This window comes from Syngnathoides biaculeatus, chromosome 5, assembly GCF_019802595.1.
Source record: "Syngnathoides biaculeatus isolate LvHL_M chromosome 5, ASM1980259v1, whole genome shotgun sequence".
Taxonomy (NCBI): Eukaryota; Metazoa; Chordata; class Actinopteri; order Syngnathiformes; family Syngnathidae; genus Syngnathoides; species Syngnathoides biaculeatus.
In genome coordinates, this window is record NC_084644.1 from 22269012 (window position 1) to 22390907 (window position 121896).

Here is a 121896-nt window from a genome sequence, read left to right on the forward strand (position 1 = left end):
AAAGTTTGCATGTTCTCCTTGTGCCTGCATGTGTTTTCTCCAGGCACTCCGGTTTGCTCCCACATCACAAAAACATGCAACATTAATTGGACACTCTAAATTGCCCCGAGGTCTGATTGTGAGTGTGGTTGTTTGTCTCTATGTGGCCTGCGATTGGCTGGCAATCAGTTCAGGGTGTACCCTGCCTTCTGCCCGTTGACAGCAGGGATAGGCTCCATAACCCCCACAACGCTTATGAGGATAAGCGGCTAAGAAAATGGATGGATAGTCTTTACAGTTGATCTGTTTCAGTTAAATCTTATATGGCTGACTTTCTCTATTATTGGGTTAGCTGTTTTGAATTTGTGCTTCCAGAAAAAAACATAACATAGAGCAACAAATGAAAAATCCATTTCAAATGCCTTACTTTAACTAGTATTCCTCTTTATACCGGCCTTGGGTTGGTTTCACACCCGTCTCGGTGCTGTAAATCTTGGTTGCCTGGGAAGAGCTGTCTTTCTCACTAATTTGTTCACTCGTCAACTCATGTTCATTATCTGCCACAGAATGTTGTATCAACTTTCTCCCATTCATTTACCCATTGTACCTGGTTGTGGCGATGCAATGAATATCTGTGCAGCTCCTTGGGCTCAGTTGTTAGATGCCCATTTTTGAGATCATCGTCTCAGTGGAGGGCTACATATTTATCATTGTCCCCAGTGCAACCACCGAGATCAACATGCGCAAAAACTATGCACTGACTATTTGACTGCCCACACAGTAACAGACTTCGGAACGGCAGGAAGCAACCCACACCCCAATGAGCACCAAACCCAGTGGCTGAAAGTAATTCAAGGATAACATCTGAAAATCCAGGACCCAGGCAATCATAGCATGCTATTTAAAGGGAAATCCAATGTGACAGACCCCGAGTCAAATGGGCAAAGTTCAGTTGATAGAAGAGGTGGGCAAGATATATCATATATCAAATGTTATTGATGAAATTTGAAGAAGAGTAAAAAAGAAACTGTAAAGAATGAGTGATGTGGTTTATCAATTTAAAGGTTTGGAACAAAAACGAATAAAAAAAACAAAACAAAGGCAGAACCAGCAGCTCTGAAGTATAGAAGACAATGAGAAATTGGGCTCCTGGTCAAGGACAGGAAGATTTGACAAGACGAAAGAAAAAATACTTCACAGAAGGAGAGATAGAGAACATCGCGGTCCCGCAAGAACAGGTGAAGGACCGCCAGGGAACACTACAGAAAGTAGAAATCCCTCAAATTCGATGCAGAAGAAATGGGAGGACAATAACGTCATTCTATCAGTACTCTTACAGATTTGTGACGAGCCTCCTCATAAGGGAAAAAACTGGGTCCCTTAAGATGCCAGAGAGGGAGCTGATTGTCCACCTCAAAGTCACTGACTCAGATGAGCAAAGGCTTTTCCCTGCCCACTTTTCTGCTTTTCGATGCCCACTTTTCCATACCCACTCAAATCACAATTCAAGTCACCATCACTTGGTATCTACGCCTAGAGAAAGGTTTTATGAGTAACAAAGTACAGATACTTCATGTTTTTATAAAATGGGTTGAAGCAAAATCATGGATTGTAAAAATGTATTGTACATAGGTTGAAGGGTTTCCCAGAATTTTTAGGTCAATTTTGGGACTGCGTATTATATACGAGTGCACATTATAGATGAGAAATGATGGTACATCTAAATTATGCCTCTCCTAATAAAAAAGCCTAGTTTTAATCACAGAAAGATATAATCACGTATTAATGTGGTTGTCATTTGCATGGGAGGGTTGCCTCATAGAAAGAAATTGTTATTGTTATGCTATTGATGCTTTGTGATTTTTTGATATGGCGCTTTTAATGGACCTCATGCAGGTGGAATGTTTAGAACTGTGTCACGTCACTCATTTTCTGATGTGAGATCCAGAAGTCAGAATCCACACTCAATTTTCTTTCAAAAAACACCACAGTAGATGGAAATGCAGCAGAAAAAAAGGAAAGCTTTGAGCGAAAAGTCTGTGCCAGCACACAAGAGTCTATTAAAGAAATTGCAGCAAGTAGTACTAAATCATTCAAATGATGTAAACACATTGTTGCAATTGGCTCGAACCGTTAGGCCACCAGTGCAGTGTTTTAGGAATTACCTGAACTATTTGCATGGCAGCAGGTCACAGTTGGACAATTGGCCTAAATATAATCTCGGTCTCCGAAGCGTGGAAAAGATGCATTGTATTTGAAGAGTGATAACAACCTTTCACATTTACATATATATTTACTTTGTCCCTTGTCACAATATCTTAACCTCTCTGTCCCTGTTTTGGCCATAAATGAACCTGTCTGGGTTGCCTTTCTTACAATCTCCACTCAGACGCACACAAACGCAAGCTCTCTTTTCTCATTCTCCTCTTCTTCTTCTCACCCTCCTAAATTGCAAGCCTATATTTCTGGACCTGTGATGCAATTATGCCACCTCGATTGCCTTGACGTGGAAGCAGGATAAAAAGCGCACAAAGCGCAGCTTTTGTGTATCAAGAAAATAAAGGCTTGAAATTGCTTCAGACCACTGCTCTGTCACTCGTCTAAACGCCAGCTCATCCCCTGTCCCGATCACACACACAAACACATTCACCAGACAGCAAGGCTTTCCTGAGATGGGACAGGATAAAAGTAGACAGTTTCTATTATCAATAACAAGATAAAATACAGAGGTCCTTTATCTCTTAAAATGTAAATTTATCCAAAGCTCCATATACCTCCATGCTGTAAATATCTAATATCTCTTAAGACCACAGAACTAGACTCAATTGATTTTTCTCCCCTCCTCCTAGTTGCAGCCATCTGCAAAATCTCCCGGTCTGGCATAATATCAATGATGAAATTAAAAATCCTCCATTCGTCCAAACCAAGAGGGAGATCACCTTGGTTCAGGCCTTTTACTCTTCAAATTATATGATTGATTTCCTTTAAGCTCATTTGTTTATTTCATTGTTCATATCTGCTCGATCTAAATCATTTCTCAAGTTTATTCTATTGATTTCTTAGGACACCGCCCATTGTCTTTTTTTTTTTCAGTAACCTTGCTGCAACCATATCAGTTTCTCTTAGCATTCATTGGATTAAAAAAAAAAGGAAAATCAGGTGCTCTACAAATAAATAGTGTTTATTTTATGTTTACTCATGAACACTTTGGAGAAGGTGTTCCACTATATGTCGTAATAAATGAGTCCAATATCTTTGCATAGGGAGAGGGTAGACATTAGCGAAGACAGTATACCGTCCTATATTTTTATATTTTTATGAAAGCTTATAAGAATTGTCATTGCTATTTTTGTAATCTTATTTAACATTTACTTAGAATTGTACTTTTTTCCATCTTTTTCCCATGAGTGTTTCTCATTAGACAGGCCTTTTTATCCTCGAACAAATCAGTGGCCTACTTACGCTACCTCATTGTGTAATTACTATTTTCTGTTTACTTTACGTTATCTTTTGGACTATAACTTGGTCAAGTTTTGTCAATTTTTTTCAACATCTTGTGTATCCAAAACCAGGACTCATATCAACGAACAACTTCCACTCAGATTCACACCTAAGTACAATGTAGAGCCGTCAGTGAACCTAACAGATCAGATTTTTGGAGTGTGGGAGGAAATCAGAATATTCGGAGAAAACCCACAGAAACACGTGGAGAGCATACAACTTTCACACAGCATGGCCGGAGCCTTGGTTCGAGTCCCTCTAACCCAGGAGTGGGCATTTAATCTTCCAAATGGTAATTTGGTCAACTGAAAAGGTTGATGAAGGCTTCGCCAACATCGTAACTTCAACTGTGTTCCATATTAATATAATTTATTAACATGTCTAAATCGTCTTGCTTTAATAAACTCGTACTTGGACTATCTATTACAATCTATAATTTGGGAAAAAATAATTTACATTTCTGGCAATTATCATTTTACATTTGAGCCCTATATGAGTCCTGGAATTCACATACCCTGCAAATTTATCATCATGGAGTTCTGTACTGATACAGCAGTCCTCCACTGTACTGTATCATAGTTTGTGCTCAATGGTCCCGCTATATTGCAGATTTTTAATGTAGTTGTTACATTTATACTGTTTGGACAATATTTTTCTTCATTGCCCTTGCTCCCTCTCAATATATATGTTCAAATCTGGGACAATCACAAATATTTTGGAAACATATATTCACCCCAAAAATTAAATACTAAATAACAATATTTTTAAAGTTTTTTTTTTAACATGCCACTAATATAATGACGTTAGAGCATAATAAATAATTGTACATGCTACAAATTCTGCTCTAGTAATCTAGTAATCAAACGTGAGTGCAACTATGTAATGTTCTCTTATCTATCAAATACAAGGAGGCCCGCACTTCACAATAAAAGCAAAAGGCTAAAAATGGAAACTTATAAATGTTCAAATTAAGTACTTAACGTAAGAAAACTAGAGTTTGAGTTTACACCTGTCTGTTTGGAATCTTGACACAGCAGTGAAGTTTCAAACAATGTTGCACTTTCATTTCATTTCTTCAAAACTAAACTATTTTAGAGGTTATGTTTTTCAAAACCTCTAAAAGTAGTTTAGTTTAATTTTAAAATGGCATTTCCCATAAATTCACATTTAATAAATGCTCCCAGTAGAAACTTCCCATTGAGAACAAACAAAAAATAACTCTGCCTTCCATTTTAAGCACAATTTGTTCCAAATGTTTTCTTGCTTTATTAGTCATTTTCTGATCTTTGTCCATCTTTAACGCAACTTACACAATGACTAGCTTTCTCTGTCCCCGCTACATTCCTCCACATCTCTCTCTGGGTTGTGCACAGTCAGTAATTGCTGTACATGCTGTGATGTAGCGCTGACTGACTGAAGGGGATGGCTGAACTCATGTGATTGGTCGGTGCTGCTCGTACCTACCATAAAGTTTGTGATATGTTACCCTGCTTAAGTGGAAATTCCCCATATGTCTTAAATCATAACCTTTGTTGGGGGAGGGCTATGGTGAGGGTACATATGGGACTGATTCTGGGCCCAGACGTAGACCGCGTTCTGCCAATTAGTGACCCCTGTATCGTACCACAATCGAGTGAGCCAGGGTGAGCTGTTAGCTCCTTAGCATACTAGCCAGTTAGCTCATGGGCTGATGAACGTAATAAAGTTAACGTTCCCTGAAGTGTCCCAGGTATGTGTATCTATTGAGCTAAAGCCGTTCCGCCAGGAGCTACATGTGTTGTGAATGGTGCGGCAGATGTTACCACAAAAATGAAAATTTACAGGAAAAAAAAATGTGTCCATTGTATTTATGGAACGATAACCTAACCTTCTCTGCATCTAATTGGCTAAAACCAACTTGTATTTTTAGTGGATAATAATGTGCTCAAAAGCAGTTCAGAATCACACACATCCATGGGTAGGCAATGTTGTGGGTCTGTGGATGTCACCATGCTTAATGGACCCCTGCACATTTTGTGTTTCAGAGGTGGGAAGCAAACAAGATCACTGAAACTGTCTTTAAAATTATGTAATGCACGTTAACCTCTCACTATTGAATCAATATTTTACAAAAAAACATCTATAATGTGATATTTTTAACGTGTGCTGATATTTTGAGCCCCAACCACCAAAATATATGAACCATTTGTCACGTCCCATATGCAGGACTCGGAAGATGCAAGGTAGTTCAAGGAGACACGTTTATTATATGCCGAGGGAGGGGATCGAGCAGGCAGTTCGGTGCAGCAGCGGTAGTTGGGACGTCGGGCGAAGAGAGCAGATGAGCGGACAGGCACAAGTCGGTACACAGGGGAACAATCAACGCAGGCAGAAGTATCAAAGGAGTCAGGCTTACAAGGTTGGTTGGAGAACATGCGAAGGTCGGTACACACAGGTTCGATCAGGGATACCGGAGCACACGAACGGGACATGAAGATCAAAGAACTGGCGCCGGCCAGTTGTCATCGCAGTCATATAAATCCACAGCATAATTAGGCTGCATGAGGCGCAGGTGTGCACCTCCCAATCAGCGCACCTGCGCGGGCACCCGCACAGCTCGTGCTGGAGCGGCAGGATCATGACAGTACCCCCCCCCTCCCTCAAAGGCTCCCAGACGTGCCTAAACGAAAAAAAAAAAAAAACAGACAATAATTAACACAGGCAGGGGTGGGCGGAAGGGGTGTCCGGAGGAGGGCACGCCCCCCCCCCACCCACCCCCAAACCCCAGTCTGGTGGCCATCCAGGCCACCAAACACAAGGCGTCCGGGTGGACAGGTCAGGAGGACGACCCGGACGCCAAGCACCAGGGTCCCCAAGGGGCGATTCGGGCGGACGACCTTTGCGAGGAACCAAACGGCAAAGCAGGAATCAGAACGAGGCAGGCCACTGCTCCAGACGAGAACCTCCCATGCCGTGGTTGCAAGACGACCAGGGATTGGTTCCCACCGAGTCTTGGTCAGTAGGCAGCCGTGGATTGGTCACCAACGAGGCCAGGTCATGAAGCAGCTGGGAGCCATCTGGAGCGGATAGGATGATGGAGAGAAGGACCAGAGCCATGACCACCATCCCGAAGTCTCTCCAGCTCCAGGGTGGCTCCACAGAACTCCCCAGCTCCTCCTGGACCTCAACGTGAGAAGGCGGTGACACCTTCGCCTCCTCCTGGACAGCAACGTGAGAAGGCGACGACACCATCCCCTCCTCCTGGACAGCAACGTGAGAAGGCGGCGACACCATCGCCACCTCCTGGACAGCAACGTGAGACGGCGGCGACACCAGCGCCACCTCCTGGATAGCAACGTGAGAAGGCGGCGACACCATCGCCACCTCCTCCTGGACAGGAACGTGAGAAGGCGGATGCAGCATCACCAACTACACCTCCTCCTGTACGGGAGCGTAAGGCGGCTGGGGAAATGTCGCCACCTCCTGGACAGGAACGTGAGAAGGCGGAGGCAGCATCACCAACTCCACCTCCTCCTGGGCGGGAACGTGAGGCGGCTGGGGAACCGTCGCCGCCTCCTGGACAGGAACGTGAGAAGGCAGCGTCAGTGTCACCGTCGCCACTCCTGGACGGGAACGTATGGGCGTGCCTGTCGCCGACAGAGCAGGAACGGGGAGCGACCGAGGGCCGGTCGCTGACAGAGCAGGAGTGTGGAGCGTCCGCGGGCCGGTCGCCACGGGTACTCCAGAGCACAGACGAGAAGCGGCTGTGGAGACGTCGCCACCTCCTGGACAGAAACGTGGGGCGGCATCGGGTCAGTCCCCACTGCCACGTGAGCTTCCAGTGCATCCGTTGAAACAGGAACGTGGCCGTGGCGTGGTGGCAAATCCGTTTCCAGGGCAACGTGAACGAGAGTCGGCAGAGAGTCAGTCGAAACTGACATGTGGGCGTGTCTCGGGAGCGGGTCAGTTCCAACTGCCGCGTGAACTCTGCTCGGAACAGCCAAAACCTCGACGTGGGAATGGCGAGGAGGCGGGTCAGTTTCCACAGCTACGTGCGCTTGGCGAGGTGGCGAGTCCATACCCACTGCGGCGTGCACTTGGCGAGGTGGCAAGTCCGTTCCCACTGCGGCGTGCACTTGGCGAGGTGGCGAGTCCGTTCCCACTGCGGCGTGCACTTGGCGAGGTGCCGAGTCCGTTCCCACTGCGGCGTGCACTTGGCGAGGGGGCGGGTCGGTTTCCACGGCAACGTGAACGAGAGTAGGGAGAGAGTCAGTCGAAACTGACATGTGGGCGTGTCTCGGGAGTGGTTCAGTTCCAACTGCCACGTGAACCTGCATCAGCAGCGAGTCCGTCGCCGTTGCGACGTCAGCGTAGCTCGGCTGGTTCGTCAATCCTTGCCGGACCTGGGCCGTGAGAGCCGCCAATTCCGGGCTCTGCCGCTCTATCTCCACCCGCATTTCACGGCGGAACGCCTTGTGATTTGGCGACTCCTCCTACCTCTGGGCTGGAAGCTTCGCCACCAGCTGCGGGTCCACCGGTTTCGCCGTTGCCGGCGAGGAGTGGGAGGACGATGCCTTAGTTGCCGCGCAGCGGGAGGCACCGGGGAGTGGCCGGACGGGACATCTCCTCTGGCCGCCACACGGAGGTCCCGGGTAGATGGCCAAGCGGGTTCCCTCATACGGATTGGTGTACTTAAACCTACCGGGCGAAGACGCTCGGGTGCTGGAAATGCGGGGGGGGGGGGGGTGAAACAAACTGACTGGGATGAAAGATCGGACGAGCAGATTCATAATCAGAATAATCGGAGTCGTACTCCGGCAGCCGGTCATACAAATCAAGGTCCTCATCATAGTCCAAAAAATCAGAGTCCAGACGAATATGCGGTGCTGGACGGGTCGTTGTCAGGACGTAATCATAGCTTGCCAGCGGAGCGTATGACACGGAAGCGGAGGACAGCGTGGAGCCTACCCGGATCGGACAGGCTTGGTCCTCCGGCAGTCGGTCTACCTTGCGTCGGTCCCGGCGACGCTGGGTCTTCCCTGCTGGGTCCTGTTTTGGCCAGATCGTTCTGTCACGACCCATCAGAACGGAGGTAGGACCCAAATGCAGGATTCGGGAGATGCAAGGTTTTTCGGGGAAAAACATCTATTATTAGAATGTCGGGGATCAGGCAGGCAGGCAGGTGCAGCAGCGGTAGTTGAGACGTCGGGTGTAGAGAGCAGGTCAGCGGGCAGGCAGGAGTCGGTACACGGGTGATCGATCAAGGCAGGCAGAAGTGTCAAAGGAGTCAGGCTTACGGGGTCGGTCGGAGAACAGGCGGAGGTCGGTACATACGGGTTGACGATCAGGGATACGGGAGGACTCGAACGGGGCATGAAGCTCAACGATCTGGCCGAGAACCAACGCCGGGTCTTTCCTGCTGGGTCCTGTCATGGCCAGTTCGTTCTGTCACGTCCCATCGGAACGAGAGTAGGACCCAAATGCAGGACTCGGAAGATGCAAGGTAGTTCAAGGAGACACGTTTATTATATGCAGAGGTAGGGGATCGAGCAGGCAGTCCGGTGCAGCAACGGTAGTTGGGACGTCGGGCGAAGAGAGCAGATGAACGGACAGGCAGGAGTCGGTACACAGGGGAACAATCAACGCAGGCAGAAGTATCAAAGGAGTCAGGCTTACAAGGTTGGTCGGAGAACATGCGAAGGTCGGTACACACAGGTTCGATCAGGGATACCGGAGCACACGAACGGGACATGAAGATCAAAGAACTGGCGCCGGCCAGTTGTCATCGCGGTCATATAAATCCACAGCATAATCAGGCTGCATGAGGCGCAGGTGTGCACTTCCCAATCAGCGCACCTGCGCGGGCACCCGCACAGCTCGTGCTGGAGCGGCAGGATCATGACACCATTCCTTGTCAGAATTAGGAAATCATGATGGCTGGTTGGATAGATGGATTGCGTGCACATCAAATTTTATTTTTACTTCAAAAACAGTGTAACGACCTATCAGAGAGTGTGGATGGGTCCGATGTGGCACAGACGGCACTTTGCCCTGCTATTCCCTAACCTCAGAAGTGTAAGGTTGACGTAGTATTATTAATTACGCAAATGTTTTTGTTCAGGGTTGAAGTTTGACTGTTCTGCCAGCTAAAATGCCCAAAGGTAACAATGTGACCGTAAATGGGGTGCAGGAAAGGGTTTAGTTCAGGGGTGTCCAAACTTTTTGCAAAGAGGGCCAGATTTGGTAAGGTGAAAATGTGTGGGGGCCGACTATTTAGCCTGACATTCTTTGAACCATTAACATTAAATACAAATTAACTTTTTGGGATTTTTTTTAATTTAATTACAAATGGCATACTTTTACTTTCACATTTTTTTTTACATTTAGGTTTTTACCGAAATCACAAACCACAAAAAATTAAGCAAACTATAAAGGATATCTAAGTTCATGTGAAACATTACATATTATTCACTATTATATGCTCACTGTAGGAAAAGTGCTGAAAACAAAACAATGATCACTGCATATTCAAACTGTGATTTTGACCATCACAAAAAAATTAATTAACTGAGATTTAAGAATTTATTCAACTCAGAGGACTTAACAAAGGTCTTGCCTGCACTAATGTGAAGGGTGATACTGGGATCTTGACTGCAGTATGTAGTCCATGTCTGGCTCAAGAGCAGTGGTTTTGATGCGCAAGACGTCACGCAGGTGAGAGTCACTCAGTCTGGTCCTCATGCGGCTCTTGTTAATGTTCATAACGGAGAATGTCTTCTCGCACATGTATGTGGAGCCAAACAAGCTCAGCATTTTCTTAGCAAATGTCCGAATTGCTTGGAACCTGCCTTCATCCAGCTGGCGGTAGAAGTTGACAAGAGGGAGCTGTTGGTGCCGACTGCGATGCTCGGCGTCACACTGCAGCTCAATGAGCTCCAGTTGCAGGTGGTCTGGAGCGTCATCAGGGTCCACGGAGAAAGGAGAGGAAAAAAGCGTGATCTCCTTTTCAATAGCTGCAAAGTCCCGAAAGCGCTGCTGAAACTCTTCAACCAGAGATGAGATGTCTGCTGCATACTTTGTCATTTGCGCACTGATATTGATCTGTGGGAAACTGGTCACAATTTCCTGCAGCGACGGGAAATGTGCGGTATTGGGCTGCGCCTGTGACAGGTGTCTTTGGAAAAGTAGCAGCTTGGTCCGAAAGGCTTTGATGTGTGAATACAGTTGACTTACCACTGCATTTTGCCCTTGAAGGCTTGTGTTCAGCGCATTCAGATGTCGCGTTATGTCAACTAAAAATCCCAAATCAGCCAGCCAAACAGGATCATTTAATTGTGGCATGGGTTGTCCCTTTTTAGTCAAGAATTGTCCAATTTCCTCCCTGAGAGAGAAGAAGCGCTGCAGCGCAGACCCCCGACTGAGCCACCTTACGTCGGTGTGATACAAAACATCTCCGTATTCAGCCTGGATGTCGAGAAGAAACTGTTGAAACTGGCGGTGGCACAGCGCTTTGGAGCGAATATAATTAATAGTCTTTATCACCGGTTCATAACATTATCATATTTCATATATTTGGCACAGAGAACTTCTTGATGAATAATACAGTGGAGTTTAATAGCGCTGCCTCCTTCTTCGCTGACTTTGTTACAGACAAGGCTTGATAATCCACTCCGCTCGCCAGCCAGGTGCGCCGTCCGTAATAATCCCGGTGACTTTATTCCACTGTAGTTTCATGTCATCTACGGTCCTGTCATGGCCAGTTATTGTGGAACAAACAGAAACAAATAAATCCGTTCCTCTTGTTTGGCCCTTCAGACTCTGGAGGTCCAGAAGCTCTTCACTCACGTTCATGTCATTGTCCACTCCTCTTAAAAAGATCAGTAACTGAGCGGTGTCGGACGCATCCGTGCTTTCATCGCACGCTAACGAGAAAAAGTCAAACTCAGTTCCTTTTGCCTCTAACTGTCTCTTAATATCTAATGAAACGTCTTCAATTTTCCGTACCACAGTATTACGAGCCAGGCAAATATTGGCAAACTCTTGCTTCTTCGCGGGACAAATTTTCTCAACCATTTTCATTACACAGTCTTTAATAAATTCACCCTCAGTGAAAGGTTTGCAGTGCTTTGCAATCAGCGTTGCCACTTCGTAGCTTGCCTTTGTGGCATTTTCATTTGACTCACGGACTCTTGTGAAAAAGCTTTGCTGTGCCGTTAAAACAGCTTCCAGTTGCTTCACTTTTTCCACCGCGTTTGTTCCCAGTTAGCTTGTCGTAGCTAGCATGTTTCGTCTGGTAGTGCCTCTTGATGTTGAATTCCTTGAAAACAGCCACATTCTCTTGGCAAATTAGGCAGACACAGTTGTTTCGTATTTCAGTGAAAAAATACTCAAATTTCCACTTGTCCTGGAAGCGGCGGCCCTCGCGGTCAACTTTCCTTTTTTTGTTTACAGACGCCATGTTAGAAATGGACTGGGCTGAAACGATCACGCAAGGTCAAGGGTCACGGCGGCCAGAGTGCGGCCACAGGGCTACTGCCATCTTCTGGTGAAATGAAAAATAGCTTTTTGTACACATGTATTTTATACTGTGGTCAACAGTGCTGGCGGGCCGCATATTATTGATTTCATGATAGAGGCCGCGGGCCGGTAAAAATTTGTCCACGGGCCGCAATTGGCCCGGGGGCCGGACTTTGGACATGTCTGGTTTAGTTAATTTATGGTCAATTTTAGGATTTTATATCTTATACACTATTGTCAATCCATTAATTACCTGATCCGTTTACCCTCACAAGGGTCGGGGGAGAGCATGACCCTATCCTAGCTAATTTTGGGCAGCAGGCAGGCTTCACCCTGGAACCAATCGCAGGGCACATAGAAATTATCTCAATCAACAAACAATCACTCACAATCACACCTGAGGCTTATTTAGAGTCTCCAATTAACACTACTGTGACTGTATTTAAACGGTAGCTACTGTAAGTTGTGAAGAAAGAATGCCAAACTCCATAAGTACTTGTAAACTAAACAGTATACCGTACATGAGGCAGATCAAAGTCCCTAAAACATGCATTTACATACACTCCAAAACCCATCCAGACTAAACCCTGCCAATCAAACTCAACTGTATCACAGCATTCTAAACATTACTTTTAAGTGCACTCGATATCATCGGCCTGGATTTATGCAATGACAAAAAGCCACACACTATCATGTGAGATTTTCCCATATAGCCAGTGACCCCAGAACTGGGCCAATCAAAGCCAGCTTTTTATGTCCCTTTGATTTTTTTTTTTTTTTCATCTTGTCGCTGATCCCGTTGCAGCTTTTAGATAATGCTAATAGATCACAGGCCAACAGGACGGAGCAGGATAATGGAGCTTTCATTGCAGCCTGATTAACTTGGCTGTAGGGTTCCACCTCAACCCTTTCGGCATGATGGCTCTAATTAATAACGATTGCTCCCCAAAATGTGCAAATGGAACGATAAACGAAGGGCCAACTAATTAACTGCAACCATTTCTACTAATCATTAGTTAACATCCCGTTTTGTCATCATTACGGTGGTGCGTGTGTGCAAGGGCAGATAAAACAGGTCAGCCCTTTTTTTTCTGCCCCACCATAAAGCTCGACAGCCATATTTTCCTTCTACAATAAAAAGACTAACAAGTAATTAAAGTGAGGGCTGAAGTAAGGTTTGGAAAGTTTCTGTCTCTTAAATATCCCCACTGTAGGCAAAGCGTCACCATTTCTCTCAGGTAGTTGCTAAAATTATCCTTATCCTTGGGCTTTTTATTTCCTGTCAAGAGCTGATAGATTTAGAAATAAAGCAAAAAATGACCAAAACAACTTTAAGACGGACTCTCAGCACTCTGCATCCTTTTACTGCAGTGTTCCAACTCATTTATTTTTGCTAGCAAGGAAATCACAGTCGGTGAAATGCCGATTTCTTTTTCTTCTTTTTTGCTCTTTGCTAGGTTGCTGAGACATGGTGTTCATACGAGGGCCTTTGAACCACGGGTTCTTTCAATAGCCATTGGAATCGACAGGGTTCAATGATGAACAAGCACTGTCAGCTGGGCTGCCAGTCAAAAAGTTAATAGTTTGCCCATTGAGTGGGAGAAATGACCCAGTGAGCTTCATCTTGCATCTCTCTCATGGATGGCAGCTCACCTTTTTTGGACTTAAACGAAATGTAGGATTTATTAACCACCTTGTCTTGACCTCTGTTCACATAAATTCTAGGGGAGGAACAAAATGTGGAAATAACAGTCTTTTAAAATTTTGATCTTTGAAACAATATCAATACCCCGGGTATCAGACATTAATATTGCTGCTGCCCTGCATGTCAAATATACAGTTTTCATGTATATCTGTTTGTTTGTATGCATGTACTCACATTTTATTACGTTGTGGTTATTGAAAAAAAATTCTTTTATACAGGATATGTTACTTTATGTTTATGTTACTTGCAACTTAAAAACGTTTCAGAGTTTTGATACTTTGGTAATTAATATTACAAGACGAAAAAACATTAAAATACAAAACGTCTACTTTTATTATAAGAGAAAAATGTTGTTTGGATGCTTAAAGAGCACCAAAAACGATTATTTCTTCTTTTTTATTTTATGAAATATTGTAATGTATCATCTTTCCTCCAATGTTTTTTTTTAATCAAATATGTTAGTTAAAACTACTTTTACGTACACTATGTAAAACAACACATGTGTCCTTTTTCCTCAGTTTGATTTGACATCAGAGAAAACATTTCCTGTTTTAAGTCAGTTAGGATTAATTAAATTCTATTTGCTAAATGCTACTAGAATTTCTTAATAATGCAAACTCGTGTATAATACACACCCACAAACTTGCCCTCAAAATTCTGGAAAATCCTTCTACCTATGTAAAGCATTTTTAAAATGCATGATTTTGCTTCTCCCCATATGATTAAAACATTAAGTATTGGAACCAGAGATCGGGATGTAGATTGATTCAGCATCTGCTTTAATGTACACTTTGTATTGGTCCACTGTGGTGAAGAAGGAGCTAAGCCAAAAGGCTAAGTGCTGTCTTTACCTGTTGATCTACGTTAGTTTTTTTTTTTCAATCATAACATGAAAAATGTTTTTCCATTTTCCCTTATACCGATGTATAATACACACTGGTTTACTTTTTTTTCGGGGGGGGGCGTTGTGAATTATACAAGATAATTTGGTAAATGTCATAATAATGACTTTCTTCAAAGTAATAAATTTACATACACTACGTGTCACTAGTATTGTTTATCATTACTTTTGACCTATATGACTCAGGTCATACATTTCTGATATTGTTCCACAATAGTTGTCAGGAAGTTTGTCCCATTGATCCTGACAACTGGTGTAACTAAGCAGAGTGTTTGGGCCACCTGGCTCAAACATGCCTTTTTAGGTCTGCCCATAAACGTATTAGGATTGAGATCAGGATATTGTGATGGCCACGACAAAACATTAACTTTATTATACTTGAGCCAATTTGTAATGTCTTGAGATGGTGATTAGTATTTTCACATCGTATTCTTGTGTTATCTATTTTGCAAAGTACCGCAGTCCCTCCTGTATTAAACGACCCAAATGCATGATGCTGCCACCCATGTATTTCACAGTTGGATGGTGTTTTCAGCCTTGGAAGAATCCTCCTCCCTCTGACTCTCCAAACTTAATGATGCTCATTATGGCCAAACAATTCAATTTCAGTTTCATCAGATTACAGGAAATGTCCCAACAATTACATTTTTTGTCCCCGTGTGTATGTACAAGATGTAATCTGTCTTTTGAAGTTTATTGGGGGAGTAAAGGGTTCATCCTGGCCGAGTGGCCTCACAACCCATGTCAGTAAAAGCACCTGTCTCAATGTGGGTAATGTTGCATTTAGAGCAGCCTAAATCAGCTTTTTCACAAGGATTTTTGCATTTGTTCTTGGGGTGATCTGCAGATTTTGGATAAAAGCATGTTTATCTCTGGGACACAAAACCATTCTTTTGCTATGATGGCTAGACATTCCCATGGTGTTTATACTTGTGTATAATTCTTTGTACAGATAAGCTTGGCACCTTCGAGGATCTGGTAATTGCAGCAAAGGATTGACCAGATTAGAGCAAGTACACTACTCTCCCCCTGAGCGCTTGGCTGATTTATTTTGCCCTTCTCATGAAGTTGGACAAAAAATGGTGTGTTTCAAGTGTGCCTAGTTCAAATACATCCACAGGTGTATCTCTTATTAACTCAAATGTTTTCAAGACACCTATCAGAGTCCCCTTATCCATTCTATCCATCTTTGTGTCCCTTAAATCCTTTTCTTTGTGGTTGCATTTTCAATAGACATCAGGATAATTACAAAAATAACCAGAGGGAGTATTTCAAACTCCCTCTGTAGTGCAGCAAAAATGGTCAAACACTAAAGGCATCCAGAGAAATCATTTTGCATGGTCATGCATGTTAACATGGCAGATGAAAAAAATACATCTGGCAATTCCACCCAAGTATGAAGAGGACTTGTCCAAGTCCAGACTTCTCTTAAAGAGAGAGAATCAGATTATTTTGCCCTTCCCATGCTGTTACACAAAGAAGCACTGCATTTCAGGTGTGCCTACTTCAAATATATCCATTGGCGTATCTGTATTAAACTCAAATCTTTTCAATAAACCTATCAAAGGCTTCCAAGTAAATGACATCATGTTTTTTTCTACATTGTTTCAAGACATAATAATTGTGCTTTATATACACATCTGACTTTGAAGACCATAATAAAAAGTTGTTGAAAAACTAAATCTTTCATTATTCAGACATTTAGCAAGAAGAAATTATTTTGATCATGCTAACTGACCGAAAAGAGGAAACGTTAAGTCTGATTTCATGTCAGACAGTGAGAAAAAAAAATACGTCTTTTTATTTTGTGCATTTAAGCATCCAGTTTCAACTGTGTATCATGATATGAACATTACTGTTTGAGGGTGATATTGTTTTGAAGCCGGCCGACACATGAACAAAATAGATAACATATATTATAATGTTGCTGATTAGAATAAAATAAACGGATTAATTAACAAGTAACATTGCACTGAAACATCTGGCAAAAGGCCATTCAAATGACCTGTGGCAGTCATCAACCAGTCCAAAAGAGAAGGTCTACATGCAATGATCACACATCTTAATGGCTTCTGTGGTCATAGAATTTGATGTTATATTTAGCTCCATCAATACTTTCCAGGCTGCCACAAAATCATTAATCATCATCATAAAAAAAGCATAGTTTTTGTCAAGACTTCTCTCGTGAGATTACAATTAAGTTCTTGTCGTACAGTACAAGGGAACAAAAATATTGCTCGATTGTGACCTCACATTTGCAAGTCATGATACTTTTTGACTTATCCATGCCTAAAGGGGTAAAAGCAAACCTAACAGGTCTTACACTATTCAAGGTTTAGTGTATTGTACACATCCACGCTTTAGAGCACTAAAGCAGTGAAGAAATGATAGATAGATAGATAGATAGATAGATAGATAGAGATAGATAGATAGATAGATAGATAGATAGATAGATAGATAGATAGATAGATAGATAGATAGATAGATAGATAGATAGATAGATAGATAGATAGATAGATAGATAGATAGATAGATAGATAGATAGATAGATAGATAAAGAGTAGCAGGGTTTGTGCTACTTTTTTTCCAGTAGTTTCTATGGAAACCGTGTCAAGTGATTGCGGTGAGGGGTCAAACTGACCAATACTGAGTAAATTAAATAGATAGATAGAAAATCTCTCGAAACCCCTGTCTGATATTTAGGTTTGGACAAAGATAAATAATTTAAAACTGCCGCAAAACTGGCAGGACACACAATTGAAGAAAAATGAAATATTTTGGAGAGAGGAAATTTAAAAAAAAACTGCACTAATACAGTACACTGGTACAGTGGGTGACTGGTCAGAGCATCTACCTCACAGTTCTGTGGACGAGGGTTCAAGTAACGGCCTTATCTAAGTTTGTATGTTCTCCCCGTGCCTATCTGGATTTTCTCTAGGGGCTTCTGTTTCCTCCCACATTGCAAAAACATGCATGGGAGGTTAAGTGAAGATTCTGAATTTCCTGTAGGTGGGAATAGGTGTTTGTTTCTATGTGCCCTCCGATTGTCTGGCAACCAGTTCAGAGTCCATAGCACATTCAAACTCATGTTAAATGGGAGACATCACACATCTGCCAGCTTTTGAAGTGCATTTGATTGAGGCCCCCAAAAATTCAGACCTTTCAGTAGGTTTTGTTATCCTTACTTTTTTTAAAAAATGTGAATTATTATTTTCTAGCAAATCCCTGAAAGTTTTTTCAACATTGACAGGTATTTAGAACTGTTCATAAGTCCCTCCACCTTGACAAAGGTCATGATTCCAGGTGAAGGGGAACATCCCCAAAGCATTATACTGCAAGTAAGTACCTGTAAGTATGGTGTTCTTGTGGTGATGAGCAGTCATGTTTGTTCCTTTTTGATGCCTTTTAGAATCATCACCTAAAGTTAAAACTTGGTTCCAAAAGTCAGAGAGGTGGTGGTGAAGGTGTTGTTCCCTACTGGCACACACTGAGATATGTTCATTTGGAAATCTGACAGCCAGTTGCATAGTTGTGGTGATATTCAGGGAGGGTAGTTTGCTCACCTGGGGCTGGGGGATGATAATATTAAATGCTGAGCTAAACTCCACAAAGAGCATTCACACAAGTGTTTTTTTCCTCCAGATGAGCCAGGCTCAGGTGGGCAGTGGAGGAGACAACATCCACTTGGAGCGCTTGAAGCTGTAAGCAAAAATGAAGAGGGGGTTGAGACAATAAAGAGGATTAGTACTACGCTGAACTGAAGGACATTTACGAATTAGATTTCTTTTCATGCATTTAAAAGTGTCTCCTGATGGCAACGATACAGCGATGAAAATGTCCAACCTAGAACATTACATTAGCTAGTCACATCATGCTCTGGTTCTTTGCTAACATTACAATAGAAGGCCTTCAATGCATAAGTTCTTTAATTTATATTTAAATGGATGAAATTCTTTTGAAAAATTTTAGAAGGCAGATAAAGTTCCATCAGCTCGACTGCTATCAAATTTGCTAAATTCAAATGATCATTGTGTGTCAACAAATGCATTTAACAATGCAGTGTCTGAATCTTATCATGCTAATGCCGTAATATTTGCCTCACATTGTGTGTCATCCTTTTAATGTTCATTTGGGAGGTCCATGTTGTTAAAATGTTGAAAGATAGCTAATTGCTGAATATTAGTTCTGAAAGTAGTATAAAACAGCAATCCAGAGAACTGAGTGTACAATTCCTAATAAAGTGACCAAAATATTTGAAAAAAAGTTAAATACTATTTTTCACCAAGTCAAACTATAATATTAATGATAATAATACTGTGATAACAATAATAAGAGAAGCTATAGCTCCCTGATGTGTCAATCGCAATTGAACATTGTTCATCGTAAATCCTAATGCTCAAACTTCTTTTTCCTTACCCGATTTAGCATTGGTTTGCATTGTGCAAGCTTACCTATACATATAGTTGACAAGATAAGTGTGTTGAGTGATGGGCAGTAATGGAAAACATAAGGGAGATAGAGCAGAGGATGTAGGACAGATGACACTGACACACCCTGACATTGACACAAGTGTCAGATAAAAAAAGGGGGGGCATGGGGATGACAAATAATAGGGGAATTAGAAATTAATGATTCTGCCAGTATATAAATGGCAATTAAAGGACGGGCATTGCTCCGGGCTCTTTAGGGCTAACCGCCTCCATTTGTTTGGATAGGGACAAACGTGTGCATGTGCAAGCACACACACACACACACACACACACACACACAGACAAACATGCACTTTACTGATGCTTATTGAGGATGTGACACACATCTATACAGGCATAAAAGAAAATAAATCCACAGGGCCCTGGACCAGATCAGATCAATCAGCTATAATGGCAGTGTTGATCATTACGTGCTGCTTTTGTTTGTTTAAATGAAGAGTGAGTGTGGCTGCCATATTGAGTTGGATTAGGCAATGGAAAACTTGCCTGCAGCTTCAAACATTGGACAAGAGTCACAAACTCTGAGTTCTACAGTATAACACAACAGTGTTGAACTCTGAAATCACTGACAATGTTTCAGTTGAAAGGTTAACGAGACAAATATAGTATTTTCGTATTTTTGGGGCTTAACAAGGCATGAATGGAGACACAAGTAGTAGGATACAGTACAATCTCAATATATTCTACTCCAAAAAGTGAGGCATTCCCGTTGAGTTGTAAGCACCTTGTCTGCGGAAGAGTCTGGAAGAGCATTCTTCGGTCTACATAAAATGTTCAAGTTATTAAGAGCAGGTTCGGGTCCCATGTTTTTAATTTATATTTCATCAATGTTTCATTATTTACTTATTTTAACTGTCATTCAAATATTATTTAGTAGTCCTATTTATTTTAATACTTATGGTGTGTTATTCATGTTCTGAATCATTTCAGTTTTCACCAATTTTGTTGTCTTATGTTTTTCTAGCATTATTTAACTTTTTTTTTGTGTGTTTAGTGTGTAGAGGTCACTGACTGCTACATAGTACTTTATCTTTAAACATTCTTCACATAAAGAAGACACAAAACATAAATGAAAACAACATGTCTACCACAAAGCCAGCAGGCTAATGTTAGCTGTTGTTAGAAGTGCATTGTAGCTCGCATAACGAAAGTTATTTTGCACTCTAGCAATAACCCCATTTATAAACTGTACATCGAACAATACTATGTATGTGCCGATTTAGTGTGGAAAAAAAAATATTGAGAAGTTATAAGAAACTGATAACATTATTCGAGAAGCTTCTTGTTAGCTCAGTAAAACCATGTTGAAATATACACTCAATGATCAATTAGCAATTGAAAATATGGAATTTTTTGCACTGAATGTTAAATTTGGGCAGCATGGTGGCGCAGCTGTAAAACGTTGGCCTCTGAGGCCCAGGGTTCAATCCCATCCCTCCCTGTGTGGAGTTTGCATTATCTCCTCATGTTGCATGTATTTTCTCCACGCACTCTGGTTTCCTCCCACATTCCAAAAAACATGCAACATTATTTGAAGAGTTTGTTTTCAAAACGAGACATAGGCATTTTTTTCAGATTTACGAAACTCGCGCCAAAATTATCCAGCTCCGAATGGATAATTTTGCCGCGAGTTTCGTAAATCTGAAAAAAATGCCTATGTCTCGTTTTGAAAACAAACTCTTCATTTTGGAGACTCCAAATTGCCCCTACATGTGATTGTGAGTGCAGCTGTCTTCTGTCTCCATGTGCCCTGCGATTGGCTGGCAACCAGTTCAGGGTGTACCTCACCTTGTGACCAATTATATCTGGGACAGGCTCTAGCACTCCTGAGACCCTCGTGAGGATAAGCGGCGCAGAAAATGGATGGATGGATGTTAAATTTGCACCTGAATGTTAAATGTTGGATTCTTAGGTGATTGTTGATTTTTTGAAGCTGAAAAGGGCATTAAATATTTTATGGTAAATAAAATCTGTTTGTAATTCAGATTCAAAGTCCTATGACAGAGATATATGTGGTACAATCTACAGTAAAAGTGAAGTACACAATAGAGTTGGTTGCTTTTGGTTCAATGAAATGATCCTCCTGTGAACATCCCTATTCATATCAAGCCACATGGAGCATTTAAATTACAGCGTGTTAATGAATTCATCCTGCTGGTTAATTAAAATTACGTATGACTGTCCTTTGTTTTCGTTGATCCCTGCTCTATTAACATTGTGTAACTGTATGACTAATTAATGTATGAACACTTCTGAAATAATTGGCTGCAATTAATCTTTCAGCAAAGGGGGAATGATTGCTCTGACAGTTATGACAAATAGCTGTGTGAAAATAATTGTTTAATGATCAACAACAGTCCTTGTAAAACCATGTTCATTTACCATTAGAGTGACTTTGTGTAAAGCAGGGTCAATGTGTGTGTGCGTGTGTAGGGGGGGTGCGTGTGTGTGCGTGTGTTTGCACCCCCGCACTTTTGTGTGTGTTTTTTGTGTGTGTGTCCGTGTGCACGCCTACCTTTGCTTCACAAAATGACAACACTAACAACTGGCCTGGAAATCTTATCACAAACTTTTCAGTTTTTATTCTTATTTTTGGGGGATTAGGATTGCAACATGGGTTCCAAATTTGCAACAGGTTTAATATAATGAAAAAAAAAAATATATATATATATATACACACACACAAAATGATAGATAGATAGATAGATAGATAGATAGATAGATAGATAGATAGATAGATAGATAGATAGATAGATAGATAGATAGATAGATAGATAGATAGATAGATAGATAGATAGATAGATAGATAGATAGATAGATAGATAGATAGATAGATAGATAGATAGATAGATAGATAGATAAAGAGTAGCAGGGTTTGTGCTACTTTTTTTCCAGTAGTTTCTATGGAAACCGTGTCAAGTGATTGCGGTCAGGGGTCAAACTGACCAATACTGAGTAAATTACATTTCTCTAAATGAGCCTCTGTGAGCTTCTATTGAAATCGAGCTCCAGCCCTCTGATGGATTCATCTTGTCATTCACAGTTTAGAAGACAAGAAGGGAAATTATAACCATGACACCATGGGGGTGCTTTGATCACTCAAACGAAAGTGGTACTGGATTGACAAATACAAATGCATTCAGTGACCATTGGTAAGCTTTCCTCATATTTTTGGGATACACTAAAGCAGGGGTGCCCAGACTTTTTTACCCCAAGATCTACCTCTCAAGCAGCCATCCTCTCGTCTACCGACATAGGAAGGGGGGAAATGATGATAATAATGCTCCGAAACCCTTTTAAGGTTAATGTTATGTTGTCTCCTATATGTAAAATACAGAATTAGCTTTTTGTGCACTGTATTGTCTGTGCTTTCATCCTGGATTAGGCTGTGCCAAGGTGGAATTTTAAAATTACACATCATCTCATCCTGCATTTTCTACTTTGGCTTCAGACCAGACCTTTCCCACTCGGAAAAAAGAAAATCTCATCCAGTTTAACCACTTTTCTTCGATTATTCACATACTCCAACAGTTATTGCATCTTAAAACAACAGCATTTCTTTTTTAACTTTAAACATAAGCAGCGTGTCTAGCTCCTCTTTGCTCTACGTTGCCCAGACTGTGTTGCTAACGAAAGCAGTGGTGGTGGACGCTGTCATTATAAAACACATTGATGGGCTGCGGAAGTACTGTCTTCTTCTTTTTCTTTACCGTTTCCCTTGTCCCGTTAGGGGTCGCCACAGCGTGTCATCTTTTTCCATCTTAGCCTATCTCCTCCATCTTCCTCTCTAACCCGAACTGCCCTCATGTCTTCCCTCACCACATCCATAAACATTCTCTTTAGTCTTCCTCTCGCTCTTTTGCCTGGCACCGGCATCCTCAGCACCCTTCCACCAATATACTCACTCTCACCTCTGAACATGTCCAAACCATCGAAGTCTGCTCTCTCGAATCTTGTCTCCAAAACATCCAACTTTGGCTGTCCCTCTACTTAGCTCATTTCTAATCCTATCCAACCTGCTCACTCCGAGCGAGCACCTCAACATCTTCATTTCTGCTACCTCCTGTTCTTCTTCCTGTTGTTTCTTCAGTGCCACCGTCACTAATCCGTACATCATGGCCGGCCTTACCACTGTTTTGTAAACTTTGCCCTTCATCCTAGCAGAGACTCTTCTGTCACATAACACACCCGACACCTTCCGCCAGCTGTTCCAACCTGCCGTTTCTTCACTTCCTTACCACACTCATCATTGCTCTAGATTGTTGACCCTAAATATTTGAAGTCCTCCACCCTCGCTATCTCGTCTCCCTGTAGCCTCACTCTTCCCCCTCCACCTTTCTCATTCATGCACATATATTCTGTTTTACTTCGGCTAATATTCCTTCCTCTCCTTTCCAGCGCATGTCTCCATATTTCTAATTGTTCCTCTGTAAGCTCCCTGCTTTTACTGCATATCACAATATCATCTGCGAACATCATGGTCCAAGGGGATTCCAGTCTAACCTCATTTGTCAGCCTATCCATTACCACTACAAACAAGAAGGGGCTCAGAGCTGATCCCTGATGCAGTCCCACCTCCACATTAAATTCTTCTGTCACACTTAAGACACACCTCACCATTGTTCTGCTGCCATCATACATGTCCTGTACTATTTTAACATACTTCTTTGCCATACCAGACTTAAGCATTCAGTACCACAGTTCCTCTCTTGGTACTCTGTCATAGGCTTTCTCTAGATCCACAAAGACACAATGAAGTTCCTTCTGACCTTCTCTGCACTTTTCCACTAGCACCCTCAAGATAAATAATGCATCTGTGGTACTCTTTCTAGGCATGAAACCATATTGTTGCTCGCAGATACTTACTTCTGTCCTGTGTCTAGCCTCCACTACTCTTTCCCATAAGTTCATTGTGTGGCTCATCAACTTTATTCCTCTATAAATTCCCACAGTTCTGAATATCGCTTTTGTTCTTAAAAATGGGAACTAGAACACTTTTCCTCCATTCTTCAGCCATCTTTTCGCCCACTAGTATTTTGTTGAATAAGTTTGTCAAAAACTCAAGAGCAATCTCTCCAAATTGCTTCCATACCTCCACCGGTATTGTCATCAGGACCAACTGCCTTTCCATTTTTCATCCTTTGTAGTGCCTTTCTGACTTCCTCCTTACTAATCATTGCCACTTCCTCGTCCCTCGCACTTCCCTCTCATTTTCTCCATTCATCAACTTCTCAAAGTCTTATTTCCATCTCTTTAGCACAACACTGGCACCAGTCAACACATTTCCGTCTCACCCTTACCTGCTGCACATCCTTCCCATCTCTATCCCTCTGTCTGGCCAACCTGTAGAGATCCTTTTCTCCTTCTTTCGTGTCCAACCTGGTGTACATGTCTTCATATGCCTCTTGTTTAGCCTTTGCCACCTCTACCTTTGTCCTACGTACATCTCGATGTACTCCTTTTGCCTTTCCTCAGTCCTCTCAGTATCCCACTTCTTCTTCGCTAATCTCTTTCCTTGTATGACTCCTTGTATTTTGGGGTTCCACCACCAAGTCTCCTTCTCCTCTTTCCTTCCAGAAGACACACCAAGTACTCTCCTGCCTGTCTCTCTTGTTACCTTGGCTGTCGTAGTCCAGTCTTCCGGGAGCTTCTGCTGTCCATCGAGAGCCTGTCTCACCTCTTTCCGAAAGGCCGCACAACATTCTTCCTTTCTCAGCTTCCACCACATGATTCTCTGCTCTAACTTTGTCCTCTTAATCTTCCTACCCACCACCAGAGTCATCCTACGCACCACCACCCTATGATGTCGAGCTACACTCTCCCCGACCACTACTTTACAGTCAGTAATCTCCTTCAGATTACATCGTCTGCACAAAATATAATCCACCTACGTGCTTCTACCTCCGCTCTTGTAGGTCACTATATGTTCCTCCCTCTTGTGGAAATAAGTGTTCACTACAGCCATCTCCATCCTTTTTGCAAAGTCCACCACCATCTGTCCCTCAAAGTTCCTTTCCTTACTTACCCATCACTTCTTCATCGCCCCGGTTTCCTTTACCAATATGTCCATTACAATCTGCACCAATCACAACTCTCTCGCTGTCTGGGATGCTCAGAACTACTTCATCTAGTTCCTTCCAGAATTTCTCTTTCAACTCGAGGTCACATCCTCCCTGTGGGGCATAGCCGCTAACCACATTATACAAAACACCCTCAATTTCAAATTTTAGTCTCATCACTCGATCTGATACTCTTTTCACCTCCAAGACATTCTTAGCCAGCTCTTCCTTTAAAATAACCCCTACTCCATTTCTCTTCCCATCTACTCCGCGGTAGAATAATTTAAACCCTGGTCCTAAACTTGTAGCTTTACTACCTTTCCACCTTCTCTCTTGGATGCACAGTATATCAACCTTTCTCCTAATTATCATGTCAACCAACTCCTGAGCTTTTCCTGTCATAGTCCCAACATTCAAAGTCCCTACACTCAGTTGTAGGCTCTGCGCATTCCTCTTTTTCTTCTGACGATTTTTCTTCTTCCTCCTCTTCTTTGTCTTCGACCCACATTAGCTGAATTTCCACCGAAGCCCTGCAGGTTAGCAGTGCCGGGGGCGGGCGTTGTTAACCCATGCCACGACCGATCCGGTATGGAATTCTTTAGATGAATGCTCATATTTGTTTGGCACAGTTGTTACGCCGGAAGGGCATTTTTTTTTTAACCAAGACATAAAAATTCCACTACAAATTCAGTTCAAATGGGGATGCTCACCTCCTTCTCCCAGTTCTCAAATACCATCCAGCTCTATTGCATCAACCAGAAAATAAAAAGAGATCATTTAAAAAAAAAAAACACACACACACAAACACTTGTGATGTATTGCTTCATGTGTCGACTAGAAAATGAAACACTGACCACGGTGAACTCGGAAAGTGAAATCCATTACAAATTGAATTGAATTACACTGTAAGGAGAGACAATAGTTTGGGGGGGGGGGGGCTTCTTTGACAGAGGTCATAAATGATCATGGAACAATGATCTAAGAGGACCTGTCCATCACTACGAGGTTCTGGTCGATACTAACTATTCATTCCTGAAATTATCTCCACATTGATCCAGGGACAAGAGTCAGTAAGGCTTAATACTATAATTATATAAAGGGATACAAGCTCATCCTCCCAAACAATAAACCCTGTCAGCAGCATCAGGCTCGATGAAACCCTATAAGATATCAGCACACGGGCCCCCGGCGTCTGGGTTTGGATGCGTCACGTGCTGTAAAAGTAACTCATAGAAGGACAATTGTGGGATTTACTTCATTGTCCAGAGGTGAGAAAACCTGATGTGATGCTGATGAAATACTTACCCTTTATTTGTCCTGGTTATTGTTTAGACCTTAACTCACAACCCGCCGAAGAAGAGCACTTAACTATTCGTCCTTCACACCACACCCATGTTCTTGTATCAACAGTTGGTTGGCGCTGGGACAAAGCTAACAGAAAATGTTGCTCATCCACAGCAGTGCCGACATTTACACAAAAGGATCACATGGCAGTCATCTCGCTGACATCAGAATTACATTAAAACTACAATATCAACTGGGTTTCTTTTGCAATCACATGTTTATCCAAACGTGTAGCAGATAAGACTGGGCTATGTTTACATAAAAATCTGACAGGGAGTAGGCAGATTTGAGAGCGTAATCTGAGGAATCATCAAAATGATATTGAAGCCACCTGCTTTGGCTCAAGACGAATCACTTGCATACAAAATGATTTGGGACAGGCCATCTGTCAGTGTGGTAAAGCATTAATGCACAATTAGGGGCATACATAGCACTATATATTGAACACCTAGACTCTGAAATTATGAGACACCTATACAGATTGTTTGGATGTGACACCGATACAGATTGTTTGTTTGCACATTTTGTTGTAGTCATGCATGTTAAATTGAAACTGAGCAGAATTACAGGCAGAATTTCTACTCAATCTCTTGTTCTCTTGATCTCCTTAGATGTGAAGCTGTAACTCGTGAATTAATCTGTGAGTTCATTCACACCATGCAAGGACCTCAACATATTAATTTAACCCAAAAGTTCTCTATTGCTGAAACATAAATCCCTATTTTTTTAACCAAATGTTTAGTGTCCTGAAACCGCTCATTGGACTGGCCACTCTTTTGGAAGAAATGTAAGCACTTTTCACCTAGTTAGCGACATCTTCCAAAGATATTTTTGCCAACTAAAACACATTTTGCACCCTGATGTACTTGCCTGAATAATGGTGAGCACAAGTACCAAAAAGTGAAATTCAATTAAAGCGCAGGCGTTTCAACATGGACACAGCAACTCAAAATTGATCACACATGAAGAAACTAATACAAGCCAGTTCAGAAAATACATACAACTGTCATGGACCCTTTTACTGTTCACAGTTTGACAATAAGGGAAGCGGAAATGCATTGAGAGTGGCCCAACCTAAGCAGATTCACTGTGACCATTATAGTCTGAAGATTCAGAGATGTAAATGGGTAATCGCTACTTATTGTTTATAGTATAACTATGCAGTGCTGGACACAAAATGCTTTTCAAAGGCTTAATGTTCCATTACACTTGTGAGCCTTGTACATCTGTGATTGGCTTGCAACTAGTTCAGGGTGTAACCTGCCTCCTGCCCAATGACAGCTGGGATAGGCTTCAGCACTCCCACGACCCTTGTGAGGATAAGTGGCTCAGAAAATGGATTGATGGATGGAAATATATATATATATATATATATTTTTTTTTTTTTTTTTTTGGGGGGGGAGACAGATTTTGTTTTTTAAAATGCATTTCTACCATGAAGAAAAAGGATTATTTATTCAGCTTTATGGTCTGATCATTTGATTTTCCTCTTTTACATGGTTGTGCGTAGTGAATGTTCAGCTGTGTTTTTCATTTTGATTGACTTAAGGTATGTTTTGAGGAAATGGTGGGTTGGGGATTTTGTGAAGGTGAAATTTTGAATTTGTTTGAGAAAATTGAGGTTTCAAGAAAAGTGTGTTTATAATTGTTAATAATTAATGTGATGGAGCTACATTGTGTGCAGTTGCTATACATTGAATACTTTTGGAAAGACAACTAAAAATCTGGACCTTTCTCAAGAGAAGCAGAAGAGGTGGACCTGTGTCCTTCGTTATCTTAATAAACTAAGATACTTTTCACATGACGTCATGAGTCACATGACTTTTGTTTACCAGGCCTACTGGTAGGCAAACCTACAATATAACTCGTTTTTTTTTTGTGATCTTTTTGTGAATGTAGGCTTGCTTATAAGCGTCTTAGGGTCTTTTCATCATGGTATTTCATTGTGTGACTTATGTTTGTAAGAACGTACAGAAAAAGGGGTCTGACACTTCAGGTATTGTTTACCTTTTGCATTCGGCTCATTTACTGTGGTATCCTCCACACATGTTACATACCTTTATGGAGGTCTTTGGACTGTCAATATGCCTACTACCACCTGCAGTGAAACTTTGCATTCCTTGTTTGCGGTGGATAACGTGAACCTCGTGGCTTTCGCTAGCCATAGCCTTTAGCGGAACTTTTGCTAACTTGTGGGAGCGGGTTATGCCGATCGCTTTTTTCGAGCGTGCACTCCACCCCTTGGCTGAGTAACTTTTTGCGCACACTCAGTGAGTTGGTACCAAAAAGTATGCGGTCTTTGACCATCTCATCGCTGTTTGTCTAGTTTCAGTCTTTAACCAACAGCTTGAGTTTTGTCACAAAGTGCTCACATGACTCACAGTTACCTTGCGCCTTTTCGTGAAACTTGTATTTACCAATATAAGGTTTGCTTTCGGAGTGAGGGAATCAGAGAATTTTTTGTAATAAGTTTTTAGCCACTTATCTTCATCTCCGGTCAATGTCCATTGCTGACATCCCGTACTTTATCACCGATCCACAACAGGAGGAAAATTCCTCTTCAGCTCTGTTTTTAAGCGGTCCCGTGAACATGAGTTTGGCGTGTTGCTTGAATCACCGCCACGCATCTGGTAAATTGGATGAGTTGGAACACCAAACGCTTCCTCGTTGTCTTTTTTTTTTCCTGAGTCCGTTTTTTTTTTTGTGTGTGTGAGTCCGTAGTAATACTACCGTCACTCTGACACCATGTTATGGTCTACCTGTCATGTTATTGAATAAGGCAGACATGCGTCCAACTGTACTTTTTAACGTGGATGATATTTATTTCACTTGCCCCACCCCACCCACCGCCAACCTCTCTAGCTCAGTCCCTTCACCGTCCTGTCTTGTCGCGCCCCGCTGACGTCGACACAGTCTCAATCACACCACACTTGCTATATCCGAGAAGTACTACAGCGCAATCTAATAATAATGAGACGATACTTGCTCTCAAGTTTCACATGTGGCTTCTTTCTTTATTCATTACTCCAGCACAAGTGCCTCAATTGCCTCTGGTTACAGTGTTCATTTGTCAAAGGACTTTCAAGATAAAAGATCAAAGAATTACCGTAGCTAAAACATTACAGTATATACTATTCGCTTCCTAGCCATAATATGTAGACACGATCTTGCCATCCAAAGTAGCGTTGTAAACAAAAACACGTGGTCGGCGTGACGTCACTAAGAAGTATCTATTGATGTGCTATTGAAGAGGCACATTCCTCTGAGCATCACTGACACAGCCTGGCTCCAATCAGAAAGACAGACATGATATTAAACTGGGAAGTCAATTAAGAAAGAGCAGAGGAGAGAGAGAGAGAGAGAGAGAGAGAGAGAGAGAGAGAGAGAGAGAGAGAGAGAGAGAGAGAAAGAGATCTGGGGCCTGGAATGTGTGGTGGCACAGACAGGGGAGTCGAGGTGGTAGCGGCATAGGAGGTGGGTGGCTCCAAGCTGTCAGCAGACTGGTACTCACTGGAGGAAGTCGGTTGCAGAGACCGAGCTACAGACATCCAAGAATCAATGAATGAGTTCTGGATGATAGCGTATTCACCGCAATGTGTCTGTCACTTTGGTGCCTCTCAGGTTCCAGTCTGCACTGGAAAGAGGTTTCAGGTAAAAGCTGCCTCCTGATGGTGGACAGTTTCTGTAGTTTAAATGTCATATTTTATGAACCAATGTTGTTGCAATCAAACTTTTAGAAAAAAAACAACATTTCAAAAATCTAATTTGAAATCTTTGTTTGACAGTACTGTATCGCCATAATGAGCAACAATATTTGAAACTTGCACATTAAGCACTGTGAAAAGAAATAATATGCATACTAATTCTGTGGTGGAAAAAAATCCAAGCACCACCAAATGTGTATTTACCCACTTACGTTTACCCATGTTGTTGCCAACACAGCTTGTCCCATCAGTGATCACCACAACAATTTAATCAGCAGAAATATAAGATATTAGTTGTTGGAGAACTTCAAACTGTCCATGCTGTACATACAAATCTAGAATCCTGCTCGTTGAAGCTATTTTTGGGGGGGGATTACTGTATAAAAAAGACAACAACTTGGTAATTTATGTTTTTTTGGGGGTTTTTTTTGTAAGCAGGCAGCATGGTGGGTGAGTTGGTTAATGCATCTCATCTACCTCACAGTTATTTTGGGGGATGGTTGTTTGTTGTGTTGTTTGCATGTTTTCCTTCGACTGCACTTGTGTGGATTTTCTCCTGGTACTCAGGGTTTCCCCCTTATCCCCAAAACCAGCCTGCTAGGTTGATTTAAGACTAAAGTCTCCATTGGTGTGAATGTGCATGTGAACACCATGTCAAAATATGCACTGAGAGCAAGACCCACGCATCCAGAACAAGGTGTACGCGGCCTCTCATTCAAAGTCAGGTGGGTTAGGCTCCAGTCCATCTGGATAGGCAAGCAATATAAAAGAAAATGGATTTTTAAAGTCTTGTCATTTAATTGGATGTAATAAGGAAGCAAAGTTATTTTTCTGGTTGCCTGAAATCTTGTGATTCAATTAATTTTATTTTCAGAATGTTTCTCACCGGAAGTCAGCCATGATGTGCTCCAGCTCATCGGTGACTCCCATATGAACAATCTCTATACAAAATTGATGGAAACAATTTCTGTACCACTCCCCAACCTGACATACATTCCTTTGGAGCTAAATGGTGTCTTTTACTAGTAAAATGTAATATTTTATTTGAAACTTTTAACATCATTTCTAACAAAATTTTAATACCAGTAAGTTATGAATGAAGATCATTACAACTGTAAAAGACTCTGGCTCAGTATAAAGGTAATTTTGTTCTACTCTACTTGTATTCGGACTAGTTTGTGAAGTAGTGTAAGAATACTTTTCATGAAGCGTTGAGGAGTGCAAAGAGATGAGTAAAAAGCTTGTAACCTCCTCCAGCATCACCCTCCACTCTCATTGGGTTCAATCTTAGCCATGCAATAGTGACCGTTTTAGATGGATTGACTAAATATATATTTTCACAAAGAGGACTTAATAAATTTTGAAACCACACAGCAATGATTTAGCCACAATTTTACTTAATTGGCTCAGACAGTGCGACAATTGGAGGTCCCTAGACTGTGGCGGAGCTGGGTTTCACCGCAAGACAAACATAGGATGTATCTATTATGGCAGGCACACAGAGGTCGTCAACCTGCGACAAGCAGAAAGCCCGATATGTTGGCGCTTGTGTGCAATTTAATCTCCACACAAAATAAAAGGAGGAGGATGGACAGCAGACAGCTTCACAAAAGAACCCAAAGAATCAATGGTTGTGTTGGAGATGCCATGTCCCTGAACGATCCTGGGCATTTTCTTCTCAAGCCACTCAACGGCATCACACTGTGCCTGTTTCCACTCAACCCTCTGACACATGTATTAATGGTATTTTGGCTTGGGACTGAAGATGCTGAAAAGTGATTGCGGAGAAGCAGCTGTGTCTCTCTTAGTCTGCCTTTCTCTCACCCTCATACTTTCACACTGTCTGCTTTTCTTGACTCCTTCATCCTTTTTCATCCGCCCCCTGCGACACACACACACATTCTCTATTCTCCGTCCATTTGTTTAGGCATTACTGGTCAGCATATGCACTTGAAAAGTGCTGTGCTTGCTGTGCTCGTGTCATAACAAGTGGAATTAACCATTTTTCCTGCATCTGATTGCAAGAGGCCAGCCTCATTCCAACACTCCCACACTCCATCAAGGTGATGGAGAAAGTGTACCTGGCTCTATTATGAAATGATTTTAAAGTATAGTTTATCAGTGAATTTTTTGTAAGGATGTGTTTGGTCGGGGTACTATTAACCTCCTCAGCCCTCTTCAGTTTGTTTTATTCACTAGGTGGCAATTTCATATGGCTATGCTGGGAAAAGAATGCAGTGTTATCATAAGCAGGAAATGTTTGTCATGACCAAAGTTATAGTAAGTGTCATTCAACTGATATCTTTCTTTGGTATTTAGAGCTCACAAAAAAACTTTGGGTCAAAAAAAAAAAAGATATGCATAATTGATGGTTCCAGAATATCCATTTTACATAGATCACTGTTTTGAATTTATGGTATTCAAGTTTTTCTTGGATTTTTGGAATAGCCCTTTGAATCAGTGATAAAACTGAGTATTTCAGTAATGACGTGCTTTGTTATGTTATGACAAAAGAGTTTACTATTAATACCAGGTTGGTGTAGTTAAATAACATAGAATCAGTCCTCCTGTAGTTTCTAGTGTAATGGGTCAGAGATGCGCAGAGCTATCAACAGTAGATTTGTCTTGCTCCGAAGGGATGACATGCAAAACTATGGCCTATCTCAGAAAAACACATCTTACTATGTAAGATGATAAATGTAATTCCGTCCAGAGAACAATAAATCATAATCACAGGGGATTACATCTAAAATCTTGTATTTAGGCCTCCAGTGGGAGTAATCTGTTTTCTGATCTGCGTGGTACACGTCTTGATACATTTAATATTGCATTTTTTTTCAAGGTTTTTTTTTATGTATTACTTGCCAGAAGATTATAAGATTTACTGCTATTTGAGCTGACCACCTACTGTTTGTAGGTGACCTCAAAGACATAATCAGAACTTGGGCCTGTCCAGTAATCACCATTAGCAATACCGCCCAGTTCTTTTTAACGGCTTAGTAATAGATGTCATGTGTCTATAGTGTGACACGAGTTAAAAAAAAGAGAAAAAAAAACAGGAGACTCTCAGTTAATGTATCATCATCTGAGTGGGTTTGGATTGGAGTTATTAGCGTATTTCACTTCGTTGCATGACCTCCTATTCCTCCTCAGATCATGAATCCTATTCATTACCCAGTCCTTTTGGAGTACCCCCCTTTATAATATTACTCAATTTATATTCTGAAGCAGACTCCTGGGAGAGCGATCAGCGCTCCGAAACAGCGACCCCCCCCCCCCCCTATAACCCAATCACAATATTTAAAGGGCAGCAAAGAGCTTTTTAATGCACGTCGTAGATAACCATTTAAAGTGGATTGCTTTGGTTTAATATGACCTTAACAGGCCAGCAGTCACATGTGAAGAATGAATAAGCTAATAGGAGAGACGACAAGAGGGAAGAATGAAATCAAAAAGCAGAATATGAGAAATTTGTTTCATTGCAAGCCGGCCTCTTGACGGCTACTGAGAGGAGCCATGATGGAGACTCACAAGCGTGTGAATGAAACAGGACAGGCGATGAATGAAGCTCCTGCTTGCATTTCTCTTTTCCCCTTTTCCCAGAGTATGAACTGCTTTATCATGATAAAAGACAAGACAGGTATAAATGACACATTTACATTCTCCTATCAAAGACAAACCTGTCTCAGTCTGGATGAAAGCAGTTACGAATCTTGGTTTGCTCAGTGTTTTGTGCAGGGTCAAAAACAATATAGTGGGCAAATATGGGAGCCTTTGCTCATTTGACTCTAGAACGATGTCATATAAGGCATGAACAAACAATATTCGGGAGGCACTACTAATTGCATGGCAAAGTAACATCCTCTAATTCCAACACTGTTGAACTAATGCATTTTTTTTTCATTTTTCAAAATGTACAATGTCAATTCCATCACGGCATTTTAGGGTAAAAACATGACATTAAAGTCATTATTACGAGACTAGTTCATCTACTTCTTTCAATCATAATGCAATTTTGCACAAGTCTAATAACTCTTCTTCTGACATTCCAAAAAATGTAACTACCATTACATCTGCCATACCTCAGTGAAGAAAGCAGAAGGGGACAGTGAAAGCAACAACTTATAATCCAAGAAGTTAATAACATACATGAAAAGTAATACGGTGATTAATGTACCGATTTTATACAACCTTTGGTCAAAATTAGAAATTAGTGGGATACTTAAAAAACTGCTCCATTTAAATTGCCACATGAGAATAAAGGTTATATTTGACTAAGGGGATCAACTTTTTGGTCTTGTGCATTTTGAGATCTCTCTCTCTTGCCATTTCCAGATGAAGTTTAAAGTACAACTAAACAAAGCTATATATAACTTCCGCTATCGTAATGCTAACACACAATGCAAAATATCATTACTGGAATAACAAGCATCAGTGTCTCAGTAGCGATAACCCCATTCGGAATGCTATTTTCAACACAAATGGTGCAGTAACAAATATAGACACAGCATATGTATTTGTATTCATTTCAATGTTGAATGATGAGGTGAGTGTTTGAAGTCATGAAATTAATTAAACCTATGAGTCAAGGCCCCACTGTACATAAAAATGGTAAAAATGATATTTTTTAAGTGCTTTCGTTTCCATATGCTTTTCTTAACTGCCTAATTCATTGGAACAAATTGGGGAAATCACAAAAAACAAAACACATAACATTTTAATCAAAACCGAAATTACCATGCATACGTTTTTTAATGCAAAATTCAAACTTAATTGTTAAGATGACGAGCTTTGAGACGAGAATACAATATTTTGCGTGTGACTAAATATTTTAACCACTTTCTTCCAGGTGCACCTATCAAGTGTGGACCACATACATGAACCTTATATCCTCTGTTTCTGTGACTCCTTCCATGAGAATAAATTTGCACATGTGATGTTTGTCCAATGTAGGTGGCTGTAAATCATCTATATTTAGATGCCCTTAACATTTGGACTGTAAATAACCAAATGCATCATTTCATCTTAAATCTGGCTGAAGATAAGATTTTTTTTCATTGAATGAAAGAATGTTTCGGTCCCGCCTCTTTCATTAGCACATGGACCACTCTAATTTGACATGCATTCACGCAACAAGCTGGGAAACTTAGTGTAAGCATATATATAATATACAGCATCGTCATGGGGAAAGGGATGCAGAAGCTTTACAACACAATATAAGTGATTGAATACTTTGCTCAGAGAAGCAAATTGGAGGCTAAATAAATTACCATAGTGATTAGACAAAAATGTTGCTTCATAAAAGCTATTTGCTTGGCTCTGATTAATGTCCCACTACAGAGTGTATCGTCATTCACAGGTCAAAACCAGTGATTAAGAATTTAGTGATTTGTCAATTTCAGTCTATTTTCAAGATTTTAATTAGTAAATGAACCTCTCTTATGGACAGATGATTGATATGTTCGCCTAAGAGTCTCCCATCAGTGTGAGTGAATAAGCGTCAGTGCTTTCTGTGTATGTATGCATAAAAAACTATGCAGATGATATATAACTGTTATCAGCTAAATGAAAAACAATTACTAGATTAGCATCTTAGAATGCAATAGAAATGCAAGGGTCTCTCCATCTAGCCATTATTAAATCCTAATTGGACATATTACAAACTGGTAACTTGTCAAAATGATACAATTTGGCTTCTATGATTGCACTGGGGCCTTCAGGCACAGGGAAATGCATATGCAGAACTGGAGTTACATTATGCCCCGAAAAAGAAACATTTATTTTTCCCAGTGCTTAGCAATGTATCCTGTAAACCATCCATCCATCCATCCATCCATCTTCTACTGCTTTTCCGGGTCAAGTCAGTGGGTAGTAGTTTTAGCAGTTATACCCAGACTTCCCTTCCCCAGCCACTTCATCCAGTTCTTCCAGAAGGATCCCGAGGCGTTGCCAGGCCACCCGAGAGACATAGTCTCTCCAGCATGTCCTGGGGTCTCTTTCCGGTAGGAAATGCCCAGAACACCTCACCGGGGAAGTGTCCGGGAGGCATCCGAATCAGATGCCCCAGCCATCTCATCTGGCTCCTCTCAATGCAGAGGAGCAGTGCTTCGACACTGAGCCCATCCCAGATGACCGAGCTTCACACCCTATCTCTCAGGGAGAGCCCAGACACCTTGCAGAGGAAACTCATTTCGGCTGCTTGTATCCAGGATCTTGTTCTTTCGGTCACAACCCACAGCTTGTTACCATAGGTGAGGGTAGGGACATAGATCGACTGGTAAATTGAGAGCTTCTCCTTTTGACTTAGCGCCTTCTTTGCCACAACATATCGATACAAAGTCCAAATCACTGCAGACCTGTCAATCTTCCATTCCATTCTTCCCTCGCTCGTGAACAAGACCCCAAGATATTTGAACTCCTCCACTTGGGGCAGGATCTCATCTCGGACCCGAAGAGTGCACACCACCATTTTCCGATTGAGGACTCTGGTTTCAGATTTGGAGTTGCTGATTGTCATCCCAGCCGCGTCACACTCAGCTGCGAAACCACCTGAAATACAAACAAGAATAGACCATTCAGCAATATGAAGAACAATTTTCATTTGTCAATTGAGTGCACAATTTTATACCCAAATGTCTTTCAGTCAGAAAATAATCACAACATAACATTGTATCACAAAAATATTTTTGCCATCTTCAGGTATCAATAAATAACTATAATTTCTTCTACACAAAATGCACTTAACTATTTTGCCTTTTTCATGTGTATGCAAAACTGTGCATTTGAAACTTTATAGAAAAATATTTCAGCAGTAAAATATATGATTTTGATTAAAAAGGTTCAACTTTGTGCATGAAGCATTACAAAAGTATTAATAGGACTGGGAATTAACAATACTTTTAATTTGGTGAGCCTGTTGCGTAAAACCTCGGGTAGTGCTAACACTATAAACTTATATGCATAAATGTTTGAACTCCCCAGATGGGTCGGAGATAGATTAGCTAGATAAAATAGATAAGATTGATAAAAGAGATAGACGGAGAGATAGATGGTCAACAGACGGTAATGCATGTTTATATAATGGAGTGTGACAATGTGATGAAAAAGCAATTACACTGCACACGTAGTACTGTGTCAATACAACAGGGCCATAATTGAGGTCTGAAAAAGTGACAAATAAGAGCAAAAAGTCTGTGAAACGCTGCCCTTCACCCTTTTCCAGATTAGCATAATTTGTATCGGTTTAGCAGCATCAGGACCAAACTGCATGATGAAAGAGAATGCTCCTGACCTTCTGCTGAATCTGAAGACAACTGTAAAAAATGAGAAGAAAGTGAAAGGATGCAAGCTTGAGGGCTAGGGAGGGAGTGCGGAAAGGACGGACGACTCAAGGGTCAAAGGCGGATCCAGAGCAAAAGAAACGGGAATGTTACATTGCTCTGGTCATGCTGAAATAATGCCCACAGGCCCATGTTATTAACCTCTTTGAAACTCACAGAGCAGAGTAACACGAGCCTCCAGTCAGACGTTGCTGTGGTCAAGGGACAGATAACAGAGATAATAGAAGTTCAGTTGGAGGGACAATGTACCCGTGTATCTGGGGATGGGGGAAAGGGCCAGCACAAGCGAGAAAACAAGTCCAAATAAAAAGAGAATAATCACAGGCACAAATAATCAATGAAGAGATGAAGAAAGGTGAGTAAGAAAAGCACTTTTGATACTTTACTTTTTTTATTTATTCTATTTGCAATAGAGTTTATGATGCCTTATCGCCACCCTGCGCAGCATCTCTGAGCTGGTGGGAGAGTGCGTGCAACTCTGAGGGGTGTCGTGGAGGCTAAGGATGCTGGTTCACGGAGGGTTCACCCATTACCCAGGCCCCGAAGCCAGCTGGGGGGCTAACCAGGATGATCAGCGCGAGCCACAGTCTGCACAGGCCCCAATGATTTTCACATCAAGGAGCCTGATGTACAGCTCTTCCATCTACCAATCGCTCTCCCATATCGATCGACCCTTAAATGAGCCTTCTCCGCTTTGTACCATGAGCAATAATTAAAAAAGCAGCACATTGATTTTAACTAATATTATGAGAGATCAGGATGTGCACATGCTTACAAAAGAGAGCTGCTTCAGCTATACCGCCTGCGGCAGAAAAACAAAGCAGAGAGGCAAGGATGGAGGAGCACTGAAAGTAACAAAAGAATGCAAAGATACAAAAATCAAGCACTGTAGAAGTCATTTGTCTGTCTTGTAAAGCACACACAAGTCTACCAAAGGCTGTCTTTTGCTAGCTATACAGCCTCAAGGTATGCTCAAATTCCTCCATGCACCATTTGTTGAAGTTAAACTGGTTTTAAAGGGGAAATAAACATCAGTTGTGCCTCAAAGGTTTTAGGATTTAGTGCAACATATTTCCAAAAAGTCTTCCTCAGGAACTAACAACAACTGTTTACATTTTTTATCACTTTTGGGTTTTGCTTTTTTTTTTTTTTTTTTTTTTTTTTTTTTACTTTTTCAACATTTCTGTAGGTTCTGAGCTCAAACGGGCTGTGGATGAGCTGATGTAAAGCAAGTGACACAAATAACAGTATCTTGTGTATTTGCAAGGTTTTAAATATACAACCTTTTGCACTGACAATTGCGTAAACATCGGAAATCATAAAGTGCCGCACTATTATATAATATTTTAATAGCTAAACATTTTTATGAGCAAACACCACATTGCAGTCCATTTTGAATGACTGCAGCAGTGGTCACAAACGTACTCTGGCAAAAGACACAAAACTCTGAGCACTTCACTTTCTTGCTGCAATGACACTTAAAAACAAGGAAAGCAAAGAGTCGTAAAAAGCTCCACTTTGCTCCGCTGTGAGAATGAAGATTATCGTTGTGTGACATTCAAGCCTAGCTCATAGAGGATCAGCATATGCTGTGACAATGCGGTGAGTGTTACAGTGGGAGGGTTGGGATCTCCCCGGTAGGTCCACAGCTGACAACGCTGGCAGCCCCCAGTGGACACTTGGCTGGATTTGGCCACTGTGCCACGTACACTTCAGACCATTAAAGGGTCCTATAAAGTCACCAAGGCCCTGGTGGCATGTGGCTCTGGAGTTTCTTACACTTATGTGGTACACAGACATCCCATAATCCTTAGCATATGGTCGGCGTGTGTCGACAGGCATGAAATTACATCAAGGGCATTTTTTTGATAACTGTCGATACACTCACAAAGATAGTCAGTCTTATATTGACGCCAAAGTCAAGTGTGAGTGTATCGGGTGGTGAGCGGGGGGAAGGGGGTTGATTCGTGTGGGTGTAATGTTGGACCTGCAATGTCACACAGATGCAAGTGTGAGGACCCATCCAGAGGGAGCCTGATCCTTATTGATATGAGTAAATTGATATTGATAAGGATTTAAATTGGTATGGATTGTTTTAAGCAGGAGTATAATAGAGGACTCCTCAAAAAGATTGTGGCCAAAGAGTCACTTTGTTAGGGATGATAATGATATGATTAAGCCATTTCTTCAAACTTATGTGGAGCAAATGCTATAATAACATATTGTTGGTTATTAAATGATGCCTCAAAATGTTTTTTAATTATTTTTGAAAATTTGAGATTCAGTTCGCATCACATACTTTTCCACTGTCAATATTTCAGGAGCATATTCTCATTATGCAATTATAGTGTGCTACAGTGCCACCTAGTGATGATTGACTATGTCACGACTGTGATCTCAATATCGCTCACGTTTGTGGGAAATCTGAATCAAATCTGGGACATGACATTGTGACATGACGGTTTTTTTTTTTTTTTTTTTTTTTTTCAGAATTATATATTTTGTCTTCTGTGATTGCTTGGGGTTGTTTGTATAAAGACAAAAGGCATTTTTACCTTAAATAGGACACTCCCATTGATTCTTTTTATTTTGGTTATGTAGCTTTTTAAAAAGTTTTATTATGCGTTATGTGTTATTACTTCATATTTTTTTGGAGTCTTAATTTATAAATTGTCTGTCTTTCATTGATCTCCTCATGTACAATACCAAAATGTGTACAACATGGAACAATGGCATTTTGCCTCCAGCATTATTTTCATATGGCTCCTAGGATGGTTGAAATATAATCATCAAATTACAATGAAATATTTACTCGCCCCTATAAATATGGTCTTCATCATAGATTATTGCTTATGTTTTAACTGCTGAAAAAAAACAAAAACAAACATAGCCCTCGGTTTATTATTTGCAGAAGAACTCCTGACCTCTTAATGTCCTTTAAAGCCAAGATCATGGCATAGATTGTGGGGATTCAAAATTTTTTTGTGCAGGCTTGTAATAATAATACTAATTATTATTATTATTATTATTATTATTATTAACCTGCTGGAGCATCAGCCCTTTTTTTTTCAAGGTCCTCGCGGCACAACAAATTGCTTCCTAGTCCAATTAGCTTCAGCTTCTGCAGCTGGTAGCGTGATCTATCTAACATGGTTGACAAACAAGTTCACGTGAGCACACTTCCAGGTTGTTGCCCACTCAGACACGCATCCATTGGCCTTTTTTTTTTAATAGCAGACATGCACAGCCTGTACTTTACAGATATCAGCTGTTATCCCGTCTAGCATCAGTCCCCAGGCACTATGCTAACAGCCTTCTCTACAAGCCAATTTACAAGGATTCTGGTCATGTTTACATTAGCCCTTTCTCAGTGCATGAAAAGAGCAGGGCGGCCCTGCCAGAGCCGCACTACAGAATAGAAATGAGCAAATATGAATAATTCAATTTTCCTTGCAGCTATTAGCACGTTTGCCTTGCATAAAGAGATAATAGGTTATCATCTGTGAAATGGAAATTTCATAACAGAGACATTGAGAGGAGCATCTCCGTTTAACACCAGAGGAAATGAATTTCACAGCACATCTGCTCTACAAAGCCACGGTCCTCCAACGCTAAGTACAAGAAAATGTACTCGTTCAGGTCTGCTAGCTTTCTAATTAGATTAGCATGCTTATTTGAAGGTGGGAATCCTTAGTCGAGTCAAAGGAATTAGTGTTCCCTATGACAGATACCGAAGATTTATAATAACAAAACAAAATGGTCCAGCCAATTAGAAAGGGGTTTAAATACATTACTATCCCATAATTTTAGGCAGATTATATTTTGAGTAATCCATCCTGTATGTGGAATTGGATAGGGACACCAGTCCTGGGTAGATTTTGACAACAACAACAAAAAAGTCATAACATCTATGGAAGAGCAGTTTAGACATCATCATCATTTCTACCTCACTGCCTTTCTTTACACAGCTTTAGTTTGAAGAGCAATCAAACGTTCAATGAACAAAACAAAAAAAAGCTTTCTTCCTTTTTCTTTGTTGAGAAAGATAAGTGGGATGAGCAAATCAATCTTGGAATTGAAAACTTCTGGTGAAAGGATAAGAAAGTGACAGCAGTGTAAACAGTTATGATTTTGATGGCTATCGTAATCAAGAGACCAACAGTGCTGCTGAAGGTGTCAAACCTCAGAGGGATTAAAGGACTTTGTGGTCTTAACTGGCCATTTTCATTTGTTTCGAACATTTTTCTTCTTCTTTTGTTTGTTTTATTGTTTACTGGTGGACAGCTGTAAATGATAAGCGATTGAAGGTGCCTATCTGAAATGGGGATCAGCAATCCCTGCGGTACAGGGCTATAAGACTCAAAGCAGCTGAGTTGAGAGCAACACAGTGTGGATGAAGAAGTAGTGAAACACTATCTCGTACCTTGGGGCCTCGCTTTCAGCAGTTGTGCATCTGTTGGACTCCAGAGCAGACATCAAATGTACATTCAATGGATCAATTAATTGATCCAAAGGGGACGTGCCAAACCTCCTCATTTGTCCAGGATCTCATACTTCCAGCTTCGTGGGAACATTTCAGGCTTAGCCGTTTCCTTTTCCAGCACGACGTTGTCATCTTCTTGTTCTCTCGTTTGTCTGTGTTTGACAACTTCCGGGTTGATGGCTGGTAGGTCCAGCCTTCTGCTGCACACTTGTTATCCATGAATATCAGTCAGCTGTTACTATTTGTTTCACATTTACCTTCTGTCAATCTCACCTTTTATTTGTACTTTTTGACCGTGTACCTTCACACTATGTGCTCTTTTTTGTTGTTACTAAACCTTGTTATACTGTTCAGATGATATATATGCTTTGGGTTCCTGAATCCAATTGGACTATTTATAGTAGGTTGACCCCCAGTTCATAAAGAAAGCACCAAAAAGCCATGTAAGGATGAGTTTGGTGTGGAAGAACTTAACTCACCTGAGCCCCTTTAAAGAAAAAATTAAATTATGATTTGGTCGCAATCATAAGATTTACTATTTCTTTCGTGCACATTCCCCAATGAAAACATGCAGTGGACCCTACTATGGGAGACAAACACGCCCCTTCTGACACGGAAGCTCTTTTCGAAGAAAAGAACATCACACAACCGAGTGAAGTTACTGGGGAACATTACCCTATTGTTTCAAGCCATATTCAGATGATATGCATCACGGCCAAACAGCCTTCGCATCCCATCCACTTCCGTGGTGGAGATGAGCCATCGCGGCTCTTTGCAGCTTGCCGGTGTGGCTCATTTTCGACGCTGAGGTGGCTTATCATGGAGCCTAGGCGGGCTGCTTCAGGGCGTCGTTCATAGCCGCCTCAGCACGTGATCAACAACACCGTCGAGCCGGGGAGCTTTACGGTGTTGTCGTTGCATGCGGCTGAGTGCTGTATTGTCGGCGGCGTTGTTCAAAGCCACCGCCATCTGCAAGCCCGACGCGCAGCCTTCGCCGAAGCCGTGACCGGTAGACAAGGCGCCTTAGCCTCTGTGGCTCATTTTCAGCGCTGAGGTGGCTTATCACGGAGCCGAGCCGGGCTGCTTTAGGGCGTTGTTCATAGACGCCATCCGTGAGGAACAACATCGTCAAGCCGGGGCGCTTTACGTCGTTGTCGTCGCACGCGGCTGAGTGCTGCATTGTCGGCAGCGTTGTTCAGAGCCGCCGCCGTCCGCCGCGCACGTCGACACATTTAGCATGCCTGTCATATGTATGCGGATCTTTTGTTACGTTATGAGAGACCGATTACGTGGTCCGCCGCAAACTATTATTTTTTTTTGTAGCTGTATACACACCTACCTGTCATTTGGAACCCACGAAGCTCTCGTCCTCTGCACCCGTGCAATCCATTTTTCACGACGAACCGGGTCTCTTGCAAATTTACGAAGGGTAAATCCATCTTCCCAAGTGTTCAAGCATTGTCCAGCAATGCAACGAGCCAGCATTTTGGCTAACACAAAGGAACAACGAGCTACCTTCCCGGAGGTAAAACTAATGGAAACAAACGAGTCCACTTGAGGGTGGTCCTGCCTTGTATGTCACTTCCTGCTTCTTCTCGAAAACAAATCCTTTGATGGATTTTCATGGCGGGAGTTACAAAAAGCTGTATACGTCAGTATCATGTTTCGTGGTGAAAAAACGCAAGAGTCCATGTCGACTGACGTTTTTTCATTAATAACATACTAAAAATCATGGCAATCATTTCATGGCAGTGGCCCTTTAAGTTTGAATTCAAAGCAAGAACCTAGAACTACAAGGCAGATGTGTCAACCACTCATCCATTGTGCTGTCCTGAAGTTTGTTTTTTAGTCATATAGAAAAGAACAGGCTTCATGTGGAAACCTATTGTCATTTAAAGTAATGTAAATTGAGGTTTAGATGAATGAAACAGTAATTTTACTTTTTGTCTGTGCATTTTTCAGAAGTACAACATCAGAGACCTATGATCTTATATACTGTACAGTATTGTGCTGGAAGTAGCACAAAAAATCCCTGAAAGGAGGACAAGTTGCTGCACTAGCATGGAAGGAAAGATTTCCCAATACTTTAATCTATAAATGGCCAATTCCACACCTTATCATTTATCCTATGTTGATGGATGGTGTTTGCCAGTGAGGGATCTCCACAGGTCCAATCAAAAACAAAGACATAGATACGACACATTGCACTCTCAAACCAGTTTTGTTTGACACAATTACAGCACTGTAATATTCCATATAGAGCCATAAAGTGGAAATTGCAAACTATGATCAGTGATTCCCAACCAGGATGCCATGGCACACTAGTGTGCCGTGAAAGATCCTCAAAGATGCTACAGGAAAATTGACTTGATATATCGGGAAAAGGGGCGGTTGCACAGCTGTAGAGCATTGAACTCATGGTTCTGAGAACCGGGGTTCAACTCCCAAGCCCACCCGTGTGGAGTTTGCATGTTCTCCCAGTGCCCGCATGGGTTTTCTCCGGGCACGCAGGTTTCCTCCCACATCCCAAAACATGCATTCCTGACACATTCCAAGTTGTCCCTAGGTGCATGTGATTGTGTGTGTGACTGTTGTCTGTCTTCATGTGCCCTGTGATTGGCTGGCAACCAGTTCGATAATAGATGGATAGGTTCCGGCTCTCCTGTGACCCTTATTAGGATAAGCGGCTCAGAAAATGGATAGGTGGACAGTTTAGTTGCACCTCAGACAATGGCTATTATAATTGTTTCATCTGTCAACAAAATATTCAACTGTGTTGTGAAATATCTTATTAATTAGCGAAAGAGAGAGAGGAGCTTTATATTTTTACATTGGGTTTAGAAGATTTTCTCATTTCGAGGATGTGCGCCTATAAAATAAATTAGACACATGCATCCCATGATAAAATATTATAGACATTAATTGATCACAAAATATATGGGATAAAAATATATTTTCTAATGGTAGTGTTTTATATTTTCCAGAAGAGGACAACTGCAGTGCACAGTATCTAGTTTACATTTCTATTCCCCGCAACTCCTCTCAATCCTGCTCCATCCTTTTACAGATTAAGATAGTTGAGTTGTAAGGCACAGAATTAAGACTGCATTGTCCTAAAGATATAGTCCAATTCACTGCTCTTAAATTTGTAATTCCACCTCCCCAGTGCTGCAAAGCCCCGCTTCTCCATCAAAACCGCTAAGGGTATCGAGGCCTAGAGTATCATTAACAATGACAGGTAAATATTTAGTTTCTCTGGTGCAAATAAGCCTGCCAAGGTCAAATGGCTGTGTTGATCCTTTGCAGCTTCAGTTATAAATGGTCTGTACATTCTCTGTAGAAAGAGGTGGATATGTACTCATATCAAAAAAAGAACAGTTTTGTGAATCAATTTATGATAGGAATGTGTGAACTATTTACATACCAGATGACATGATGAGATAATGTCACATGTTGGATAAAATGATAAAAATATATCTGGAGATGTACTGTAGGTATTCCTTACCCTGTTACCTTGTATAATCTCCTTCATCAAAATCAGGGAGTCGTCAGGGTATAAAACAATTGCATCTCTCGAAAAAGGTCAAGTTAACCTTTTTGGTGCGCTTCAATTAATCACATCTTCAACAGCTGTCTGTCTATCCAACTGAAGCAATACATTGAAAAAAAATCATAGTTGGACTTTTTATCTTTTCCATTATTTCCGCAAACAGGCTCTGTCAACAAAATCAAAATACCATGTTTGTCACTAAAGAAAGTGAAGGAGCAAGGCTAGTCACATATGCTGCCAGGGATAAGAAGTAAGTGTTTTTGTCTTGTGTCAACAAGAGACTATCTGGCTTTAAGTCATAAATCATAAAAACATACTCTGTTCATAAACATTGTAGATAAGGGAGGGAGGAATCCAAATGAACTTAACTTGCTGTCCACAAGCTCGCAGTGTGACCTGCAGACCACTGAGTACCCAACAATCTCTTGTGCAGTTAATATAAATGGATGAGTTTAGGGACATGATCCCACCATCCAAAGCTGTAGTTTGAGTGATGGGACTCATCCTATCGGACCAGCTTGGGGAACGTAAGAAGTGCTTACCACGACCCACTGTGGGTCCACATTACTCAATACCAAGTAACAATTTTATGATAACAAAAGCTTGTTGTCAATCATGTCAAATCTAAAAGTGTCAAGAAGTAGTGTTTAGCTGGTTTTGGTTGGTCTGTTACAATAGTGTTATTACAAAAACTACAAAGCTGACTGTGGCAAAAAGTTTGCAGAGGGGTGGCATTAGAGCTGAAAATATATATATATATATATATATATATATATATATATATATATATATATATATATATAGCATATATATAACACAAAATGTAGAGAATATGAGTGTACATCTGGGTAAAAAATATTACCTCTTTTTGTTTGTTTCCCTTTTCGGTCATACTGCGCCTTGCTTTTAGATAATTTCCTGAATAACATCATGTAATCATTGAATCACTGATGATATAAAATTGATATTCAAACTGTATTTCTGGCAACACGACTTAGCTCGATGTGGTGGATTCATCACAGAGCAAAGTGTCAGCATTAAATTATCCACTCTCATATGACAACAACATTAGTCACCAGGATTAGGCCTAGCCAAACAGAGTCCACTCAGATGCCGCCATCTCCTTTTCCCTATCGATCGCTGTTCCTTCCATTACTAACACGGAGGCTATCTGCATGACACGGGCGCACGGCGCATGTGATGTCTGCTGGTATCATGAAGTTGTGAGAGAGAGAGAGAGCTAGAGAAAGAGGGAAAAACAGGAGAAAAGAGGAGATAAAGAGGGACTGTACGCCAAGACTCTCCAGAGAGTGAAGGTATAATGAAGTGGTGGATAGGTTTAATACGAACAACAGAAGGGGCCGCTGCCGTAGTCAAGTGCTGTTAATATCTCCTCTTTTCCTTAAGCAAATCAAGTTATCTGGCAGTGCCTGTGTTTCGATAAGAAGTGGATGAGGTCCGTTGAGAGCAGCTTGATTTCGATGTTGTTTAAAGTGAATATCCACAAAGCTCAAGCGCCTAGTCTATAATTTGTGGATCTTCTTGCATGTCTACTTGTTTTTCACACAGTGGGGTGTGTCACGAAGCGCGATAAAACCAAACCGATGCGATGTCATCTGGGTAAATCCCTCAATTGTGTGCCCTCGCTCCAATGCCTCAAACATGCCAAAAGACATTACTTAAATAAGGCCTGAAGGTGGACGGTGTCTCCCTTTGTTCACATTGAAATGCATCAAATCCACTTTAATTCCGCGTTTCAATCTTTATAAATTGCCTTGTGCTCTGAAATTCAACCAAAGGTGCCAACTTTGTTTTTAAAAGACCCCCCCCGCTCCCATTTTCCTTTGTCTTGGAATGAGAAAAGGTGTAATTTTGTCTTCTTTTGATTATACCTGAGCATTAAAGGACATGGCAGACTTTTCAACTCATCAAACTTTTAAAAGTTGCAAGCCGACCTCTTCGGAAAGTCTTTTTGACAATCTATTCATTAGGAAAAGGAAACTATGTGTACCATATAGATAGCACCATGACCCAAGTCAACAATGAATGTGAGACTGCCCCAATGGAACTGAAATTAACACAAAATTGCAAATAATGAACAAATATCCAACATTACAGACATAAAAATAGGAACCGAGACTGTTTCTGTGTTTCCACTGGGAAGTTCTACTCCAATAAATCTGATTTTAAACATTAAGTCATGTAATGTATGTGGACAGCACTCTTACTCAAAAAATTCACCAAAAAGAAAAAAAAGGAAGCCACGACAGGGCATAAGGAATTACTAGCCTCAACATTATTTTTTTATGGTTCAGGCCTGTCTGAAGTTTCCTAGGGGGCATTTGGAACATCCAGAAGAGGATATGAAGAATGTCATAGAATCAGATGAAAACTAAGTAGAACTTTTTGGTAAAAATTTCAGTAGGCGGCACGGTGTGGCAGCTTTAGAGGGTTGGCCTCACAGTTCAGCTCACAGACTGGGGTTCAAACCACAGCCCACCCTGTGTGGAGTTTGCACGTTCTCCCCGTCCCCGTGTGGATTTTCTCTGGCCACTCTGATTTCCTCCCATATCCCAAAAGCATGCAATATTAATTGGACACTCTAAATTGCCCCTGGGTGTGATTGTGAGTGCAATTATTGTCTGTCTCTATGTCCCCTGCGATTGGCTGGCAACCAGCTCAGGGTGTACCCTACCTCCTGGCTGATGACAGCTGAGATGGGCTCCAGCACTCCCGCAACCCTTATGAGGATAAGCGGCTCAGAAAATGGATGGATGGATAAATTTTGTCGTAACTCATGACCTTATCTGCATACTGACTCTGATTTTGCACCTCTGCAGGACACTTAAGTAATTGTACATAGGTGCGTGGGGTGCATGGCTATGAGCCGGAAACAGTTGTAGCTCTTCATCATTCATGGGGTTTGGGAACAACCTCCACCTTGGATAGGAGAGATAGAACCATTTGATCAGTGTTGTGCTGGCCAAGAAAAATGATCACCAACCAAACTTAGGTAGATTATGTGCTCACTATTTTTGTTGAAGATGTGTTGGGAGGTCCTCCAAGGACATACTGACCATGAGCATTTTGGATCTCCAGCAGCACCACTTTTCTGCCCGTTGTTGAGACATCCAGCGCGGTTACAATGTGGAAACACTTTGTCACTGCCTGTGTAATTAGTCTTAAATAGAAAAGGCTGAAACAACAGGCAAGGGGTCACATTGCATAAGTCAGTTAAATTGACCATTACGGTCATAGATGCCACAAACATTTGCCGCTTCCCTAGTATTGAGCAGCACAAGGACTGCTGTGCTGTTTTTGTTACCATTGTAGTCAACATAATGCTCACGTTGGAGTCACCCATGTGGTGATGTTGTAGTTCCCAAAGACGAGTGGAGTCAACTGTTTACAGTAACGTCACAAACTGTTCATCACAACTCAATCGGTGCAAATCTTTTCGCTCCGTAACCTGGAAACCAGACTAACTACTATGGACTCGTAACTGGAAGTCTCTACTCCAGTAGCAGTGTATTAAGTATTCTCTGTGTGATTGTATCTGTTATGTATCAGTAACAAACTGTACAAAAGCCATTTCACACTGGACTTAGTATAGTGCACTGCAGTGTCGATGAACCCATTCGTAGTGTATGTCTTGTGATAGTGCAACAATGTACTTGTGTCCTCAATCCACTAGGTAGGCATTTGTCTTCGCGTCAGATGCACTTTACTTAATAGCCAAATCTGAGGGAAAAGCCATCAGTCTACCTCCTAGAATAACGCGAAGAAACCGCTTCCTAATATGAGGAAGTTGGCACCAGAGCGTCACCATCCCTACACCATGCCCTGCCCTGCATTGAACACCAACAAAAACAATTGCAGTGTGAAAAGGCTTTTAAAGAGCAACCTGTGCAGGCAAAATATAACTCGAGACTACACACGTGGGTCAATGAATAGATCTAGTGGCTTGGAGCTCGTAAGATATCAGATGAGTTTCACTTGGTTGAACACTTTCTCTAAGCTCTTTTAAAATGATAGAGATGGAAAGACAAAAAAGCCCTTGAGAGAAAGAGACCTTGTAGAATCATCATTGGATTGTGAAGGAAACCGTTCCATAGTGCTTCAGGGTGGCATCACATACCATGACAAGAAGGCTATATTGTTTTCACTTGGGAAGAGTTTTTTTTTTTTTTTTTTGAGAAAAGCTATATGCAGAGGTTATCCAAGAATAAAAAAACTGTTTCACTTCCTTTAATTCTTTTCTTTATTACAATTCTCCCCACTTGATCTACATGATTATTCTCCTGTGTAGCTATGAAATGCCCCTACCCCATGCGTATCGACCACCCCCCTCCTGGAGATCAATAATGAGCCTTAGGTTGCTGGAACAAAAACTCTAATTACTCACAATACTACAAATTCCTTGGCAATAATACCTTATTCCATTCACTATTGCAAGAATATATGTACTGACATGCACAAAGGAAAAGAAAACTCATTTTGAATGTTTGCCAGCAAAAAAAAAAAAAAACTGTAATTCAAAGTGATTTCATGGTGATGTGCAATGTTACTAAATGACTATAAAAATCTCAACCGTATCTGAGCAGCAAAACAACTTTGTATGGTGTGTCCTTCATCTGTGTTTCATTTCACCTTACCTTCACCATCATTGACATCTATATGGAAAAATGAGATAAAGGGCACTTTGACACCAAAATCTAGTCCAAACCACAATTGGAAAAAAGAAATTATTTTCTGGCATGAGACAAAAGGTGAGCATTAAAACATGTCATGATACATAAGGGCGAAAAAGGATAACAAACAAGTGGGTGAGATTTGCTGCCTTTCAGCAACCCTCTTAAGTGGTAATGGGATAACCCTGGACACGTCAAGAGCCTATCAAACTGCCCCTCACATTCGACCTCTGGGTGAGACAGGAAGGGCCTGCTTTGTTTGTAGCAATTGCGTCCTGTGTGCAGGGCCGTAATGAAGTGACCTGAAATAATGGAAAGCCCTGGGCCTCACACAGATGATTTTTGCTGGGATAAGAGCAGGGATCCTGATTCAGAGTCACAGTTCATTTCATTTTTCGCCTCTGATGAGATCTCCTTTGTTATCTGATCAAATTGAACAGCCATTACCGACAGGGGCTCAGGCTGGCCAAGCGGTAAGGCGCTGCCAACTGCGCCTAACAGAAATCCTATACACTCCACTTTGTCAGCAGTTTTGAATTTATTGGTGCTGGAGGTTGAGCCACATGATGGGAATAATCTTGGGCCAACCAAGATTGACACTTTATTTCAGAAATCAATATTTACAATTTACTTCTCTCAAAGTTCATTCTAGAAGAAGATTCCATATTATCCTTTCCAAATAAGCTGATCATATCGCTCTCCTGGAATGGCCTTTCCAAAATGTGAAATTTTTTTTGGTTTAAAAAAAAATCAATGTCACTGTTGTTGGCTTTAATCTTCTCTTTGATGACAGTAAATCTTTATCTTTCTATAGGCAAACGGCAGTGGACCACTGACACCATTTCCTCCCAGAACAAAGCCCCTCGCCCCGAGTGGACGGTGGTAGATACATGGAGCCCTAATGTAGCTGGACACGCCACAGACGAGTCATTAATCAGACACTGTGACAGCCACCTCTTCCCCAATCCAGCCCCAACTTCAGACCCAAGACAAGCCCACTCAACTCCTTCCCCACAGGAGGCCAGAGGTAGGAGAGGATTGAATGGGAAGTGGAAGGACAGGGCTGAAAGCAATGAGGAGGGACAATACGAAGCCAGGAAGGAAGGGAAGGATTTACAGATACTGATGAGATGAGTAAGACTGAGTATAGAAGATGTACTGTGTTGGCTGAATCTTTCCAAGTTGGGTTGTGTTCCAGATCATCATAGATGGAACACAAATACTGAAATCAAAAGTTTATGAAGTTTATTTACTTGGCAAAAATCTCTTTCAAAAATGAATTGGGAAACGTCTGATAAACACGATTCCAAAACCCTGCTTTTTTATTCATGTATAGACAGTCAAAGATATAAAACACGCCTGCACTACTTCTCAATAGCAGCATGATGACAAAACGCATCTGATTCCGGTTTCAGTGATGTAAATCAACGTTGTTTTCAGATGTTTTTTTTAAATGAAATTATGCCCAGATGATTGCAATTTCCCATAACTTCATAGGTTTGATGGTGTTTTTTTTTTTTTTCAAAAGATAGATAGATAGATAGATAGATAGATAGATAGATAGATAGATAGATAGATAGATAGATAGATAGATATAGATAGATAGATAGATAGATAGATAGATAGATAGATAGATAGATAGATAGATAGATAGATAGATAGATAGATAGATAGATAGATAGATAGATAGATAGATAGATATAGATAGATAGATAGATAGATAGATAGATAGATAGATAGATAGATAGTAGATAGATAGATAGATAGATAGATGATAGATAGATAGATAGATAGTGTCCACCAACACCAACACCCCGTTGATGACCAATGTTTCTGGGGCACATGTGACAGGTGTCACATAGGGTGCCTCGACTTCAACATTTAGGGAAATCCAACATCCGATTTACCGGTAGCCCTTACGAGCATCACGTGACAATGACAGTATGGTGATGCAATGCATATACATATATATACACACACGCACACATGTAGGAGGAGATAACAACAAGATAGAGTCATTGAGCAATGAAAAGTTCCAAGGAATATGCTGATATGATCCAATGACCATTGTGCAAATGATGGAGAGTCGTCAAGAAATCCATTTATGTGGAACGTCACATGACCAACCCAAAGCACAGATTAGATGACTTCCTATGTATGCTTTACTAGGAATCAAAACTAGGGTTGATTATATAATTGTTTGAAGCTGAACCTCCGAAAATATTGTTTTCTTGATGGGTAGTGTCTTCTGACATTTGTAAAAATATGACATCATACATACGAGCATGAAATCCCAAACACCATGTACTGTTATCTTTGTTGGCTCTACAGCGAAACGTGTTTAAAAAAAGATGCTAAAAATGTATAAAGTTCCTACCGGTGTTTTGAAATGTTCTTCTTTCCAATTCACCCTAGCAACGCGGATGTGTTTTTACCTGGTTTGCCAAATGCGGAATTAGTTTGTGTATACACCTGATTTAAAGCAATTTTGAATAACTAGTTTTGTGACACAATAACGAAAAATAGAACAAAAATGCAAACACTGCAACCCTTTAATTGGTTAGTAATAATAACAATAGTTATGAAAGTAATGCAATAGGCCCCGTAGCTCAGTGGTTAGAGCACTGGTTTGGTAAACCAGGGGTTGTGGGTTCGTATCCCACTAGGGCCTGAGAAGGGTTGCATCCGGCGTAAAAAAAAAAAATTGTGCCAAACATATATGTGCGGCTGTGGCGAGCCTGAACGGGACAAGCCAAAAGGAACTTACTTATGAAAATAATGCAATATGACAAAGCTACTACAAAGAGTGCATGAATAATGTAATGCAAAATTAGAGATTAGACTAGCAGAGATGTGCAAAAATTGGCTATGTCATAATGGATTTAGATGTTAACTGTTTAATAGGTTAATAGAAAGGACGGAAAAGCAGTTGAAAGGTCTGCTGGTTTTAGTGTGCATTGTTCGACAACACCTGCCTGGGTAAAAGAACTTGAAAAAATGGTGGTCAGGATGTGGAGGGCCCACAAGAAATCCAACAGTAGGTATGGGGTGTGGTATTGTTTTTAGCAGTCCTTACTGTCCGTTGCAGCCAGCAGTCTGATGCACCAACCACTCACACCATCATTTGTCTGGGTTTTGTGCTCATGTGTTGAGGCAAGTTCTTTTGCGAGTAGAGTTATGAAGTTTCTCCGTGACATCCTCTCATTTGTGCATTTCTGGAACAGGATCGAAGCATTTATGGTGCCCACATTATGAATAATACACAAGACCCTCAATGGTCATCTTAGTGTAGTTGCTTTCACTGAGCCTTGCCATTCAATGAACCTCATCTACTTCAAACTTGGTATATGGCAGTGTCCGATTTAGCCTTGCGGCCACTTACGTTTTAGAAGGCTGTGCCAGACAGTGCTTGGAATGAAGACATTTTTCCTTAGTTTGCATTGTAAGACTGTTGGGTTTGCACTGTTACATTTCCATACTTCTGGAATGTGCAGGGCCCTTTGCTCCTTTTCGGATGGAGGAAGCACTCATCTGCTCTTTTTCACCACAACAACCAGGCTGGTTTTCTGGGCCTTTTGTGCCTTGGCAAGTTCAAGGGAAGTAAAGAATTTATCAGTGGCGATGTTTCTCCCCTCTCCCAGGAAAGACTCAGCTAATTTTACCACCATACAATGTCCCAGTCACTGTCTTGTCCTCCAAGTCTCATCTTCGTCCAGGTATGGCACCGCATTCAGCATGTACTTGGCATCAACATCAGCAGTAAGCCAGACGTTTACCAAATTTATTAGGTTTGGTTGCTATGGACTTAATGAAGCTACACCTTGCTTTTGTTGGGAAGAACTGCTCATCAAAAGTTCTATCAGCACCTGGCTTGTAACGAGTGATGCAGTTTGGAGTCAATCTCAGAGCTAGATGACGCTTCTTCCAACAACTAAGGGACATCACTCTCTGAACCTCCGGCTGCTCTTTATTGGTCCGTCTACATGACAGTCAGGAATGCAGCTACAAGGTACAATGGATAGAAAACTCTAATACAATACAGTCACCCTATTCAATATCTGGACATATTTGCTGTCAACATTCCACATAGGGAATTATTGGATGGAACAGTTCAGTCCAATGTTAATATTCAAGAATTTTAATAGTTTGCTTGTTTTAATACTTTTCTCATTTCAGAATAATGTCCTGTAAAGCTAATTCCACCTTCTCCTCCCTCTCAAATGCTTGCTTGCTTGGTTGTACAACACAAAAACGCAACACAAGTCACCGGTCGTGTCATACTGACCCAACTTGTATCAAATATCAAGATGGCAAAAAAAAAAAAATCAAGTCCATTTCCTTGTAATTCCAAGGTTACTCCCATAGTGTGAAATGTGCTGTTTTATTGAGCCAAAGAAAAGCGATAAGAAGACACGTTAACATTGATCATCACATGTGAACCCTCAGAGGTACAACCAGATGCAGTTAAATGACAAATAACCAATCACAACTTGGGCTTTACTGAAAACGTTAACATGATTTGGAGCTAAGTTTGAGCCCAGTGTGCATGTGTGTTATCCAATTTTCAGTGTTCTTTGGGATTGAAGTGATGTTCCAAATCATCTTATGGGCACAACTAATGCAGTTTCAATTGATCACAGGTTTGAAGAAGGACCATTTTCTCATTGCCTGCTAGGTGCCTGAGGACAGCATAGACTAAATGTATAAATATAGTATACATTTTACAGAATATGAGCACAAGAATGGGCTTTTGTAAATACACAAAGGAGGTAGTACGCTACATTCTATTTACAGAAAGCCCCTCTCCTTAGTATACAAAAACCACTTCCCCATAAACACCGGCAGATCAAATAAAATACTGCACTCCTCTGTATTGACTGAGTGAAATGAAATAATCTATGATGCATGAACAAGCTCTAAATGAAATAATAATGTCCTTTGCGGTGAAAAACGAATTGCCGGTACAGTAATTGAGCAGATTTATTTCCACCTTCTAGAAAATAGGAGGAGAGCCAGGCAGCGGTAGTCTGAAAATTGCCCCGCTATTTTATTTAATCTCATATTGGAGGAATTATTGTCTGGTAATCTATTGTTAAACACCATTTAGGGTGATGGATTGAGACCGTCCAGCTCCGCTCCACACATAATCAATTCATATCTCATTAGCACATATTATTTATGATTCTCATAATATCCCAGCGGGAACAATGCTGGGGGAAAGCTGGCCCCACTGGAAGCCTCAGCTGTTGCTTAAATGAAATGTGGCATACTGAAGCTGATGACTCAATCATATATTGTATATTAATATAATTGGGATTCCATTATTGACTAATTTCTGGCTATTCCATAAAAATAATAGAGATGATTGAAGATCATTGTAACTCTCTGCCACTTCAGCCCCCAAAGAAAACGAAAAAGAAAAATAGAATGTTTTCTTTCCCCATTATACACTACTAGGGAAACAGACACACAAAAATAAATCATTATATAAAATAATTTGTTATTATCAGAATTTGGTATCATTACAGATGTTGATGAAAACTGCAGTGTGTGGTACATGATGGGAAAATAACATTCAGTTATAAATATACCTGTCATGATATGCTGACCATTTAACCAAAGGTAATTGGCCACATCAGTAACACCAGTGTTGCACAATAATAAGATATATTTGTCACAAACTTGTAGAAACATGTTTCGTACCATATCACAAATTTTCTCCTGGGGTCAATGTAGTGTTCCGAGTTGTTAAATATATCCTGATTTAAATGGATGGGTTAACATAATTTCTGAAATTCTTCAAGAACAAAATGAAAATAATATCATATCGTGGGAATCAAGACGTATTATTACAAGCAAACAAATATCACACAACTGCATTAAGATGAAAACCACAGAGGACGTTGTCAACATTTTTGTTTTGAGACATTAACACTTCCATCAGTGTCAGCTCTTTTAATGGGATTTTGCAAATATGTTTGTGTCTGTTTCTGATTTGTTTTTTTAAAAAACACATAAACACACCAAAAAAAAAGCTTGACATCATTGAAATGTACAGATTGATGACATACTGTCCATTCACCCCATTCTAAAATTAAACAAAAAAGACCAGGCCAACTAAACAGCATCTAAAGAGTAATAATGTTATTCATCATTTATTATTGTTTTTCTCTTAATATTTTGTTATTCATTTAATATTATTGTTTATTTCATTGTTGTCAGTGGCGAGTGTTGATGCTTGTGGAGTTATTTAATGGGCTTCTGGGAATGCATGTTGTTTTACGAGCTCTGTGAAATTGAACAGTCATATAAGATATGTGTCACTTCAAATGTAAATGGGAAACATGAACAGATACAGTATTGCCATTCAATTGGAATTGGGCACTGGGACTTGCTGTGGAAAGTCAACCCTTATCAAAATGCAAGAAAAGAATGCAGAAAGTCCTATAAAACCTCTTTTTATTACTTTTTACTTCAATCTCCAAAACTTGGTTGGGACCATACAAATTATAAAGGTGGGCGGAGACACCCATTTATCCCAGAGTATGATCAAACATCATTGACAGGTTTGGCGACATTCAGTGGGACACATTTTTACTCTTTGAAACAGGATACGTGGGGATGGATTATGATTATTATTATTATTCATCTATTTTCTGAGCCGCTTATCCTCACAAAGGTCACAGGAGTTCTGGAGCCAATCCTGGCTGTCATCTGGGAGGAGGCGGAGTAAACCCTGAACTGGCTGCCAGCCAGGCTGTTTTATCCTCACCCTCCAAATTAGGAAAATTCAACCAGAGAAAAGATGTTTAATTTGTATCTCAAAAATGTTGTTATATCGAAGCATGTTTTCACCTCTTCAAACATATTTAATCTATTTACAATCAAAACATGGATTTCTGCTTAATTATACTTTAAATATTGAGTCTTCTGAGAGCAAAAGCTGTGATGCGAGCTGAAGTTGCATGAAAGACATACAGTACATGACCTTCACCAAGCATAGACCAAAATAGTAGCTGAGATGTTCAGATAAATGTGTCAGTGATGAGTGCATTCTGAAATTATGATAATTCACAACAACAAGCTCGGTAGACGTGCGTGATGTGCATTTCCTGACGTGTTCTCAGGTCTGGCTGAAACATCCTTTTATTAAAATTTTCAAAACGTTCATTTAGAACCAAACCTTTTTTCTTCTTCCAGCTTCGATTGCATCAACTAACCACTGACAATCAATCATGTACTGAGCAGAATACAGAGCATCTTCACTATATAAGAATGTCGATTAATGGCTTTAGGGCTATAAAAATGCTTAGATTTTGTTTGACTGTTAATAGTTTGGAGATCAATGTGTAAAATGGATCTTACATGTAACATTAATGCCATAAAAAAAAGCAAGGAGAAAGAAAATGTGCTGATGCACTGCAAAAGGATGATTACAGAACATGTTGGGACAGTCATAACACTGTCGATAATGTGCAACATGAATTGGTACAAAAAGACAAAATAATAATAATATATCCCATTAAAAGGGAGACCTACATAATCATGTTAAAGTGCGCCGCTGCTTAATGAGTGTCGCTGTGATGTTCTAAAAATGAAAAAAGGCACATGGGATTTTTTTTCCCTCTAACACACTTGAGAGGTCTTAGGACTGAGCTCTGTGATCAATATCCTGGACAGAAGCACGCTGAGCCACATGAGCTTTTCCTCTGTTCACTGAGCCAGCACTGAAAAGAAAAAGTGTCATATTGTGATCTTTATCCAGTAATCGTCCTGACACAGAGTCAAGTGATATATATGTCCCCGCGTTTGCTCCGAGGCTCGATGGCTGTCCACAAAGTGTGGCGAGCTGACATCCCAGCTGCTGATCCCTGGCAATAGCAGGCAAAAGAGAAAGTCCAAAGCCAAAGGAATAATGAGAAAAGCCAATTATAGACGAGTTGTGTTCTGTTGTAACAAACCAGTTAAGAAATGAATGGATACTGATAATAACTTTCAGGATCAGTCAATGTTTATTTCCTCCATCCAAACAAAACAGGTTGTTCGGATAACTAGATGCATGGCCTGTTCAAAAGACAAAAAAAAGAACAAGCCTTGACCATGAACTGAATAGAAACGATTTAAAGACAGCTATTAACCATTTCTGTTTGTCATTGGCACGCATATACTTTGGCTTGCCATCTGCAGCTTCTTACTATGTCCGGCTTCATGTGTATTCATAAGATCATGCCGCCTGACAAAATAATAATCAATGAGTGACACAAGTGACCAGCATTTAAACTACAGATGGGGGCTGGGAGCAAATTAATTGTGTTTATCCCAATTCAGCCCGTCTCCCTACCTCTTTGCACTCAACCTCCCCTCCCACACTGGGAGTATGCTTTTACGAAAAGGACAGCCTGATGGTGAAATTGAGTGCCGACATACAGCAAAAGTGATTTACAAAGATGACGTGAAATGAGTGCTATTTGCACAAAAAATATTCTAGATAGTGATACAGATAGTCATAATTGTGCTGCTTAAATGGTAAAAGTTAATCTATTGTGTTACACTTTATTTTGCTGTTAGATATGAGGTGGGATTATGGCAAATTACTTTTTGGTAGACGTCTTTTGAGTCAACATCTACAGCATTAGCTTTGTTCATTTAGTTGCTCTATATGCTAGTTTTCTATTTGATCCAAAACTGTATGAAAATGCCTCACTGTTGTAGTTCCTCAGTATTGTCAAGCTCATAAGCACCCTCCAAATTGCATTATTCTTGTCTACTTAATTTAATGGCAAGTCCCTGAATAAAAACAGAACTAAGTGAGTTTAATCTTCAAATCGCTTTTCATTTTTTATATGAAGTTGATATACAGTATCCAAGGCAGTGTTTTATAGTGAAGAGGATAAGTGTTTGGGATGGGGGCCATATCTAGGTAGCAGCTCAGTATTCTGGAAACAAAATCAAATGCCCCTTGGCAAAAAAAAAAAAAAAAGAAAGAAAATTTGCTAAGTGCACCAATAAAGAGTTGCAAATATCACATCTAAAACTGAAAAGAAAACTAGAGCAACCCATTTGTTTTAAATCATGTTTTATTTTTTTAAGGAAGCCACTCCAGAAATAGTTATTATCCACACAACCTGTGTAGGTTTTCATTAAGTACCACTAAATGCCTTCACAATAATTTCAAAGTATATTCCACTAAAAAGAATATTGGGATGAGTTTTGACAAGCCATAATAATATACGAATAGAGGAAGGCCAGGAGCTTCATCACACTTCAGCTTTGTGAGGGGTACAGCACAGTAAGTTGCTGTTACTGAATGTTGAGTGGATTGTTCTTGGAAAGAAATCAGAAAGAAAGAATTTTGAACGGAGTCAATAGGCTCCATCCATCCATCCATTTTCTGAGCCGCTTATCCTCACTAAGGTCGCGAGAGCGCTGGAGCCTATCCCGACTGTCATCGGGCAAGAGGCGGGGTGTAGCTTGAACTGGTTGCCAGCTAATTGCAGGGCACATAGAGACAAACAACCATTCATACTCACAATCACATCTAGGGGAAATTTAGAGTCTCGAATGAATGCATGTTTTTGGGATGTGGGAAGAAACTGGAGTGCCCAGAGAAAACCCACACAGGCACGGGAAAACATGGAAACTCCACAAAAGTGGGTCCAGGATTTGGACCCTGGTCCTCAGAACTGTGAGAACAATGCTCTACAGCTGCTCCACCGTGCCGCTAAGTCAAAAGGATCACCAGATGAAAAAATATTTTATATATATATAAGTAAAAAAATATGCACTGGAGGGATCATATGAATCCCAAAATTCCCAAATCGTACTGCATATTCTATTCTATTCTGTTCTATTCTATTCTATTCTATTCTATATTTGGGTTCAAATGTTATGTTTTGCCTCCTCTCTGGAATTGCATGTTTTCCCTGTACATGGTCCACATACTCCATACTCTGACTTCATTCTAAAAACGCGCTATAACTTCCCCATAATGTGACTGTGACCATGAATGGTTGTTTCTCTACTATGTTGCCTGCGATTGGCCAGCGAAAAATGCAAGTCAACTGCAATTTAGGTTTGAGCTCATTTATGGATCTTGTGGAAAACAGATGAATGTTGGTCCAGTTGTAGTCTACTCAAGCCCAGTCAAATCTTGATTTAGCCCACCATATGAATTTATTGTCAAATTACAGTGGCTGGAATAGGTTTTTAATACATCACCACATTTTTCTCACTAAAGACACTTACAAAAGTGTTATTGCCCTGAATATTTCACCGGATGTTGGGAACAACCCAAGTAATTAATACATACAAGGAAAGTAAAACAAATAAAGTCACTAAACTAAATTAAGTTCTGTGTAATGTCAAACGACACATGGAAAAAAGTATTGAAAACATGAAGAAAGGTGGAGGCAAAAGGGCAAGGGAAGCCAAGATAACGCCTAAAATCTATCAATAAGCAACAATACAGGCTCTTGTCAGTGCAAATGACTATCAAATGGTTCAGTCCTAATCGATGCCTAAAAAAAGGTCTTATTGCCAAGGTGTAAGTCAAGACACATTTCATGATGGGTAGGACCAGAAAACTCTCCCAAGACCATCGCTCAATAGTTGGTGCAAACCATAACGATGGCATTGGTTTTAGGCACATATCTAAGCTTCTGAACGTTCTGGTTGGGATGATTGGTGCTATAATATGTACCGTAATTTCTCATGTATAATGCATCCTGAAGTATAATGCGCACCCCCAATGTTGACCTAAAAAATCTGGAAAACCCTTCTACCAATGTACAATGTGCATCACCAATTGGCTGCTGTCCGTATGCTCAAAATATTGGGAATTATCTGTATTTCTCTTTTGCCATGTTTGTACTTTTATTCTTTGTACTTGTTTTGTTTTTCAAAAAAATGATTTTACAACAATTATTAATAATAATCTTTGTGCATGTGCTGATGTAGTGACACTAATATATATCTCGGGACAGGCCACAGGACATGCTTGTCCTGGTCCCTGAAATTGTCAGAACAGAATCCCTCAACCAACTAAAATAAATGCTCAGTAATGGCATGATATTTTATTAAAAGTGTTGATAACACATATTACAGACTTAAATAAATTATTCAACACTGTTTTACTTGAACTTTGTGCAGATTTTTTTTTTTTTTTTGCATTAAACATTTGTGCATAAAACGTTTGTGCATAGTGCAGTTTATCCAGTACATGACACAGCCTTGGCTAAGACTTTAAAAGAAGCATCTGACTCATCTCCAATCTGATAAAGACACATTGTAGCAGCCTTTGGTGCGTTGCTGTGGAACTCATCGTTGATGACTTGGTCCAGTTCCGGTGCTTCCTGCATTGCATCATGAACAGTGATCCCATCTTGCTCCCACAGCATGTCATCCTCTGTGCCATCCATGGCATTTGTGAGGAAATATTTTTAGAACCCTAAGACTCTCGGTTCCCTTTATTCCTCATTACTGTCAGCAATTTGAGGCAAAGCTCCACAGTGCTAATAGCGCAGCTTCTTGCCCTCCATTCAGCTCCCATCTGTAGCAGTTCTTCAATGACGTCAGGTCGCTATCAAAATCAATGGGATCTCCAGCTATGTAAAAACAAGCATAATGGGCACATTTTAAAAAATACGAGCATTCTAATTGTGTGCGCCCTCCTGCTTTTTTGTAATGTGCGCATTACACTCATTTCTACATAGCTTGAGCTCTCGTTGTTTTGATAGTGACCTGACACCATAGCCTTCCTCCATCTCTGGGAACTGCACAACTCTCGCACATCCCAAAACTCTTCCATGTGCTTTTTGATGGATTGTTTTTTCCTTCGTCTTCCTCCACAATCTCACATTCGATTCAGCCACTTTGAACTCTTGCCCTACTTCACGGTTGCCCACTTCTTCAGCAGCTGTGATGACTTTTGTTTTAAAAACAGCTGGACAACTAGCCTTTGTAGTCGACATTTTTGGTCTTAGTTTAAGTTAAAACAAACTCACGGGCAGCCGTTTCTGATGTTTGGTGCAGTAGCAACAAATGTGTTACGCTAACAATCGTAATATGGCAAACTCTCGAGAGTTGGTCAGTAAGGTCAAGTTGGAGCTGCACATTACTATAATATGTATAAATATGTAACATAAGACATTGAATATCATATTGAAATGTAAATGTATACCTTTTTTTAACCACCCAATGTACCTCTTTTTGTTTATGTGCTGACTGCGTTTACGTGATTGCTTTCATTTGAAAATAACTTTAACATAGATTAGGCAGTATGTGATCTTATGTGTTGGCTTTGTTTGTTTGATTAATTCTTTTTTTTTTTTGTAGATAGTCATAGCTACAGCCCATTGGGAAGGACAATATTGTACAAGCTGCCGGCCGGTCCCAAGCCCGGATAAATGCAGAGGGTTCCGTCAGGAAGGGCATCCGGCGAAAAACTGTGCCAAACATATATGAGCGTTCATCACACAAATTCCATAACGGTTAGGTCGTGGCCCGGGCTTCCTACGTCCGCCCCCGGAACTGTTAATCTGCAAGGCATGGGTACAAATTCAGATAATGTAGGTCGAAGACATAAAAGAGGAGAAAAGCGGCTTGGTCGGAAGAAGAAGAGGAATGCACAAACTCTACAGCTGTGTGTAGGCACGTTGAATGTTGGGACTATGACAGGAAAAGCTCAGGAGTTAGTTGACATGATGATTAAGAGAAAGGGAGATATTTTGTGCATCCAAGAGAGCAAGTGGAAAGGGAGTAAGGCTAGATGTTTAGGTGCAGGGTTTAAATTATTTTATCATGGAGTAGATGGGAATAGAAATGGAGTAGGGGTTAGTTTAAAAGTTTTTGACCAATTTATTCAATAGAACACTAGTGGTAGAGAAGATGCCAGAGGAATGGAGGAAAAGTGTACTCGTCCCCATTTTTAAGAACAAAGTTAATAATCAGAACTGTGGAAACTACACAGGAATAAAGACAATAAAACACACAATGAAGTTATGGGAAAGAGTAGTGGAGGCATTACTCAGGACAGAAGTAAGTATCTGCGAGCAACAGTACGGTTTCATGTCTAGAAAGAGTACCACAGATGCACTATTTGCCTTGAGAATGCTCGTGGAGAAGTACAGAGAAGGTCAGAAGGAGTTACATTGTGTTTTTGTAGCCCGAGAGAAAGCCTCTGACAGAGTACCAAGAGAGGAACTGTGATACTGCATGTGCAAGTGTGGTGTGGCGGAGAAATATGTTAGAACAGTGTAGGACATGTATGAGGGCAGCAGAACAATGGTGAGATCTGCCATAGGTGTGTCAGAAGAATTTAAGGTGGAGGTGGGACAGCATCACGGATCCGCGCTGAGCCCCTTCATGTTTGCAATAGTAATGGATAAGCTGACAGATGAGGTAAGACTGGAATCCCCTTGGACCACGATGTTCGCAGGGTTATGATGTATGTTGTGATCTGCAGTGAAAGCAGGGAGCAGACGGAGGAACAATTAGAAAGATGGAGGTACGGACTGGAACAGACAGGAATGAAGATTAGCCGAAGTGAAACAGAATATATGTGCGTGAATGAGAGGGGCGCAGGAGGAAGAGTGAAGCTCCAGGGAGAAGAGATAGCGAGGGTGGATAACTTCAACTACTTGGGGTCAACAATACAGAGCCATGGTGAATGTGGTAAGGACGTGAACGAACGGGTACAAGAAGGATGGAACAGTTGGTGGAAGGTGTCTGGTGTTTTATGTGACAGAAGAGTCTCCGCCAGAATGAAGGGCAAAGTTTATAAAACAGTGGTGAGGCCAGCCATGATGTAGGGATTAGAGACGGTGGCTCTGAAGAAACAACAGGAAGCAGAGCTGGAGGCAGCAGAAATGAAGATGTTGAGGTTCTCGCTCGGAGTGAACAGGTTGGATAGGATTAGAAATTAGCTCATTAGGGGGACAGCCAAAGTTGAATGTTTTGGAGACAAGGTTAGAGAGAGCAGACTTAGATGTTTTGGACATGTTCGGAGGCGAGAGAGTATATTGGTAGAAGGGTGCTGAGGATTTAGCTGCCTGGCAAAAAAAGCGAGAGGAAGATCAAAGAAAAGGTTGGTGATGTTGTGAGTGAGGACATGAGGACAGTGGGTGTTAGAGAAGAAGATGCACGAGATAGGCTTAGATGGAAAAAGATGACACGCTGTGGCGACCCTCGACGGGACAGGCCGAAAGAAAAAGAAGTATGTACCTCTTTTTGACTATAAAATGTGATTTTATTTTTATGTTTCATCTATACCTAAATGTAATGCGCTCTATTGACTTTTTGAAAATATTATGGGGTGGGCTCCCGAAAACCCACGACCCATAAGCATGGGCATAAGCAGGTCAGAAATTGGATGGATGGAAAGGTTTATTAATTTCCTTAATTCCATTCCAAAAGATAAAACTTTCATAGAGACGATGCAGATTCTTTCATTCTTTATACTTGGGCCTTTCCATCAATTTGATTGTTTTCATCAGTCCATAAAATCCCAAACTTTTGAGGCTCATCTTTGTATTTCTTTTGTAAAATCCAAACTTCCAGTACTTTTGGTGAATAGTGGTTTGCCTCTTTCTTCTCTCCAGATGTTCTTCAAATAGTGGACTGTGATACCTTCATCCCTGTTCTGTGGAAGTTGGCAGTGATGTAACTGACTGTTTTCTTTGGGTGTTCCTTCATAACTCTCACAGGGTTTGTGTTATCAGTTGCTGTGATCTACTAAACCAACCTGTTCAATGTCTGCTGCTTAGTCCACCAGAAGTTCATTTTTCAGGACATTCCAAATTGTTGTACTGGTTATGCCCAATGACTGATTTACCATCTTATCTGAGCTTCAAATTGCTGATATATATATATATATTACTAATCATTGCCACTTCCTGGTCCTTCACACTTGCCTCTTCAACTCTTCCTTCTCTCTCATTTTCTTCATTCATCAATTTCTCAATGTATTCTTTCCATCTATTTAGCACACTATTGGCACCAGTCAACACATTTCCATATCTATCCTTAATCACCCTTACCTGCTGCACATCCTTGCCATCTCTATCCCTCTGTCTGGCCAACCTGTAGAGATCCTTTTCTCCTTCTTTCATGTCCAACCTGGTGTACATGTCTTCATATGCTTCTTGTTTAGCCTTTGCCACCTCTACCTTTGCCCTACGTTGCATCTCGATGTACTCCTTTCGCCTCTCCTCAGTCCTCTCAGTGTCCCACTTCTTCTTCGCTAAATCTCTTTCCTTGAATGACTTCCTGTGTTTTGGGGTTCCACCACCAAGTCTACTTCCCCCCTTTCCTACCAGAAGACACCCCAAATACTCTCCTGCCACCCTCTCTGAAAACCTTGGCAGTAATATTCCAGTCTTCTGGGAGCTTTTCCTGTCCGTCTAGAGTCTGTCCCATCTCTTTCCAAAAGGCCACACAACATTCTTCCTTTCTCAGCTTCCACTAACTGATTCTCTGCTCTAACTTTGTCCTCTTAATCTTCCTACGCACCACCAGAATCATCCTACATACTACCATCCTATGATGTCGAGCTACACTCTCCCCTACCACTACTTTACAGTCAGTAATCTCCTTCAGATTACATCGTCTGCACAAAATATAATCCACCTACGTGCTTCTGCCTCTGCTCTTGTAGGTCACTATATGTTCCTCCCTCTTGTGGAAATAAGTGTTCACTACAGCCATCTCCATCCTTTTTGCAAAGTCCACCACCATCTGTCCCTCAAAGTTCCTTTCCTTACTTACCCATCACTTCTTCATCGCCCCTGTTTCCTTTACCAATATGTCCATTACAATCTGCACCAATCACAACTCTCTCGCTGTCTGGGATGCTCAGAACTACTTCATCTAGTTCCTTCCAGAATTTCTCTTTCAACTCGAGGTCACATCCTCCCTGTGGGGCATAGCCGCTAACCACATTATACAAAACACCCTCAATTTCAAATTTTATTCCCATCACTCGATGTGATACTCTTTTCACCTCCAAGAAATTCTCAGCCAGCTCTTCTTTTAAAATAACCCCTACTCCATTTCTCTTCCCATCTACTCCGTGGTAGAATAATTTAAACCCTGCTCCTAAACTTCTAGCCTTACTACCTTTCCACCTGCTCTCTTGGATGCACAGTACATCAACCTTTCTCCTAATCATCATGTCAACCAACTCCTGGGCTTTTCCTGTCATAGTCCCAACATTCAATGTCCCTACACTCAGTTGTACGATCTGTGCATTCCTCTTTTTCTTCTGACGATGGATCCTGTTTCCTCCTCTTCTTTGTCTTCGACCCACAGTCGCTGAATTTCCACCGACGCCCTGCAGGTTAGCAGAGCCGGGGGCAGGCGCTGTTAGCCCAGGCCACGACCAATCCGGTATGCGATTCTTTAGATGAACGCCGCTCATATTTGTTTGGCACAATTTTTACGGCAGATGCCCATCCTGACACAACCCACTGCATTTATCCGGGCTTGGGACCGGCCTACAGATTGCACTGGTTTGTGCCCCATAGGGCTGCATTATATATATATATACCACAGTGGCGCAGCTATAAAGCATTGGCCTGACAGTTCTGAGGACCAGGGTTCAACCCGACACCACCTGCATGTTCTCCCTGTGCCTGTGTGGGTTTTCGCCGAGTTAGGGTTCGGGTTTGGGTTTCCTCCCACATCTTAAAAACTTGCATTAATTGGACACTCTAAATTGCCCCTAGGTGTGATTTTGAGTGTGACTATTATCTGTCTCCATGGGGCCTATGTTTGGCTGGCAACTGGTTCATGCCCGTTGATAACTGGCATAGCCTCCAGCGCTCTAGCGACTCTTGTGAGCATTAGCAGCTAAGAAGATGGATGGATGGATGGATGGATATACACACGCACTCACATGCGCACACCTAGACCCTGTTTATAGAGGTAGTTGACAAGTACATACACGGATGTAGTGGATATAAACTTACCCTACACATATTCTGTTCTATATATTTTGGAACTGATGTGAATATTTAAATCTAGAGAGTTAAATCATGTTTGCTACTGTTTTTGTCACCATTACATAAGCGTACCCTAGGCTGGGTAGCCAAGTATTTCAATGAAGCATTTCATTATACAAAGGGGACATCTACTGGCCAGACGCGGTACATGAAGAAGACAAACGAAGGTACAGAATATCAAAACTAAAACTGCAATGTAAATGCAGTCAAACTAAAAGTCGGATGAAGCATTGCAGTTTGTTTTTGAAACAGGAATTAACATTATGATACACTACTGTAGCATACTTGTCTATGATACTGTTGTTCATTTCATTGAACCAATAAGGCAAACACATTTAATTTGCCTTTTCCCAAAAACATCAAGATTTATCCACCTTGCATTGAAATACTTAAAGCTGTCGTGCATTGCGTTATGCTGATGGTTCCCATTACTCTTACAAATGAGAGGCATCTACTGAGTTATTCATAAAGCCCCATCATTCCTTATGCATTTTTAATTCACTAGTCATTGCCTTTTTACCATGACATTGTGTCATTTAATGAATACTTACTTTCCAGTTATTAATAGCCTGGACATCAGTAATAACCTAAAAACATTCCACACACAGAACAATGAGAAGCCCGTGCTTTATGCAGCATCGTCCTGCAGTATATCTTGGCTTTGTTTGACATTGTGATAAAGGCTTAACCATGGGGAAAATAATGTAAGGTCACACTTTCCGACAGCTATCATAAAAATTGACCTCTGTATTTCAAATTGTGTGTGTTTTTGGGGGTGAGTCAAATTTAAGAATATTTGTGTCCAGATAAAGATGAGTGGATGTCAGAAGGGCACGGTGCAGAGGTGGATCTGATAATAAGGATCGACCATATAGAAAAAGTATTGACATCACACATTCACACAGCTGCATTCAACAATCATAAATGGTGACCTCTGTTTTAAAAACTGGGGCGGAGTGTGTGTGTGGGGGGGGGGAGGGGTCATTGTGACCAGATGAAGGTTAGTGTACTGTCCCCGGTTTGTTTGTACAAGCAACAGAACTCTTCTACATCAAGACTTGAAAGACGTTACTGTTGGTCAACAATTTTAATGATACAAAAATGGTGAAAATGCAGCATACAGTACAAAGATGAAAACACTACCAAAAAAAAAACCCCACTATCTTTGGTTTTAATCCAAATAAATTACAAATCTTTGTTTATGAATTGCTACGTATTTATTAGTCAAATAAATGTCCTAACCCAGCTAGCATTTGCTACATTAATAAGTCAATATCATTGGGCTAACAGTTCATGGGGGTAGCGTTTTGGGTCAATAAATGGATATTTCTTCCAATAAAAACCTTTAAGAAATGTTCATGAAAACACAAGTTTGTACATATCCAAGAAACTGCCAAAGCGAAAGGATCCATGTGGATTGAACAGACTATCATCACAAGGTGTTCTTCTTGTTGACTTCCTAGTTTCGTTGAAACATCGTCCAGTTTGTTAATGTGAATTCCAGTTATGCAAAAAAAATCATGTTTATGATTAAATCAAGGTTGCATTGTGTAATAGTATTATTAATTATTGAAGGAATATGAACCGGTCACCGAGGCCCCCCTTTGAATTCAGGCTTGGATGTGGGGCTCAATCGGAACCGAGCCCACTGTGCCTGCCTGGACAACATGCAACGTGGGTCCTCGTTCCAAATCTGTAGTCAACTGGCGGCCAAAAGCGGAAACCTTGGCAGTTTGACCCTCTGCACGAAAAACTGGCTCTAGGGATGTAAAATGTCTAGCATGGAGGATGGTATAGTAAGTTGAGACTTGATATGGCATGGAGGTTTGTGGGCTGTGGACAAGTCCTCTTGAAAGTGCTTGGACTCATTTGTACTCTGGAGTAGCCCAGGGTGAGAGGGGGTGAGTAAGTGTGAGCATTCTCATCCCGGTGGGCAATAGTGTAGTCTGCCTCCGCAATCAGCTGGGAGGACAAGTCTAACTGTTGTTTGAGCTGATGCACTAAACAGTAGTTCCTCGTACCCACAATTTTTGAGCCTCTCTTGGGGATTCTGCAGAGAGGGTACGCTGGGGACTCCCTCAGTCTTTCAGTCAGCTTTAAAATAGATTTTAAAGTTCTGCTACTGGTCTATAAATCACTAAATGGGTTAGGTCCTAAATACGTGAAAGAAAAGGTTATGGAATACAAACCGTGTAGAGCTCTGAGATCAACTGACTCTGGTCATATAGTGATATGCAGAGTCCAAACATGGTGAAGCAGCATTTAGCTACTGTGCTGTACAAAAATGGAATATGTTCCCAACAGAGATGACGTCAGGCCCAAGTGTGAATGGTTTCAAATCCACTCTTCATTTTTCTCATGTGTATTAGGCTACTTCCACTTTTCACTGATGTTTCTTGCTCTGCATTCTGTTTTAATTTTATTTTTATTTTCAAATGCTTTAATTTCTTTGTACAGTAATTTAATGTTTTTAATCGTGTAAATCACATCGAGTTTCCTTGTGTAGGAAATATGCTACACAAATAAATTTCCTTTGCTTTGCATTCTGCTGGAGGACTTCAATGCTCACATGAGCAATGGCAGTGACACCTGGAAGAAGTTGATCGGGAGGAAAGGACTTCTTCGAGTTGTGAATGAGTGCCAATTTATTCAGGCATGTGATGCTCGTCACAGCTATATAAATTTATGAAAAGAATAAAATCCTTTGAGACCGACTCTGAAAATGCAGTTTGGGCTCATTTTCGGAAAGCGAAAATTTTCAGTGACTTACAAATTTTTATGAGACTGAGGAGGCCAGTGTCTTTATGTCTTGTTGTTTGTTGGATTAAGAAATAATAACAATGTAAAATTATCAAAAAATAAACAACATGGCACTGATGATCAGTACAGTACATTCTGTCTGTCCTGTAGTATAGAGCTCGTGTATCTACATCATAAAATCACGTGAATTTTCTTTATGCCACCATATTGCCAGTCTAACAATGCATTGTTCAATGCTAAATCGGTTGGAGACAACATGAAAATACGTCTTATAGCACGACTTCCAGAGTCTTGTCCGATACCTTTAGACATTTAGAAGGGGAAAATAAATGAAGGTACGTTGAAAAATTAAATAAACTCAGCATAGAGGACCCATATTTAATGCCAAAGTTGATGTTTTTGCCGATAAGAAATTGGACTGTTAATTCACTTCCGCTTTTCTTGGACAACTGGATATACACATGTATCTGGTGAGTAAGTGGTCGAGATTTACACAGAAAAGTTTGAAAGCGTACAAAAGGCTTGACGCATACAAATACTTAGCTGCTGGATTTGCTTTCAATCAGGAATAAATCCCACGGAGTGACGGGTTGACGGCTCGTGAACACGGAAGCGTGTTCGGCCACACGTAAACCTTTACCGGAATCCATAGATCTTTTCAGCTAGTATTCAATACAAATATCAATATTTGAATAAATGACCCCTGGTTTTACACATACTTACATTCATTAACTATGATTGAAAAAAAAAAAGATGACAGGTTGACCGCTCATGAACGCGGAAGCGTTTGGCCACACGTTAACCTTTGCTGGAATCCAAACTTGCATTCATTAACTATGATTGAAAAAAAAAAGACGACGTAGTTGTCTCTACAGAACGTACACAGAAGCGATTGCGGCCACACTTAAATCTCTGCAACAGTTTTTTTTTTTTAAATACGCATTGTTCTCAAATGAGCCAACTTGACATTATAAATATTTCTTGATAATTTGAGATTGAGAATAATAATTCCTAACTGAAAGGAAGCGACAGCTTCACAGGCGTGTGTGTATTTTGGTTGGGCACCATCCATCCTGCTTAATTGCAGAAATCCATCGATATTTTCTTTTCTTTTCAGATGGTATTCCATAGAATGATCTCTTTGAATATCTGTCTTGTCTGTTGTGACAACCAACAGCACAACAGGTCTCGGGTATTGTAAATATTCTCCTCCGGTTCAATGTCTCCCACAATGTCGAGCAGCTCTGTTTGACCGGCAATATGGCACCATCAAAATGGTGAAATAACGTGCACGAGCTCTATAAATGAGATTTTAAAAAGATTCAATAGTACTCATCCAACATTGTTCTGGACAACTTGAGGAACTGATGTCAAACTTTACTTTCATCAAAACATTTTACATAGAACTTCCTTGATTGACTTTCCAGATGAATGCCTCATTTCCAGAAGACACCTGTCTCTTGTCTCTGTCAGGATCGAAGGTTACAGAGACTCTTGAAAAACCTGACAATATGTGTCATCTATTTGTCCCCCAAGATGGTGTAACCCAACCTTGAAATCAGAGCCACCTAAACCGAATAAATGAAATCCTAATAAAAAATGCTGCTCTCCTTTGGATGGGTGTCAAATAGGACAGATGAGCCATCCTGATTTGATGTTTCCAAACCACATGATGCATTCAGATAATTAAAATTTCAGCAAGTCTTTCGCTGATAGCCTGTGAGTGAGTGCTATTGGGCTGAGATGTGGTTTCAGATTTCTTGCGGTTCCCCTGACACTGATGGCACGTTATTTATCTTGGCTGGCTTCCATGTCCAAGAAAACAGTGTTTCAACTAAGCATGTGTCTGGAGTCAAAGACCAAGGTCAAAAGCTTAAAAAGGACTGAGCTAATCTTGTGAACATTGCCACTTATACAATAGTTCTTGATTGACAAATTATGTCCGTTGAAAACAAATATCCCCGCAAAACAGGCCTGTTTTCTGCTGAAATATTACTATTTCAGACAGATTTTGGACATGTGAACACAGCCTGACAGCCTGTATGGAAGGGTTTTAGACAATAATGAGTGAAAGTCATAACAGTGAAACGTGTCATTGAAATGCCTCATTGAGAAAAAAAAACAGCCATGTTAACCCACTTGAAGAAATTCTAGCAATGGTCATGAAGTTCTTTGAAAACCTTGTGCTGGACCACCTCAGGAGCGTCACAGGTCTCCCGCTGGAACAACTGCAGTTTGGCTATGAGGCCAACAGGTCTGCGGATGATTACGTCAACATGGGTCTGCAGTTCATCCTTGAACATCTCAACACCGAGGGAACATATGCGAGGATCCTGTTCATGGACTTCAGCTCTGGCACTATCATCCCTGAACTCCTCTTCTCCAAACTTCTCCAGCTCAGCTTCTTGTCTCTACAACTTCCTGACGGGCAGGCCACAGCAGGTGAGGCTGGAGAACACCACCTCATCCACACGCACTATCAGCACCAGGGCAACCCAAGATTGTGTCCTCTCCCCTCTGCTCTCCACGCTCTACACAAACGACTGCACCTCAATGCACCCAACTGTCAAACTCCTGAAATTCGCAGATGACACCACAGTAATCGGACTCATCAAAGATGGGGACGAGTCTGCACATCGACAGGAAGTAGGAAGTGTGGCCAACACAGCCTGGCGATAAACACAATAAAGACTGTAGAGATCATTGTGGGCTTCAGGAGGCATCCTTCACCACATCTGTCCAACTGTCTTGTGTCAAGCATCGAAATCTTGAAGTTTTTGGGAATTACAGTCTCAGAGGACCTGAAGGGGGAGATGCACAACAACTCCATCCTCAAAAAAGGCCAGCAAAGGACATACTTCTTGCAGCTTCTGAGGAAACCCGGCCTACCACAAGAGCTGCTGAGACAGTTCTACACGGCAGTCATCCAATCAGTACTGTGTACCTCCATCACAGTCTCGTTTGGGGCTCCCACAAAACAAGAAAAACTCTGACTGCAACAGACAATCAAAACCGCTGAACGGATTGTCAGCACCACTCTACCCACTTTCAGACCCTCCACATCCTGGCCTGCTACTCTTCCAGCTCCTTCCTTTGGGTAGGTGCTAGGGATCAATGCAAGTCAAACCTAGCAGGTATTTAAACATTTTTTCCTCTCTGGCAATTAAGTCATTAAATCAGCGAACTACTATTTTCTGCCTTGTGCCGTTGTTGGGACACACCCTCACATCTTGCTGGTGAATCAGTATTAGTATTCGTATAATATTCTGTAGACTATCACATGACTCCTCACTTTAAACTGCTCCCTTTGCACAAATGTCATTGCACTGGTCTATAACAGGAACTGCGAACGGGTAAGGGCACTTTGTATAAGCTTACCATAATGTGGGGCATGGGCGCACTCTTAACTGTTCTAAATGAAAAAGACTGGACACTGTAACTGAATGTCTCTTGTTCTTTCTTCTTGTTAGTTTTGTTTGTTCTTTGTTCTAAATGTCATACCAGGGCAGCACCAACTACCAGAGACAAATTCCTTGTGTGTTGTTACACACATGGCCATTAAAGCTGATTCTGATTCTGATTCTGATTCTGATCATGACCCACAGACTTGGGAAGTGTGTGTGTGTGTGTGGTGTGTGTGTGTGTGTGTGTGTGTGTGTGGTGTGTGTGTGTGTGTGTGTGTGTTTGTGTTTGTGTTTGTGTTTGTGTTTGTGTTTGTGTTTGTGTGTGGCTGTCCGTCAATGACTGCTCCAATGCTCAAAGAGGCTTGTGTGCATTCACTTAGTTTTTCACTGCCAAATGTGGCGTGGTTGTCTACGGATAAAAGAAAATGAGGCAAATTGTGATTAAGATGAAGTCATCAAGTATAATCCGTTGCACAGCAAGACTGCAGAGGGGATTCTACTGCCTTGGCCAATGGACAACCAGATAGGGAAGTGCAGCAGTCCATGACACCCTTTTACCCACAGGGGTCCATCCAGAATGAGAGTGACAACAAAGATGAGGTCATCAAAATAGGCCTTGGCACGATGTGTTTGAGAGCAATGCCCAGCTGGGGGAGAATTGCCGATTTAGTGAGCACTGAAGCCTGACAACTCCACTACAGGCAGTGCATAATTCCCAGCACACAGAGAAAGGACATGCGTTGGAAAAATAAATGTATATGGTTCACCATAAATAATGGAAAACAAATGACATTCTATACCTTCTGGCTTAGTTTGTCGGCCTAATTTGTTTTCCTTACTACACTCCATTGGTTTTGTTCTTTTTTCATTTAATTTTAATCTTAAAGAAAGACAGCCCACTCTTTGAAAACAATTCACCAAGAAATAACTAAATGAGTAGTCCTCAAGGATTGGAGACTACTTTCTTTGAAGGATTATTGCAAGTGCTGTCAAATTGTATTTCTTTAGTTTCATTTTCCTATGTATCTCAGTATATCAGGCCTTTCTCCCATGGGGCTCGGCCGGGCACAGCCCAAAAGGGTAACATGGGTCCTCCTTCCCATGGGCTCACCACCTGTGAGAGGGGCTGGAGGGTTCGGGTGCAATGTGAGCTGGCCGGTGGCCAAAGGCGGGGACCTTGGCAATCTGATCCCTGACTACAGAAACTAGTTCTAGGGGCATGGATTGTCACCTCTTTGGCAGGTAAGTGGCCCGAGTTGGTGCGTGAGGCCGAGAAGTCAGAACTAGATATAGTCGGACTCGTCTCCATGCACTGGTTGGGTTCTGGTACCACTCCTCCTGAGAGGGGTTGGACTCTGTTCCACTCTGGAGTTGCCCACGGTGAGAGTCGCCGAGCAGGTGTGGGTATTCTTTTTGCCCCCCCAGTTCAGGGCCTGTACATTGGGGTTTACCCCAGTGGATGAGAGGTTAGCCTCCCTTTACATTCAGGTAGGGGGATGAGTCCTGACAGTTGTTTGTCCCTATGCACCAAACAGCAGTTCAGAGTACCCACCCCTTTTAGAGTCCTTAGAGGGAGTGCTGGAGAGCGCTGCCTATAGGGGCTCCATTATTCTGCTGGGGGACTTCAATGCCCACAGTGGACAATGACCTGGAAAGACCTGGAAGGGCTTGATTGGGAAGAACGTGCCCCCTCATCAGAACCAGAATGGTGTTCGGTTACTCGACCTCTGTGCTCATTACGGATTGTCCATAACAGACACCATGTTCAGGCATATGGGTGTCCACATGTGCACCTGGCAGGACACCTTAGCCCGCAGTTAAATGATCAACTTTTTAGTCGTGTCATCGAATTTGCAACCGCTTGTCTTGGACACTCGGGTGAATAGAGGGGTGAAGCTGTCGACTGATCACCACCTTGTGATGAGTTGGCTCCGATGGTGGGGGCAGGTGCCGACGTGGCAGGCACAAACGTACTGTGAGGGTCTGCTGGGAATGGCTGGCAGATTCCCCTGTCAGAAGAAATTTCAACTCCCACCTCCAAAAGAACTTTCCTCACGTTTGAGGGGAGGCGGGGGACATTGAGTCCAAATAGATGATGCCTCCATCACCTCCATTGCTGTGGTGGCCGACCGGAGCTGTGGCCGTAAGATGGTCAGTCCCTGTCGTGGCAGCCACCCTCGAACACGTTGGTGGACACCTAGAGTGAGGGATGCTGTCAAACTAAAGAAGGAGTCCCATCGGGCATTTTTGGCCTGTTGGACTCCCAAAGCAGCTGATAGGTACCGGCTGGCCAAGCGGAATGCGGCCTCGGGTGTGGAAAGAGTTTGGTGAGCACATGGAGAAGGACTTCAAGATGGCTTCGAGGAAATTCTCTTCCACCATTCGGGCTCTCATGAGGGTGAACCATTGGACCGTCAATATTGTGTTTAGTAGGGATGGGGCACTGGTGACCTCAACTCGGGATTTTGTGAGTCGGTGGGGAGAATACTTCGAAGACCTCCTCAACTCCACCAACACACTTTCCCATGAAGAAGCTGAGTCTGGGTTCTCTGAGGCGTTCCCTTCTATCTCTGGGGTTGAGGTCACCTAGGTGGTTAAAAAGCTCCTTGGTGGCAGTGCGCCACGGGTGGATGAGATTCGCCCGGAGGTCCTAAAGGCTCGAGATGTTGTGGGGCTATCCTGGTTGACACACCTCTGCAACATTGCGTGGACATCGGGGACAGTGCCTCTGGATTGACAGGCTGAGGTGGTGGTCCCCCTTTTTAAGAAGGGGGACCAGAGGGTGTGTTCCAATTATAGGGGGATCACACTCCTCAGCCTCCCTGGTCTTTTCAGGGGTGCTGGAGAGAAGAGTCCGTCGGGAAGTTGAATCGAATACAGCATCGCATCTCTGTTCTTCGCAGACAATGTGGTTCTGTTGGCTTCATCAAGCCGTGATCTCCAACGCTCCCTGGAGCAGTTCACAGCTGAGTGTGAAACCGCTGGGATGAGAATCAGCACCTCCAAATTTGAGACCATGGTCCATCCCAAATGTCATCCCTATAAACATTCTAAAATAGATATTGTGCCGAAAAATACATATACACTTCAATGTTTATACGAAAAAATAAATATGAGCAGAGACCACATCATCCATGTGCAAAGTTCTGGAAGTGTCCTTCGACGACATCCAAGTGGTTGCCATATTGGCTGCATCCGCTGCCCCTGACATCACTCCAGACATTCACCAGTGAAAACACGCGGTGGACCTTACTATGGGAGACGAACACGCCCCCTCTGACACGGAAGCTCTTTTCGAAGAAGAGAACATCACACAACCGAGTGAAGTTACTGGGGCAATATTACCCTATTGTTTCGAGCCATATTCAGATCATATGTGATCACGGCCAAACCATCTCACTGACCGATCTACTTCCGCGGCGAAGATGAGTCATCGCGGTCTGAACAACACAGCCGATAATGGCGCACTCTGGAACGTGTGACGACAACCCCGTAAACCGGCCTGGCTCGGCGCCATGATAAGCTGGCTGCGATGAATAACACCACCGAGCCGGGGCGCTTTACGATGTTGTTGTCGCACACGGCTGAATGCGCCATTGTCAGCAGCGTTGTTCAGAGCCGCCGCCGTCCGCGAGCCTGACGCGCAGCCTTTGCCGAAGCCGTGACTGGTGGATGCAGCGTCTTGGCCAGGGTGGCTCATTTTCGGTGCTGAGGTGGCTTATCAGGGAGCCGAGCCAGGCTGCTTTACGGCGTTGTCATCACACGCGGCTCAGTGCGGCATTGTCGGCAGCGTTGTCCATAGCCGCTGCCATCGATGATGCGACGCAGCAGCCTTCGCCAGCGAGCCCGACGCCGTCCGACGCGGACATGGACACATTTAGCACACCTGTCATACATACGCAGTTCTTTTTTTATGTTATCAGAGACCGATTACGTGGTCCGCCCCAAACTATTATTTTTTTTTAGTAGCTGTTTACACACATACCTGTCATTTGGAACCCACGAAGCTATTGTCCTCTGCACCCGCGCAATCTATTTTTCACGAAGAACCGGGTCTCATGCAAAGTTATGAAGGGTAAATCCATCCTTTTAAGTGTTCAAACAATGTCCAGCAATGCAACGAACTGCCATTTTGGCTAACACGAAGGAACAACGACCTACCTTCCCGGAAAATCATGTTTTGTGGTGAAAAAACGCATGGGTCCATGTCGGCTGCCGTGTTTTTGTTAATAACATACTAAAAATCATCCATTTCATGACAGTGGCCCTTTGAGGGTGAGCAATTTGGTAAACATAAAATATACAGGCAGGACAGTGGAGCAACTTGTTAGAACATTGGGAGTTGACAGTTCTGTGGGCTGGGGTTCAAATCCCAGTCCCACCTGTGGGTGATTTGCATATTCTCCCCGTGCCTACGTGGGTTTTCTCCAGGCGCTCTGTTTTCCTCCTACATCCCAAAACAAGCATTAATTTGAACCCCTTAAATTACCCCTAGGTGTGACTGTGAGTGCAGCTGTTTTTCTCCATGTGCCCATCGATTGGCTGGCAACCAGTTCAGGGGGTACCCTGCCTCCTGATCGCCCTGGGTCCCTCAGCGTGGGACATTTCCTTTCCACGGGGTACTCTCGAGTGTACTTCTGTTCCTGGTTCTGTCCTCGATTGATTGGGTGAGGTCCACAGCCAACACAGCAATTATATGACATTCCTATCACTCTTTTTACATGCACAATGGTGTGAATTCACTTGAATGTGTCTATAGGCACACACCCCTGGGATTCTTATTTTTAGCCTGTCCTAACTTGTCCTGTCCTTCCTTCATAGGGCGTAGTGCTACAGTCTCAAACTGTTCCAGCATTACCGGGAGGCAGATTCTCCATTCTGCTTGATCTAACAGCCGAACAGGACCAAAAAAAAAAAAAAAAAAAAAGACGATAACAGCTGTAAGCTTCCGTAGTAAAACACATTTATGTACTCATACTTGTACGTAAATTGAGTACACCACCTGCAGGACAGTAGGCTATTTTTATTCACTATCTTCTGGATATAAAAGCAATTTTACCTGCAGAGATTGAACCCGGGACCTCAGAATTGTGAGCCCAACGCTTTACCAGCTGATCCACTGTGCCGCCTTGATGAGAAAATGTTCAACCAATTTTACTGCGTGTTTCTTGGAGGGATAAGTGGTGCAAGGAAACTACATACAGATACTAAACAGTGTTCAAATGAATGCACTCTCAAAAGCTTGTAACAGTTTTGATGCCGTTGTACGGCAATATTGTTATAGTTTTAGTTACAGTAAGTTTTCTTAGAGAGCAAGACTTTAACAAAGGTCATCTCCCTCCCTTCTGTAGACTATACTGTGTGCCGAAGTCCGATGAAAATAGTTGTTTTCTGCAAAGAGGCAAATAAAAGCGACCATGGAAGATGAGTCAGTCTGACTTAAAATTTGAAGTTTATCAGGTTAAACTGATTTGACAACAGTGTGGTGATGCGACTGGTTAGCACATCTATATCACAGTTTTCAGTCACAGGACCCTGGCTTGAAATCCATCTTCCCTGTTTGGAGTGTGCATGTTTTACCCGTGCCTGTGTGGGTTTTATCCAGGTACTACGTGTCCCTGCTACAGAGGCCCCGTAGCTCAGTGGTTAGAGCACTGGTTAGAGCACTGGTTTGGGTTCGTATCCCACTTGGGCCTCCACTCCCTGAGAAGGGTTGCGTCAGGAAGGGCATTCAGCATATAAATTGTGCCAAACATATATATACGTTTATCTGAGATGATACGCTATGGCGACCCTGAAAGGGACAAGCCGAAAGAAACACACACACTATGTGTCCCTGCTACATTACAGAAAAAATGCATGGTACAGTCCCTTGTGAAAGTATTTGACCCCCTTGAACTTTTCAACCTTTCGACTCATTTCAGGCTTCAGACATAAAGATATAAAATAAAATAAAATAAAAAATTGTCACGAATCAACATGTGGGACACAATCATGAAGTGGAATGAAATTTATTGAATATTTTATACATTTTTAACAAATAAAAAACTGAAAAGTAAGTTAAAATTGATGGCAAGATGAATGGAGCCAAATAGAGGACCATTCTGGAAGAAAAGCTGTTGGAGTCTTCAAAAGACCTGAGACTGGGATGGAGATTAATCTTCCAACAGGACAATGATCCAAAAAACAAAGCCAAATCTATAATGGAATGGTTCACAAATAAATGTATCCAGGTGTTAGAATGCCCACGTTAAAGTCCAGACCTGAATCCAATCGAGAATCTGTGGGCAGAGCTGAAGACTGCTGTTCACGAACGCTCTCCATCCAACCTCACTGAGCTCGAGCTGTTTTGCAACGAAGAATTGGATTGAATTTCAGTCTCTCGATGTGCAAAACTGACAGAGACATACCCAAGCGACTTGCAGCTGTAATTGCAACAAAAGGTGGTGCTGCAAGGGGGCCAAATAATATTGCACGCCCCACTTTTCAGATTTTCATTTGTTAAAAAAGTTTAAAATATCCAATAAATTTCATTCCACTTTTTAAACCTGAAATGTGGCGACAGGTTGAAAAGTTCAAGAGGGCCGAATACTTTCATAAGACGCTGTATGTGGATTGAAGACTGCATTATCCAGAGGTGTGAATGTGAGTGTGATTTTTTTTTTTTTTTTGGGTCAGTGTGTCCTGTCAATAGCCGGTGACCAGTTCAGGGTGTTCCCAGCCACTCATCCAGTCAGTTGGGATAGGCGCCAGCACACCCGCCAGCCAAGTGAAGATAAGTGGTGTGGTAAATGGATGCATGGATGGATGGATGGTTACACTAAAATGGAATCTAAAAAGCAAGAAATACCAATGTGTTTTTTTGCAGATCTTTACTTTTAACAAATGTATTTTAATCTAATCACAGGAAAGCACACTCGTCATAACAAGAGTAACCATGGATTGAGCACAGACTGACATAACTCAAATTTAGTGAGTGAAATTTGTTACAAAACCAAATGGAAAGTGTGTTTCTCAGTCGAGATCTGCAGGTGCTGCACTTCACCTTGCACTTCACCTCCTGCTCACATGCAATCACGAAGTTAGACAAGACTGCGGGATGTACTTTCTTGGTTGTGCCGGTGAATAGAGGGGAAGTACTTATATGTCAGCATGTAGCACTGAAGAAAGCTCCAGCACTCCGCGACTCTCATGAGAATAACATGCTCAGAAAATTGAATACACTTTTTTAAATGTTATATTGAATGGAAATTGGTTGTCAAGAGAGAGGAATTTGAGGTATTTGTTAATTTAGATAACAGTTGGGAATCGATTTTACTACAGCTCCAGATACATTTTTGTCTCAGGAAAGCCTGAAAACAAGGACAAGTGACACTATCCAGAAAATACTTGCGTTCTCTTGTTGTCCAGGCAACATCGACAGTGACTCTGCTGAGCACATGCTCAGCTTTTCATCCAATCACGTTGTCCGGTTTATGTGACGTGGGAGATTCAAAGTTGGTCACAACGTTTCCGTCCGTTGTCCGGACGGAATCAGAACACTCATTTTCGGTCTCTAAAAGTAGTTTAGATTTAAATGTTTTTGAACCGGTAAATGTTATAACTGTTACGGGTAATGGAGGGAAGAGTGATTGGAGCAGGGCCGTACAGGGCAACAAAGCTGGTGAGTAATGTTAATAAATTTAATCAAAAGGCGTTTCGTCTGTTTTTGTTTGTTAGTGTCAGATTTTATTGTTTATCATCGATATCAAACAACTGGATAACGCAGTTCATACGTAAATATAATGGTTAGATATACTGTATATATATTTTTAATCGCATAACTGCCATGTAAATTTTTGTCGCATATCGGTAGCTGTTCGTTTTGACTGTGCTAGCTAGACAACATAGTACTACACGTACTACACTACTCGAATATTCCCAAACTAACGCCCACTTTTCGATAGTTTGCACTTTGCCATAATTACACAAAAATATTGCAGAACAATTGCAAAGTATATTTTGCGAAATTTCTTTTGAAAGTCATTGGTCACATAATACGTATTGATTTAGATTTGCTACGCTTGTAAAAGTAACAATTGAAAACCCTCGAGTTACAAAGTAGTATTAGTAGTAAGTAACAAAGTGTAAAATGATAGTAATAACTTTCTATAGCACCTTAAAAACCAAGTTATAAAATGGCTGTACCTGTAGTACAGCCCTCCGGTGGTCAACCGTCAGGGCCAGTAAAGCCTTCTCTTTAAGGCTGTCACTGAATACTATAAGAAGGACAAACGTACATTTAAAACGAAAGTTATAATACAACTCTGTATTTGTTCCATAAAAATTTACAAAATTATTCCCCACAGTCTTTTCTTTTCGTGATTCTCTTTATAAACCTGCTTTCATTATGTAAATGTGCTTGTTGCATTTTTTATTTTTTTGTCCAATCAAATTTCAACCAACTTTACTGCCCAGTCAATCGAATCTTCCGAGGACCTTCAGAATCAGGAGAGCTTGCTAGTGTTGATGTACCTTTAGAAAGATACAGTTTAGCAATGAGAGTGAAGTTTCACGAGGTAACAACACATCTGTAGCAATCTGCACACATTTTTACATTTAATAATCAGCATCACTGACGAGTAGGGTGTAACTTGGGATTTTTAAAAAATGGTTTTGTCATGTTGTTTGATAAATGTTGATTCTGAACTGTTGCAGATGATCTCCTGTATGAGGTATAGTTGCATACTCATAGATACTTTTCATTTTCACACCGACCACATGTTTTTTGTTTACAACGCCATTTTGTACGGCAAGATCATGTCTACATATCATGGTTAGGAACCGATAAATGTATACTGTAATGTTTTGACTATGGTTATCACTTGATTTTTTATCTTGAAAGTCCTATGACAAACGAACACTGTAACCAGAGGTGATTGAGGCACTTGTGCTGGAGTGACGAATACAGAAAGAACCCACATGTGAAACTCGAGAGCAAGTAAGCTCTCATTTATAGATTGAGCTATAGGACTTCTCCTATATAGCAGTTGTGGTGTAATTGTGATTGTGGCAACGTCAGCGGGGCACGACGAGACAGGACGATAAGAAAGTGAGCTACAGAGGTTGTCGGGTGGAAAAGCGAAATAAATATCACCCACCTTAAAAAGTACAGTTGGACTCACGTCTACGTTATTCTATAACACGACAGCAAGATCATAATATGGTGTCAGAGTGCCGGTAATATAACTACGGACTCACGGGGGGAACACAAACTCACGGAAAAAAAAACGAAGACAACGAGGAGGCGTTCGGTGTTCCAACTCATCCAATCTACCAGATGTGTGGCGGAGATTCAAGCAATACGCCGAACACATGTTCACGAGATTGCTTAAACACAGATCTTAAGAGGAAAAGTGCAGTTTCCTCTTGCTGTGGATCGGCGATAAAGGACGGCATGTCAGCAATACGTGGACACTGACTGGAGAGGAAGATAAGTTGCTAAAAACCGATTACGAAAAAATTATACATAGCCCACTCCCACAAGTTATCAAAAGTGCAGCTGAAGGTTATGGCTAAAGAATCATGAGGTTCGTGTTAGCCACCGCAAACCTGGAAAGTAAAGTTGCTCGTAGGCATATTGACAGCCCAAAGACCTCCATAAAAATATGTAACAAGTGTGGAGGATACCACAGTAAATTAGCTGAATGCCCATCAAAAGGGAAACAATGCCTGAAGTGTCAGACCCTTTTTCTGTCTGTTCGTACAACCATAAGCCATGCAATGAAATATCATGAAGAAAAGGCCGTAAGACGCTTATAAGCAAGCCAATATTCACAAAATGATCACTAAAAAACGCAAGTTGTATTGTAGTTTTGCCGTCCAGTGGGCATCGTAAACAAAAGTCATGTGACTCGTGGAGTGTGTCAGGTTAAAGATGTAAAGGATGACACTGATATAGCCTGTCTGAGGAGGTGCCTCATCAGAATTTTAGTATTCAAATCAGATTGAACCAACCACATAGTACAAGGCTGTCTCTTGTTGCAGGGACAGTCATCTTGTCCCTTGAGCCAAAAAACACCTCCACAGCATGATGCTGCCACCACCTTGGTTCACTGTTGGGACTCTATTGGATAGATGATGAGCAGTTCCCTTTTCTCCACATATAGTGCTAAGAATTAAGGCCAAAATGCTCTATTTTTGGTCTCATCAGACGAAGCCATCTTGGATGTGCTTTTTTGTTTTTTATTTTTTTGTATCAAACTCCATGCGGGAGGGGCTGCAGTGATGGTTTACTTTCTAGGACTTTCTCCCATCTTCCTGGAGCTCAGCCACGGTGATCTTTGGGTTATCTACCATTCTCGCCAAGGCTCTATTCCCCTATTTGCTCAGTTTGGCCGGACAACCAGTTCTAAAAAGGGTATGGTGGTTCCAAAACATCTAACATTTCAGGATTATGGAGGCCACTGCTCTTAGGAACCCTAAGTGCTGGAAAAGTAACCTTGGCCGGATCTGTGCCTTGCAACAATTCTGCCTCTGATATTTTACAGAAAGAAACAGCTACTAATGACATTGGTATCATGATATAGATTCGGAGCATTCGTCCAAAGTTCATAAAATGTCAAAACAGACACTTACCAATGACCGTTAAGCTTGCAGTGACTCTTATATGCCAGCGGATGTCGCTCATGCTCCACCAATCGATCTCAGACGGTTCTTTGAGTTGACGTCATTTGCGTTCCTGCAGATGGCAGCGAATATAAATTCTATTGTGGCTTGTCCAACTACGTAATAAATCCATTGTCATCCATTTATTCTGAACTATCACATTTCCCAAATTCTTCCTCATGAGATAAGTCCCTCGGAAAAGGTAAGTATGGCTGGAGGAAGAGTGATGACCAGTTTATGGCTGGGTAGCATGAACCAGATTTCCTGTGTCTTTTGGAAACGGCTACTCGTTGAGGGTCCAAAGGCAGGAATGCAAAGGTTATCAGCTCCTTGCGGTAGAAGTTGACAGCTGTGCCTCATAGGCGTTTTCGCTTCAGTTTCTACAGTTGAATCCAGAAGTTACATACGTTGTGCAAGACACTTCATTTTTTTTGTCTCACTGTTCAATTCAAATCAGACAATACCTGTCCTTTTTCAGGTCAGTCAGGATCAACAAAATTATTTAATTTTGTTAAATGCCACAACAATGAGAGAATTTTCGAGAGAACTTTTATTCAGTGTCAAAAGTTCCCAATTTTGAACTCAACTTGAAACAGGAGCGGTTTAGTCTGATTTGACTTCAGACTGAGACAAAAATGTAATGTTTTTGCACAATGCATGTAAACGTCTGGCTTCAACCGAGTATATCTAAAGAATTCCTAAATTGACTATCGATGCTCAATGCTAGCATCCCAGTTGTGTTTTCTATTATATGTAGGCATTAAGCCTGCAGGCCATTATTCAGGCAACTTTTTGGGGTGCTTTTAAAAACATGTATTTCTTTTAAATGTTGATTTCGACTTTTAAATTTAAAAGAGTGGCATTAAATAGTTGACCCTGTGACAACATTACACTGGCACAGAACCTTTGGGAAAATACAAGCACAGCACCAGCAAAAAAACCTCAACTGTGCATGAACATCAGAATTTGTAACATGTAGATTAATTTTACACATAATTTGTTAATCCAAATCTTCATATTAATTATATTTGTGTTGTTTTGAGTCTCTCGTTCAATCTGATTATTTTGAGACTCAAATCTTTCTGCAAAAATGAAACGGTCCCTAGCAAAATATCTAGAATGTTCCTGACAGGTGATGATTTCCTTTATTTCCAGTGGAATATTCCTGACAGGTGATATTTCCTTTTTTTTCAGTGGAATGAGACCATTCAACTCTTCCGTGGAGGTATGCCATTAAGAAGACATTGGGCACACTTCCGCTACTATGACTGCAGTTTCTCAGGGTCCGAGGCGGTGGATTATCTCCATCAGCTTCTCCGGCACAATTGCAACTTTGGGCCAGAGGTGACCCGCTACCAGACCTTGCAGCTGCTCAAAAAGTTTCTCAAAGCTCATGTCATTGAAGACATAAAGGGACGCCATGGGACGGAGGACTTTGACGATAACAGTCATTTGTACAGGTACACATACTGGACTGGTTACTGTAGAAAATTTGGATATTTTCCTGATCCCACATAATATTGTATGTGTGAGATACTTTGTGAATAATACCACTTGGCTTAGCTCATTGATGTCTCCTTTTTGTTTTAGATTCCCCACTTTGTCTCCCCTAAAGTCTTTTCCATCGAGATCCCTGTCAAGAAACAGCACTGACCTGCCGAGACTCATTCGCTGGGATGACTACGAAGAACTACCGCAGCAGGAGAACACAGCACTTGTGAACTCTGCGGCCATGGTGAGACAGTAGCAATTTTTCCCCTCTTGGGTTTTTCACAGTGCTACAAATTTGTAAGTTTAAGTCAGAATACAATGTTACAATACTTTGATTAGTTGTTCGACCAACCTCGCTAGGCTACATAACACCTCGTATTAAAGTGTGACCATACCTCATCAAGCCTCCCGTCTTCGAACGAATATCCTCCCCTGTCCTGAGCACCGTTGACCACCAACACACATTTTTTTTGGTCCCTGTTTTCTTCTTATAACACCGTCACGGTGATCCACTTGCGTTGTCATCGCCACGGTAAGGAGTGGATACTGTCGCATTTGAGTTGATAAGATAAATCTCAATAACTGTTAAAAAAAAAAAAAAAAAAAAACGGATGCGGCAGTATCAGCATATGAGATTTTATTGCAGAAGTCTGACATAGTGCAATAGTTAAGGAGGAAATTTGTCTTGTATTCTGATCCTGGCATTATGTATTGTCTCAGATGTGTCGCCTGCCCATGCCACCATGTATTTTTTTTTTAATAACTTCATTGGCCGTCAGAAATGTATAGTTGTAGTTAAAAGATGTGGCAAGACTAAAAAAATACTCTTTTGTATTCAAATATACTTTGGATGATGTCAACGCACAGTAACTGTCTTTTGCAGAACGGATCAATGAGGTCATGGATCGGATCGTTGAATTAAGACATTGAAGCCGATTTAAATGCTTGTTATCGGTCAATACCAACCCTTTGTTTTTTCTAGGATAAGAATGGATAAAATATTTTGTTAATATAGTCAGCTAGAGCATTGGAATGGTGCATGACTGGTTAGCATATCAGCCTCACAGTTCTGACGACCTGGGTTCAAATCCAGGTACTCTGGCTCCCTCCCATTTCCCAAAAACATGATGGTAGGTTAATCGAAGACTCTAAATTGACCCCTCCGTGGATATTGCGCAATCCGCGTCACTGACCAATCAGAGGCCAGAGATCTGCATAAACCAAAGCCCGTTTTTGCTCCCGCCATTTTCTCAGACAACATTGCATGGTCCAGTATAGGTTTAGTTAGCGTTTTATCGCGTATTTGGGTTATTTAACAAAAAATATGGTTAAGAGGTGTAGTCACGGACTTTGTAATAGTGACGACAGGTATCCTGAAAGGCTAGTTGGTTGAGTTCGATTCGTACCCTTTCCAAAACCGAAGACCCAGTACGAAAAATGCCTTCGATGGGTCAAAGTTTGTGGAAGACCGCAACATCAACTAAATCCATCTAATATCAACCAGAACACATATGTTTGCACGAAGGTATGCCCTATATTTGATTTTCAATACATGTCTCGTATAAATGAATTCGAAGTTCTTCGCTCGCATAACACTGCTGCGTGTGAACGATTGACACACTTATTCTTTGTTGAGCGATATTTAGGGATGATCGGACTGCACAATCATATTGATTTCTTGCTGGCTCGCGCCCGAAAGTTAACCAGACTGTGTTTGCACGAAGATATGCCCTAAATTTGATTTTTAATACACGTCTCGTATAAATGAATGAGACGTTCTCCACTAGCATAACATTGCTACGTGTGAACGATTGACACACTTATTCTTTGTTGAGCGATATTTAGCGATGATCGGACTGCACAACGTATCGATTTCTTGCTGGCTCGCGGCCAGAAGCTTAACCAGACTGTGTTTGCACGAAGATATGCCCTAAATTTGATTTTTAATACACGTCTCGTATAAATGAATGAGACGTTCTCCGCTAGCATAACATTGCTACGTGTGAACGATTGACACACTTATTCTTTGTTGAGCGATATTTGGCGATGATCGGACTGCACAATCATATTGATTACTTGCTGGCTCGCGGCCGAAAGTTAACCAGACTGTGTTTGCACGAAGATATGCCCTAAATTTGATTTTTAATACACGTCTCGTATAAATGAATGAGACGTTCTCTGCTAGCATAACATTGCTACGTGTGAACGATTGACACACTTATTCTTTGTTGAGCGATATTTAGCGATGATCGGACTGCACAAACGTATCGATTTCTTGCTGGCTCACGGCCGAAAGTTAACCAGACTGTGTTTGCACGAAGATATGCCCTAAATTTGATTTTTAATACACGTCTCGTATAAATGAATGAGACGTTCTCCGCTAGCATAAGATTGCTACGTGTGAACGATTGACACACTTATTCTTTGTTGAGCGATATTTAGCGATGATCGGACTCCACAAACGTATCGATTTCTTGCTGGCTCGCGGCCGAAAGTTAACCAGACTGTGTTTGCATGAAGATATGCCCTAAATTTGATTTTTAATACACGTCTCGTATAAATGAATGAGACGTTCTCCGCTACCATAAGATTGCTACGTGTGAATGATTGAATGAACTCAGAAGCATGGCGTCTCTCTCAGTTAAGAATGTATTGTATTTAGAATCTATAATATGTCGTTGATTTGAATGAATTCAGAAGCAGTCTCAGTTCAGAATGTATTGTATTGTATTTGCCATTTTTACTGTTTGTGTTACGTTAGCGCACGTGGCGTGACGTCACTTCAGGAGGCTTGGTTAAGTGCCCTGTACGGAGGGGTCAATTGGCCCTCGGTGTGAATATGTGTGTGAATAGTTGGTTGTTTGTGTGTACCCTGTGACTGGCTGGCAAACAGTTCATTGTGTACCCAGCCTCTTGCCCTCCTGTGGGTCATGGGCATACTGGAGCCGATCCCAGCTCACTGGGCGAGAGTGGGGGAAACCCAAAACTGGTCGGCAGCCAATCACAGGGCACATTTAAACAAACAACCATTCACACCCACATTCATGATTTAATATTATGGTTGTCATGATTTATGTACATTAGGTAGATGTACCAAAATGCTTTAACCTGAAAATGGTGTTTACATATCTGTCCTTTTTAATAGACTCCCGATTTTTGGACCAAAAGGCACAGCGTAGCGATTGGGGATGTGCATGAATGCAAGCTCATTCGCAGAAAAGATGTCACTCGCAAGCAGGTGGATCATATCTGGAAATCAATGACAGCTTCACAGTATGTAGTAATCTCGTCAGTGTTGATTATTGCTACTTTGCGTGCTGTTAATTTTCTTGATGTATTATATGATTTGATTGCCAGTTTACAGCGAGTGCTGGGTCTAACAACGTTGGATGGTGTGTTAAATCCAGCTCACATAAAAGGCAATTACATAGTTCACAACGTCTTCAACGTCAATAAGTCAGGCATAGTTGTGTTGGAGAACAATGCTGGTAATAGCATATTCCAGGACTTCAGAATATATTCTGTTTCTGATTAATTACCTGACTGATCACTCTGATTCCTCTTGTCTTCAGATGACATGCCATACTGGGTGATATCAGCAATGAAATGCTTGGCCAACTGTAAGTTGAATGCAATATTTTACTGTAGAAAAAAAAACTGCGGTGAATTGACACCTGTTTTTCAGATTTAGAAGATATATTTGTGACTGACCTTCAGAAATTACAGTATACTGTATACAGAGACCCTTTCCAAAAAATTGAACTTTATAGAAAAGTTTATTTTCATTAAATAAATATTAAATATGGGCAGCACGGTGGATCAGCTGGAAAGCGTTGCCCTCACAGTTCTGAGGTACGAGGTTCAATCCTGGACCCACCTGTGTGGAGTTTGTGTCTTCTCCCTGTGGCTGCGTGGGTTTTTTCCGGGCACTCCGGTTTCCTCCCACATCCCAAAAACATGCAATATTAATTGTACACTCTAAATTGCTCCTAGGTGTGATTGTGAGTGCCACTGTTGTCTGTCTCCATGTGCCCTGCGATTGGCTGGCAACCGGTTCAGGGTGTACCCTGGCTCCTGCCTGTCGACAGCTGGGATAGGCTCCAGCACTCCTGCAACCCTTTTGAGGATAAGTGGCTAAGAAAGTGGATGGATAAATATTAAATAATAAGTCTTCCCCAAAACCCTTGGACCTTGATTCTTGAAGGAAAGGCACTCTCTGTTTTTATTTAAAAAGACGACATTAGACCACTGGCCAAAAGTCCAGTCCTTCTTCTCCTTAGCCAGGTTTTGACACTTAATATATTGGTTCATGTTCAGCAGTGGCTTAACCAGAGAAACCTGACAGTTGTAGCCTCTCTCATGTCTTGAAGCCGTGACTCCGACCTCATTCCACTTTTTCTGGATCCCTGCTAGATTCTTGAATCATCTCTGTTTGGTCATCTGTTTTGCTGGTGCATCTTCTTTTGCCAAACTGAAGCGATTTAATGACACCTGGAGAAACCTGTGCAGGTGCTTTGAGTTTATTAGATGATCAGTGTGTGACACCCCGTTTAAAACATTTATGGCCTGCAAAATTTGGAGTAATTTCTTTACAGTATTCAAATTATTTTAAGTTCTGATTTTTGTCAAGGTTTTTGAAGCTAGGAGCCCACATTATATAAAAATTAACAAATAAGTACTGGAAATGGTTTAAATTGTGGTCTCTGAACCTTTTTGATTGGATATATAGAATCAACTTATCAATGAAAATAAAGGTTTTTGGAAAGGGTCTGTGGCTACAGAAGACCATCCAATTCCTCCATTCTCCATACCACATATCTTTACTTGGGTAGCAGGTTCGTTGGACATTTGGGAAGTTCTTTTTCATGCCGGTCGGCCAGTGACTGAAAGGTAACCAGTTCGAATCCCAGCTTCGACTGTTTGCATGTCGAAGTGTCCTTGACCAAGACAATGAACCCTAATTTGCTCCCAGTAAAACTGGCACCATCTTGCATAGCAACCATTGGTGGATGAATATCTGGGTGAATGTGAGGCTTTGTAAAGTGGTTTTGTGACGGTTTAGATTAGTTTCCGCTCCACAATTGCACCCCTACTGCACAGTGACGTATTGAAAGGGCCACTGACATGTTAAAAACATAATTTTTATTTTCTAAGTCCTCTCCATGTCCCACTTCTTCTTTGCTAATCTCTTTCCTTGGATGACTTCCTGTATTTTGGGGATCTACCACCAAGTGTCCTTCTCCCCTTTCCTACCAGAAGGCACCCAAGTACTCTCCTGCCTGCCTCTCTGAGCACCTTGGCAGGAGTATTCCAGTCTTCTGGGAGCTCTTCCTGTCCATCTAGAGCAGGGGTGTGCAATGTGTCGATCGATCGCGAGGCAGTCTTAGTGGATCGCGGGACGGCGTGCCTAAAAAAAAAAAAAATTTGTCAGCCAATGTTCCCTCTAAACAATTGTGCCCCCCTCTGGGCTGCAGAGTCAAAAACAAGCAATCAAATAAACAAAGTCAACACATAAGTTACAGAATTTACATTCTACCGAAACTATGTTAAAGTTAGTCAAATAAAAACAATCAAATAAACACAGTCGGCACAGCTCATACCACCTGTTTGAAAATATAAAGGATATAGCGATTTAAAGGATATGTGGATGGAAGGGATTCAAACCACAATTGCCCTCACACTCGCACAACCTTTATAGAGCCATGCACATATTTTTACAATTGAAAAATCCCTAGGCACACCAAGAAAAGTAAATGTCACCAAAAATGGATAGATTAATTACTGTATGTACTTCCTGCCATCTAATAGAAGAGGATATTGTGTTCTGTCTGTCATTGTGCTGCAGTGGCATAAATAGATGAATAAACATACATTGTTTCTTGGAAATAAATGGTTTTTTTTTTAGCCATAACATAAAATTGGACAACTTCCCACGGCACACCTGAAGCGGGCTCACGGCACACTAATGTACCCTGGCACACTGTTTGGGAATCACTGCTCGAGTAGTTGAATGTTAAGTCCACGCTCAATGTTTGGTCCTCGTTGTATATTCTTTGTAGGAAATGTTTTTAGCGTGCTAGGCTCACTTAGGCCAAGCACCTTCAAGACGAACAATACGGCACCAATTTGGGTACTAAGATAAGACTTTTTAAATTTCCTGTAAGTCCTCACGGCCCTCGTCGTACAAGTTATGAAGTTACTCACGTTCGATGTTTCTTCAACAGCACGCTTTGATCACAAACGCCTCTCGTTGTTAGGCAGCTAAGCTAAGGTGGTCTGGGCCTATAAGCAAGTTTATGTTGACTTTTCTACTTGCCCAACTTCCTGCTAAGTACTCACAGTCCTTGTTGTAAACGAAACGTGGGTTTTGTCGGTCGTATAAGTACTAACGTTTTGATGATTACCTCCTCAACAAATATTTGATGACATACGTTGCTTGATGTTATCGGGCCAGGTTAGGCTAGGCTAGGCCGTACAGCTTCAACTCAAACGAATACACAGGATGGATTACACAGGTTAGGTTAGATTACACAGATGATGGTTTTAGTCCTTAGTCATCACCAGGGGCGTCCCACGTCGAGTATTCACAACATTCAGTCCAAATTCAGTACAATTTATTTATTGTACGGTCTTGAAGTGAATAATATTATATGTAGTTTTCATAACAATATGTATTTTAAAATGTATATTTGGGTGTCAACGGCACTTTAAAAGCATGGTTGGCTCACATTGGTGTTGAAGGACTTGAATGATAAATATACTCGGTGAAAATAAAGTAATGTATTGACACCATTATCCAAATCCTCACCAAAATTAATTTGATTCTTCCTTGACCAATGTGTCAACTTTTTAGAGCCTTTTGAAATTTAATTTCATAACTGTTGACACTACAGTAATTAAATGGACAAAGGTCTCAGTGGTCTTTGTTGCTACTCTGGTACCTTTGCAGGTTACTGTATTTCTCACTGCCAACTTCAGTGTGTAAAGAACTAAAAATGTCTTCTTTTGTTTCAGGGCCCAATGCCAATGACTCCAAACAACCAGTTTACCCAGGATTTGAAAGGGATGTCTTGAAAACAGTAATTGATTACTATCAGGGACTTAAAGAACCCCTGTTGACTTTTCATCTCTATGAAGTCTTTGTCAACATTCTCAGTGAGTTTTTGTTTTTTAACCAAAGCTGTTTTTATGTAAAACTATGAACACTTTGTTTCATTGTATCCTTTTTTGCCTATTAAATCTTCCCTCCAGGTCTACTCCAGGAACAAGACTTGGCCACTGAGGCTCTTCAAGTCAGCAGTCTTTTGCTGCCACCACCCAATAGAAGGCATCTTCAGCTTTTGCTAAGACTCATGGCGCGGGTCTCTAAGAATGCTCATCTGCCACCACTCAATGACACTATTGCCACCCACACACTGGTATGGATTCTAACAGGAACAGTCCCACTTTCCATTATTAGTACTCATTGTGTCTAGATACCCGAATTCTGACTTTGAGACTATACCTCAATACCAAGCATCTTATCCTCACAATGGTCATGGGATTGCTGGAGCCTATTCCAGTCATCTTCTGGTGAAAGGCAGACTACACGCTGAAATGGTCACTAGTCAGATGCAGACATATAAAACGACTTCAAATACTTATCTATTTTTACTAATTCAAGAAATCTGAGTGAATTTGAAAAATTGTAATAATTGAAATAGACAATTCTTAACATTGATCAGTTACTTTTTTAATATTGGTTCATCTTCATAAGTTTATTAATTTGATAAAAATTTTCTTCAGTACACGTAGATTGATTAACATTAAAATACCTTTCAGTGGGCAAATTCCAGCTCAATTTCTACAGTAAAAATCACTTGTTTTTCTATATATTTTAACGTTATACGTTAAGCATTGTTCTCCTTTGACATTACATTATAGTTTCCCAATAATGGGGAATTTATTTGTCATGATTTTTGGTACAATCATCAAAATGATACATCCATCCATTGTCACCACCGCTTATCCTCATAAGGGCCGCGGGAGTGCTGAAGCATATCCAAGCTATTTTCGGGAAATAGCCAGGGTACACTTTGAATCAGTCGCCAGCCAATTCCAGGGCTCACATAAACAACCATTCCCACTCACATGCACACCTACTGGCAATTTAGAGTCTTCAATCAACCTACCACACATGTTTTTGTGATGCAGGAGGAAACCCACACTGGTACAAGGAGAACATGCAAACTCCACCCAGGCAAAGCCGGATTCTGAACACTAGTCCTCCGGAGTGTGAACTGCTTTTTTTCCCGTGATCTTGTTCTTTCGGTCACGACAAACTTGTGACCATTGATGTGGATAACACGTTAGATCGACTGGTTAACTGTTCCTTGCAGTATTTTCTAACTCTGAGTACAAGCGGTATAAAATATTGATTGACATGCCATGGATGATACTATTTTCAAAATGTTTTTTCCTTGGATTGTGACATTGAACTGTCATAGTTACTGTATGTTAGATGCAAAGCAAGCATGCAGTAAACTGTTTTTGCTAGGTTGCAGCTGGATGATCGATTATAAATTGCTTCCTGAACTCGCCCCCACCTAGATGGTGCAGACCTTCTCTCACTGCGTTTTGGGCTCCCCAGATGAAATGGACTTAGATGAGCTGCTTGCCACAAAGCTGGTCACTTTCATGATGGAGCACCACAACACCATCTTTCAAGTGCCCAATAAGCTGCGCCACCAAGTTGAGGAGCATCTTTCCCACCTCCGAAGAGTTCAGGTCTGTCTCATTTAGAAATAAGTGCAATTTTCTCATAATTATTGGTTATGTCCAACATCAGCTTCCTGCTGCAGTCTAAGATGCAGTTCTTTAGATTTTCCGTCATAAAGTGGTACAACTGACGTATTAGGTTTGTCTCTGCTTTTTAGATGATATGCCTAACAGGAAGAGAAAAAGGCTCACTTTGTTGCTCTTTCCCTCTGGTTGCACACCTACAGTCAATTTCTGGAATTACATGTCACAATAGAGCGTCATCAAATCACGTCACTGGGCGGAAGTGTCAGTCAAACAAACCACTGTTCAATGCTAAATCGATTGGAGGGGACGCGAAAATACGTCTTATAGCACGATCGCTAGAGTTTTGTTCGATAACGTTAAAGATTTAGAAGGTGATAATAAACGAAGGTACGTGGAAAACTTAGAGACACAAGGCATAGAGGACCCATATTTAATGCCGAAGTCGATGTTTTCGCCGATAAGAAATTGGACTGTTAATTCGCTTCCGCTTGACTTGTATAACTGGGTCTACACATGTATCTGGTGAGTAAGTCATCGAGATATACACGGAAGAGTTTGAAAGCATAGAAAAGTCTGGACGCATCAAATACTTTGTTGCTGGATCTGTTCTTAATCAAGGATAAATCCCACATAGCAATAGAGCCACTCAGATTTTTTCAATACAAATAATGAAGGGGAAAAAAAGTCTGCCGAAGATTAATGTGTGGCTGCAACACGTTTTGTGTAAGTTGGAGATGACTCCCTGTCGGTTTTTTTTCTCTTTTTAAATGCATTGTTCTCAAATGAGCCAACTGGGCATTATAAATACTTCTTGAGAATTTGAGATTGAGAAGAATAATTCCTACCTGAAGTGAAGTGATCGCTACACCGTCGTGTTTATTTGGTTGAGGACCATCCATCACGTTTAATTGCCGAAATCCATCAATCTTTTCTCGTCTTTTCAGCTGGTATTCCATAGAATGATCTCTTTGAATGTCTGTCTCGTATGTCGTAACATCCAACAGCACAATAAGTCTCCGGCATTGTGTATATTCTGCTCCGGTTCAATGTCCCCCACACTGTCGAGCAGCTCTTTTTGACCAGCAACATGGCGCCGTGAAAATGGTGACGTCACGTTCACGAGCTCTATCGTAGCATCTTATCATCAAAATGTGTAAAAGTTTTCTTTCTCTTGTAGTCAAACATGGTAACAAAAGCATGTCTTCTTTAGTTCATCGTTGACACATGTACATAACCTCAGTGTTATTCCTCGTAAGGGGGTAATATATCATTTTATGAGAACAAGCTTGCACAGGGTTCGCACGCGGCCTTAAAAGTCCCTAAAAACCCCTAAATTTTCGAAGGTACGTTTAGGGGCTCCTAAAAGTCCTTAAAATCCGCGAAAACCGGTGAAGCCCCTAAAAAGGCCTTAAATTAAAAAAAAATCAAAGGGAGGACCTCTACCGCCAAAATTCTTTAATCTTTAATTAAAAAAAAAATAGCAATCCGTCTGGCGTCCAAAACAGCCGGAAATTGTCAACGGAAGTCACCGTGTTGACAACTAGTCGCCATCTTGTCGATATTCCATTGTTTGTTTCCGTGAGTAGGCATTTCACTTCGTCTTCGTTACGACGTAGCGTAGTTCTTTCATCGATCCAACTTGTATCACGGTGAAGTGCATTTTTCAAGAAGCTTGGGTTGAAAGTAAGGAGTTTGGGAGCTGGGTTCGTCGAGATCTAAAAGATCGGCACATGTTTTATTGCCATCTGTGCAAGCAGAGTTACCAGCTTGAAAAGATGGGCGTCAAAGCGCTGGAGTCGCACCGGAAAAACAGGAGACACGCTGATTTGGCGAAGACTCTCTCATCTTCCGTTGGTATGAATGTGTTTCTAAAATATCAAGATAGTGAAGCATCAACTTCAAGCAGTGGTACTAGCAGTGCATGCGCACTAGGGATCGCAAAAAAACGCTGACTTTCATAACCGGTTTTAACCAAACAGCTGTAGCAAAAAAACGATTAACTGGCTTTAAAACCGGTACCATAGTGGTGTTTACATAATTCACCCGCAGGACCTCGGACTGTTTTTGTTGTTGCTCTTCCGGAGTGACGAGTTCACAGAGTTCCCCCCGTTATGCGAGTAGTGTTTTGATGTCTGCCAATAAAACAAGTTTTGTTCCTTTGTCCGACACTCCGCCTCCGAATCCTTTTCTCCGGCGCTACACCATCGATCTTTAATTTACTCCCCAGTAATGGGGTAGTTTGTATGCAATATTGACAAACAAGCTTGTTGAATGTGGCTTTCAACAACGCACTTGTGTAAGTTAAATTTTTGTTATTTTTTTGGTAAAAATGTTTTAATGTTGACGTTCTTCTTTCGGACTTTCAGAAAGGGCATGAAAGTATACCGAGCGTTTCCTCGATGCCATGTTTGATGTTTCTTTGATTTAACTGAATGTTCTTTTGAGTCCAACTTTACTCTAACAGCGAAAAAATGGAAATGATGTTGAAAAAATAGCCCAATGTGTAGTACCGGAACCGGAAGAAATGATTGGAAATTTTAACCGATTACGGTTTCGGTTTAAAAAAAAAAAAAAGAAAAACGGTTATAACCGGTTATTTGTAACCGGTTGCGATCCCTAATGCACACTTACAGTTGTCCAGCCATCGACTTCAACCAGCCAGAAGTCAGGCGTTATGAACGTAGTTCAATACACGAAGACGGACTCGTTAAAGGCAGACATCGTGTGGACTTTAAAAGTGATCTGCAGCCATTACAATAACAAATCTTGTGAAAATAATTCGAAAGTGTTTGCAGTCATGTTCCCAGACAGTGAGATTGCTAAAAATTACCACTGTGGGGAAAGGAAGACTTCCTACCTGGCTACATTTGGCATCGCTGCCCACTTTTCATCTCTACTGCCTTAAAGCCAAAAAAGCCAGAATAGAGACTGACGTTGTTTCTTTCGGCTTGTCCCTTTTGGGGTCACCACAGCGTATCATCTCAGATGAACGCACATATATGTTTGGCACAATTTTTACGCCGGCTGCCCTTCCTGACGCAAGGGAGTGGAGGCCCCAGTGGGATATGAACCCACAACCCCTGGTTTACCAAACCAGTGCTCTAACCACTGAGTGAGGAGGCAGAAGAAGAGAGGAATCTGAGGTTTATCACCGAGGCCAATGCACTCAGAGGCAGAGCAAAGGACAAGAGAGCCACTTTGGCACCTCTGCTGCAAGAAATAGAGGAGGCACTGGGTAGGCTCAAGGAGCTAGAGTAGAGGTGCTGAAACAGACATCAGTCGAAGACATTTGTGTATACAGTTGCAATTGTAGTTAGAATCTGTTTTTCTGTATACTGTTATGTGAAGACGTTGACAATGGTCATATCAATGAGAACTACCACAAGGGGCGACAGGTGATCACTGTCACAGGTACTGAGGTACTGGAACATTTGATGAATCAAGAACGGTTGATGGCACCAATGGGTGAGTCTTTTTTCCTTACTCTTGATTTCCCACGATGGCCCAAAATTTTTCGTGTCGGCCCTAAATTTTTCGTGTCAGCCCCTAAGAATGCCCCTAAAAAGCCCTTAAATTTTTTTGGTCAGACTGAGTATGAACCCTGTTGCATAAAATATTGGAACTGGAGTTTATTTAAGCATTACAGGCACACATGTTAAATAATTGCACAGAACAAAGTCACTTGAGATGCATTTTTTTGTTCTTCCCCCCCCCCCCCCCCCCCCCATCAGATAAAATATGCAGGTTCTGATACAGACTTCAGCACATCTCCAGCTTTTTATAAACAGATTAGCAAGGTGGAGTCGGAGGAGCCGAAGGTGATCGGTACCCAGACTCCCCTGCAAGACCTACTGGAAGGCCTAATCTCGGACAAAGAACTTCCCTTCAAGGACAAAAGGAAAAGACTTAAACAGGTATGCATTCATGTGAACAGATAATCTTATAAAATACTCATAGAAACGTCCTTCCATTTGACTTTGGTACATTATACAATACTTGTTTCTTTTCAGTTCCAAAAATCATATCCTGAAATCTACCGCAATCGATTCCCCTCTGAGGAAAGTAGAGCAGCTGTCATACCTCAGAAAACCCCTCGGCTCAAACCTCACGTCATGTTTTTCAATCTCAAGAAACCCTCAAACCCTTTTCAGAGGAGCTGGAGTTTTAGGGCATAAACTACACCACTTGAGTCTGGTTTAGTTTTAAGCGTGGTGACTTTTTTCCGAGTCTTCACATCAGTGTGTGTTTGGGGAAAAAAAAGTTTCACAAACCCTCTGATGAAAAAGTTTAACGAAAAGTTTGGAAAAGGTAGTTGGTCATTATGCTCTTTCAATTATATTCATTACGGGCCAATATGATCAACTCATGGGCAGGTGCAGCCGCTAAAGGTTCAAATATTTTGTGGTAGCTTGACTAGCAGCTAGGTACTGGGGTGGGAAATTGCCAAAGTAGGAAAATAACTTTAACTCATTTTCTCTTGGTTATACTTGAACACTCAGTTCAGTATTAGGTAATAACTACCCAACTACAGTAACTATGGACCTTTCCGACCTGTCAATCACTATTACAATAATAGCCAATCAGATAGCCACATTGTCTTAACCCCTGGCTTGACACGCCCCTCTTCTCATCATGTCCCACAAGCAATGCTGGTTATCAGTCGCGTGCACTTTGAAAAGTTAATGTTACAAAACAAATTTGGTCCTCAGATGCGCTTGGGGAACGTCCAATTCTGATGAAAGATATCCAGCTAGGTTACAAGGGGCCCACTTAATTCATTGTCCAAGGTCTAAAACACAGTTGAAGAAGTGTCTATGATGGATTAACGCTCGTGGAAGAGCACGCATTTTACAACTAAGTGTGGACAATAACAAACACAAGGCTATATGCTCGAAGGTAAGTAAGGGTGAAGTATCTTCTCTTAATTTGATTTCACTATTATCAGAGCTTTATACATTGCAGGAGAACAACTATCCCTTTGTTAGTGTATCACTGACCTGCTGAATGAAGTGTGTAATGTTTTATACCGAAGAGTCGGGTTAGTGATACGTAAATGTGCGATGTCATGCAAGAGAAATGTCTATTTGCCTATTTGTATCACATTGGTCTTTTAGGACAGAGCACTGGGTTCCATCACGAGCCAAGTCAAACGAATACACCCACTCACTTATAAAGACTCGTGATCCTTCCAAGTAAAAAGTACTCACCCTGCTTTACATGTGCAGTTCGATTCCACTATTTTGTGCTGTTGGATTTCAATATGATGTTTGTGCGGCGTCAAACTTTTTTGCATCGATCAACATTTCGCTGTAACACTGACATTGCGTCCTGCCCCGTCCAAAATAATTCCGTTAAAATATCCTTGCTTGAAATAGTTGAGACCCTCTTGGACAACTCTAGCATATTTGGCAAAAAACATACCGCAATGTTACCGGGAATACGCAACAGAGAATCCATTTCAAACCTGTTCTGTTCAGTCGCCATTTTGGAAGATTGTGGGAGATGGAAACTGTCGCAAAGGGGTGTGGAGCTGAAGATCGCCAGTCGGAAAGGTCCATTGTGGTTTAGAAGGCTGAAATTAAACATTAAGAAACCTGCAGCAGATGAAACCACTAACGACACTGGAAATAACAAAAAAGAGATTGTTTGATCAATTAATTAAAATCATGTTTACAATTAACGAAAACAACCACTGCTATTTGTTACATTGAGTTATAATTGCAGGTACCTGCTAAAATGTTATGCAAATTTAAATTGTACTCGGGTAAAATTATTGCATTTCAAAAATATTTGAGTGTTACTGGGTCTAAACATTATCACGTCAAAATCAATACGTTTATTTTAAAACACTGTTGCATTCGGTAAGAGAACTAGTATAGACTGCATACATTTTTATGTTAGGCCGATGTTAACTTTCATTTGTAATAATCATGATGATCAGCTTTTTTAAAGTTATTTGATGCAATGTGAACTTATGTTTTATAATTGTCTGCTTTTACCTGCAAAGTGTGTCTTTCAGCAGTTAAATTTTAAATACGCAATGACAGATACACTTTCTAATTGAATACTGGCAATTTACAAAAATTCTCCCAACATATTCTTTAGATCTTGTATGATGTGCACGCTCAAAACATTTTCCTTTTTTGTTCACATACCAGAATATACTGTATGTGGTAACTTTAATTGGTACATATTTCAATGTATTATGAACTAAATTATTTGTAACTGCTGTTTTGTCAGTCAGATTCACTGAAAGTGTTGTTTCAGAGATGTTTTATTTTTATAAATGTATCTTTCTTGATTACTACTCTAAAATATTTGTAAAAATAATGCTGGAACAACTGTTACACTTGAACTTTGAGTTTGCTGAAAAGTGAAACATTATTTGATGTCTTAAATGTATTTTGTTTTGTCCTCTAATATCCCGATTTGAGATTATATTTGTATTTCTTACTGTAGTATCAAAGCATAACGATGGAATTTTCTTTGAACAAAAAGAAATATCCCTGCAAGATCAAAGTCTCACTGTACATATGTTCATACCTTGATTAGATATAGGTTATATTGAGATTGTATTTTTCTCTCATTTACATTTTTTCCAGGTATTGGATCATAATTGCCAAAACTCTTTAGGCTTTATGACATAAATCTGTCCCATCAGGGCATGAAAGGTAACCCTAACGCCATCAAGTGAGATGCAAGTTATTCACTAATATGGTATTTAACTTTGTCTGTGCTGTGTGCCAAATATTAACTATGATCCATCCATCCATTTTCTTAGGCGCTTATCCCCACAGGGGTCGCGGAGAGCTGTAGCCTATCCCAGCTAACTTAGGGCAGCAGGTGGGGTACACCCTGAACTGGTTGCAATCACAGGGCACATTGAGACAGACAACCATTTACACTCAGAATCACACCTAATGGCAATTTAAAGTCGCCAATTAATGTTGCATGTTTTTGGGAAGAGGGGGGAAACCGGAGAGAACCCACACAGGCACAGGTAGAACATGCAAACTCCACACACACACACACACACACACACACACACACATACAAACTGTATGTATAGAAAGAGAGAGCGAGACGGCACCTTGGTGCAGCTGTAGAGCTTGGACATCACACTTCGGAGAACCAGGGTTCAAATCCCGGCCCAACCTGTGTGGAGTATGCATGTTCTCCCCGTGCCTGTGTGGGTTTTCTCCGGGCCCTGCGAATGGAGACTGAATTGCCCTTTTTGTGTGATTGTGAGTGCGACTGTTGTCTCCATGTGCCCTGACAACCTAAACTAACAACCACGGTATAGTGTACCCTGCCCGATGACAGCTGGGATTGTCTCCAGCACTCCTCCAACCCTTGTGAGGAGAAGCGGCTCAGAAAATAGATTGATGGATGGATATAGATAGATTTCACTTATTAGCAGTGAGGCTCTGTGAGTTGCTATCTTTGCATCATATTGTGTTATGCTTGTTCAAACTGTTTCTCAGTAATAGGTTTCTGGAGAAAGACTTGTAGCTGTAGCTTTTGAAAGGTTCACAGTGCCCATGTACAGTATTACATGATCATACTGACCTTAAACCAAACAAAAAGAGAGAGAAAATATTCCTCTGCTCTGTTATGTTGTTCAGAAATATTTCTAGATTTTAGGATTCGTCACGAACAACACATGAACTTAAGAAAGCTAAGCAGGTAAATTATCATGTTTCAAACATTGAGTCTCATGTGTTCTTTAGAGTCATTCATGAATTTATTGTGATGATAACAATCACGTTTGCAGCATGAGCCTCTTCTACCCATGTGGTACAACCTTTGATTGAGTCAGTCAAAATGATTTTCAAGACCGCATTTCGCAATGTTAATCTTAAGGGAAGAGTTTTATGAACGAAAATATAAATTATAGCTTCCTGTCTGCCAAGTCGTCGAGGAAAATGAATTTACAGATTAAGGTATGTTTAAAAAATAAAAACACAAAAAACTGCCAGTCAAATATATATGTAGATAACAGAATAGCCCAAGATCACTCACATCATTAGCTCAAAGTGCTTCAGCCCCTGAAGTACTCGATAATGATAGAGACTATTACAGGGTACCATCCAAACAATTTTTTAGGTAAAATTGACTTATGCGGCTAAACAAGCTTCACAAAAAGGTATCTGATTCTTTCTTTTTGCTTCTAATGCAAGTGTAGAAAACCTGCAAAGGGAGAACATCCAAAGTTCACACAGGCGAGGCCTGATTTGAACCCGGTTTTTTCAGTGTGTGAGGCATATCTGCTAACCAGTCATCCACTGTGCCACTGCTTACAGGCCTAGCATCTTGATTTTTTGTTCACAGGTAGATGGCTAAGGTAGAGGGAAATATTACAAAGATGTATCCATTTTCTTAACTGCTTATCCTCACAAGGGTCATCAGAGTGCTGGAGCTGTCATCGGGCAGGAGGCGGCGTACACACCCTGAATTGGTTGCCAGTCATTCACAGAGAACATGGAGACAGACAACTGTTGCACTCACAATCACACCTAGGGGCAGAGTGTCCAATTAATGTATGCATGTTTTTGGGATGTGGGAGGACTCCGGAGTGCCCAGAGAAAACTCACGCAGGCATGGGGAGAACATGCATACGACAGACAGAAATGGCCGGTATTGAACTCTAGTCCTCAGAACTGTGAGGCCAGTGCTTTACAGCTGCTCCACCGTGCCGCCAATTACAAAGGGGTATGTAGCATTATTCATAAATGCAGCCCTATGGGGGCACAAGCCAGTGCAATCAGTAGGCCGGTCCCAATCCAGGATAAATGTAGAGGGGTGCGTCAGGAAGGGGATCCAGCGTAAAACTTTGACAAACAAAAATGAGCGTCCATCAAAAGAATCCCTCACCGGAACGGTTTTGGCCCAGGTTAACAATGCCCTCCCCAAGCACTTGTAACCTGCAGGGCATCAGTGGAAATTCAGCTACTGTGGGTGGAGGACAAAGAAGAGGAGGAAAGTGGATTCGTCGGCAGAAGCAGAAGAGGAATGTGCAGAGCCTACAACTGAGTGTTGGGACTTTGAATGTTGGGACAATGACAGGAAAAGCGAAGAAGCTGGTTGACATGATGATTAGGAGAAACGTTGAAATATGTAACCGAGAGAGCAGGTGAGTAGGTACTAAGACTAGAAGTTTAGGGGCAGGTTTTAAATTATTTTAGCATGGAATAGATGGGAAGAGAAATAGAGTAGGGGTTATTTTAAAGCAGTGATTTCCAACCTTTGTAGAGCCAATGCACATATTTTACAATTGAAAAATTCCACGGCACACCAACAAAAGTAAATGTCACCAAAAATTGATCTATTAATTACTGTATGTACCTCCTGCCATCTAATAGAAGAGGATTTTTTTTTGTTCTGTCTGTCATTGTGCCTCACTGGCATAAAAAGATGAATAAAGATACATTATTTCTTGGAACAAAAGTTTTTTTAACAACTACATAAAACTGGATAACTTCCCACGGCACACCTGAAGAGCACTCATGGCACACTAATGTACACTGTACACTGTTTGGGAATCACTGTTTTAAAGGAAGAGCTGGCTAAGAATGTCTTGCCTCCAAGAAGACGAGACTACTACAGCCAAAGTGATTGCAGAATCAGGCAGGCGAGTACTTGGGGTGTCTTCTGGAAGGAAAGGGGAGAAGGAGACTTGTTGGTAGATCCCCAAAATACAGGAAGTAATACAAGGAAAGAGATTAGCGAAGAAGAAGTGGAACACTGAGAGGACTGCGGTGAGGCAACAGCACTACATTGAGATGCAACATCAAGTTAGAGATGGCGAAGGCTAAACGAGAGGCATATAATGACGTGTACACCAGGTTGGAGATGAAAGAAGGCGAAAAGGATTGCTTCAGGTTGTCCAGACAGAGAGATAGAGATGCAAAAGAGTGCAGCACATAAGGGTGATTAAGGATAGAGATGGAAATGTGTTGACTAGTGCGAGTAGTGTGCTAAATAGGTGGAAAGAACTAATTGAGAAGTTGATAAATGAAGATAATAAGAGAGAAGAAAGCATAGAAGAGGGAAGTGTGAAAGACTAGGAAGTGGCAATGATTAGTAAGGGGGAAGTTAAAAAGGCATTGAAGAGGATGAAAAGTGGAAAAACAGTTGATCCTGATGACATACCTGTGGAGGTATGGAAGCAATTTGGAGAGGTGGCTGGGGAGTTTTTAACCAACTTATTCAACAGAATACTAGCAGGCGAGAAGATGCCTGAAGAATGGAGGAAAAGTGTGCTCGTTTCCATTATTTAAGAACAAAGGCGATTTGCAGAGCTGTGGGAACTATGAGGTTGTTGGAAGTTGATGAGCCACACAATGAAATTATGAGAGCGAGTCGAGGGTATACTCATGACAGAAGTCAGTATCAGGGAGCAACAGCATGGTTTCATCCTTATAAAGAGTACCACATGCATTATTTGCCTTGAAGATACTCGTGAAAAACTACAGAGAAGATCAGAAGGAACTCCACTGTGTCTTTGTGGATACAGAGAAAGCCTATGACAGAGTACCAAGACAGGAAATGTGGTACTCCATGTGTATGTCTGGTGTTGCGAAGAAATATGTTAGAATAGCACATGACTTGTATGAGGGCAGCAGAATAGTGAGATAAATGAGGTGTGCCGTTGGTATGGCAGAACAATTTAAGGTGGAGGTGGGACTGCATCAGGAATCAGCTCTGATCCCCTTCGTGTTTGCTGTGGTAATAGGCTCACAGATGAGGTTAGACTTGAATTTCCTTGGACCATGATGTTTGCACACCTGCGGCTCGCTCTCCGTAATTAGGACAGATACAAATAGGACTCCTCGTAGTACGTTCTGGCCTTTGCCAGATCGTTGCTCATGCCTTGTTCCCGCACTCCTCTGATTCCGTTCCTGATCTTCCATGTATCGACCCCTGCCTGCCCACTGACCTGCCTCCTTCTTACTGCTGCTCCCGCTGACTGCCTGCCTGATCCTCGACACTGGACTGAATAAATACGTTTCCTGAACTGCCTCTACGTCTCCCGAGTCGTGCATTTGGGTCCAACCCCATATTCTGGTCATGACAGAACAAAAATCAAGTGGGACATAATCATGCATAATGACCCAAACGACACGACCAAAATAATGAAGCAGTTCATCAAGGGAAATAATTTAGTCCTGTAGATCAGGAGTTTCAAAATCAATTTACCTTGGGGTCGCTGGAGGCAGAGCCTGGTTGAGGCCAGGCTGCATCTCGACGCGCATGCACATACGCGCGATTTAAATTAGAAATGTAGAAAAATCCAATCATCTCAAATTTGTTTTTTAACTAAAAATAAGATCAACAAGAAAGCTTGTGTAAACAAGTTGTGTACAAAACTACTAATAAAACTCCATGGGAACACTGCTGTAATTTTTCACTCACTGAAAAATATTTCTCTGCTTGCATCAAGCCTGGTCGATGTCACGCCCCCGAGAGCCATACACCTCACTGTGAATCGTTGGTTCATCATCTCTGCAGACAACACTAAAAGTGCCATTTGGATAAAATTTGAGGGACACAAAATATCATCTTGGGGTCTGAAAATGGCCACCAGTGGTCACCAGTTTGAGACCCCTGCTTTAGAATTTCACTTTTCAGATTCAAATCCTATGCATTTCATCTGCTAAAGAAAAGACTGATATGAGTACCCCTCTATTGCCCTAAACAAAAACCAAAATGAATGTAGATTTCTTCAGGATGGCGCCATGTTTCAGAGAACTACTGTGTGTGAAGAGAAGTGAGCGCAGATTGTTGCACCTGTCTTAGCACAGGCAGGATTATCGTGACCACCAGAAAGTCTATTTTAAAGCACCAGCCACAGCAACATCTAGATTTTATTCTGATAAAATAATAACACAAAACAGTGGTTTTCCATAGGAGATCACCTACTGAAACCCCAGATCTGTAATGTGCCACCACACCGAGAAGCAGTGTGATGGGCTCCTGGACTTCTTTTCCAAGTGGAATCTATCTGATCCGCCTTTCCTGCACCTTCCTTCTCAACACCAGTACACACTGATCCTGTGCCGCTTACTACTACTTCACAACTCACTGAGGTACTGTTGCAAGAGGTAGTAGTCATCTTAAAGGGAATGAGAGGCTATAATTTTCCCCCTGACCCTCCCCAGTGTCATTGCTTGAGCCCACTTGTCACTGCTATTATAAACAATTCTCTTCACAGTGTTCAAGTTCCCCACAGCTCTATAAAATTCAAACTATGCATTCATTATTAATCTGTCCTTCCTTTCCAAAGTTTGGGGAAAAACTTGTTGCTCCTCAACTTCACATTCAATCTGCATGAGAACTTCCAATCCAGTGGATAAAATGAAGGCATGTCTGCCACCAAGTCCTCTACAAACTCTGCCTACTTACCCACCAGTGTCTCCATGGCAATGCCAGCTCATATCTCAACTAGCTTCTCACCTAATACAGTACCCCAAAGTGCCTCCAGTCCACCAGAGCCCACTCCCTCAACCATCCCAGGACTAAATTTGCCACCATGGGAGACAATGCCTTCCAAGCAGTTGGACAATACTCTGAAATCCCTTCCCTTTAGGCTAAAAAAAACATTTATATTTAAAACTGCTTATTAACTTTTTAACCAATAATGGGGATTATTATCTAGTAGAGAGTAACCATCTGTGTGTTCCATATGTCTTACAGCCCACAACAGTCAATTATTATTTTTTAAATTATAATAAACATTTTCCCTTGAAAAATGTTCACACTAATCAAATAGACCTCGCATAATACTGTACATGATGCCAGGAAATTGTCCCCACTGGTGTGTGAGCAACAAAACAAACTATAGGTGGATCTTAACTGATGGGAACCTTCTCTTTTATTTTTCACAACTCATTGTGAGTGCAAAGGAAGTCTAAAACATCAGTTCATACTTTCACTGAGAATGAAGACAAACCTCCTTTTATGGAAATGCAGTTAAATGGAATGAACAAAGAAAATTTCAATTCAAAGTAAACACAGGGGAATTTCAAACCACAGACTCAAAATATTTTTTGGATGGGAACACATACTTTAATACACACACTACATAAAGACATAATTATCCTGAATATTACAACAACAACCACAGATTTGGAACAGTTTATGTCGAATAAAAAGATTTTCTGTCACAGCACAGAGAGAAAAAAAAAGATGTTTATTTGTAGCTCATAACTATGCTACTTATAACAAAGAACATACAAGCTGCACATACATTAACTCTAAGGTACCTACAGCTACAGAGTCGTGAAACAAAATCAAACATTGAACTAACTGACCACCAAAAATAATTGTGTGTATGAGTTTCTCACCTAGGACCAGTATATTTTCTCTATTTTGATTTGACAGTATTTACAGAATTGTGGCACTATCACAAAAACATTACATCTGCTTGAAATCTTCATCTTCAAGATTAAGAATATATTATACAATGACATACAATCAATATTACAGTCAGGATTGATTTGGAAATAGAGCTACAAGGAAGGGTTCTGAGCAATTATCTGGTCGAGTCCAAGAGCTTTGCTCAGTGAAGTCAAAATACTGTGACACATTACATGACATTGTCCATGTCCTTAATATTTAAAATAGATCCTATTTAATAAGCACTTACTGCATGAACAATCATGTCTTTTTAGAAGCAGTGTGAAAAAGAAAATGAGCACTAAAATTTTCTCTGGACATTTTATGTATGTTAATTACGGTAGATGGCTTATCATCTCCATAGATACCAGCCGCATCCTCCCTCCTGAAACCTCACTGTAACATCACAAGACTGCGGGGAAATAGTACACAAAGGTACGTAAGCAATATATCACATTCTAGTGCTCATTATTGGATGGTGCAGCAACAAGTTACAAAATTGTTCCATTGATGAACACTCCATATTTTTTTTTCATGAAATAAGCATTAAAAATTTTGTTTTTATTAAATGAAAGCAATGCAAAGCGGTGCAGTGAAAAACTGTAGAGCGTCGGCCTCACAGTTCTGAGGTCCGGGGTTCAAATCCTGGCTCCGCCTGTTTGGAGTTTGCATGTTCTCCCTGTGCCTGTGTGGGTTTTCTCCGGCCGCTCCGGTTTCCTCCCACATCCCAAAAACATGCAACATTAATAGATATTCGGCCCCTAGTTGTGATTGTGAGTGCAACTGTTGTCTGTCTCCATGTGCTCGATAAGATAGAGTTCTTAACCACAAGTTCGCAGGGCTGCCTTTATGAATTTACCATTTGATGAGACAATTAATAAATAAATTAGTACATGGAAGAAAAAAAGACTACATTCTGAGCTAGGAAATCAGGAAGTGACAGTAGTGCCACTGAAAACCTGGAAAAGCATCTTCATAAATCAAATTCACCCAAATTCATTCAAATACTTCTGGACCAAACTATAGTTGTGACATCAACTGAGGAGTCTTCTTGGTCACATTAAGCAATATAGTTTTTAATACAGTTTTTCATACAGGCACAACATTCAAAGTTGTGCTAAATATAAATGAGATTATTTTGATTTGTTGGGTTCCATTCCTCAACATAATATATCACAAGAAGAGAAAGCTTCACCACGAATATATTAAATCTGAAAGCAACATAATTATATGTTTTTAAATGGAAGTATTGTGTAAATTATGGTAACAACCACATGATATCTACAATTTTGGGCTTTCACTGTGTCTTTAGATTCAGTTTTAGTTTTGCCATATATTAGTTATACACCATGCACACCTTGAATATCAAACGTTGGTGCAGTTCGTTGACGGCGGTGTGTCTGGCTTGCTACGGACCTCCTTGATCTCATTGAACGGTACATCTTCGGTGCCAAGCTGGCATTTGAACACTTGCTTGTAAGCCTTCCTGAAGTTTTCTGAGAGGAAGGCATAGATGACTGGGTTGACGGATGAGTTACTGTACGCCAGGCAGTGGGCAGCAATCCGCAACAAAAAGGAACCCTGGTTCAGTGGGAAGGTCCCAAACTCTGCCCAAAGGTGAACAACGTGATGAGGGAGCCATGACAGACAGAACACCACCACCACAACCAGGACTGTCTGAGCTGTCTGAGAGCCACCACATGAGGAGGAAAGAACACAGAATGCTGTTAGTGCAACATGATCTCCCTGTCAAAGGTAACAGTGAGGCAGGGTGAATTCACTTGTAAAGTTAGGTTGTGAAATTGAGGTGGTCATTTACTCTTGATCTCTTAACTTTACCATAAAATTGTGAATTGCTTGTTCAATTACAAGAAACACTTTTGTGCCAAAGGAAAGGATTCAGTGCCAGAGTCATCAGAAAAAGTTCAAGTTTATAGAAGTCATCTCAGAGTTAGTAAATTTAAAGTAAATGTCAAAGGTGTACAAGAGAACAAGCGAAAGGTTACATGTTCTCTCACAGTCACCATCCAATTAGCATTTATCAAAAAAGGTTTGACTAAAGTGGTGGCACAGGGGGCGCAGCTGTACAGCTTTGGCCTCACAGTTCTGAGGACCAGCGTTCTAATCCCGGCCCTGCCTCTGTGGAGTTTGCATGTTCTCCCCGTGCAAGCGTGGGTTTTCTCCAAGAGGCTCAGAAAATGGATGGATGAAAAGTTTGACTATAATTAATAATTCTCATAATTATTCCATCCATTTTTCACTGATTATCGGAGGTCGGGTCACGGAGGCAGTAGCTTTAGCAAGGATGCCCAGGCCTCCCCTCCCCAGCCACTTCATCCTGCTCTTCTAGGGGGATTCCAGGCCGAAAAACATCATCCTATAGCGAATCCAGGGTCTCCTCTCCGTGGGATGTGGCTGGAACCAGGGGAGATGTCCAGGAGACATCCGAATCAGATGCCCCGGCCACCTCATCTGGCTCCTCTCAATGAGGAGCAGCAGTGACTATTCTTGAGATCCTCCTGGATGACTGAACCTCTCACCCTATCACTATTTGAGCACCCGGACACCCTGTGGAGGAAACTCATTTCGGCAGCTTGTATCCGGGACCTTATTCTTTCGGTCACAACCTGCAGCTCGTGACCATAGGTGAGGGTAGGAATATAGATCGACAGATAAATTGAGAGCCCCACCTTTCGGCTTAGCTCCTTCTTTACCACAACCGACCGATACAAAGTCCACATCACTGATACTGCACCAATCTACCTTTTCATCTGTCGTTCTATTACAATATTCCTTCACTCATGAACAAGACCCCAAGATACTTGAACTCCTCAACTTGGGACAAGATCTCATCTCTGACCTGGAAAGGGCATGCCACCCTTTTTCAACTGGGGACCATGGTCTCAGATTTGGACGTAATGATTCTCATTCCAACTGCTTCACACACAGCTGAAATCCACTCCAGTTAGATTTGGAGAGCATGGCTCGATGACGCCAATAGAACCACATCATCTACAAAAAGCAGAGATGCAATACTGGGGTCACCAAACCAGACTCTTTCTATGCCTCGATTCCTCATAGAAATTCAATCCATAAAAGTTATAAACAGAATCTGTGACAAAGGGCAGCCTTGGCGGTGTCCAACCCTCATCAGAAATGAGTCTGACTTACTGCCGGCAATGCAGACCAAAGTCTACTAGCTGTACAGGGACTGAACAGCCTGTGTCAGGGGGTTCGGTACCCCATACTCCTGAAGCACCCTCCACAGGGCTCCCTGATGGACATGATCAAACACCTTCTCCTAGTCCACAAAACACATCTAGCCTGGTTGGGCGAACTCCCATGCACCCTTGAGGACCCTGCCAAGGGTGTAGAGCTGGTTCAGTGTTCCACAGCCGGCATGAAAACCACACTGCTCCTCCTGAATCTGAGATGCAACTTTCCGACAGACCCTCCTATCCAGCACAACCGAATTGATCTTACCAGGGAGGATGAGGAGTGTGATCCCCTGTCACCCTCCAGTTCCACCATCAGCCAATCCAGAGGCACTGTCCCCGATATCCATGCAATGTTGCAGAGGCATGTCAACCAGGACAGCCCCACGACATCCAGAGCCTTTAGGAACTCTGGGCAAATCTCATCCACTCCAGGGGTCTTATCACTGAGGAGCTTTTAGACCACCTTGTTGACCTCAACCGCAGACATCGGAGAGGCCACCTCAAAGAACCCAGACTCATCTTCCTCGAGGGAAGGCGAATTGAGGAGATTTTTGATGTTTTCTCCCCAGTGATTCACAATGTCTTGAGTCGATGGCAGCAGTGCACCATCCCCACTATACAGTGTTGATGGTGCACTGGTTCACATGGTGTTTCCCATGGAAAATACCTGATGAGCACAGAATTCCAATAACAGAACGCTGTTCAGGTTCTGATCGAGGGGAGGAGGGAGACATTTGCCCCCGAATCACGCCCTTCCGCGTCTTATTGTCATTGCCAACATGAGCTTTGAAGTCCCCCAGCAGGAACGCTCTCCAGCACCCCCTCTAAGACTCCAAAAAGGGTGCGTACTCTGAACTGCTGTTTGGTCCATAGGCATAAACAACAGTCAGAACCCGTACCCCCACCCAAAGACAGAGGGAAGTTATCTTTTTGTCCACTGAGGTTAACCCCTATGTACAGGTGCCAAGCGGGGGCCAATAATTATACCCCTGCTCGGAGCCTCTCACCGTGGGCAACTCCAAAGTGGAAGAGAGTCCAACCCCTCTTAAGAGGACTTGTACCAGAGCCCAAATGGTGTGTGGAGGCGAGTCTGACTATATCTAGTCGGAGTTTATCAACCTCACACACCAGCTCAGGCTCCTTCCCTGCCATAAGAGGTGACGTTCCACATCCCTAGAGCGAGTTTCTGTAGCCGAGGATTGGATTGGCAAGATCCCTGCCTTTAGCCACAGCCCAGGTCACACTGCACCCAACCCCTTTTGCCTCTCCCGCAGGTGGTGAGACCATGGAAAAGAGGACCCACACTACCCTTTCGGGCCGTGCCCGGCCAGGCCCCATTTATGCAGACCCGGACACCAGGCGCTCACCTTCGAGCCCCACCTCCAGGCTTAGCTCCAGAGGGCTCCCCAGTGACCCACGTCCGGGCAAGGGAAACCTCGATCCATTTATGTTTTTCATCATAGGAGTCTTATAACCATGCTTTGTCTGGTCTATCACCTCGTACCTGTTTGTCCATGGGTGACCCTAGCAGGGGCATGAAGCCCCAGACAACTTAACTCCGATGGCACACACAAACCAATGCACCACAAAAATGTGACGGCTCCCAGGAAGGGTCTCATTATTCAAAGGTTATAAATTTAAAGTTGTCAAAATTATCCCAGAACAATATCAGTAACCATAACCTGTCATTATATAGTGTCTATCAAGACCATCAGACAAGCATAAAGACAATGTGGTTGCTTCATTTCAAAGCAAAACATGTAATGAGAATAAACAAAGATGAACTAAATGCTATTACTTTATGCAAGTCTGTTAGTCACGCAGCTGGAACCTGTCAGCAATTAAAAATATATGTCTATAATTACATGCATTCTCAGCTGAAGCAGCCACTTGATTTATGCCAGAACGAATCAGACTCCATTCCGGCAAGCACATTTAAACAAGCCTGAAAAAAATGTGGCACTTTCTCCACAATTTTGTTGAAAAGACCCTATAAATACCTGCCAAATCACACAAAATAAATTGTAAATTCAAGTAGAATTTAAACAATGTCTTTGGTACGAAACAACACACACTGTGGAAAAAGTTATTGGGACATTGATTATATAAAAAATTATGTCTAAAAACATTATCAAATTATTTACAGACTGTAAGTCAATATTTTCCCAAGGTTCCTTTCCAGCCTTGACACACAAACACAGCAGCCATGGAGAGGTTCCCACACTTGAGAAATTTCAAACAGTTTTGTTTAAATAGCCTTAAGTAGTTCACAACTTCATTTCAAACACTTAAGAGGCATCCCTGACAGATGTAAAAAACTACAGGCAGATTTAACTTTAACCCTCATCACATCACATCTTTCAATGTCTCTTCAATATTTGAGGCTTTTACCGTAATTTCTCGTGCATATGCGTCGTCAAGTATAATGCACACCCCAAAGTTGACCTAAAAAAAATCGGGAAAACACTTCTACGAATGTACAATGCGCATCACACATTTGCTCCTATCCATATGCTCAAAATTTTAGGAATTATCTGTATATATATTTTGCTAGGTTTGCACTTGTATTGGTTTTTAAAATATTGTCTGTACAACAATCATTAATAATAATCTGTGTGGATGTACTAATGCACCCGTAATATATATCTTGGGACAGGCCACAGGATACGCTTGTCCTGGTCCCTGCAATTGTCAGAGCAGAATCCCTCAACGAACTCAAATAAATGCTCAACGATTGCATAACATTTGATTAATACTATTGATAACACACAATACAGCCTTAAATAAATAAACTAACACATTTTTTTGCATTAAATATTTATCCATAAAACATTTGTGCATAGTACAGTTTATTCACTACATTACACATCCCTGGCCAAGACTTCAAAAGAAGCATCTGATTCATCCCCAGTCCGAAAAAGATCCATATCAGCTACCCTTGGTGCATCACTGTCAAACTCATTATTGATGAATTGGTTCAGTTCTGGTGCTTCCTGCATTCATGAACGGTGATTCCATCCTGTCATCCTCTATGCCATCCATGGCGTTTGTGAGAACATTTTTTGAATCCCAAGCATTGGTTCCCTTTATTTCTTCTCATTATTGTCAGCGCTTTGAGGGAAAGGTCCACCGTGCTAATAGCGGAGCCTCTTGCCCCCATTCGGCAACAATCTGTACGAGGTCTTCAAAGCGTCAGGTCAAGATCAAAACAAAAGTTCAAACTATGTAGAAATGAGCGTAATCGGCACTTTTTACAAAAGAGCATTTTAATTGTGTGTGCTATCCCTTTTTATTTTTAATGATCATACGATTGTACTACATAGTTGCAGCTCACACTGTTTTGCTTCCAGTTTGCCCACGTCATTGGCCGGAGCATTTATTTTAAAAGCGACTGCACAACTATCCCTTGTAGTCGGCATTTTTTGTCTTCGTTTAAGTGAAAAAAAACCTCACGGGCAGTCGTTTCTGATGTTTGGTACAGTAGCAACAAATATGCTATGCTAACAATCGTTAAATGCAAAATTTGCCCGCCAGCCCCATCCCCCCCCCCACCCCTTGGAGGTCAGAGTTCAGAGTTGAAGTTGGTGCCGCACATTTCTGTAATAAATATAAACGTGTAAAATGAGACATCGAATATGATATCGAAATTTGTATGTATACCTTTTTTACCGCTCTATGTACCTGTATATAGGCCCCGTAGCTCAGTGGTTAGAGCACTGCTTTGGTAAACCAGGGGTTTTGGGTTCGTATCCCACCGGGGCCTCCTCTCCCTGAGAAGGGTTGCATCAAGAAGGGCATCCGGTGTAAAAATTGTGCCAAACGTATATGTGCGTTCATCTGAGATGACACACTCTGGTGACCCTGAAAGGGACAAGCTGAAAGAAACCATCCATCCATGTACCTGTATATGACCATACAATGTGATTGTATTTTTTATTTTTTATCCATACCTAAATATAATACGCTCTATTGACTTTTTGAAAATATTTTCAGGAGAAATTGCACAATATTTTCGAGAAACTAAGGTACTTTAAAGATATTGGCTCTATGGTCAAACATGTTCCCTTACTGTCGTAGGTCCCACAGTTAGGGTGATATATTTAGTCAGTGTCATGGCCAGAACACGGGGCTGAACCCACAATGCACGACTCACGAGACCAGATACAGTTCGGGAAGCGACTTTATTCAGACCAAGGTTGAAACACAGGCAGGCAGTTCGTAGGCGGAGAGGCAGAGACATCAACGAGGCAGGGTTCAGTACACAGACCATCAACGGCAAGGACATGGAGTTGCGGGAACGTGACATGAAGTACAACAAACTAGCAAGGATCATATGGACCGTAATTACCAAAACGAGACGCAAGCGAGCTCATCTGATCATCGGAGCAGGTGCGTGCCGGGTCGAGGACAGACACACCTATGACAGTCAATGGATATCACAGTAGAAAATATAAACACAGCTTTTTTCATGAACCAAATTCAAAGATGTTTTTTTTTTTTTTATGTACACAAAAGGCCTTTTTTTTTTTCTTTTCAAAAACTACATTCACAAATATGACTTTTTCCCCTCATGAATACTGTTTTTCACTGCACAGGGTTTATGGCAGAGAGCATGAAGCTTCCCTGCATTCCCACAATTTTGCCAAATTGCACATTTTAGTGTGGCCTTTTACTGTGAGCAGCCAAAAGGGCACAGCTGTACAATGATCATGCTGTCCGATCGGCATCCTGATATACCACACTGTGAGGAGAATGGATTATCCCATCACATAAATTGACTTATTTAGACACATTTGTGATTTATTTGAGTGGAATAAGATTTTTGAATACACAAAAAATTATTGGATTTGTGACTTCAGCTCATGAATGGCAGCAAATACAAGTGTTACGTTTAACGATATCTTGGGGGGGGGGGTTAACATGGCATTTCTACTTTGCATTATATTCCCTGTAGGAACCCAAACCAAATGAAAATACTCCATATAAATACATCAAAGGAAATCAAGAAGCCGAATCTGAATGGAATTTGATTTAGTTTCACAGGGGGTGGAATATTCCTTGTGCCAAAACAATCACAGGTACATTTTCATTATGTGAACCACCATTCGTGATAGAGTCGATAAATTCTCCATCTGGTCATGCTCGATGTAAATGGACTCTAAATATTTATGCTCTGCATAAATATTCTGGCTCCTGACAGAGGTCGTGTGCAACAGAGTTCTTGTTTTTGACTGCTTAGTTGCTTTAGCTGCTAAGTTGCTTAGACCCAACGGTTGTTTTTTAATCAATCTAAGAAAACAGTCCCACTTACTGTGCAGAACCGTAGTATTGTAGACTGTGAAGCCTTCACTCTCTCAGTTCTGCTTACAGAATACTAAAAATCTTGGGCGCACATTCAATTTGATAATACTTCTAAGGATCTGTGGAACTCAACTGGATGCCAAGAATACATTCCAAGATATTGCAATACAAAGAAAATGAGCCTGCCTCACCAGTGACTTAACATTTTAAACTGCTTATCTGAAAGTTTTCATTACTTGAAAAGTTTTAAATGTCAAATTCTAGGTAATATTTTCTTTTTTGCTTGAGCTGACTTTTGAGAGTACTGGATATTCCTCGGTGCGCGTCTTTTTATCGTTCATGAGTTTGCTAAACAAACAGAATTTCACAACAACAGTGGGAGTTACCTTGTTCTACCCTGCTGTTACTACTAAGGTCAACAGATGTACATTTAAAACAGATATCTGAGTGGAATGATGAGAGCATACAAATGTAATTAATTTGGCAAAATGAAATGGTCATATTCAAGTGGCATTTTAGCACTTGATCATTTAACTGCCAGTTGTGGAAAGCAGATTGATTGTTGCTTATTTATACCACCTTAAGAGCCACACTTGCCGGTCGGTTGAAAGCTTCAACTTTTAGCCTGTCGATATTAGACAAGTGCTTTCAACACTCAAGCGGTGGCAACGTGTGGCCAAACTGATGATAGCCCCCCATTAATTATCCATCCATTTTCTTAGCTGCTTATCCTCACGAGGGTTGGGCAGGAGGAAGGTTACACCCTGAACTGGTTGCCAGCCAGTCATAGGGCACATGAAGAAAAACAGCCGTACTCACGATCACACCTAGGGGCAATTTAGAGTGTCCAATTAATGTTGCATGTTTTTGGGATGTGGGAGAAAACCAATGCAGGCACATGGAAAACATGCGAACTCCGCACAGACAGGTCCGGGATTGAACCCGGGACCCCAAAACTGTGAGGCCAACGCTTTCGAGCTGTTCCACCATGCTGCCCGCATTAATCAGTACACAAGAAATAGCTCTAATCTAAAAATAAAAAAATGGTTAGGCACCACGAGGTGACTGTAGATGGCATTGGTTTCATTTATATTTTCATTTGATCGATAACGGTAAAAACATATGCGACTGAATTTTATTTTTGAGAATCAAATTAATTTTACTGAAGAGTTTTGGAATTGCTAATCATTGTTTTGAAGAACAAAATGTTCTAAAGTAATATTTTTCACACTCTTTGAATGCCAAAATGTCTTTAGCGTTATATGCACCAAATGAAATGTCAGGATTTGCACAATGCTTTTAAAGCTCTCCATTTTTGCTTATTGCTCAATACACCTTACCCATGAAAACCATTGGAGTAAGTGTTCCTTTTCTTGTTTAGTTCTTTCACAAATGGTCCTTCTTTGTCACTCGAGCGGTCTCATTATGTTGTTGCAATACACCAGAGGGATATGTGATGTAAAGTGCCAGGATGAGGCAGCCATTTAGTATTCACACAATCACAGACAGTAAAATGGATGGTGTCATTTCTGAGATATGTATCAATCTGTTAATGGTTCTGAACAATAGCAGGTCTTCACTATTGTTTTGAATGTAAAAAGACAAAAGTGTAATGAGTTTATTAAGTAGTTAGGATCATTTATGCTCTTTTATCCGCAGACTTTAAAGGGCCGTACATCTAAATTGTGCAGCTCACATGGTTATAAGGAAGCTCTTCATGTTTTTACCATCTTGCAAGAAATGTATTTTAGTGGGTTGCCCTCATTTGCGATGTCAGTCACTTCTACCAACAAAACTAGAAAAAGTAAATCATCATCATTTATGGTTTTTCCCTTGCACTAGGTTTATTACAATTGCATCGGTGTGCCATAGAATTTGTGCATTTACAGTATCTCTTAATTAGCGTTACTATCATGATCTAAATTGTTAAGGCATCCATTACTTTTTAAAATAGGACTTCAAGCCTGGCAATTTCACCATGGGGGACATTTGCACATGTAAAACCAAAACTTGAAAAAAAAAAGCTACATTTAAAAAAACACAAAACAAAAATGTTTACCATTATTAATCCAATTATATGAAAATGACCCATATACTGTACTTGGGATATTTTCCAACACTATGAAAACATCAAAATATGGTCAAATGGGTTTACTTAAAATGTTGGTTTCCCTAAACTTGATTTTTTTTTCACCTCCGTGTTAATCACGGTGACTTGCCATCTTGTACGAGTGAACTGTCCAAAGGACGCACGCACGCACCATCCAGAGGGACGCCATTCTCGTGTCTCTGTCATTTCATAGGATCCTTCTGAACAGGTGAGGCATGCGTAATGGGGATTCTAACGTAAAATGCCAAATACGAACGACAAGAAGTGGGATTATTGACATTTATTTTTTGTAGACTCCTCCCCAGCTATCAAATAATGTCATTAAATTTTCATTTGATTGCAGGATACCTCATAACTTGCATGGGTGTGAAATCATATTATACATACGATTACAATATGTACAGTTGAATTTGGTGCTTGTCAGTTAAATATGGATCATGCATCCCATCTTATAAGGAACTACACATACCTTTTTCTTTGATACCTCAGACTTTCTGGACATATTCCTGAGCTTTTTGTGCAAATGTTTTAAAACCTGCAGGCAACCAATGACACATAAGTAAGTTGCGTTCAATTGTCAGGTAACCATCAATAATCATAACCAGCATATGGGCATATGGATTTACTTACCTTTGAATAGCAAAAAGAGATGAGTAGCAGGGGTAAAACGTAGCCAAAAACAAAGGTGCAAACCACATAGACTTTTTTCTGGTTTTGGTCTGGCCACACTTCCCAGCAAAATGTGAGATTTTCTCCCCCGTGAAAGATGTTCTGGTAATACATGATGGGCGCTGCCATGCCCAGAGAGAGAATCCAAATGACCAACACACCGATGAAGGCATGTTTGGCCACCCTGATGGTGGAGGACTTTCTGGAGTGTACGATTGCCACGTACCTGTCCACAGACATGGCCGAGAGGGTGAAGATGCTGACCAGCATGGACGCCGTGAAGAAATAGTGGCTAAATTTGCAAATGAACGCGCCCAGGACCCAGGTGTGCATCATGTAGATTGTAGACTGGAAAGGGATGCAAAGGAGCAGATAGGACAGGTCCGCGATGCTCAGGTTGAGGATGAAGATGTTCGTGGTGCTGCGTGGCTTTCCTGGCTTGCTACGTGCCAGGACGGTGATCACCATGGAGTTACCCAGCACACCGATCACAAAGATCAGACAAAAAACCACCAAGGTGAGGAAATTATCCGTTCCGATCCCGAATAAAAGTTTCTCCTCCTCTGTTCGGTTGAGGGTCCACGGTTCCTCCAGGAGCCAGGGCGACTCCGTGAGATTCATGCTTGACTTGTGAACTTGGAAGCTCGCCACAGCAATTGATCTGAGCGCTTTACTCGAATAGATGTCAAATGGAAGAGGTTTTCCAAATCCCACAGTGTAGTCCTTCAAGTCGCATCGCAGCGTGGATTACACCGAAACGTTTTAGATACGCTTGGAGCAAATCACTCCTGTGAATGTGAGTCTCCAAATGCGCACCTGATGCGTGTGCGTACGGAACGCGCTGCAGCCACTGGGAAAAGGGCTCCCCCTCCCCACCCCTTTTTTTTTCCCCCACCCCCAGCTATTGTTTTGAATGTAAAAAGACAAAAGTGTAATGAGTTTATTAAGTAGTTAGGATCATTTATGCTCTTTTATCTGCAGACTTTAAAGGGCCGTACATCTAAATTGTGCATCTCACATGGTTATGAGGAAGCTCTTCATGTTATCATTATTAGTCAACATTAGATCATGCCACGCCTTGTGTGAGCCCCCTCCAAGCAAAAGCACATTTACACACCAATGAAAAGCAAACTGCATTGGACCGGACCTTATATTTAGAAAGGTAGAGATCCTAGGGCGATGACGTCACACTTCATCTATTTCACGTCGATAACCTCTATGAGCAAAACTTTTTCAAGAACCCCGATAATGTCTCCACAAGGGGGTGTGCATTACCCATTCAAACGACAATGACCTCAAAGGGTTGATGCCACTGAAAACAATTTCACGTAGCCGTTTAGGGGTTCAAGATTTGCGGATACTTTAAAGCAGGCAGAGCATTGGCCATATTGGTGTACGCAACAGTACCTCATTACCCACAGTGTATTTTCAGAGGCACTTATCCTCACTAAGGTTTCGGGAGTGGCGAAGCCTATCCTAGCTTTCATTGAGCAGGAAGCAGACTACACTATGAACTGGTTGCCAGCAAATCGCAGGGCACATGGAGACAGACAACAGTCGCACTCACAATCAGATTTTAGGGCAATTTAGAGTTTACAATTAATGCGTGTTTTTGGCATGTGGGAGGAAACAACAGTGCCTGGAGAAAACCCACGCAGACACGAGGAGAACATACACACCACATAGATGGGCCATAGGTGGATTTGAACCCCAGTCCCCAGTACTGTGAAGCCAACCCTCCAAACAGTTGCACCACCATGCCACACACATGGCATTATTACTAATTATCAATTACTTCTTAATATCACATGAATGAAGCTTTAAAAATCCAGAGTACAGTCTGAGACAAAACCAAGACTTTTGGGAGCCAAGTCAGTGATAGAAGATCTTCCAAATGTAACCTTGAAACCAAAACTCGTCTCTAAAAATGGGCACTTTTGATAACTTTTATGGTGGTATCTATAATCCATCCATCCATTTTCTTCACCGCTTATCCTCACGAGGGTCGCAGGGAGTGCTGGAGCCTATCGCAGCTGTCAACGGGCAGGAGGCAGGGTACACCCTGAACTGGTTGCCAGCCAATCGTCGGAGACATCGAGACAAACAGCTGCACTCACATTCACACCTAGGGGCAATTTAGAGTGTCCAATGAATGTTGCATGTTTTTGGAATGTGGGAGGAAACCCAGACAGGCACGGGGAGAACATACAAACTCCACAGAGGTAGGTCCGTGGTATCAATAATCCATGAAAATGTGTTACCTGTGGTTTGGCTTCTGGCGGCACAGCTTGTCAGAGCGATTTACTCACAGTTCTGGAGACCCGATTTGAATCCCTGCCTCTGTGGGTTTTCTCCAGGCACTCCGGTTTCCTCCCACATCCCAAAAAACATTAACTGGACGCTAAAATGCCCTAAGATGTGATTGTGAGTGGGACTGTTGTTTTTCCTCTATGTGCCCTGCGATTGGCTGGCAACCAGTTCAGGGTGTACCTCAACTTCTGCCCGATGACAGCTGGGATAGGCTGCAGCACGCCCACAACTCTTGTGAGGATAAGCAGCGCAGAAAATGGATGGTTTGGCTTCTTACATAATGTTGGGGGTGTTGCTTTGGCAAGACGACATGTCATGGTTGTGTAACATTTCCACTGCAGCCACTGGTTGCCATGACAGAAATTTGGTTTTCTATTCTTCAATTGTCCCCCTTTGCAGATGATATGGGGGTTTGATTGGACTGAATGAAACAGAAGCAGATCCTTTTGTTCTCCAAACAGTAATTGTACAGTAGCTGAAAGGTGAACGTCTAATAATGTATTTTCCCCTTGGGTTCAACCTTGCTGCAACCTTTTGTTTCCTGTGTCTCCCACCAAGTCGGAG

General features: G+C 41.5%; 2 protein-coding genes and 1 long non-coding RNA gene across 6 annotated transcripts; 1 reads left to right on the forward strand and 2 right to left on the reverse strand.

Annotated features, from left to right (window-relative positions):
* Positions 1 to 36641: 36641 nt before the first annotated feature.
* Positions 36642 to 89150, reverse strand: LOC133501263 (uncharacterized). The gene is made up of 4 exons (XR_009795141.1): positions 89082 to 89150; positions 85938 to 86124; positions 84022 to 84124; positions 36642 to 36728 (listed from the first exon to the last, which is right to left on the reverse strand). It is a non-coding gene; the product is annotated as an uncharacterized LOC133501263 (long non-coding RNA).
* Positions 80925 to 108662, forward strand: depdc1b (DEP domain containing 1B). Of its 4 annotated transcripts, none has more exons than XM_061820889.1 (11): positions 80925 to 81067; positions 85246 to 85511; positions 85642 to 85786; positions 88688 to 88815; positions 88900 to 89030; positions 89115 to 89162; positions 92557 to 92697; positions 92794 to 92960; positions 94132 to 94308; positions 98058 to 98240; positions 108089 to 108662. In XM_061820889.1, exons 1-11 carry the CDS (start codon positions 81020 to 81022, stop codon positions 108233 to 108235), a joined length of 1581 nt encoding a protein of 526 aa, XP_061676873.1. In that variant the 5' UTR covers positions 80925 to 81019; the 3' UTR covers positions 108236 to 108662. The 4 variants fall into 4 exon arrangements, with proteins under 4 accessions (XP_061676873.1, XP_061676875.1, XP_061676872.1 ...); XM_061820891.1 differs by lacking the exon at positions 108089 to 108662 and adding an exon at positions 106237 to 106500; XM_061820888.1 differs by lacking the exon at positions 108089 to 108662 and adding an exon at positions 98337 to 101287.
* Positions 108663 to 108861: 199 nt separating this feature from the next.
* On the reverse strand, positions 108862 to 119817 carry galr1a (galanin receptor 1a). The gene is made up of 3 exons (XM_061820892.1): positions 118984 to 119817; positions 118823 to 118888; positions 108862 to 109410 (listed from the first exon to the last, which is right to left on the reverse strand). Exons 1-3 carry the CDS (start codon positions 119641 to 119643, stop codon positions 109090 to 109092), a joined length of 1047 nt encoding a protein of 348 aa, XP_061676876.1. The 5' UTR covers positions 119644 to 119817; the 3' UTR covers positions 108862 to 109089.
* Between the last annotated feature and the right edge of the window lie 2079 nt (positions 119818 to 121896).

Excerpts from the sequence above, each read along its gene's own strand:
- depdc1b (XM_061820888.1), top strand. The coding sequence starts at position 81,020 with ATGGAGGGAAGAGTGATTGGAGCAGGGCCGTACAGGGCAACAAAGCTG. Across the intron at positions 89,163-92,556 it reads AATGAAATGCTTGGCCAACT|GGCCCAATGCCAATGACTCC; the intron begins GTAAGTTGAATG and ends CTTTTGTTTCAG. Across the intron at positions 94,309-98,057 it reads CCCACCTCCGAAGAGTTCAG|ATAAAATATGCAGGTTCTGA; the intron begins GTCTGTCTCATT and ends CCCCCCCATCAG.
- galr1a (XM_061820892.1), bottom strand. The coding sequence starts at position 119,643 with ATGAATCTCACGGAGTCGCCCTGGCTCCTGGAGGAACCGTGGACCCTC. Across the intron at positions 118,889-118,983 it reads TCTCTTTTTGCTATTCAAAG|GTTTTAAAACATTTGCACAA; the intron begins GTAAGTAAATCC and ends GGTTGCCTGCAG. Across the intron at positions 109,411-118,822 it reads CTGAGGTATCAAAGAAAAAG|ACAGCTCAGACAGTCCTGGT; the intron begins GTATGTGTAGTT and ends GGTGGCTCTCAG.